Genomic DNA, 102557 nt, shown 5'->3' with positions numbered 1-102557 from the left:
GACCTATTTAACTTGGAATAATATGTTCTGTTACTGTTTTGCTCTCTTATTTTCCTAATTCAGAAACCTCCAACTAATTAATTGATTTATGCGGTTGGTCTTGCTTTATTGTCAGGATGCGGCCTGGGATTGGCCGCTACTCACCTCCGCACTGGCATCCTTGGGCTTTGGAGTTCAGTCGCTGGGAGTGGAGGTGAGTGGTGGCTCAGTATTCTCCCCGGGGGTCTGCTAGGGCTTCCGAGTGTGCGTCCTGGTTCCCATGGTAGTGGGCAAAGGTGCTGCCATGTTGGTCCATATCATCTGACTAGTCTCCCCCAATGGTAGCCCTGCGATCACTCAGCTGATCCTCTGATCCAATGACCAGCTACCTAGGGGTATATAGTCTCACTCCAGGAACAGGAAGATGCTGTTCAACTTCGCTGTTCCAGTGATGTTATGCTCTCCGATGTTTTCCACGAAGTATCTCTAGTGTGTTGTTTCAGCCCTCACGTTGACCTCCAGTGTTACTTGTATTAGCTCCCATGCTAATTCTCAGTGTGTTACTTTAGCTCTCTCACACAGTGCCAGATTAACGTTCACATGGGCCTGAAGCTGAGATGTATGATGGGCCTAATGTTTGCCGCTGCAAGAAGGGGGGGGGGTAGTGACAAGTGCTGTCTGACTAGTGATGTGGGGGGTGAGGTGGCCAGTACTTGTGGGTGTGGTCAACAGAGGAGGTGGGGCCTGTGCCGTGGCTATCTCCGTGGAGGTTATAACTGGTGCCTACCTTTAACCACATTATAGTGGAGCTATAAGAAGATAAAACATTTGCTTTTTTGTGAAAGGGTGAGAACTGTATTGTCTGTCTTTCCTTGAGTGCTAGAATTTTTTAGATTATATAAAAATAAGAGTAAAAATATCCAAAATTGTACACTAATAATTGACCTGTGTGGGGTCCTGAGGACTGAGGGCCTGATTCAGAGCCGAATGCTCTGACCAGAGCGCTCGCTCTGAATCAGGGCCCTCCTCCATGAAAATGGAGCGTCCTCCTGGACGCTCGCATAGCTGTGAGTGACCACCCACAGCTTATGCGAGCGTCCATGATGATGGTCGCGATGGTCAAGACCATCGCGACCATCGGGCTTGTGACGGAGACCCTGCGGTAGGGTCTCGCTGCCGCAAGCCCTGGAGTGATTTTGGCTCTATCAGAGCCAAAATCACTCCCACTGACATCACTAGTGATGTCAGTGGGGCCGGCTTCAGACGGTAGGCGTTCCCATGGGAACGCCTCCGTCTGGCAGGCACACCCACCAAAAGGGGCGTGCTGTCAATCAACATCGACAGCACGCCCCCTTTGGTGCGAGACCCGGAGCGACGGAGAGCCCGTCGCTATCCGGGTCTCGTGCATGCACACGACGGAGCTCCCTCCGTCGTGCGCATGCACAGTGGGGCAACATCGACCCGCTTGCGAGCGTCCTGCGCTTGCGAGCGGGTCTGAATGACCCCCTGAGTTGAGAACCTCTGATATACAAAATATTAGTGTCCGCCGTATATTACACCAGGCATACAAGTGATCGCCACTAAATTACAGGGAACAATGAGTGCCATACAATACAGAGAACTCCAGTGACCACCACAAAGTACATAGGACATCATAACCACACACTATGGCCCCTGGTATTGGATAAATTAGACAGCAAGCTGCTGGGAAATCTATAACCACTATCATATATATCAGGAATAGATGGCTGGCACTCTGGACATCTATTACACAAATGCAAGAGACCAAACGTTTTCAGTGTTTCTGAACGCTTTATCAATGTTTTTTCATCCCTGTGTGGGAGGGAGCTGCAAACACACACAATATATATATATATATATATATATATATATATATATATGGGTTGGTTATGGGATGCTGGCGCTCGGGATCCCGGCGGTCAAAATCCCAATTCCGGCATACCGACCATATTACAATACCAACGGCTAGAGGTAAGTAACCCTAACCTAAACGCTAACTCTACCCCTAAGCCTCCCTCCCTGAAGCCTAAACCTAACCTCCACTCATTGGGATTTTGAGTGCATCATTATATATATATATATATATATATATATAGAAAGATAGATAGATAGATAGATAGATAGATATATAAACACACGTGAGCACAGGTACACAGAAGCAAACGTTTAGTTTTTTTGGTTATTTTTTTGGTTATTTCTGTCTTTCAGGGGCATACAAAGGAGCAATGTTACCTCTGACAAACTGAGCACTCTCTATATGTTATTTATGAGCCATCAAAAAAGTAGTACAAGCTACACATATATTTTCCTAGTTTGCTTATTACAGGAGCACACTCAATTGAGAATCACTTGTTACAGCTCATACATCCCCCATCTTTTACCTGTCCTGATGTTCTCTCCTCTAAAAGTACATTACTGTCAAGTTGTTGTCACCAGGTGCTTCTGAAAGATGGAGCCTAGACCAGAGCACCCAATGAGAGGCAGCACAACACGTCACCCAGTCACCACTGTTTGGTAGGACATTTAAATCTCTGCAACAACAGGGAGCATGAACGAGCAGGGCATAACATTACCAAAGTTTTGGTGTCACCCAGGGATGGACCAGGGGGCGGAGCTTCGGACAGCATCCGGTGGTAAAGGAGGAGGTTAGAGCTTAATTGCGGATGGGCCAGGGGGTGGAGCTTAGCTGGACCAGGGGGCGGGGCTTCGGACAGCACCTGGTGGTAAAGGAGGAGGATAGAGTAACGGGGCTTCAGATCGGCCTGCCGGGAGGGGATTGCAAAGGTCATTGTAGTCCTGTTGGTGTGGACAGGAGAAAAGTTTTTTTTTTCCTGGTTGCACTAAGGGCCTGTTTTCATAGGGGGCCTGGAGCTCTAGCTCCACCCGCCCAATTATTAATCGGGCCCTGCTCTCACAGAACTCCAGTGTTTCAGCTCTCTAGCTGGCTCTCTGTGTTACATGTGTCAGCCTTCAAGCTGATTACCAATTTAGCTGTCTAGCTGCATCCCTGTGTTTACTTATCCTTACATTTCTCAGTGCAACTCTGCAATTGGATTCCTACCCATTCTCAGTGTATTCGTGTGACTACATTTCTCAGTGCAACTTTGCGATTAGGATTCCTACAAGTTCTCAGTGTATTCCTGTGTCTACATTTTATTTATTTATTTATTTATTAAAAGTTTCTTACATAGCGCAGCATATTCCTTTGCACTTTATAATTTTTTATTTTTAGAGTTTTGTTTTATGTTGTCATTTTATATCATATTTTATGTGATTAAATATTGGTTATATGCTCACTGTGGTCAGCGCTGTTCATCTGTTCCTTATTGCTATTGTGTTTCTTTGTGAGGTCTCACCCTTCACATTCTGACCAGCAGCAGACCAGGGAGCTTTGCATATTAATATCTTAACACATGAGGATCATTCGTCACACTAGTGCTTAAATTCCATCTTTTTCCTCTTTTTGATATAGGTAGGAAGGCCTTGCTCGCAAGCTTACAATCTATAGGGAAATAGGCATTGATATACAAGGATAAGTGCTATATATTGCATTTTGGTCCAGCCAGAATGCAGAGTTTCTTGGTGGGCTACATGATCCAGTCACACAGGAATGTCGACCAAATATCAGGAGGATGTGAAAGAAAGACAATGAGTGAGGTTATGTGTCCACTGTAAAAGAGGATGCAATTAGCTATGGAATCTATGAAGGTTATGTGGATGGTTCTGGAATCTGATAAGTTTGCCTGAAGAGGTGAGTTTTCAGGGAATGCTTGAAGGATTGGAGAATAGAGGAAAGTCTTATTGTGCATGGTAGGGCATTCCATAGAGTTGGTGCAGCCCAAAGAAAGTCCTGTAACCGTGAATGGGAGCAAGTAATGCATGGGGATGAGAGACGCAGATCTTGTGCTGAGCGGAGAGGTTGGGTTGGGAGATATTTTGAGATGAGTGAAGAGATGTATGTTGGTGTGGTTTGGTTAATAGCCTTATGTGTAAGTAAAAGTATTTTATATTGAATATGGTAGAAAACCGGCAACCAATGGGGAACTGACAGAGCGGGGCAGCAGACGATGAATGTTTGGCAAGGAAGATAAGCCTCGCAGCTGCATTCATAATGGATTGTAATGGTGATAGCCTGTTTTTTGGAAGACCAGTAAGGTGACTATTGCAATAGTTAATGCAGGAAATAATGAGTGCATGGATTAGAGTTTTTGCTGTGTCTTGTGTGAGATATGGTCGAATTTTGGATATGTTTTTTAGATGTATGTAACATGATTTTGAGACAGATTGAATGTGGGAAACAAAGGACAGTTCAGAGTCAAGTATGACACCTAGGCAGCGAGCTTGTGGGGCAGGGTGGATTGTCGAGTTATCAACAGTGATCGAGAAATCAGGTTGGTAACTGCTATTGGCCGGTGGAAATATAATTAATTCTGTTTTAGAAACATTAAGTTTCAGGTGACGAGATGACATCCAAGATGAAATGGCAGAAATACATTCAGTGACACGGACCAATACAGATGGTGCTAAATCTGGGGAGGATAGGTAGATTTGAGTATCACTCGCATACAGATGGTACTGAAATCCAAAAGAGCGGATTAGTTTGCCAAGAGAGGTAGTATAGATTGAGAATAGCAGAGGAACCTAAGACTGAGTCTTGCAGTACTCCAACTGATAGAGGTCGCGAAGAGGAGGCAGAATCAGAAAAACAAACAGTAAAAGACTGATCAGATAGTTAGGAAGAGAACCAAGAGAGAGCTTTGTTATAAAAGACCTAGGGATTGTAGTGTTTGTATGAGAAGAGAGTGGTAAACTGTGTCAAAAGCAGCATAGAAATGTAGAAGAATTATGAGTGAGTAATGGCCTTTAGCCTTGGCAGTGACCAGATCATGTACTAGCTTAGTCAGTGCTGTCTCTGTGGAGTGTCGGGAATGAAAGCCGGACTGAAGTGGGTCCAATAAGTTGGTGTGTTAAGAAAGTGTGTGAGGGGGTGTAGACAAGTCTCTCAAGTAGCTTGGTGAGGCTTGGGAGATAGGATGGGTCAGAATTTTGTTTTTTCAGAATGGGAGTAATCATTGCATGTTTGAACAGTGACGGAAAGATGGCAGTAGAGAGAGAGAGATTACAGATTTTAGTTAGGGTTGGGATGAGCACTGGAGAAAGAGCTTTACTGATTTGTGAGGGTATAGGATCTAGAGGAGAGGTAATAGGGTAGGAGGATGAGAAGAGTGTAGATACTTCATCTTCATTTATGGGGGTCAAATGAAGAGAATGTGCCAGAGAGTTCAGGTAGGGAATTGAGCAGGTCATTAGCTGAGGAAGAGCATACCATTTAATTTTGGATCTTATCAATCTTGTCCTTGAAATAGGAAGCAAGATCTTGTACACAGATAGTAGCAGGTGGCTTGGGTGAGTGAAGGGTAAGAAGCAGTTTAAATGTATTAAAACGTTGCTTGGGGTTAGAAGCTTGAGCAGAGATTATAGATTGGACATATGTTTGTTTGGCAGTGTCCAGAGCAGTACGATAAGAGTCGCAGATATTCTTATATGGGAGGAAGTCACTTGGAGTACGAGACTTTTGCCGCTGATGTTCTACTTTACGTGAGAGTTTTTGTAGATGCCTTGTTAAGTTAGAATGCCATGGTTGACGTCTAAGTCTATGTGGAGTGTGATGGGTAGTGTGATGGGTAGCTGGAGCTACTTCATCGAGGGTTTTTTCTAGAATCTGGTTTAGGTGTGATGCAGCAGTCTCAGGAGAAGTGAAGATAGAAATTGGTGAGAGTCGTTGTTATAGAGAGGTAGATAGTTGTTGAAAGTTAATAGCATTAATATTTCTGCAGGTTTTAGGAGGTTTGGTTGATTGCAATGACATTGAGGTTGATGTAATGGAGGAGAGTGTACAGGTGATAAGGTTGTGATCTGAGAGAGGGAAAAGAGCATTAGTGAAATCAGAAACTGAGCAGAGTCTGGTGAATACAAGATCAAGGCAGTAGCCATCCTGATGAATGGAGGAGTCAGTCCATTCGTAGGGCCAAAAGAGGAGGTTAAAGAGAGTAGTTTGGAGGCATGAGGAGATTGTGGACTGTCAATGAGGATATTGAAATCACCCACGACGGTGGAGATGTCTAAGGATAGGAAGTGAGGGAGCCAGGCAGAAAAATCTTCCACTAATTGTTGAGGTGGCCCTGGCGGGCGATAGCTAGCAGCAACTCACAGAGAGAAAGGGGTGAAAGTCCTGATAAAATGTACTTCAAATGATGTAAATGCGAGTGAAGGTACCTGTGGGAGAACTGTGTATGTGATAGATTGGGACCGTAATATTCCCACCCCAGCTCCTTTACAATTACTAGGCCTGGAGGTGTGAGAAGTGTAGGTCACCATGTGAAAGTGCAGCAGGGGAGACAGTGGGCCTGATTCAGAGACGGATGCTTATTTTTGTGCGGCCTCCTGGACGCTCGCAATAGCCCCGTCGCGACCATCGGACTTGCGACGGAGACCCTGAGGTAGGGTCTCCCTGCCACAAGCCCTGGAGTGATTTTGGCTCTATCAGAGCCAAAATCACTCCCACTGACATCACTAGTGATGTCAGTGAGGCCGGCTTCAGATGGTAGGCGTTCCCATGGGAACGCCTCCGTCTGGCAGGCACGCCCACCAAAGGGGGCGTGCTGTCAATCAACATCGACAGCACGCCCCCTTTGGTGCGAGACCCGGAGCGATGGGAAGCCCGTCGCTCCCTGGGTCTCGCGCATGCGCACGACGGAGCTCCCTCCATCGTGCGCATGCACAGTGGGGAACATCGACCCACTTGCGAGCGTACTGCCGCTCGCGAGTGGGTCTGAATGACCCCCTATGTACATAAAGAGCATTGGTGACACCATCCACAACCATAGCAGGGAGAGTGCGCCCTGAAGGCGTGCTTCTAAAAACAAAAAAACGGTGTGGTTTTGCTGGGTCGTGACCGCACAATTGTATCCCTAATTCAAATTATGCCACACAGTAGTGCCCCATTAGTCACATTGCACCGCACAGTAGTGTCCCTTAGTCACATTTCACTGCACAATAATGCACCTTATTAACAGTACACCACACAGTAGTGCCCCTTAGACACATTACGTTACACAGTGGTGCCCCTTTTTCATGTTACTCCACACAGTAGAGCTCATTCAATTAATGCCACACAGATCCCATTCACGTTATGCCACACAGTACAATAGTACTCCTTATAACACATACCACACAGAGTAGTGCCCCTTATAAAATATTATGCCATACAACAATGCCCCTTATAATACAGTAATGTCCATAACACATTATGCCACACAGCTCTCTCACACATCTCTCCCCCTGACACACCATCTCCTCTGGGCCCCAACACACCATCTCCCCCTGACAGTCACACCATCTCCCCCTGACAGTCACACCATCTCCCTCATAAAGTGCTCCCCCTGACACACCAGCTCCCCCCTGACACACCATCTTTCCCTGTCACACCATTCCCCCTGACACAGCTCTCAATCTGAGACACTATCTCCCCCTGGCACTTAACCTCCCCTGGCATAGTTCTCCCTCAACTCACCATCTAACCCTGGCACACCATCTCCCCCTGGCACAGCTCTTACCCTGACACAGCTCTCATCCTGAGACACTATCTCCCCCTGGCACTTCATCACCCCTGGCACAGTTCTCCCCCGACACACCATCTAACCCCAACACACCATATCCCCTGGCACAGCTCTCCCCCTGGCACACCATCTGCCCCCAGCACACCATCTCCCCCTGGCACACCATCTCCCCCTGGCACAGCTCTTACCCTTGCACACCATTCCCCCTGACACAGCTCTCATCCTGAGACACTATCTCCCCCTGGCACTTCATCTCCACTGGCACAGTTCTCCCCCGACACACCATCTAACCCCCAACACTCCATATCCCCCTGGCACACCATATCCCCCTGGCACACCATCTCCCCCAGCACACCATCTCCCCCTGGCACAGCTCTCATTCTGAGACACTATCGCCCCCTGGCACGTCGTCTCCCCTGGCACAGTTCTCCCCCGACACACCATTTAACCCCGACACACCATGTCCCCCTGGCACACCATCTCCCCCTGACACAGCTTTCACCCTGACACAGCTCTGACTCTGACACACCATCTCCCCCCTCTACAGCCCTCCCGCAGGCACATCATCTCCCCCTGGCACAGCTCTCCCCAGAGCCCTCCTCACACAGTTTATCCCCCACTCATGCAGCTCAACTTACCTCTGTTGCACTCCTCATGCCATCTTCTAAACTGTTCCTTCACCACTCAGTACTGCCTGTCACTGATACCGACGTCCGCGAGGGTTTGACCTCTAATTCCTCTCTGTTGTCCCTTTCGCGCGGCAGCCGGCAGGAGAGACAGACGCGCGATGATGTCACCGCGCCGTCTCATTCTTCAGTCCCGGCAAAATGAGAGGGGTCTTGAGAGAGGCTGGCTCAGTCACTGCCTAGCGCCGCCCGCCAGCCAGCCGCATCTATTCTATTTGATATTGAACTGTAGGCATGGCAGCGGGTGGCAGGCACAGAGGGGCAGAAAGTCTCTATCTGTCAGGCAGCCACAGCACTCCATGTACAGAGTGCTGTGGCCAGGAATACTGCTGCAGCCTGAGCATTCTATTGGCGGCATTAGCCGGACCGGCCCATCTAACCATCGGCCCTTTTGGCATTTGCCAGAATTGCCAGATGATCAGTCCAGCCCTGGGTGCTGATTACCAGTGCAACTGACATATCAGACTTTGGAGCATCATCCTTGCTCATCAGTGCTTATATAGTCCTCCCATATACAGTATATCTCTGTGTTTTCTCCAGGTACCTGCCTCAGGGGCCGCAACCTGTTCACTTGATGCAGCGAAACCCACATCCCGCTTGGAGGGGTCAATGAGTGGACTAGACTCCGCGCCCTGGGGTAGGTCTCACAAACACCTGTGAGAGATGTATGAAGAGGTCGTATATATTGCCTTCCCGTTTCCACTCACCCGCTACCCTTAGCCCACTGGCCCAAGTTCCAGCAGTTGTAGCCTATATACATCTGGGCGTGACATTTATATTACATAATTCAGCCCAAGTTAGCTCAACTGGTCAAATAGGGAGCCACGTATTTTGCCTCTGTAGGAATGAACCATGTGAAAGTTCTGCATCATTTTGTAGTGGAAACTCCTAGAAATAACCTGCACTTTGTTTCATCTCAATCTGTCATGTTAAAGCTGAGCAATAGCAAAAACAAAATTTATTGACATCATCAATACAAGAGATAGGTGTGGCACCATAGGCCTGCGCAGGTGCCGGCACAGGGGGTGCCCCTTCGGCACTTCCCCCTCTGCCGGGTCATGAGCCATGAGCTACCCCGTCCTCCCTCCCTCCGGGACATACACTTCTCACCTGGACTCACCTGGCCGTCCAGGTGAGTAGTCTATGTCCCGTTGGGAGGTGTGGATGTCCATGACCCGGCAGAGGTGGAAGAGCCGAAGCAGCACCTCCCGTGTCGGCTCCCGTTGCACACGCCTATGTGTGGCACCATGCGCACGTCTGGTAAGGGGTGGGAGGAGAGAGGCTTTGGGCCTGTGGTCACTTTAATAGGATAGGCTACATAGCAGTCTGTGCACAGGGCACACAGCGACATTGGTGTGAGTGGTGGGTGAAGGCGCTGCTGCCACCAGTCTGTATAGCGCTACTGGTCACGTGGGCCACTCACGTGACAGAGCCACTGTGGAAAGCAATACAACTAGAACACCTCAGATCAAAATAAATGTTGGCAGAACCAATTTCATTGTGGGCGAAGCCGTGGGCAACAGTTAGCAACATATAAATCAGAACATGGAGTCATAAATGAGCTTCTCCCTTGCTTGGCCACCACAATGTGGCATTTTCAGAAATCTAGGTGTGTGACCAGGGCTCCATGTATGAAATACACCACAGATAGGCTCTGAAGAGGCAAGATTTTGGGCCCATCTTTCATGCCCTGAAGATCCTGTGCCGTGTAAAGCTGTCCATACACTATCAACTTTTTCATTAGACCACCCAAATGAATGATTGTCTGACCTTCTAAACGATCATGAGGTTGTCTACACACAGTACACTACCAACTTTTAATCAGGTTTGTCCGATATTCTGTCTTTGGAGGTCATTTGTCACACATGTTTTCTTCCTCTACATTTATTAGATTATCATTTCACGCCTAACAAAATTTAATAGATGTCTGTACAGCAAAGTAGTAAGCTCCACCTCCTGTATGTAAATAAATAAGGGAAAAACTTTAATATACAATGACACCCTAAAACGAAGCCATGTTTAATTACCTTCATGAAGTCTTCTTTTAACCAAATAGGGGTTAAAAAAAAAGGTCTCTAATAAAAAAATTGCAACTGTACTTCACCAAACTAATTAAATAGTACAGCAATACGACATCCCTATACTTAGGGGCCCATTTATCAACGAGTTTTATCATAGGCAACAAGTTTTAAAACTTGCTGCGTATGATAAAACTCATTGATAAATAAGCCCCTCAATATGAAGCATTCCCTGGAGCAGAGGGGGTTGGTAGGTACACACGGGCACCAAGAGGGGAGGGGAGCGTGTAATAAATAAAGGGGCTTGTTAGAGGGTCCCCCCCGAGTGTACTTACCTTGCTCTGGTAAGTGAATCCCTGCTTTTCTGCTGCACCATCTTCCCAGTGACATTTTTGGGAACATGAAATCACACTAAGTGAAAGCAAAAACGTTGTGCTGTATTTCACATGCACCGGAGTATTTGCTCACAGTGCACATGCACCATTTTCTAGAATATCACTGGGAAGATAGCGCTGCTGAAGAGGAGTGACCTGCTTACCAAAGCAAGGTAAGATGCTGGGGGCATCGATGGCACTGATCGCTCTTCCCTGGATCTGCCCTGATGCTGCACATACTATTTTATTCATATATTTTTTGTAGGGGTTAGTTTAGGCCATGCCCCCTACAGTATCTGGTCCCAGCAATGATCTCTATGGCCATGCGTGTACTAATTACCCAGTTCGAGCTTGATTTTGTGGTCTGGACCAGCTGTGAAGGAGGAAAAATGCCCCACTCTGTGGCTATAGCTCCAGGCCCCCCCATGAAAATAGGCCCACAGGATTCACTGGAGACCGATGGCCGTACCACCTAACTTACTGCCCACTCAGTGCCTGCCCCTCTACCAGACCATTGTCACTGACTGCCCATGACAGTGAATCCGGACCGCACCATCTAACAAATGAAAATACTAGGCGGTGGGTGTTCACTTCAAGTCATCTCTCAATCACCAATGCACTGTAGGGGTTTTCAGGAGTTTTTGCACATGCACAGTAGCAAATAGTCACTAAACTGTGCAAACATTGGCCCTGTGTCCACCTCTGAATCAGGCCAATAGGGAGGGGACTTAGTACAACACATGCAGATATAGGGGTGATACAATACAATGCAGACAGACAAAGGGGCTCATACATACATTTGGAAGGACCTAAGACAAGAAACAAAATGTGTAAATTTGAAAAATTAATCTAAACAAAATATGTATGATAACAATAGTAATGTTACTATAAATATATATAAACTGAGGGGCTTGGCCTGGCAGCCATCGGGAACAGACGTGTTTGTCTGGTCTCCCAGCTGATGCTCCACAATGGAGCTGTTCCCGACCCAATTGGACCCCATCTGAGACCACTGTCTGCCTGCCACAGAATCGGAAGACACCTCCTGTGTCTCCGCGGATTGCTGCCTGTTCACCCACTGAGATCCCCGGGCTCAAGTAACGCCACAACCCGGTGATGGTGTGCGGAGCGCTTTCTGCCCCGGCAATCCAGCCTTACCCGAGGTGTCCCCCTCTCACCACCTGGACCCTCCCGCTGCTGGAGACTGCTGACCTGGCCACCCTCCTGCAAGGCAAATCCCACCGCAGCTAAGGGGCACGGCGTGGGTATCCACTGGCCTGGTCTCTGTGAGGCGCCTCCATCAATGGCCGCGGACGCAGCGCGCACGGGCACCCATCCTTTCTCTGCCTCTCCAATTGGGTGGGCTGGTGATCCCGCTGGAGGGCTGACTGACTGGCCTGTACCTGTCACTCCTGCTGCCTCCATTTTGGGCTCAGTAGAAGCTGTGCTACAGCTTAGATGTCAGCACTGAGGTCCCAGGGGGGTGGTGAGTAACCTAACCTCCCCTGACTCTGCTATCCTGTGCTCCCATATATGTATTAAGGGGTTCGGCCCATTGAGCTCCCTATAGCTTCACTATTTGGAATTAACAGCCTCTATATGCCTTTATAGGTGCCTGAGCTATTTATCTCCCAGCTCATTTTATTGGCATAATGTCTCCATCTAGTGGCTGAAGCATGTAATTTCCATGCAACATTGGAAATAATTTTGCTATATATACAGTGTCTCTGTTTGCATTACCACAGTGCCTACGATTATTTCCTATTACTGATCCCACATGAATTATCAGCCATACTTAAAGGCTGCAAGATAACTGACACCCTTCTTTACTAGATGGGTCGGTTCCTTCTCTGATGGTTGCCTAAATATTGGCTTTTGGGGGTCTATGCTCGTATTGCTGAGACACATCTTCACACAGGAACCTGTCTCCTATGGGGACCTGCACAGTACAAATCTTCATTTACAGCTCATCTCGAAAGGCACCGACTCTTCTCAGCTGAGCTCCAGAACTCTGCTACTCCGTCCCACCTGCCCTGTGGGAACTGCACCGCTTATCCCATTGCTGAGTGGAGCGCTGCTCTGTCAAATTATCCAGCAACATCCAGTGCTCTTTTCAGTATTCACCTGTACGAGTGAGCTCCGCCGCACTACAAGCACCAGCTTGACACCGACATATACCAAGTCATCTGCTGGATATTTCAAAAACCCAAATGTGGTAACAAGCGGTGAGCATTTGAACTCTAATACCTACAATTTTACCCAAGTCAAGACTCTTTTCTTTTATGGGGATATAATTTATTGAATTGATACATTTTAATAGCTATACGAGTTGTTGCAACAACTGTATCATTGTGATGAATACATTCTTATCTAAGAGTTACAATATATGATCTTATACTGTTATTGTGTGTGCAATAAATGTAATTTTTTTATGATTCAGAGAGGCTAAGGTTATTTTGATTAATCAAGCACTTCTGATTCCCCAGTTACAGCAGCGCAACTTATTTATTTTCATACAGCCCATTTATTGCTTCCATAAATCTTACACTCTTTCAAAATGGGCAAGAATAGGAAATCCACCAACAAAAAAGACGACTCTCGTCCTAGAAATGAAACATCCCAACCAGACTTGCGGTCTTTCCTTCTGCCAACACCTTCCAAGCTGGGCTCCACCCACGATACCTCTGACTCTTCATCTGCCCCATCTAACCCTCCAAGTCCCTCCTCAATTGAAGACCCTTCTATTCTATCCTCATCTACAGTCGACAATGAGATCAAAGAAATACTGGCTTATATTAAAACTCTACCAACTAAGCAAGATCTCCAAACTACCATATGGCAAGAAATGGCATCGGTTAAACACGACCTATCTCTACTTTCAGACCGTCTTACTTCCTTAGAAGAATGTCAAGAATCAACAGATACTACTCTATCCAAATTTGAAGACGTTATATCTTCTCAATCAGCTGAACTCCAAGCTTTAAAGTCCAGAATAGATGACTTGGACAACAGAGGTAGACGGAAAAACATCCGCATTAGGGGCTTATCTGAAAATATCCAACCCTCCAACCTGATCGATGCCTTGACAAAGATTTTTAATGAGATCCTCGGCAATGACCTGAATGATAAAATAGTCTTTGACAGGGCTCATCGAGCTTTACGCCCTCGAGGCTCTTCCTCGGACAGACCAACAGATGTTATCTGTCGACTTTATTACTTTACCCAGAAAGAAGACATCATGCGTAAGGTCAGGCAATTGGACGGTGTTGACTTCAATGGTGACACTATACACATTTAGCAAGATTTATCCTGGCACACCTTACAACTACGGAGAGCACTACGACCTTTGACGGATGAACTCTGCAAACGCCAGCTCAAATACCACTGGGGCTTCCCATTTCACCTTCAGGTGACATTCTCTGGTAAAGCCCACTCCCTTCGTGCCTCGTCTGACCTCCCCTCATTCTGGGCTACCCTGGGCCTCCCTATAATCGAGATACCTGAGTGGAAAGACCCTCTGACCCAATTGGACCTGCCTTCCCACCCAGAAAAACACACCTCGTGGCAGACAGTTCAACATTCACGACACAGACCGAAGACCACCTCTGATCTTCATGAAATGGAAGACACTTGAAAACTGGGTGACTGCCTGGTGTTATTGTTCCTGTTCACTTTTCTTTTTTCTAGGATCTCACCCAGACTGAGTAAAGTGAACGTTGAATTTGAAATAATTTCAATCCTCCATTGCCTGAGGTTATTCCTTGCTCATTGTTTTTCAGGTATCTTTATTCTCCATTTGTTCTAGTTTTTATTTCTTGTTTGGTAGAATTCCTTCCCATTTGGGATTACAACCTATTGATGCTGTTGCTATATGTTCTGATACGGTTAACACTATTAAATTTATTGTTGGTATATGTTGGTATCATTACATTTGCTCCAACAGTGATCCCATTATCCTACTCTTTTCCTATACAGATGAGATGTCAATGTTTTGTCATTTTCATTCCTTTAGTTAGTAGGGCCACATTTAGACATAGACCCCCTGTGCCCCCTTACCCTGCACTCCATGTTTTCACCTAATGGGATCTTGGACAATGTGCTATGTTCCATGATCTCAGTCACGGGATTCTCATTGTTACCATTTGTATTGTATTGTTTACTACTATTGTGTGCTTTTCTTCCTTATTTTCCCCATTAATTTTCTCTTTTTCCTTTTCATTGGGATCCTTATTACTCTCCATACCTAGTTTCTTCCAATGATTACAGACACTAAACTACATATCTCCTCTATTAATATCTGGGGCCTAAACATCCCGGAAAAAAGGTCCAAGCTTCTACGCTCTTTATGGACCAGTAGGATAGATGTGGCAATGATCCCGGAAACCCATTTTAAATCCGCCCCCAAAACTCCCGCCCTCCGAGATCGCCGTTTCCCTACTTCTTTTTTTAGCAATAGCCCTGAGGGAAAGTCAAAGGGAGTTGCCATCCTTTTTTCTCAGAAGCTTCCCCTTACCGACATAACTGTCCATAGACTAGTCCCAGGTAGGGTTCTCTTGATTAATTGACAACTTTTTAATCAAGCTTTCTTGTTCATTAACACATACGCTCCCAACCATGCCCAACATACTATCCTCAAATCCACTGTAGATCAGATTGACAACCTGATGAAGGGTAAAGTAGTTATAGGAGGGGACTTCAATTGGACTCTGGATCCTACTCTAGATACTTCTAATAGCTCCCATAGTTTTTCAAATGCTAAATACCACCAAGAAGACATTTCATGAATACCAGTCGGCTGACTCATGGAGATTTTACATCCCTCAACTCGTGACTATTCTTTTTACTCCCACCCTCACAAAACATACTCCCGTCTTGATTATCTGTTCCTGAGTCATAGACATCTTCACTTGCTTGCTGATGCCTCTATTGGCCCAATCACATAGTCGGATCACGCTCCAGTCTCACTGAAATTAGCTTTACCCCATTCCTCGCCCAGACAGTGGACTTGGCGACTCAATGAGTCTCTATTACAAGACGCTCATTGCAAGGCTGAGATCGCTATGACTCTAGTTGATTATCTTGCACATAACGACACTCCTGATTGTCTTGATTGGTGTCTGCGAGTTACCTGTCTCAGGTGGTGATCGGGTTTCAACGGAGGCCGGCATGACTGGAATCACAGATAATGTAAATAGCTCTATTTACAAGACTTGGGTAGCAGTGAAAACTGCCTTTGATGATAAATGACAGGAACTGGAGGGACCGGATTGGTACCGGCAGGAAGACTTGTTGAATTGAACTGATGAGCTTGGAACTTGACTCTGGAATGGAATGTGACAATGGCTGAAGGGAAGTCAGGTAATGCTGAGATGAGGGCTAAACAGGGTAATCTGGAAATGCTGTGACAAGGTTGGAACTCAGGTGCAGGCTGGATAGGATAATTGGGAATAACAGGTTTCAGGAAGGAATGGGTAGGTTTGGGAATTTTAGGTTCAGGGAGGGAGTAGGTAGGTAAAAGGGGCAGGAGTTGATCCACAGCAGGAAGCAAGGCAGGGTGACATGATGCAGGTATACAGAGTGCCAGGGACCAACCAGGAGTAGGACTAGCAGCAGAGCACAGGCCAGGTATTGCTGTAACAGGACGTCTGGATGCCAAGTATTACTGTAGCAGGTTTTCGGGATGCACCAGGGGTTGCTGTCAGCAGGCTTACTGGATTGCAAGGTTTGGCTGTAACAGGTTTTCTGGAAGCACCGGGGGTTGCTGCCAGCAGATTTACTGGATTGCCAGGTACAGCTGAAACAGGTTTTCTGGATAGCGCCAGGGATTGCTGTAGCAGGTTTCAGGGATATACTAGAACACAGAAACAGCATGAACCATACACCACGGGAAGACGAGATATTCAGGCCCAGAATGCTATCAGGAGAGGATATATATACCATGGGTCTGGCAGCAATTGGTGGATACGGACAGGTGGTCTGGTAGTAGCATTCTGAGTGGTGGAAGGCACAACATGCAGAGGAAGTATTCATCTCTGCAGCTCTGAGAATCAGAACCACACCTGTGATTCCAATCAGGGCTAGCAGTGCTCACAGACAGAGGAGAGGCCAGGTGCAATAATCAGAGCAAATCCTCCAGGCAAATTACACACACAGCTCCATGGGGAAGCTGACAGGGGTAAGTCCCAAGGCAAAAAGGTGACAACTAGACAGGGTCGTTACAGTACCCCCCTCTTTATGGGTGGACTCCGGACACCAAAACAAAACTTTCTTCAGACATCTTCCCAATTCTCAATTTCTTGGGATACTTGGAGTGGAAAGTCTACAAAGGAGATAGTTCAAGACCTTCGCCGATTCTTCTTCTTGCTGCGAGACCGTTTTGTGCCAACCAACGGACCAGGAATCTTTGGTAACTCCTGTGGAAATATGTGGCTGGGAAGGACAGGATCAGAATTTTGGGAGGAACAGTAGCAGAAAGGGGACAAGGTGGTGTGTACACAAGTCATGTTCTGGGTTACAGATTCAAAAGTACTGCTCTCTTGGGATGCCTGGAATTCGGCACGCTGGCCCTTGAAAACTTGACCTTGTTCAGATTTCAGAGGAGTGGAGGACAAATTCTTGGTAGCACAAACAGAGTGCTTGGACAATATTTTGGAACTGAGAACTTCGCTAGAATTTTGGTTTACAGGGTAAGGACCAAATTCTTTGACAACAGCTTCACTGAAAGTCTTTATATTTTGAAGCATTGGATCTTTGGAGTTGTAAATAGGGGCAACCCAGTCCCAAGCTATACCTTGAAAAGATGAGATAACAAACTCTACAATATTAGTAGACTTGACTCCACATGGCAGGGAAGAATTCATCATACCAAAGAATTGTTTCAATAAAGCATAGTATTGAGTTAAGTCCCCATCAAAATAAATGCATGGTGAAGTATCTGACGAATCCTGTGTGTTCAAGGATTGTGGAGCACTTTCAGGTGCCTGGCAGGAGGAAATTTGAGGATGCTCCGATTGATGAGAAGTCGAAATTAACTGAAGCTGACCGATGTTCGGAATTCGGACCAATTGATGGAACTAGAAGGAGTCCTGGGGAGCTAGAGACAGTAGCATCAACAATCAAAGCTGAGAACAGACTACAGAGATTGTCATCTTCTGGAACAATATATGCAGGAGACGGTGAACAGGAACCATAATCAGATTTTGTAGCACAAGACACTTCTCCCTTATAACAGGAACTTGAAACCCCCTCCTGAGGCATGAGACTTGAGACCCCCTCCTGGGGCGCGAGACTTGAGACCCCCTCCTGGGGCGCGAGACTTGAGACCCCCTCCTGAGGCACGAGACTTGAGACCCCCTCCTGGGGCATGAGACTTGAGACCCCCTCCTGGGGCACGAGACTTGAGACCCCTTGCTGGGGTGCCAGACTTGAGACCCCCTCCTGGAGCACGAGACTTGAGACCCTTTGCTGGGGTGCCAGACTTGAGATCCCCTTCTGGGGAACGGGACTTGAGACCCCCTGCTGGGGTACGAGACTTGAAACCCCCTCCTGGGGTACAGGACTTGAAACCCCCTCCTGGGGTACAGGACTTGAGACCCCTTCCTGGGGTACGAGACTTGAGACCCCCTCCTGGGGTACGAGTCTTGAGACCCCTCCTGGGGCTGCTGACTGGAGTCCCCTGCAGGGACGGGCAGAATCCGGGCTGGGACCGGAACGGGCAGAATCCGGGCTGGGACCGGAACGGGCAGAATCCAGGCTGGGACCGGAACGGGCAGAATCCGGGCTGGGACCGGAACGGGCAGAATCCGGGCTGGGACCGGAACGGGCACTGAGACGTTGACAGTTGGAACCACTGCTGGAGTTGCAAAGGAAACAGTCTTTAATGAAGTGGTCAGAACTCCCACAATAGAGGCAGAGCTGTAAATCTTTGTGCCGCTGGCGTTCGGCCACAGAGAGCTTGGGGCGTGGGTAACTACGATGTCTGACATTACTTGGTTCAGAAGAATCCTTGTTTCTTAGGGATTCCAAGGCAGAGGTTTTAGTCGAGACAGAGGCAGCTCTAAGAAATTCAGGAATGATCTGAAAAATTTTGCTGAGTAGAGCCTGAAGCTGTTCCAGCAGTCGATGGAAGGTAGTTAGGGGTTCAGGTAAGGTTTGGGTAACATCTAGCCGGTTATTCAGGATTTGCAAAAGCTGTAGCACTTGATGCTGTACGGCCTCCTGTGAATCCAAGCGGGTGACCAGGTTACGGAAAGCATCTAGTCCCTTAATAGGTGCTTGATCCGCCACCATCGTTGGGCCTGAACATTCTGTCATGATTGGTGTCTGCGAGTTACCTGTCTCAGGTGGTGATCGGGTTTCAACGGAGGCCGGCATGACTGGAATCACAGATAATGTAAATAGCTCTATTTACAAGACTTTGGTAGCAGTGAAAACTGCCTTTGACGATAAATGAGAGGAACTGGAGGGACCAGATTGGTACCGGCAGGAAGACTTGTTGAATTGAACTGATGAACTGAGAACTTGACTCTGGACTGGAACAACGTGGACTGAACTGATGAGCTTGGAACTTGACTCTGGACTGGAGCAACGTGGACTGAACTGATGAGCTTGGAACTTGACTCTGGACTGGAGCAACGTGGACTGAACTGATGAGCTTGGAACTTGACTCTGGACTGGAATGTGACAATAGCTGAAGGGAAGTCAGGTAATGCTGAGATGAGGGCTAAACAGGGTAATCTGGAAATGCTGTGACAAGGTTGGAACTCAGGTGCAGGCTGGATAGGATAATTGGGAATAACAGGTTTCAGGAAGGAATGGGTAGGTTTGGGAATTTTAGGTTCAGGGAGGGAGTAGGTAGGTAAAAGGGGCAGGAGTTGATCCACAGCAGGAAGCAAGGCAGGGTGACATGATGCAGGTTTACAGAGTGCCAGGGACCAACCAGGAGTAGGACTAGCAGCAGAGCACAGGCCAGGTATTGCTGTAACAGGATGTCTGGATGCCAAGTATTACTGTAGCAGGTTTTCGGGATGCACCAGGGGTTGCTGTCAGCAGGCTTACTGGATTGCAAGGTTTGGCTGTAACAGGTTTTCTGGAAGCACCGGGGGTTGCTGCCAGCAGATTTACTGGATTGCCAGGTACAGCTGAAAGGTTTTCTGGATAGCGCCAGGGATTGCTGTAGCAGGTTTCAGGGATATACTAGAACACAGAAACAGCATGAACCATACACCATGGGAAGACGAGATGTTCAGGCCCAGAATGCTATCAGGAGAGGATATACATACCATGGGTCTGGCAGCAATTGGTGGATACGGACAGGTGCTCTGGTAGTAGCATTCTGAGTGGTGGAAGGCACAACATGCAGAGGAAGTATTCATCTCTGCAGCTCTGAGAATCAGAACCACACCTGTGATTCCAATCAGGGCTAGCAGTGCTCACAGACAGAGGAGAGGCCAGGTGCAATAATCAGAGCAAATCCTCCAGGCAAATTACACACACAGCTCCATGGGGAAGCTGACAGGGGTAAGTCCCAAGGCAAAAAGGTGACAACTAGACAGGGTCGTGACACTGATGTCTCTCAGATTACTATCTGGGAGGCATATAAATGTGTACTCAGAGGCAAGTTCATTCAATTGGGTTCCTATATTAAAAAACGGAAGTCTATGCAGATCTCAGCCTTGCTTCAGTGTATTAGTCAACTTGAGACCTCCCACAAGTCTTCCCTCTTGGGTGATACCTACCTCGAATTGTCTAACGCATGCTCGGCACTTAATAAATACTTTCTGATAACATTAAATTATCATTACGGAAATGCAAAAGTAGGTTCTACCAATGGGGGAACAAACCAGGGAAGCTTATAGCCGGGCCTTGAGAACTCAGCGAGCATCTGGGTTTATACATACCATCAAAGATAGTTCTGGCTCATCTCACTCACAGACCTCTAAAATAGCTTCTTGCTGTCAACAATACTACTCTAGTCTTTACAATCTGACAGACTCCTCTACACGGTCATCACCCTTCCCTTCTTCTAAAACTGTTTTAGATTATCTTTCTTCTGTGTCTTTTCCTACCCTTTCTCCCTCTGATAGAGAATCTTTGGAGCTCCCCTTTATGTTAAATGAGGTTGAATTAGCTATTTCCTCCTCCCCCTCGGGCAAAAGCCCTGGCCCCGATGATCTGACCATAGCCTATTACAAAACATTTAAAGATACACTGGCTCCCATGTTGCTTCATGGTTTCAATTCTATCTCTGCAGATTCCCTGTTTTCTAATCAATCCTTGGAAGCTCATATTTCAGTCATCCCTAAACCAGGTAAGGACCCCTCCCTGTGCCCAAGTTACAGACCCATCTCGCTCCTTAATGTTGACATTAAATTGTATGCCAAACTCATAGCCAATAGGATCCATCCATACTTCCTCAACTGGTCCATAGTGATCAGTTCGGTTTCGTTAGAGGCCGAGAAGCACGCGATAATACTACAAAGGTCCTCAATCTTATGCATCTAGCATCCCAGAAGAATACTCCTGTCATCCTTTTGTCAACTGATGCTGAAAAAGCGTTTGATAGGATCAGTTGGACGTTTATGAGGTCTGTGCTTGGTCTCATGGGACTGGGTCCTCTGGCTTTACATAGGATTTTAGCCTTATATGAGACTCCTTCTGCACGAGTTAGAGTTAACGGCACCCTGTCAGAGGTCTTTCCCATTACGAATGGCACTCGACAGGGTTGTCCACTATTTCCGTTAATCTTTATACTTTGTATAGAAGCTTTAGCGAGATCTATATGGGCCAATCCTAATATTTCAGGCATATATACAGGTGGGGTGGAACATAAACTTGCTTTATTTGCGGATGATCTGCTAGCCACCATATCCTATCCAACTATATCATTCCCTCACCTAATGGTTGAATTTGCAAAATTTGGAGATTTATCCAATTTTCAAATTAATTTCTCAAAGTCCAGAGCCCTTAACATCTCCTCCCCCTCCTCAACAGTAGCTGGTTTACAATCTGCCTTCCCATTCTTATGGCACCCCACCCACATTACATACCTAGGGATTAAGCTCACTAAAGATATGTCACAACTATTCCATGCTAATTTCTACCCTCTCTTATCGTCAATTCGTTTAGACTATAACCACTGGCATCTAAATCAGCTCTCTTGGCTGGGAAAAATCAATGTGGTCAAGATGAACACTTTCCCCAAATTGCTTTATGTCCTACAGACCATTCCGATAACGGTGCCTGAGTCTTTGTTCCGTTCTCTCAACTCTCTAATTCAACAATTTATTTGGTCTCGAAAATGCCCCAGAATTAGACGGGATTTATTATCACGTTCAAAACATTCAGGTAACCTCCAACTTCCAGATATTAAGTCTTATTAACATGCCATTCACCTGAATAGAGTTCTTGAGTGGACTAAGAAAAGACATTAAGCAATGGGTTGCTCTAGAAGGCTGCTTTATGGAACAACATTCTGAAATTGTGCCGTGGTTACCCTCCCTTCCCAAATTTTCTCCTCCTCGCCCAACAATTTCTTCAACGCTTTTTATTTGGAAGTCTTTGAGAAAACTTCCTTCCATTTCTTCAGACTTTGGTCCTCTCACCTCATTTCTAGCTAATCCCAAATTTCCGCCAGATCTTAATCCTTCACATTTTCCTGCCTGGACCTCTACAGGCCTCTTTAGAGTGGGCCAACTGGTATCCATTTCAGGCATTAAACAATTTTCGGAGATTCATGAAAATTGGGATATCCCTCACTCTGATTATTGGAAGTTCCTCCAAGTTCACCACTTCTTAAATTCTGACAATAATATAGTTCTAGCAAAAAGGGAACTTACTCCATTTGAGAGACTTTGTGTCTCCCCCCTCCACCTCTCCCATATGACATCTGTTCTCTACCAAATATTATTGTCAGAACAAGCACCCTCCCTTCCTCCCTGGACTAAGACTTGAAAAGGAATTAGGCCTCACTCTTTCCGAACAAGATTGGCAAAATATTTTATTAAAACCCATTCTACCTCTTTTTGTGTTACTCTACGAGAAACACAATACAAGACTCTTATGAGATAGTATGGACACCAGTCCCTACTCCATGCCATGTTCCCTTCCCTCCCCAACACCTGCTGGAGATACTCCTCAGCCCTTGGTTCTTTGAAACATATCTAGTGGGATTGTTCTCATCTATCGGTTTTCTGGTTGAGGTGATTTCTATTTCTCATCTCATCATAGGCCACCTTGTGCCTACAGACCCTGCTTTCTGGCTATTAAATCACTCCCCTAATTCAGTATCCGAATACAAAAAATCCTTACCTTCGACACTTAAGTAACGTGGCGCGGTCCGTCATTCCTATTATGTGGAATTCTGACAAATCTCCTTTTCGTAAGGATTGGTTTCATAGGATCGATTATTTTATATCTATGGAAGACATTTTAAGCCTCCATGTCAGACAAAACCTCAGATTTTACTAATATCTGGCTACCCTGGTTAGAATATAAGTCTTCTACTGATTTTAGGACTTATATGAAATCCTCACAACAAAATACCTAATCTACGACCTTTAGACAAGGTTTACCATTCCCTTTTACTTTTGAAAAATCCATCTTCTTTCTCTTTCTCCTCCTCCCTCCCCCTCTATTTTTCCTTTTTCTTCTTTTCCTTTTTTTTTATTACTCTGTTTAGTTTGTTATATATTTATATTCCATTTGATGTGCATATGTCGATTTATATCAACAGACTCAATGTTATTTTGTTCCACGAGTAATGTCTGTATTTCTTTATTACTGCTAAATCTCAATAAAAATATATATATACATAAACTGTACATAACATTTTAAGGTTTATTAACTTTATATATTTAGTAGAGATGAGCGGGTTCGGTTCCCTGAGAACCGAACTTAGTAGATCCGAGCATGGCCGGTGCAAGGCTTCCCAGAGCCCTAGGCAGAACTTCAACCTATTGCTGCCCCCCCCCCTCCAACGTGTGTTGTGTTTCAGTAAGTGTAATGACGCTGCAGACAGTATATTATATACTGTCTACAATGCCATTACACTTATTGTCACACATACACACAACATACATTGCTTGTTAATATATTATATATAGTACAGAATAGTGTAGGTATATGTGGTACCCCCATATTTAGGCAAATGGGGTACCCCACTTTAATTTTATATATATATATATATATATATATATATATATATTGTGTATATATATATATATATATATATATATATATATATATATTAGTACTGGCCCCCACAGCTATGGGTGTAATGTAACATACAGCCCCATTTACTAGTGTTGGAGTGCTGGAGAACTTTGTTTGACCACACTGCCTCTGGTCATTTCTGAGCCTGCGCAGCCATAGAGAGAATTTATGTTTGGGCCAGCAACATGCAGAGCTCGGGAAAGTTCCTCCTCCCTCATGGGTGGCCTGGGGTGCCACGCAGAAGATTCCCAAGGCAGTTCCTCACTAGGGGCCCCTGACCAATGAAGATGGGAACCAGGAGGCGAAGTCAGGGTGAAGGATATAAGAGAAGGACCCATTGAAGAGGAGGGGGTCGGCTGCTGTGACTGGGACTGGATCCGTGGGAGTGGAGCTGTTCCTATGGAGAAGCTACACTGCCATGACCTGTTGGAGCCCCTGTACACTAGAAACTGTGACTCTGCGCCACAGGAGACTGCTGTGCTGCCGGGGATGATGAAGAGGACACTTACCGCATGGAAGCCCTGCCGTCGGCACAGTGAACTCCGCCCACCTATATTTCCCTCACCCTGAGAAAATCAGTCATCAGCCTGACAGAACCCGGCAGACGCTGTGGCTGCGGGGGCCGGGGAGTGAGAAGACAGTGTGCAGCACTGCCACCTCACACTGTCTCAGTCACTGATAGGGCGGTGGCCGTGGCTGGCTTTACAGACGCTGCGTCCACCGTGCTCGTGCAGACTTTACACTGGGGCCATTATTAGTAAAACACCCTCCTGTGGCCGGCGCCCCTAGGCAGCTGCCTAAACCTGCCTAACGGTGGCACCGGCCCTGGATCCGAGTCGGGTTTTAGATTGTATAAAGGTCCCGCAATCGCCGCCATTTTTCATTCAGGCTGTGGAGAGTGAAGAGGGAGGGAGCTGGGAGCTGTGCTGCGCTGCTGTTGCATAATTGTGACTTGTGAGGTTATGCTGGGAGCTGTGCTGCACTGCTGTTGTGCATAATTGTGGGGCTGGCTGTTGTCCAATCCATACCATATAGGGGCTGGCTGTTGTCCTCTCCATAGGGGCTGGCTGGCTGTAGTCCATAGGGGCTGGCTGGCTGTTGTCCTGTCCATAGGGGCTGGCTGGCTGTAGTCCATATTAATCCATATAGGGGCTGGCTGGCTGTTGTTCTGACCATAGGGGCTGGCTGGCTGTAGTCCATAGGGGCTGGCTGGCTGTTGTCCATAGGGGCTGACTGGCTGTTCTGCTGTGTTGTCCAGGGGGTACTCTGTCCATCAGAGGTGCTCTTCAACCCCAGTGTAAAAAAAAACAAAAAAACTATTTTTTGTGTGTGCGTGTTAGCCACACCACCAGTGTAAAGATAAAAACAATTTTTTGTGTGTGCATGTTAGCCACACCACCAGTGTAAAAATAAAAAAAAAAATTTTGTGTGTGCGCTTTAGCCACATTTATCAGCAGCAGGGGTGCTGTGCTGCCTGTGTCGTTTATCAAGAGGCTGCTGCTTTGTTCGGGTGCTCTCCCTCCCAAGTGCCCCCCCAAAATTAATTCAATCAATCTTTTTTTTGTGTGTGAGTCAGTGGTGCTGCCTGTATCGTTTATCAAGAGGCTGCTGCCTTGTTCGGGTGCTATCCCTCCCAAGTGCCCCCCAAAAATTAATTCAATCAATCAATCTGTTTTTTTTTATGTGTGTGTGTGTGTACGCGTTAGCCATGGCATCACAAAACACCTCTGCTAAGACTTGCATAAACATTTCAAAGGTGAAATTAAAGGATATGGTTTAAGAAAATGGAATAAAGCAGCTAATGTCCCTGTACAGGTTGGGAAATGCTTTTTCGGAAGGTTTGCAAAGGATTATTTATTTAACAGTCAATTGTTTTTGGAAAGCACTCTTCCTGGTCCCCTTCTGGGATGAAAATCCACTCCTATCCACAGAGGCAGGTGCAGGATTCTCAAGAAAAACACAATGTAAGGCCTTAAATCAGGGGTAGCCAAACTTGGTCCTCGACAGCTACTAACAGGTCACGTTTTCCAGACCACCTAGCAGGTGCACAGGTATATTCATTACTCAGTACCACAATTGAAAAGATCCACAGGTGGAGTTAATTATTACAGTTTTGATTCTGTGAGGAGACATGGAAAACATGCACTGTTGGTAGCTCTCGAGGACCAGGGTTGGCTACCCCTGCCTTAAATCATAGATCTTACGCTTGTCCACATATCTGTGCGGGTTAAGTGGCACTTTGAGGCCACTAACTAACTATGGCCCTCATTCAGAGCCGTACGCTCTGAGCAGAGCGCACGCTCTGAATGAGGGCCGGGCTCCATTTTCATGGAGCGTCCTCCTGGACGCTCGTATAGCTGTGGGTCACCACCCACAGGCTATACGAGCGTGCTTTTTGATGGCCGCGATGGTCGAGACCATCGCGACCATCGAAATTGCGAGCCGGAGCCTGCGGTTGAGGTTATCACTAGTGATGTCAGTGGGCCGGCTTCTGACGGGAGGCGTTCCCGTGGGAACGCCCCCGTCAGGGAGGCACGCCCCCGGCACGCCCACCAAAGGGGGCGTGCTGTCAATCAACATTGACAGCACGCCCCCTTTGATCGGACACAACGAGCGAAGGACTTTCCTTCGCTCGTCGCGTCTGGCGCATGCGCACGACGGAGCTCCCTCCGTCGTGCGCATGCTCAGTGCATAACATCGACCCACTTGCGAGCAGACAGCCGCTCGCGAGTGGGTCTGAATCAGGCCCTATGTTTTTTTTTATGTCCCTGTACAGGTTGGGAAATGTTCAATGTGGAAGCTTTGCAAAGGATTATTTTACAGTCAATTGTTTTGGAAAGCAGTCTTCCTGGTCCCCTTCTGGGATAAAAATCCACTCCTAGCAGCAGAAGTTGGCGCAGGACTCGCAAGAAAGATACAACATAAGACCTTAAGGGGTAAATGTAATTTTCTAAAGTGAGAGTTTTTAGAAGTGAGTTTTAGAAGTGATGTTGCTCGCCCATAGAAAATAATCAGATTCTAGCTATTATCTTCTAGAAAGTGATGTTAAGTAGAATCTGATTGGTTGCTATGGGCAACATCACTTCTAAAACGCACTTCTAAAAACTCTCACTGTAGTAAATTAAATTTACCCCTTAATATCTTTGTGCTGGTTAAGTGGCAGTTTGGAGGCCACTAACTATGTTTTTTTAATGTCCCTGTACAGGTTGAGAAATGCTTTTTCATGTGGAAAGTACTACTAGAAGTCTTCCTGGTCCCCTTCTGGGATGAGAAAATCCACTCCCAGCAGCAGGCATGGTGCTCAAGGATTCTTCTGTGGCAAGGACTGCTGTGAATGAGTAAAATATTTTTTTGTAAATGCCTCTTCCCCTCCCCTTCTCACTCATACATTTACTTTGGATTAAAAAAATTAATTTAAATTTACTACCAAACCCTTCCTGTCCCTGCCTGCAACTACATACATACTCCAACTCCCTCAGGCCTCTCTTTAATAATAAAAATATTTGTTTCCTGATGTGCCATGTTGGAAGTTGAACTGCCACATTTTTGTGCCACATAGCTTATTCAGCCAGCTAGCTTTGTGCAAATTTTGGGCCTAAACTGGATGAAAACAATATAGTGAGCTGTGAGGTGGTCAAAATTGACTGGAAATGAGTGGAAATAAATGTTATTGAGGTTAATAATACTGTAGTAACAAAAACAGGTCCATATTATTTGATTTTACCTCTTTTTATGATTTAAGAAAAATTCCAGATCCAAAACCAAAACCCAAAAACAAAACACGTAGGTGAGGTTTTGGCAAAACCAATCCAGGTCCAAAACCAGGGGAGATGCAGATCCAAAACCAAAACAGGGAGGTGGGCGCACATGTCTAATATTTAGTTAGTCTTTATACTAATATTACTATTGCAATCATAATATATAATTTATAACCCCAGTGTTGGGTTACAGTCAGGCAGTCAGGCTGAGAAAAAGTCTTGCAATAATACAGCTGCAGGGAAGAGGCATTAACACTGACAAGTGGCTATGGCTTGATTCAGCTTTGGGAATAGAGGGTCTGATTCAGCAATTATCAGGAATCTGTGCATGCGCAGGACCCGTTCTGTGAATTAGACAGGCAGAGGCATTTAAGGGGCGGTGCAGGGGCGGGGGCGGCCAGCGTTCCTGGAAACGCCCCATTTTCCGGGAGTGGCAAGGCCAGGGGCTGCTTTGACGGATGCAGTTTCCTGGCCTCACAAACCAGCTAGCCTGAGTAAGCTGAGGCTTACTCAGGTGGCCGATCTCAAGGCACCTTCCCGGTGTGCTGGATGATCGATATCGATCATCCAGCACACCACCAACGATGGCCAGCGACCCGAGATCAACTATCGCTGGTCCCTATAGTAACCTTGTCGATATTGACCAGGTTGGCCTGCATGCACGGTCAATGGACAATATCGTTATCGTCCATATTTACCCACGCATCACAGGTCGTTGGTGGGTTGGAGGCACCTGAAAAATGCACGATATGAACGATAACGATATGATCGATATCATTTTCGTTCATATCGTGCATTTTTATAGTATCGTGTGTACGCACCATAACATTTGGGAGGGGTGTGTTTAAACTGACAGCTAAATTGCAAAGTATAATACGCTGAAGTGATGTTGCGCTAATAATTAAATTAAATCAAAAAAGGTAACTATACCTTGACATGACAGAAAATAGACACCAAGACGCCAATAATATGTTCAAAGTACAATTTATAAAAAACACAGTATCAATACCACTATAAAATATATAATCATGCATAAGATCAATATCTCATCTGAAGACCACTCCAGAAATCCCTATACAACTGTATAAAACTAATGCGATGCACTGAAGCAGACCAACCAAAGCAATACAGGGGACCCACGCCCCAAAAATCAACCCAAAGTTGCACTACTAACTTGTAGGACTTATCTAAAATTGTGCCTATTACTAGTGTGCATATACAATACCAGACTCCATGCTTTTAAACCAATAGGGGAGGGATGCTAGTCCAGGCTGAAGGTGTCTCCTTTCCTTCAGGTGTGCAATAAAGCACATTAAATGGAGTATATAGGAAAGATTCCTGGACTGAACACCCTGAATATATATAATGGGAGGTGCTACCTGTTGAGACGTTTTGCAGGCACAGAAACAGACAAATCACAGGTGCACAACTCCAAAACCCTAGTATGTTAGGGACCTACCCTACAGAGGTTACCTGAATATGGTGGGTAGGCCCATAACCTTGGCCATGATTATGCTAAAAACCTCTATTGATTGCAAAATTTTATTGCATTATGTATTTATATATAATCAGTAATTTGGAGTTGTGCACCTGTGATTTGTCTGTTTGTGTGCCTGCAATAAGTCTCAACAGGTAGCACCTCCCATTATATATATTCTGGGTGTGCAGTCCAGGAATCTTTCCTATATACTCATTGATATAACTTGAGTATGTCTATTTATTGATATGATAGCCCATCTGTTTATATCCTGTTATTTGTATTGGTGAAGGTTTTGTTGTAATGTACATAATGTAAGATTATTGTTGTATTTTGTATTCCTGATGAATGTTTAATTACCAAAATGTTGAATTGCATACTGGGCTGTTGTCCTTCTTTTACAAAACCGTGAGTGCCGCCATTCTATCTGTTACGTATTTGATTATTTCGTGGAGGGCACCTGGTGAGTTGCCGTATATTGAGACTTGGAGTGCCGAACCCCTGCACACAATATACACAGGGTGCTACTACACCTGGTGCTGGCCCTGCTCCTGAGGTACGAGCCGAGATCTGACTTAAGTGCCATCCGCAATGCTGTTTTCCGGCTTAGTGCAGCGTTAACAGCCTCGCAGCCGGCACTTTAGTCGGAGAATGCCCAGTTAGCAAGACTAAACACACAGCTTTAAGCGCGGTAAATGGCATTCTCCAATTTAAGCGATTTTAGTTGGACTTTACAGCGCGGTGAATTGAAAAGATCCGGGAATTCCTTCCTGGCGCTATTCACATCTCGCTGAATTAAATCACCCTCTCAATCACTTTATTCTCCAGGCTGCTTTCTAGACTTCATCTGCCAATCAGGCGGTGACTACTGCACAGCATGACAAGTGCTGCTTGGTTAACTGTATCCCTAGCAGGGAAGTTAACAAAACTACCATCTCCCCCCAGCCCAGCGTTACACAGAGATTGAGTGACGGCGTTTCAAGCATGCACAGATGCAAAACATCGCTCAACTGCTAAAACAGCAGCATTGTGTACAACTCTGAATCAGGCCCATTGTGAGATATTGGGCCATATTCAATTTGAAGTGAAATGTCGGAATCGACGATGACGTCATTTTCGCCTGTTTTAATTATCCCCGTATTCAATTTCACACCGGCGAAAAGTCTTTTGAAAAAAAACGGGGATAAGTTTTCACCATGTTTTACATGGCGAAAAAAAGTGCAGAATTGGGGTTTAGGGGTGCAGGCTTAAAAAAAACAGCCTGCACCCCTGGGAATAGCCCCTAAAAATGAGCTGTCAAAAAAAAGAGTAAAAAAAAAATTACGGACACCCCAAAAAAATGTATTTAATTTTGGGGTTAAAAAAAAATAAAATATGGGGAACACGTTTTTAATTAACAAAATGAATTCAGGGGGAGATCCCAAGTAAGCGGCAGGTGTTTAAAAGAATGCGGGTGGTAGCGGCAGGTGTATTTTTGAAGAATTTTCAAAATGCACTTTAGGGACTTAAAAATATGCTTACCCCCATTTTGATTTACCCCAAATTTGATAGATTTTTTGGGGTGGGAAACATAACTATTCCTAAGTGCTATTCTTCACCGCTTCTTCATAGCCGCAAATATGCACCTGCGCGGCTATTACAAAACCCCGACTTCCTTCAGCAGGCAAGAATGGGGGTACCCATTTTCTCAGATCCAATTTCGCCGGGTCCCATTTTCGCTCATTTTAAATTGAATAGGGGGATAAGTGGGCACGTGCCCGATACTTTATCCCCACTCTACCTCCGATGTGGAGTGAAAAGTCCAGCATGGACTTTTCGCTCCCAAATTGAATATGGCCCATTGTGATCCATCTACTCCAGTGGTTCTCAAACTCGGTCCTCAGGGCCCCACACAGGTCACATTTTCTAGGTCACACAGCAGGTGCACAGGTGTAGTCATTACTCACTAACATATTTTAAAAGATCAACAGGTGGAGATAATTATTTCACCTGTGATTCTGTGAGGCGACCTGGAAGACATGCACTCCTTGTGGTCCTGAGGACCGAGGCTGAAAACCTGTGATCTACTTTATTACGCCAATAAAAAAATAAAATTAATAACATGAAGAATTCCCTGCTGATCCAGTTCCAAAGGATAAAACTACAGCTCTATAATGATGTAGCACTTACAAAGCTCCACAAAAGCAGAAAGATCATTTTGACCACAAAGGGGTATATTTACGAAAGTGCAGGTTTATAGAAGTGGCGATGTCGCCCATAGCAACCAATCAGATTCTACTTAACATTTATCTAGCACCTTCTAGAAGACAATAGCTAGAATCTGATTGGTTGCCATGGACAACATTGACACTTCCAAAAACCCACATGTTAGTGGTTTTGCAGGGTTTTAGGGGTATATTTTCTGCAGAAAACATTGTTGGGGCTTCGTCTTCAATCTAGAAGTCTCCAAAGTTGACAAACTGTTGACAAGTATCACTGAATAAGAAGGACTTTAGCTCTTATTTTACCTCAGCATCTGTCATTTATTATTAGTTATTAACAGTTAAGCTGGGTACGCACCTGCTGACCTAACGATTGGTAAGTGTATACACACTTATCAATCATTCGGCCGATGTGTCTGCGTTGACATCACAAATGAACGGGCATTTAAATCGTTTGTGATGCAGGGCAGATACGATATCGTCTGTAAACACCCGCTGACGTCCTACATATATATCGCTCGTTCAATGGAATGGGCGATGTATCTGTCAGTGTGTGCCCAGCATTACTTATATAGCGCACACGTATTACGCAGCACTTTGCGAAAATTATTTCAGTCACTCACATCACTCTCTGCCCCAGTGGGGCTTACAACCTATAGGATGTATATGTACTAAGCCTTGGAAAGGGATAAAGTGGAGAGATAAAGTACTACCCAATCTGCTCCTGTCACTTTACAGGGTGTGTTTGAAAATTGACAGTAAAGAGCTGATTGGTTTGGTCTTTATCTCTCTCCACTTTATTTCTCTTCAAGGCTTACCTCTATATTCCCTATCACATGGACAGATATACACACTACAGTTAATTTTTTGTTAGAAGACAAAGAAGCTGTTTTTGGAGTGTGGGAGGCAATCGGAGCACCCAGAGAAAACCCAGGCAAACACGGGAAGAGCATACAAACCCCGAGCACATAGGGCCTGATTCAGAGCCACTCGTAAGCGGCCACTCGTTCGTTCCGAGCGATGTTTGCACAACTGCGCATGCATACGGATTGTAATACGCATGCGCGAACCAGTCAGTGCGGCCGAAAATCGTTTGTTCGCTAAATAGTGAATGACGCTATTTTGAGTGACATGAGGAGGCGTATGTGGGTGGTAACAGGGGAAGGTGCTTGAAAACGGGGAGTGGCGATCAGAACGCAGGCGTGCTTAAAGGTCAAAACGGGCGTTTTATGGGTGTGCATAATTAATACAGCAGCGTCATTGACCACGTCACTGGGCTATTTTATAGTCAGAACTGCTCGCAAGATTGTGGTAGGAAAAACCAACCACAAGAATAGCGAGCAGTTCATACGCTGGTCGATGTACTCGATTAATCTAATAAATAGCGTACATGACGTAGGATTCGAGCGGTCAGGGGGCGTAGTTTTCAAAAAAACAACCGCAAGTTTTGTTCGCTCGTTCAGACCTAGAGGCGTGAACAGACTGCAAAGAGCGAACGGTTCATTTGAATAGCCACCCATTTTTTCTGAACGAGCGAGCGCAAACAGCGTCCGGCTCTGAATCAGGCCCATAGTTCCTTGGTGACTGAACTCATGACACCAGGGCTGTGAGGCAATAATGCTAATCACTACCCCAAATGTTCTTATTATTTTTACTTTCCCTTGTCTCTCCTCTTTAGCATTTTACACCTCATCCCTAGTACTTACTAATGGAATAGGCTCTTTTTAATATTCTCCTTCCTACCCCCACCACCCCTCTTCTCCTTGGCCTTTGGGATATTCAGGAGTTAATTAGTTGACTAAGGGGCACACTTGCCGACTTCTAGCTCCCTCCTTCCGGGAGGGAGCTGTCAGGCGTCCTCAGCAGGGGGCGTGCCACATCAAAAGGGGGCGTGGCCCAGAAAATGACTTGACAATTGGGGCGGGGCATGGGCGTGACAGCGCGATCGCGTCATCGCGTCCCCGCCCCCTCTTTACAATGCCGAGATAAATGGCATTGTGAAGCAGGGGGCGGGGCCACAATGACGCGATTCAGCCGGGGACCGGGAGGCTTGCCTACCTTTCCGGGAGGCCGGGAGCGGCACCCGATTTTCGGGAGGCTCCCGACCAAATCGGGAGGGTAGGCAAGTATGCTAAGGGGCCTATTCATCATACCTAAATAATCGATGGAGGTAATTAGGTTTAGAACTCGCATGGATTTCTACCTAATTATCGGAGGAATTCATCATTCCTCCTCCCCATAACTATCTATTCCTAAAACCGTAATTTTCGGATTTTGATGAATACCATAATTTCCATTATTAAATTAACGCAGGGGGACTTAGCAAGAAGATATCAGTGACAACTCCTGTGTTAAGTCTCTTCATGAATACTAAAATAACGGTAATTAAGGAAAATGTCCTTAAAAACGTTATTTTAGTGTTGATGAATAGGCTCCTAAGATTGTTGCTCGTTTCACTGAGCGCTTTTCTTCATTCAACCCTCTATGAGCATAAAAAGAGAAGAATGGCTCTCCAGTCTCTGAAGAGGGAGAAGGCAGATGTGGTTTCTACATACAAACATTTCTCAGTGAAAAACAACTACAGAGTGATTTCAACCATCATTTGCAAAGACATCCCACTCTCCCACATCAGCACGATGTTCAAATCTAGATCTAGCCACCAGCACGTAACTTTAGCGTTGGCCTTGATTTAGGCCCCAATTACCAATTCAAATCAGTTAGTGGTATTACTCAAACTACATGACTCTTGGGCTAAGGAATTCAGCCAATCTTTGGGCCCTCACACTCTTTACTAAAGAAATAAATAAAAAATATATATATATATACGTATATATATTTTTTTAATTGAGGGACAATGTGAGGCATAGATAAAGTATTGGAAAAATATGCAGAAATTACATTAAAAAGGTTTTGTTCAGATTTTTTGTGAGGTAAAGAAGATTAAGAAAGAAGATTAAAACGCATCACCTGGTCAAGGGAACTTCCACAGACCAGGCATGCATCTCTGATTAACATCATACACTGGAGTGACCCTCTCACCTGTTTTCGGGATTGTGAACATGCTCTCCTTCAACGTATTTATGCTAGGCAGCCTGCTCAGTGATCACGACCCCAATGTCATTATATGTATCAAGCATCTGTTTTATCAAGCATCTGTTTTAAGGATACCTGGTTCCGCTGGATGGACTTCAAAGACTCTGCGACCTGCAAAAACATCCTTTCCTCCAAATCCCCAAGATTCTCTATATTGAGGGAGAATGTTACCCCCCCGGTTGTTGATTATTATCTCTATATTACAGCACTGCTTTCATCCTACTCTTTTTTAATATTGGTTCTGGTCATCGTAGCTAAAATATAATTTGATTCGGAGCAACTTATACAACTTTTCTTGTTTTCTTTCTTTTCTCTCTATATTCCTTTTTCTTCCCCTCTCCCTCTTTCGCCCTCTCCTTTCCCTATTGTCTTGATGTTATTGTCTTTATTTTTACATATTTGTGGGTCTTACTGATGATGTTTTCTATAGATGTTTTATATCTATTCCAGTGTATATGCATTTTATGTTTTTTTTTTGACAGACCTGTTTCTGTTTTTGAAAATGTGTTATTCTTATTTTTCTATGCAAAAATCGAATAAAAAATATTTTGCACTTAATAACAGAGTTACACTAAATCTAACTCATAACTCTAAGATATCTGCTGTGACCCTTCATACATTGGTGTAATACTAAATATTTGCAGGTATCCCCCGTAAACAGGTGTTTTCAGGGAATAAGCCACAAATATCTAATGATAAATAAGCCCCATAATGAGCTAAGAGGATAAAAATATCTGATAAGCCTGAAAGATTTTATTACTAACAAGAGAAATACAAAAAGGGGCTCCTTGTTGATCTTGGATTCATCTTTTATTCTTCTACAAAATAAAGGGGTACGTTTGTTATAAGACACTTATTCATTTCCAATCAGTCACCTTGGCGGTTGTACCAAGCAATTAGGCCTACTGCACTATGGGCCTGATTTAGCACGGATTGCAATTGCAACCGCGTACGCAGATCGGCCAATTGTTGCATACTGCGCATGCACCGCACAGCACGTGCACGGCGATCGCACTGCGACTACGCACGCAGACAGGAAACCATCGCAGAGTGAGTGAAAGGTCATTTGTGTTTGGGGGTGGTGACGGGGGAGTGGCTGCAGAAACCCAGGCGTGTGCCTGTCCGTTTAAAGGCCATTGCATGGGCATGCATAAATTAGCCACTGCGATTGCCTATGCAGCTTGAGCACTCACTGCATGCTACGAGACTTGCAATTTCTGCGACGAGTCAGAGCTGCTGTAATTGTGCATGATGGGCCAATGTTCTCCGATGTTACCAATGTATACGCAGGACTGCGAGGTATCACGGATGTGAGAAAGCAGTAGTGGGCGTCTCTATGCTGGCTCAGCAGTGGCAGACATTAGCAGTTTTTCGCAGCAGTATTGCATGCAATTACGCAACTGCAATCGCAGTTGCGATCCGTGCTGAATCAGTTCCTATGTTTGTTTGTATTTAATCAATATAATTTAAAGTTGCTCCATTCCAGAAGAGAACAATCCATTTAGGAAGTAGCGCTCTATTTGAAAGAGTAAGGTGATATTTGTTTGCTATATCATAAGCTGCTCTCTTTCTATATTGCGCTATATTAACATATTATCAATTGTGACATTACTGTAAGGTATATTATGACTGCTATGAGGCAAACTATGATGTGTTGACACTGATGTGTGGCATACTATGAATTGAGGACAATGCTGTGTGGATTTTATGAATTGGTGATACTGCTGTGTGGCATAGTATGAATTGGGGATAATGCTGTGTGGCATAGTATGAATTGGTGATATTGCTGTGTGGCATAGTATGAATTGGGGACAATGCTGTGTGGAATAGTATGAATTGGTGATACTGCTGTGTGGCATAGTATGAATTGGGGACAATGCTGTGTGGCATAGTATGAATTGGTGATACTGCTGTGTGGCATACTATTTATTTATTAACAGTTTCTTATATAGCGCAGCATATTCCGTTGCGCTTTACAATTGTCAACATTGATAGAACAAAACTGGGTAATAACAGACAGATATATAGGTAGGAAGGCCCTGCTCACAAGCTTACAATCTATACTATGAATTAAGGACACTGCTGTGTGGCATATTATGCAACACCTTCAGCAAAATTTTAATCTAAAATCATACAAAATACATTTATTTCAAGATATTTTAATTAGTTTTAGTGTTTATTACAATCAAATTTACTCAGCAAAGAACCAAAGAACCCTTACCTAATTGCTGGAAGGCTAACTGTGAGAACAACGATTGTGGCCCTCTGTCCAAAGTAATTTTCTCAATACGTCACTCCAAGAAAACAAATTTGATTATAAAAAGGAGTACTTGTCTGTGACCTGAGAGTTGTTGGCAGGATCAGGACTTTTCTGGCCAGTATATATCATGATTTAGCTCACTTGTCTATTAATCTATCTGAAAAAGTGTAACAGAATTTTCTGCATATGTTCAAAAATTTTTGATTCAAAGTGGATAATGTATAGAAATAATGCTCTATAAAAGTGGCGGAACTAGCGGTGGTGCAGCCGGTGGTTTGCATCGAAGCCCACTGTGGTGCAGGGGCCCAAAACCGCCGCTGCACCCACCGCTAGCATCCGCGCCACTACTGTAGTGCAGACCGCAGTGAGCACAGTACACACTACACAGTAACAAACACACAGCCAGCGGCGGCTGTGTGTTTGTTATAGCAGCCAATGAGAGTCAGACAGACTCTCATTGGCTGCTGCGTCCACAGAGGGAGCCGGCTGGACCTCACTCATAAGCTCCGCCTTCCAGCTCCCCCAGATGCTGGTGATGGGAGAGATGTCATGACGTCTCTCCCATAGTGCAGGAGAAGAGTGGGCCGGGACACGGAGCGGACAGAGGCGGTCGCATCATAGTGCAGCGGCGGTCACGTGGGGATTAAGGTAGGTTGAGGTTTTTTTTCTGTATGTGTGTGTAAGGGGCACTGGCACTGCATAGGAGGTGGTGCTACAGGGGGCACTGTATAGGGGGACTACTACTGGGGGCAATGCATAGGGAGGACTACTACTGGGGGCAATGCATAGGGGGGGCCACTCCTGTGGGCACTGTATAAGGGGCACTACTGGGGGCACTGTATATGGAGCACTGCATAGGGGGACCACTACTGGAGGCACTGCATAGGGGGGCCCAAAACATATTCTTACACCTGGTCCCACCACTCTCTAGTTCTGCCACTGCTCTATACAGTAATAAGATTCTCGTGATCTGGAGGTTTGTTCTGTATGGAGGTAGGGTCACTGGAAGGACAGTCTCGCTGTGGCAAATTTGAAAACTCATTGTCTGTTGTTGATGCTGTAACATTAGCTGGTTCTGAGAAATGACAAACATGAGTCAATTTACAGATAACTGACTTAAATTGCATGTATAAAATATACATTTTCTAATCATGCTACATTAAAGAAAACTCAAAACATCAACGTATCCAGGAACATTTTTATACCACCCACCACATGCACTGCTTCTGAAGTACACAGAAATCAATACAGTATTAACCACTGACAAAACCGGTCAGAAATTGCCAGGTCCGCAGGAGAGTCTGGAGAGTCAGAGGAGATCCGTTCTGCACATGTGTAGAACAAATTTCCTCTTCAAAAACACAGTGGGGTGGTACGGTCGCAAGCACAGCTGGCTGCGTTCACATCCCATGCGACCACGTCAGTTAAGTGGTTAAAGCCATTTGAATTTATCACTATGGGGAATACACCCACAGTCCACAAAACACTGACATACACCATGGCCACTACTCACTGTTTGAGGATTGCAGGATATGGCAAAACAAGAATCGAGTAATTATATTAATACATATTAGAAATGGATACAACATGTTTACGTTGCTGTCTTTTAAGATCATTAAATGAACAGCAAAATCATACATTTTCTGCAAACGTCACTTTACCCATTTTAAGTGAAATTAATTTTCTTGAACTGTTAACTCAATTATTTCCTCTTAGCGTACAGAGAGCCAATGAATCAAATGCTTCTGGGCGCAATCAAGCCCTGAATTACTTTTTTGTATAGAAGTATTCCAGCGCTCCCAAGGATCAGTGTTATTTTGGGGGAAAAAAAAGAGAATGGAAAAAAATATAGTGTAAATCTGTGATAAAAAACAAAAAAGAATGAAATTATTTTAATGGAGCTGCTATTGGTGCCTTCTTCACATTTATTACATTACGGTTTGGCTCTATTTATCGTTATTTTATAATTTATAATTATATTATATTTTATATTTTATTGATTTTCTTTTTTTGTATGGCCATATATGAAATTATTTTAATGGAAGTTAAATAAAATTATTTTTAAGAGATATATATTTTTTCATTACCGACGGACATCGGGATTTAAAATAAATGTCTAAGGCGCTTATGCAATTGGAATAAGGTGAGCAGGATATTATTTACTATTATTCTGACTTAATGACAACCAATTTGCACTATGGAGGCATGTTTTATTTTCTTCACATAACGACTACTGCCAGGATTTGAGACCCATCCAGATTGATTCATCGTTGCTATTGCAACCACCGTAGGACCACGGTGTTGATTTGTGTCCATTGCACTGATCTCACCTATAAAGGGTGAGTATATGTCTATATACTTTCTTTTTTGTTTTTTATCACAGATTTACACTATATTTTTTTCCATTCTCTTTTTTTCCCCCAAAATAACACTGATCCTTGGGAGCGCCGGAATACTTCTATACAAAAAACTATCTTTATCCGGATCTCTGTTGAAATTTTAGATTATTCCAGGCTGCACCTTCTTTCGGTTCATTTATAAGACCACATAAGGATAGTAACGACAATCATCCGAACCTATTTTTATCAAGTCCTGAATTACACCTCATCTATCACACATTGTACACGTGGGAGGAATTCTGTTGTTCTGATATACTGACCAGAGACATCATTTTACGAGGTACTTGTAGGAGAATCAGAAGGCTGTAGCGCACACATAGACTCGTATTGATGCTCCTCCACTGGGTCTATAATACACATTACAGAGAAATTAGTTGTTAATAACAAAATGACTATAATATAAAATTTTAACAAAAAAAAAAAGCGAGGAGAGTATGTAAGAGCTAATTAAACATCTGTTGTCCAGGTTTTACTGTATTCCGTCAAAGTATCAGCAGAGTTTCTCTTGAATTCAGTGATGCTATAAAGTAACAAAGTTCCAGCAGGAATCACAGACAATTTAATCACAAGCAGAAAGGGCAGCTGCTATGGGCAAAGAGCTGAGGGGGGCCCATCTTGTCAAAGTTACATGTGTTATATACATTTTTCACCATTGCGTGATAAATAGGAGCCCTTACAAACTTTTGCTGAGAGGCCTTTAAATACCTAGTTACACCCCTGGTCATATGCATAGGCGAAACTAGAGATCTGGTAATGGGTGGTCCAAGTTTTACATATTATGTAATATGTATATATAATCTAGAGTTGCAGGGGGTAGGGTATCTCTTAGAGAAAATTTAACTTTTGCATGTGCCGTAGGTGTGTGCTCCCCAAACAAGGGTGTGGTCACTCAAATAGGGGGCGTGGTTTTGAGACACACACTCTTATCATATTCCACAGCGCTTGGCCATTCACATCAGTCCTTGCCCCAGTGGAGCTTACCATCTGTATTCCCTACCACATGTACACGCACATGCATATACACTAGGGTTAATTTTTGCTGAGTGCCAATTAACCTACCAGTATATTTTTGGGGTGTGGGAGGAAACCGGAGCACCTGTAGGAAACTCACGCAAAGCACAGGGAGAATATATATACTACTCATCGTTAGGGCCGTAGAAGGCTAGACCTTAATGGAGGGGCACAGGGCAGGCAGGGAAGGCTCAACCTGGCTGAGGCACAGAGGCAGAAAAAGGCTGGACTATGATGGAGGCGACAAGGCAGGGCTGGCTGGACTGGGGGCGCACAGGGTGTAGGGTAAAAACAAATGTACCTACCGTACGCAACTGCGATTACGCACGCAATCTGCCAATTGTTTTTCACTACGCATGCAGCGAAGTGCGCATGCGCAAACTAGCCACTGCGATGGGGACTGCAGACTCATCACAGAGTGATTGACAAGAAGTACTGTTTGTGGGAGGTGACGGGGGGTAGTCTACAAAACGCGGACGTCCCAGTGTGTTCGGACGCCGTTACGATAGGCGTGAACTTTCAGACGTATAGATTTGTGATTTAGGGGCCTGATTCAGAGACGTATGCTAATGCCATCACGGCTATGCGAAAATATGCAAATGCCGCAGAAACCAAGGATTGTATTGGGACGCCCACCTACGGCCTTGCAAATCCAAGCATCTGTACACAGATGCAGCATCGGTCACAGATCCTTCAATTATCACATTGCTGAGTAACACTATGGCTACTCAAAATGGCCACGTGTACTGAGATGCCGCTGTCACTTTCACTGCGTATGGATCGCAGATGCAGGCTGTGATACCCCCCCAAAATGGTTGCAACACGCCTTTGTCAATACTCCCTGTTACCTCCCACAAACACTCCCTGAGTGTCAATCACACTGCGAGGAAATATTCACTGCAAGCGACTACTGTAAAGTACCTTGGCACATGTGCAGAGCGACTTAGATGCATTCGCAGTTTACCGGTAGTTGCTCAACTGCGTAAATATTGGTATTGCGTCCATCTCTGAATCAGGTACTTAGTCCGGCAGATTGCTGCATTAGCATATGGAAGTAAGGGCCTGATTCAGACCCGCTCGCGAGCGCTGAGCGCTCGCAAGCGGGTCGATGGTGGCCCAGTGCGCATGCGCGAGACCCGGATAGTGACAGGCAAGCCGTCGCTCCGGGTCTCGTACCAAAGGGGGCGTGCTGTCGATGTTGAGTGACAGCACGCCCCCTTTGGTGGGCGGGCCGGGGGTGTGGCTGGCCAGACGGAGGCGCTCCCATGGGAACGCCTACCGTCTGGGGCTGGCCCCACTGACATCACAAGTGATGTCAGTGGGAGTGCTTTCTGCTCTGGTAGAGCCGAAAGCACTCTAGGGCTTGCGGCAACGAGACCCTACCACAAGGGTCTCATCGCAAGCCTGATGGTCGCGATGGTCATGACCATCACGACCATCTTCTTGGCTGCTCGCTATAGCTGTGGGCGGTCACCCACAGCTATGCGAGCGGCCAGGAGGCCGCTCTAAAAAACCAGAGGGCCGGCCCCTATTCAGAGCGAGCGCCGGCTCTGAATCAGGGCCCAAGTACAATGGGAAGAGTGGGCAGAACCATGAAACTCAGAATCAGCTCACAATGGGGCAGATGTGTATGAAGCTCTGGAAAGTGATAAAGTGCAGAGTGATAAACGAGCAGCCACTCAGCTCCTAACTATTATGTTACAGGCTGTGTTTGAAAAATGACAGTTGGGAGCTGAGTGGCTGCTTGTTTATCACTCTGCACTTTATCACTTTCCAGAGCTTCATACATCTGCCCAGAGCCGTAGCTAGGGTAGTGCGGCCGGTGCCATTGCACAGGGCACCACAGGTCAGGGGGCGCTGTTTGGGCCTGTCAAATTTCTGTTTATTATCATTCTTGGGTGTAGCTTCCTCTTATTTCATCCCCAGCATCTCCTAGCCTCTCCTTTCTAATCCCTGGCCCTTCCCCATGAAGCCATGGCCCTTTTTTGGGTGCATTATGTCCCTTTGAAAAATGAGGGGGGCGCCAATGCTCTTTCTCGCACAGGGCACCAAAAAGTCTAGTTATGGCTCTGCATCTGCCCCTGTGTGACATAGGGGTTCATGTACTATCAGGAAAAAGGTGGAAAAACTTTAAAAGCAGAAAAATTCCTAGTACATATTGGGCCTGATTCAGAGTTGGGAATAGAGGGCCTGATTCAGAGCCGGACGCTCTGACCAGAGCGCTCACTCTGAATCAGGGCCCTCCCACCTCAACTTGGAGCGGCCTCTTGGACGCTCGCATAGCTGTGGGTTACCACCCACAGCTTTTGCGAGCGTCCATGATGATGGTCGCGATGGTCAAGACCATCGCGACCATCGGGCTTGCGACGAGACCCTGCGGTAGGGTCTCGCTGCCGCAAGCCTTGGAGTGATTTTGGCTCTGATATCAGTGGGGCCGGACCCAGACGATAGGCGTTCCCATGGGTACGCCTCCGTCTGGAAGCCACGCCCTGGCACGCCCACCAAAGGGGGGCGTGCTGTCAGTCACCATCGACAGCACGCCCCCTTTGGTGCGAGACCCCGAGCGACGGCTACCCCGTCGCTCGTCGGGTCTCACGCATGCGCACGATGGAGCTCCCTCTCTCTCAACTGTGAACCTGAACAAACCATATTGCAATGCAAGGGGTGAAAATACACACAATTTTTTACATGTGGGGTAAATACTGGCTGATTTTGCATGTAGCCCACAAATACTACACAGCTTTATTATTACTCTACAATTTAGATGTCAGTTTGGAAACACTCCTCCCAAATCTAAATCTCTCTGCACATTTTAAATCTGCCCCACCTGCAATGCAGCATGGTTTCACCAAGATGACCAGTTGAGAAAGATATCTCACTCTATTCTCAAGTCTGAATCAGGCCCATTGTTTTATGATATGTGTCAATGGGAATAATATCCCTTTCAGACATACTGAGATTCCCGGGAATTTGGCCAAATTCCTGGGATCTAGTGTATGTCTGAAAGGTACATACCCGGGAATTTACTCCCGGGCTGCACCAATCATCTTTTACATTGAGTGGACAGCGCAGAGCATCCTATAGGATGCTCAGCGCTGCCGCTCACCACACCCTGCGCCGGTGGCCGTGTGTCGCTGTAGATCAAGTCAGCGACCTTGCCTGGGTCCTCAGGCACAGAGAACCCCAGCTGGACGCCAGGGGCACCCGCCGGCGCTGGAGTCCGCCGACGGGTCTCTGCCACAGCGGGCCACCCGCACTCCCGCTGAACCACCAGGGCAAATAGGGAATAACACAAATAATTTAATATATAATAAAATAAAAAAAATGGCTGCACAGCGGCAGCCGGAGAGGGGATAGGCTAGAAGGGGCAGACGGCAGAGGAGTGGCAGGTAATCTAAAAAACCCAGCTTATGTCTGAAAGGGGTCTACCTGGGAATTTGGCTGGTAGACGCTGTAGTGTGAAAGGAGGGTCTTGACCAAATACTCAGGATTTTGCACAGGAGAAATTCCCGAGTCTGAGCAGGAAATCCCAGGTCGTATGTCTGAAAGGGGTATAACTGGCTTTTCTACTTGCAAGCAGATGCCCATACCAGCTTCCTCTCATGTGTAGAGTGTGTGGAAAGCAGGAAATGTTGCAAAATATATTGTATGCATCTAAATAAAGTTTCTACAATTTTTTTTCAGTTCTCATTCGCCTCCTTCTCACGTGCATGCTCCGCCTCCATCACTCGCGCATGATGCGTTATGTCGTCAGAAGTTGCTTTCTTAGTACATTTACTCTCAATTGTATTCTAAAAAAAATGGGAAATATTACCTCTAAAGACTTCATTTTAAGGTGCCTGTGAGGTGAATTTATTGTTACTGGATTTTTCTTTTAAGTCACAAACATATTTATAAAAAAATATTGAAATAGTTTAGCGGCAAAAAAATATTCCTAGGAGTGTCTAGTTGCACATAGGTTCCTATTGTAACATTTCTTCCACCCTGCCCCGTAGGAATATATTACACAGTGGTAATAGATCCCACAGTGGCAGTACCCCCCATCTCTCCCTAGTGGTAATAGATTCACCAGTGGCAATACTCCCCATCTGCCCCAAATGGTAATAGATTCCTCAGTGACATTACCCCAACCACCACTACCATGTCCATAGTTCCCCATCGAAGAATAACCACCCGCCCCAAGGCCCGCACACCTCTTATCAAGACCCTGCTCATGCCTATAGATAATCACATAAGGAGAGAAAGAAGAGGTTTGTCTTCTATGTGGCGCACAAACAAAGGTTGTTATTTCCTATATTTAAATTCAAAGATTTTGATATTTATTAGGTACATACACCTAATAAAAATGTAAATTAATTTATGTATATAAATATATATATATATATATATATATATATATATATAAAATTTATATATAGGAAATAACAACCTTTGTTTGTGCGCCACATAGAAGACAAACCTTTTCTTTCTCTCCTTATGTGATTATTACATTTCTTGTCAATTGGCAGCACCCCCATTTCTGAACATAATAATTTCCATGATAATAAATATGGGGTCACTAAAATAAATACCATGCAATGTGTGCAGATGTGTGGATTCCTTTGTATCTTGCATACCTAGATGAAAGCTGAGGGTTTAGTAGGAGTAAGTCTGAGGTTAGAGAAGTTACTGAGAATAGGAGCAGACTGTTACTAGCTTATCTGTCAGAAAGCAGAGAGAATGGAGACTTGAACAGATGATTAGTTGGATCAATAGAAGGGCTTTGAAGACATATACAGATGTGTCCACATACATCTAGCCTCCTTGCGTATTAAACAGCCATTCTAACTCGGTAGTACCGATCGTCTTTTTGTGCAACTTTTTCCCTTAAAATGTAATTGTAATGTGATGCAAATAAGATGCACGAGCAGCTCCTGCTGAATAAAGTATGTGGCATGCCTATATTCAGTTATATCTGCATGTGAAATGCTATGGTACAGTGTCAGTGACTGTGAAGCTGTAACGTAGCATGTCACATGCAGATACAGATGCAGTCGCACACAGAATATGCTGCATATCACTTTAATCAGCATAAGCTGCTTGTGCGTCGTATTCACATTGCTTTGCAAATAAGACATATTTTAAGGGGAAAAGTTGCACAAAAAGATGCTTAGCTCATGCGTTATGTGTAGCGCAACTCAGGGCCATCTCTTCCATTGGGCTTGTTGGGCAGTTACCCAAGGGCCCGAAGCTTGTAGGAGCCCACCAACCCGCCCCTCTGCAGCCTGGCCAGTTGGTAAATTTGTGCTATTTCTATAAGCCAGCCGCCGATGCACTGTATTCTGATCTAACCTCCCCCCCCTCACCCACTCGGTGACGAGTACTCATCTCAGTCCCAGTTTCACTTCATCCGCCGGCTTCAGACAGAGGATTTCATTCAGACCTGGTCGCAAGCGCCGAGCGCTCGCACCCGGGTCGATGTTTAGGCCCTGGGCACGCGCAAGCCCCGGAGTGAGAGAGAAATTCTCTCGCTCCGGAACTCACTACAAAAGGGGCGGCTGTCGATGTTGATCAACAGCTCAGCCCATTTTGTAGGCGTGGCGGGGGGGTGGTTTCACAAACGGAGGCGTTCCTTAAGGAACGCCTGCTGTTTTGTGGGCGGCCACACTGACATCAGCAGTGATGTCAGTGGGGAGCTTCCTGCTCGATCAGAGCAGGAAGCTCCCTGGGGCTTGCGGTTGCCGAGACCCAACCTTAGGGTCTCGTCGCAAGCCCCGATGGTCACGATAGTCTTGACCATCGTGATCATCAACCTGGTCGGTCGCTAAAGCTGTGGGTGGTAACCTACAGCTTAGCTAGCGACCAGGAGGCCACACTTAAAAATACAAGCGCCCGCCCTCATTCAGAACGAGCGCTCGCTTCTTGTGAGCGCCTCTGAATGAGGGCCAGAGTCTCTCTGCATGTGTGGGAGGTCTGATGGGCATATGCACCATTTACATTTTTTTCCAGTGAATGGATAGGTAGGGGCCCCAGTGCATTGCTTTGCCCAGGGTCCACATTGCTGTTAAGACAACCCTGGCGCAACTTGTAGCACAGACTATAGATGTATGTGCACACAATTGTATGGGAACAACTGGAAAGGGCATGTCAGAGATTGGAGACAGTACAGGAAGATAGGTATTAGGTTGAAGGGGGATATATATTTTATTACCACAGGGAGGAACAGACGTGTCTTTTTGTGGTCTGGGAACATCATATAATTCTGAATCAGAACTTGGGTCACTTTCATTGCCTTTATGGAAATGTAAAAGAAACCATTAATATCACATGAAACAATATGTAAATGTATTTAGAAGTACTTATTTGTCTAGATATAGCACAATTTAAAAACCTTGAGGTGTAGAACTCAATTTAATAAAGTGAAAGAAGAGTCAGCCTCTATGCTGAAGACAGCTATCGGTGCATACTGAGAAAGACATAGGGCCTGATTCAGACCCGGCCGCTAAGCCGCAGACGCACACTATGGCCGATAGTCGCCCGGCTGCACATGCGCCAATATGCACATGCTTGAGACACTCACCGCGCTCGGGAATTATACGCTTGTAGTACACAGACTGGACGCTACTATGAGTGACAGTGCTGTTTGTGGGTGGTAACGGGAAGGCTGTGAACGGGGGAGTGGTGCTGCGAACGCAGGCGAGTCTGGGCATCTAAGCAGCATTTTATGAGTGTGCATAATTAGCATGGAAGCGTCATTGTACACGTCACTTGGTTGTATTTCAGCCTGCAGTGATCGCAGTGCTTGTGGTGGGATAGGGTAGACCTCGAGGGCTGCGAGCAGCTCCGATGGCTCTCGATGTTACTGATTAATCATATACTTCCTGGAGATGATTTGTGCTAAGAAAGAAAAGTGGGCGTCTTTATACCGACGTGCGCTCACTCTGCCATCACTCTCTAAGACATAGAGGGCGACCTTAAGCCTGGCTGTGCGATCGTACAATTTGCATACCCTGCCCTTGATGGCAGCGAAAGTGCGCTGCTTTGCATCCGGGTCTGAATCGCCCCCATAGTGCTTTTTCACTTGATCTGACTGATGTTTTCTAAACGTACATTGAAAATGTATATGATATTTCTTTTGTAAGAAGTATCATATGCATTGCCAAGGTAATAGGCATGTATACAAAATTAAAATCCTAAAACATGACATGGAACTTGCTGGATTCACTGCCATATGCACACAGGGCCTGATTCAGAGATGTCGCTAATGCAATCGCAACTGTATTCTTTCACAGATCGCAATTGCTAAAATATGCTAATGCCTTCCAAAGCACAGCCAAGCATAGGGATGCCCACTGCTGCCTTCTCATATCCGTGCGACGATGTAAAACAGTGGTAACATCGATGCAGATTGGGCAGCCATGCAGCATATGCGGCAAGTATGACCTGCCATAAACACTGCATCTCTCATGACACGCAGAAAGCTCTCATGCTGCGAAGGAGATTGCAATAGCTTATTTATGCATGCCCATGAAACGGTGTTTAAGTGGTCAGACACACCTGCGTTTGCATAGTCACCCCCCGTTACCTCTCCCAAACACTATCTGTCACTTACTTTGCAAATGGATCCTCTATGTGGTCGTAATCGCATAACAATTACTGAGCGTGCACAGTGTGGCTTACACGCGCACATTGGGCCTGATTCAGAGTTGGGAATAGAGTAAGATATAGCAAGTAAGTGTTCACCTGGACAAACCATGTTGCAAGGGGTGCAAATACATACATTTTTTTTGCATGCAGGGTACATACTGGCTGCTTTTGCATGTAGCTCACAGATGCTGGAAAGCTTTATTTTTACACTGCAATGTAGATGTCAGTTTGGACACACCCCTCCCAAATCTAAATCTCTCTGTGCACATGTTACATCTGTCCCACCTGCAGTGCAGCATGGTTTTACCAAGGTGCACAGTTACTGGCTCTTTCTTATTCTATTCCAAAATTTGAATCAGGCCCATTATGCGGTATGTTGTCAGAAGTTGCTTCCTTAGTACATTTACTCTAAAATGTGCCCCAATAGTGGGAAAGATTACCTCTAAAGACTTCATCTTAAGGTGCCTGTGAGGTGAATTTATTGTTACTGGATTTTTTTTAAGTCGCAAACATATTTATAAAACAATATTGATATATTTTAGTGGGAAAAAAATATTCTTAGGGGGTGTCTAGTTGCACATAGGTTCCTATTGTAACATTTCCCCCACCCTGCCCCATAGGAATAGATTACACAGTGGTAATAGATCCCACAGTAGCAGTTTCTACCTCCCTCTAGTGGTAATCGACTCCCAGTGGCAGTACCTACCATCTCCCCCCGGTGGTAATAGATCCCCCAGTGGCAGTACCCCCCATCTGTCCTGAGTGGTAATAAATTCCCCAGTGGCATTACCCCAACCACCACCACCATGTCCAAAGGTCCCCATTGAAGAATACCCCCCCCTCCCCAAGGCCCACACACCTCTTATCAAAACCCTGCGCATGTCTTAGATGAAAGCTGAGGGTTTAGTAGGATGTAGGAGGAAGTCAGAGGTTAGAGAAGTTACTGAGAATAGGAGAAGACTGTTACTAGCTTATCTGTCAGAAAGCAGAGAGAATGGAGACTTGAACAGATGATTAGTTGGATCAGTAGAAGGGCTTTGAAGACATATACAGATGTGTCCACATGCATCTAGCCTCCTTGCGCATTAAACAGCCATTCTAACTCGGTAGCACCAATCGTCTTTTTGTGCAACTTTTTCCCTTAAAATGTGTCTTATTTGTAAAGTGATGCGTATAGGACACACAAGCAGCTTCTGCTGATTAAAATTATATGTGGCATGCTTATATTCTGTGTGCGACTGCGGTTAGATCTGCATGCAAAAAATATGCTACAGTGTCAGAGGCTGTGAAGCTGTAACGTAGCATGTCACATGCAGATACAGATGCAGTCGCACACAGAATATAGGCATGCCACAGATCACTTTAATCAGCATAAGCTGCTTGTGCGTCCTATTCGCATTGCTTTGCAAATAAGACATATTTTCATTGGAAAAGTAGCACAAAAGATGCTTAGCGTCACATGTCGCTCACGCGTTATGTGTAGCGCAACTTGTATCGCACGGAGGATAGATGTATGTGCACACAATTGTATGGGAACAACTGGAAAGGGCATGTCAGAGATTGGAGACAGTACAGGGAGATAGGTATTATTAGGTTGAAGGGGGATATATATTTTATTACCACAGGGAGGAACAGACGTGTCTTTTTGTGGTCTGGGTACATCATATAATTCTGAATCAGAACTTGGGTCACTTTCATTGCCTTTGTGGAGATTTAAAAGAAACCATTAATATCACATGAAACAATATGTAAACGTCTTTAGAAGTACTTATTTGTCTAGATATAGCACAATTTAAAAACTTTGAAGTGTAGAACTCAATTTAATAAAGTGAAAGTAGAGTCAGCCTCTATGCTGAGGACAGCTAGCGGTGCATACTGAGAAAGACGTAGTGCTTTTTCGTTTGATCTGACTGTTTTCTAAGCGTACGTTGCAATGTATATGATATTTCTTTTGTAAGAAGTATCATATGCATTGCCAAGGTAATAGGCAATGCATGTATACAAAATGAAAATCCTAAAACCGTTATAACATGGAACTTGCTGGATTCACTGCCATATACACACAAGGCCTGATTCAGAGATTGACGGTAATGCAATCGCAACTGCATTCTTTCCGGATCGCAGTTGGTAAAATATGCTAATGCCTCCCAAAGCACAGCCGAGCATAGGGATGCCCACTGATATCCGTGCGCCGATGTACAACAGCGTAAACATCGGTAACTTCGATACAGATTGGGCAGCCATGCAGCACCTGCGGAGTGGATCCTCTGTGCGGGCGTAACTGCAGAACAATTGCTGCAAATGCGCAGTGCTGCTAAGTCTCCGGGGGTGGTGCCTAACCCTATGTCCCCACTTTGGTGCCTAACCTTAAGCCCCCCTCCCCACACCCTAAACTTAGTCCCCCCGGGGGTGCCTAAACCTTTTCCCCCCCTCATGGCTAACAGCTCTCATGTATTATGTTTATTTGTTGGTATCAATAACAGTACGTATAATTGGTATAAGGGTATAGATATGGAGAACTGAAAGAAGTGGGGGGAGAGGGGCAGGAAAGGAGAAAAAAAAAAGGGGGGGGCAAAAATTAATAATCAGGTGGGGAGTGGGTAAATGATGGCATCCTGACTACATCCTGAATAGTTAGCACAAGCAGCTTCTGCTGATTAAAATGATATGCAGCATGTCTATATTCTGCGAGCGACTGCGGGTGTATCTGCATTCGAAACGCTACGTTACAGTGTCAGCGGCTGTAACACTGTAACATAGCATATCGTATGCAGATACACCCGCAGTCGTACACAGAACATAGACATGCTGCATATCATTTAAATCAGCAGAAGCTGTTTGTGCTTAACATTCCCATTGCTGTGCGAATAAGATGCATTTAAAGGTAAAAAGTCGCATGAAAGACAATCTCGGTGCTACAGAGTCACATGGAGCTCCCGCATTATGTGTAGCGCAACTTGTAGCGCATGGAGGATGGATGTATGTGAACACATCTGTATGAAGGAGGGACTGCAGCAGATATCTCCGATACTTGCTGCGATCCCTCCATTCCCCCAGGCAGCCGCATCCCCCATAGGTTTCTATGGGGGATGCGATGCTGTCAGATTTACCAACATCTGGAATGTGATTCATTTTGGATATTGGCCCCAGCAGCTAATGCCATCTGAAGATGGCGTTAGCCCATTGTAGCCAATGGGGTACACATTGCAAAACTTACCAGGAGAAGGTTCTATAGGAACCCTCCCCCAGCAATGGCGGCTGCACATGTGCACACCTGGCACATCGCAGGGATGAGTTTTTGGAGTTCCTGTCCCTGCAAGTGCCGAATGATACATTCCAGCGCTATGTTCGCATCTTGTAATGCAATCATGGGTGGTAATGTCATGCCCAGATTGCATTGCAAACGTGATCATTAATAAATATGTCCCTTAGCCACAGCCATCTGGGAGTCCCCCACATGGTGCCAGCTCCTGTGCCCCCTAGGCTATATGGATATACAGTGCCAGCACAAAGTTATTATTTATTTTTAGTTTTATTTTTATATTTGTGGCTATTTTGAATAAAACCAATCTTGGTAGAACCAAACAGGCCTCTTGTGCATTTAATAATAGAGAGCAAACCCTAAATTAATTGGTACATTTGAATAAAGGAATTGAATACCAGCGCAGTAAATATTTCAATAGGAATATAGTAATCATTTTAAATATGTGATTTATTTTCCTAAACACTTTGTCAGTCCATCCGTCTCAGTGGCAGTTTCAGGACTAGGTTCTGAAATGTGGGTGTGTCATGTGGGTTTCATTACATGAGTTGACAGTGGCTGTGTGGGGACATTCTACAGAACAGGCAGAACTGGAGAGGACAAGTTTCAGAACCCCCAGGCCCTCTTACCAGTGTGGATTTGCTGAACTGCTATGAGGGACTTTGGAACATCACATTCAGAACTATAGGTTGTTTCTGAGGAGAAAAAAGGTTGCCGTGTGGTGACCCTGGAGACTTTTTCCAGGAAATTAAATAATCATATTAATTATGAGGTGATGCAGAAAAAATCAGCTTCGTATATCGTACATATTCTGCAGGCATTTCCAGGACAGGTGCAAAACAGCAGAGGCATGTTTGTTAGGGTGGAATTATTTTATATCGATCCATTTGTCTACTTTATATTTCACTATGTAAGTGCAGCAGTGTATAACACTTTCATGATGTATTACATTAGGAATAAACAGTGATGCTCTACCATTGTGCTGTTTTCTGTTCACATCTGTATCTTTGGAGCCTATTTACCCCTGAAAATCATGTGGAAATCTTCTGAATTAATTTAAGAATTAATGCACAACGCAGTCACCACGCAGCCTACAGGGACATTCTAAATGTCCTATTTGCTAAACTGCAAAAGTTCAAATTTTCAGAGCTTGACTCTGACAGTTAATGTATCTTTAGATGGTGTTAGCACGTTCTTTCCTATGGAATCAGCTCCTGGAGTGCAAAGAGGGTTTAATTTACATCCCTCCCCCTTTTCTGTCGCTCAGAGTGTGCTCAGGCATGAACTAAGGTTGGACATGCACAGGAACACTGCTGGGGACACAGTGGCGTCACTGGGCTTGGTGACAACCAGGGGGCTGCACTCAGTCTGTCACCCCTCCCATGGTTCTTTGCATGTGCACTAGTGAAAGTGACGTTACCTCGTGGCAACTAAGCCATTCCATCTGATGCATGAGATTTTAGGGTGTAGCCTGCACCCCCCTAGCGACACCACTGCTGGGGCAGAACCCAGCAGTGTAAACTTTTGATGCTGTAATTAGCGGCAAAAGCACTGCCTTTAGGCTTCACCAGAACAGCTGCTTACCAGAAGCCAATTTGGAAATCGAATCGGAACATTAGGTTTTAGAGCATTTATCATATTCTTGATAAATAGACTCATTAGAGAGTAATTTACTAAGCACACAATGTGTAGACATCATTTAGGGCCTGATTCTGAGTTGCACGCTATGTCAGGGCACAGTTGAGTGATTTTTTTAAATTTATGTGCATGCGTCCCAATTGTCTTCGAATAGTTTAATAGTAGCAATTTCATTGCACGCACGCAGAAGTGTATTGAAAATGTATTGCGTATTCCTGGGCGGTGACTAAGCTGTCCAGCATTTGTGAGCTAAATGTAAATGCAGGCATTATTTACCACTTACTTGCCAACTTTCTGGCTACCACCTCTGAGGGTGGCGGCCAGTCCGGGAGACTTGCCCTTTCTTGTGGGTGACCAAAAGCACCACCCGCTTTTTGGGAGCCTCCTGGCCATTCCGGGAGAATAGGCAAGTATGATTTACACTGGAAATTAATTTCAATTTTTTATTGCAGCATGGTTTGTCCAAGTGCAAAGTTCCAGTACTTGTTCTTTTTCCTTTGCACCAAATTCAGAAACAGTCCTCAAGTATTTATCTGAATCTCTGGCATCCACACATCCAACTTACTCATTAAACCACCGGGAACAGAAAAAGGCTTCTATCTATCTATTAGTATGAACCTGATCAGTGAGTTATTCACTTTGTCAAGTCTAAGGGCCTGATTCAGACCCGCTCGCGAGTGTTCACCGCTCGCAAGCGGGTCGATGGTGGCCCAGTGCGCATGCGAACGACGGAGCCGGCTCCGTCGTGCGAGTGCACGAGACCCGTATAGCGACGGGCAAGCCATTGCTCCGGGTCTAGTACCAAAGGGGCCGTGCTGTCAATGGTGAGTGACAGCACGCCCCCTTTGGTGGGCGTGCCGGGGGCGTGGCTACCCAGACGGAGGTGTTCACAAGTGATGTCAGTGGGAGTGCTTTCGGCTCTGTTTGAGCCGAAAGCACTCCAGGGCTTGCGGTAAAGAGACCCTACCACAAGGGTCTCGTCGCAAGCCCGATGGTCGCGATGGTCTTGACCATCGCGACCATCTTCCTGCCCGTTCGCTATAGCTGTGGGTGGTCACCCACAGCTATGCGAGCGGGCAGGAGGCCGTTCTAAAAAAAAAATAGCCAGGCCCTGATTCAGAGCGAGCGCTCTGTCAGAGCGTCCGGTTCTGAATCAGAGCCTAAGTACACTCCAGCAGACATAATGATCAGTGCTGCATATACAGTACTTGTGAGACCTGTGTGTTATAGTTATCACCTGCAGGTTCCTCTGGTTCTTGAGGCTGCTCAAAGACATTGTCGTTCATGCTGGAATCTGGGCTTAACCCAACTTGGTCACTGTCACCAGACAGTGGTTCCTCTGGTTCTTGAGGCTTCTCAAAGACATTGTCGTTCATGCTGGAATCTGGGCTTAACCCAACCTGGTCACTGTCACCAGACACTGAATTACCCCGTTCTACTAGCTCTGGGACATCGTACCTTAAATGAGAATGGAAGGAGCTCACTTACTGGTCCAGTATGAGAGATACAGCCCTTAACCTTTGGGATTAGAATAATATTGCATACATTGAAGTTGCAACTCAAATTCATAGTTATGGGTAATCAATAAAAGCATTTTGTTGTTCACAGATAATCTTATTCCAACAGTTTCTGGATTGATATAAAAACAGTGGCGCCCCCATAACCCGGCGCCCTAGGCAGCTGCCTAATGGTAGAGCCAGCCCAGGGTGAGCCGTTACTACAATCCAGCCACAGCAGTATTGTGCATTGATAATCCCTGTGCTGTGGATCAATGTGTTAATTGTATGACTTCTGAATAGAATTGGGGACATCAAATCCTTCAAGCTGACCACATACAATATAATCTGATCCTGTCATGTTTAATAAATTATATTACATATATGTGGATGGCAATACATTTGATGTCTCGAGAAAACTTGTATGTAGTTTAGTCATGCAAGAAAAGTCAGATGATGGCCAACAATTCCGATTGTAACATGTGTGCTATAAAAGAGAATATACAGTATCTAATCATATATATCTAATGATATATTATTATCCATCATTTATATGGCGCTACAAGTGTTCTACACTCCTTACACAGTACATGAGACAGCATAATTAAAACAAGAAAAGACTTACAGTACAGAACATTACAGAATAGTTGGAGTACACGTTAAATAGCATTGCTGCATATAAGTCATAGAAGCGCTGTCCCTGAGTCGCATGCATCTGCAGCTGCTTTCTATACGGCAATGGCAGGCTACTTACTTTCTCATGTTAATGTTAGAATCTGCCTGTATATGCCAAATATCTGTATGTCTGCATATGGAAACCAGTTCCGTCCACTGTTTTTCCCTCTGCAGCCGCAACAATCATCATTAGTATATAAGCTTGAACCCACCCCATGCCAGGAGCAGGAAATCCGTCTGAAACAGGCGTCCAGTTTCCATCCACACGCTATTATCAAGTTTGGAAGCTGACCTACACGCCCACAGCACTCCCATGAGTTGGAACAGTTCCATGCAGTGCCGTCAATACCACTCCTGGTGCAGGCCACGCCCCCACTGTATGACATCACGTGGTGGGGCATGGCTTGCACTCAGTGCAGAGTGCCATTACAGGCACCCTGCTAGCCAGATGCAGGAGCTGTGGGTGAGCGGTGGTGCCCCCCACATAGCGCTGCGCACTGTGCCAGCGCACCGGTCGCACACCCTTAGTTATGGTCCTGGTTCCATGTAATCACATGGTCACTGACCAGAGATGCCCATTTCATTAAAAGTGTGGTCTGACGACAGATAGATCAATCCTTATGCACTAGTTATCTCCATCATTGTTTTTCTTTGGAGCATGCCCAGAATACTGAAATCAGCAAAATCCATGCGCATTTCCACTTGTGAGATCGAGGTGGACCATGAGGAGGTGAACTTGTCTTGAACTCAGTTAATCTGGCTGCTCTGCGGCGGTGGTTGGTGCTGAGCCTGGGGCTGCTGAGTCTGCTCAGTGAGTAGAGGCAGCAAGTGTGTATGGTGAATCAGCTCATCTGTGTATAACCTACCATGCAGTTCCTGAAATGTTTGTTTTATTGCTCTGTTTCTAAGTAATAAAAACAGATGTTTAAAAAAAAAAACTCCAATGTCGTTGAGTATGTGATAAGGACTCTTTTTATCAATCTTTTTATCACTAAAATAATGTGAAAATGGGTGTTTAGTTTCACTGAAATGTATTAATGGGCTTTTGGAGCAGTTTTCGTGAAAAACTACTCCAAGCCTTTTAATTTGCATTTCTTTAGCAAGCAGATCGCATTTCCCATACTTGTAATGGGAAATGTGATCTGCTTGAAATATACTAGGGGGGAATTGTGAAAAAATACTAGGTGGGATCTGGAGATGGCGTTAAGCAGGGCTCCCCGACTCCTGCACTGTTCTGACAGGCAGTGCAGAAACGGGAGTCGTTCCCCTGTGATCAGCTTTGTGGTCTAAATAGACCACAAGCTGATTACTGTAAAAAAAAAAAAAAAAAAGTTAAAAGAAAAATATAGATCAAACACTTACCTGCAGCTGGAGGTCCGCTGATCGGTTAGCTCCCTCCTTTGGTCAGCTGGTCGCCGGGACTCTTGCACTGTGACCCCGGTCAGCTGTACTGCAAATCGGCATCTCAGTTTTACAGCACAGTTGACCGAGGTCAGGTACCAGGAGCCCGGAGACCAGCTGCCTATAGGAGAGAGATCACTGATCACCAATCAGCAGGCAGGTAAGTGCAAGCGGCGGTGGGGCGAGGGGGTGATTGAGGTTGGGTTGGGGTGGTAGGGCTAAACGGCGTCGGCGCATGCGTGGAGGCACTTTCACTGTATTTTTTGCGGTGATAATTCGCAGGGACAGAGGCCCTGATTCAGACCCGCTCGCTCTGAATCAGGGCGTTTTTTTTTTTTCTGGAGCCGGCCTCCGGCCGCTTGCTAAGCTGTGGTTGACCACATACAAGCTTTGCGAGCGGCCATGTGATGGTCGCGACCATCGGGCTTGTGACGAGACCCTTGTGGTAGGGTCTCGTTCCCGCAAGCCCCAGTGAGCTTCCTGCTCTAATAGAGCAGGAAGCTCACTACTGACATCACTCGTGATGTCAGTAGTGCCGCCCCCAAATGGCAGGCGTACCTTCGGGAACGCCACCGTTTGGCCAGCCACCCCCCCTTCCCACCTACAAAACGGGGCAAGCTGTCGGTCAACATCGACAGCCACCCCGTCTTGTAGTGAGTCCCGCAGCGAGTGATTTCTCGTTCGCTGCGGGGCTCGCGCACGCCGCGCGTGCGCACTGCCCGGCAATGGACCCGCTTGCGAGCGCATAGCGCTTGTGAGCGGGTCTGAATCAGGCCCAGAGCTTTCTTACAACCTCTGTCCCTGCCTAAGAATATTGATACATTCTCATGATAGTTCCAAAATTCACAATGCAAATTTAGGTGAAATTATGACACTATAATCCGTATTTGAAATGCGGACTGTAGTAAATAAAGGCCTTAATGTGATTGTGTGTAATGTGAAATATACATGTAATATAAAACATTTAGGGGCCTATTCATTAAACCTAAAAATTCTCTGGAGATAATTAGGTTTAGAACTCGCATGGAGTTCTACCTAATTATAGGTGGAATTCATCATTCCACCTCTCCATAAGTATCTATTCCGAAAAGCTGTCATTTTTGCGATAACAGCTTTTCGGGAAATAGATACTTTTCCCTGCCTACACTACCTTATCGCATCTGGAAACAGTGCTGCGCATGCGCTGTTACATCTGTAAAACCAGCGCATGCGCAGCACTGCCTACAGATGTGTTATGTTTGTGTACCCCCCCCCCGACCCCCCCGACCCCCTCCGCTCACCTCCCCCCCCCCCGACTTACCTGTCCGCGCAGCAGCCTCCGGCTCCATCCTGCTGGTCTGTCATGTGGTTTCCCAGCAGACTTTTTTTTTTTTTTCTAAACTTTCTTGTGCTCTGCTGGGGAGCACACATGTCCGACCAGCCTCCGGAGCCTGAGGACGGAGCAGAGCGCCAGAGGGACTCGTCGGGGGACCTGCACACGCGGATACAGGTAAGTCGATTCTGCTATTCGCCACCTCACAGTGGCGAATAGTAACTGCATCAAATTCCGAAAATTCATAATTTTCGGAATTTGATGAATACCACAGTTTCCACATCCCCATACTAATGTATGGGGAGTATGGAAATTAACGCAGGGGAACTTAGCAAGGAGATATCTGTGATATCTCCTGTGCTAAGTGGCTACATGAATACCAAAATAACGTTATTTAAGGAAAATGTCCTTAAAAACGTTATTTTATTGTTGATGAATAGGCCCCTTAGAGAGAAAATACTCATATTAAAATATGCACCACGAAAAACAAGGAATATATGCAATTAAAAAATAATGTATTTTTTTCCTGGCTTTCGGGGCAATGAATCAATGTGTGTTTTATTTTTTTCCTTTCGGGGTAATTATTGAATAAATGTGTATTTCTTAAAGGGGCCTATCCATTAGCAGATCTTTCTCTATGATGAAAGACAAAAGAATTATCCCTTGAAAATTCCTGGGGCTACAGTGACAGATATCTGCCATGTACCTGACAGATTTTTGCAAACGACGAACGATATTGCATGACATCATTCAGGGAGTGGATTTTCTTTATGTTTCTATTCATTTTCATTGAAAAAATATCGTTCGTCGTTTACCGCTTATAAACTGACAGATATTTCTAATATCTGTCAGCGATAAGCGATAATTGACCAACATGTTGAAGAGACGAAAGACACAATTTGGCAGCCGCGAGAGTGCGCATCTGTCATCGTTCAGGGCCTATCCATGACAGATAAATTGAACATCTGAACGATATATCGTTCATCGTTCAAATTTATCTGCTAATGGATAGGCCCCTTTACTCTGTAGGGACCTATGTGTGAGTTTTTTGTCCTACTGTGTGTTTTTTTCATGTGGGGGCGGTTTATTTATTTTTTAATTCTTGACTCCCTGGTATTTCATTGTTTCTCTTCTGTGGAATAATTTGAATAAAAAATAGGAAATATAGTTGTTTCGGTTAATGGAAGTTAATTATGGATATAGAGGTGGTGGGGGGGCACTCCAACATTTCTTGCACGGAGGGGAGATGAGAAAGTGTCTCGCTGAGGGGTGTTCACATGTAGTTGCACAGCTTTCACTGGCATTCAGTGGGTACATTGCATAAGGTATATAATAAGTGTGCCTGTTAGTTTGGAGGATCCGTAAAATCTTGGTTGGGTATGGATTGCTGGCGGTCGGGATACCGCTGGTCAGAATACCGACACCCATAAGGAAACAAGGTAAGTCTAACCCTACCTCCTACCCTAACCCTCCCTCCCTGGTGCCTAAACCTAACCTCCCCCTCCCCACACCCTAAATCTAACACTCCCTCCTTGGTGCCTAAACCTAACCTCCCCCCCTAGTGCCTAAACCTAACCTCCCTCCCCAGTGCCTAACCCTAACCCTCCCCCTAGTGCCTAACCCTAACCCCGCACCCTAACCCTTCCCTAACTGGCAAAACTTACCTTTGGGATGCCGTCAGTCGAGATACTGGTGCCGGGATCCCGATGTTGTCGGGATTTCGGCGCCGGTATTTAGACTGTTGGCATCCCGCACGCCGTAAAATCCCTATGAGTAATACATTAATGACTTTTGAATACATTTATATAGACTGCCTGCATAGACAACATAACCATAATGTGCATTAAATAACAACTAACATACCATGTGCAAGAGGAGTTGTGTCGTCCAGGTCCTGGAAGCTGCATAGATTTCCACAGGAGTTTTATCCACACTTCTCGCTGTTCTTCTGATGCTGCACTCTACAAATAACACAAAAACATGTTACTCAAATATCTTGACAACCATGTCTAGAGGGACAGGCCTATCCCCAACCCCATGCTCATTCACATACAGAGCCTTATTCAGAAGAACAAGAAGACAGGGTAAGACAAAGGTATCTTATTTGGGGGAAATGAAGTGTGGAGAGGAGATAACAAGGCATATACTGCAGGGGTGGAGGGAACAATATACAAGACACACAGGGCAGGGGTGTGAAGGGGACAATACAAGATATTCAGGGCAGGGGGAGGGGACAAAACAAGACAGTTTTGGTTGACAAATTTTGGAAAGGGTATTTCTGTGAGGCAAGTGCCAGGGAGTGATGGTGGGTGAGGGCTAACGTCAACAAGGGGTGTTTCCCTTTGTTCCTTTGTGTAGTCTTACATTACTCTATTGTTATAAGAGAAGAGGGGTGAGAGACTGTGATGTTTGAAGGTAGGCACTAGCGATGCCCTCCATGGTGCTAGCCACACCCCTCACTACCTGTACAGACCACACCCCCACAGCACTGCTCACGTTCCTCCCACAGCACTAGTCACACCCCCCGCGGATGTAAACAATAAACATTTTTCAAGCACACCTTGTGAGATGGCAAATGGAAGCTGATTGGCTGGCACCTTATCACTTTTCACTCTGTCTCCTAACACTGCTTAGTAAATAGACCCCTTTACTTGTAATGACAGGCAGGACTAGATGGAGCTACAGCTCTAGGCCACCAAATAAAAAAGGCCCATAACCATTACAGTGACAGCATGATGAGGCCATCTTTCTAGAACAATACTGAACTTTGGGCCTGATTCAGAGCCGGACGCTCTTTGAGAGCACTTGCTCTGAATCAGGGCGTCCCTGTTTTTGACCACCCACAGCTTTAGCGTGCGGCCAGGTGATGGTCGCGATGGTCGCGACCATCGGGGCTTGCGATGAGACCCTTGTGGTAGGGTCTCTTTCCCGCAAGCCCCAGTGAGCTTTCGGCTATAATAGAGCTGGAAACTCACCCACTGACATCACTCGTGATGTCAGTGGGGCCGCCCCCAAACGGTAGGTGTTCCTTCGGGAATGCCTCCGTTTGGCCAGCCACCCCCCCTGACCACCTCCAAAACGGGGCAAGCTGTCAATCACAATCGACAGCTGCCCCGCTTTGGTCCAAGACCCGTAGTGAAGGAGCACCCATCGCTGGCTGGGTCTCGCGCATGCGCACGCCGGAGCTGGCTCCGGCGCAGTGGGGGACCATCGACCCGCTTGCGAGTGCTGTGCGCTCGCGAGCGGGTCTGAATCAGGTCCTTTGTCTCCTCACTCTTTTTTATTATAAGGTCTAGGTAAATATTTCTATAACAGAATTCAACTCATAGACTATTGAATTAAATATTGGTAATTGCTGGTTACACAGCACTTACTTGTGTATACATTAGGTACTTCCTGTAATTTAAATAGAAATGACAAAACGGTTTGTTCTCTCATTTAAATTCATCACTGGATTCTTTTTAGACTATATTATACAGGGAACTAATGGTCTTAAACTAATATTGAATTCTAGTAAAATAGGTTATGGCATTGTATCCTTAGTAAATATCTGAGAAAATAACACTGTGACCATTGCAGTGTTGGTGTGGTCACAGACACGTGCACCACCCCCACTATCAGCCCCACTGTCTCCTCCAAATACATAAAAATAGAAAAATTGCATCATTTCGTGAGAAAGCTAGAAATACAATCTTAATACTTATGACTTATGTCAGACTGCATGGACAGCTAGGCCATGATGATGGGCCTATTTTTATGTGGAGGCCTGGAGCTGCAGCTCTATCTGCCCTATTGTTAATCTGGCCCTGCACATAAAGCATGACTGACACAGGACCTTCCAATCAGATCACAGTTTAATCATTTTGTGCTTGAATTTATTTAAAAAAAAAAAAATACCACTAAAATGAATTATCTGATGCCCTTACCAATAATTTTCTTTTTCCGTTTTTCATGACAATCTCAAAAGGGAAATCTTTATCTGTGCTTGTCACACTTCTCACTGACTGGACCTGTGAGAACACAAGAACATTGTTGTTAAATACTGTGCACCTGAGTTTTTGGTTATATAGAGGGCAGAATTTACCATCTGTCTGGATATGACTGGATAATATATGGTCTCAAAATGCATGATTTTAAGTTATTAATGTTAGCTTTAGTCATTGTTTTACGTTTTTATTCTAGTCCTATTTTTTTTTTTACTTCCTCGTTACCAACCACATGTGAAGTGCACGCTTAGGGGTAAATTTACTAAAGTGAGAGTTTTTAGAAGTGAGTTTTAGAAGAGATGTTGCCCATAGCAACCAATCAGATTCTACTTAACATTTAACTAGCACCTTCTAGAAGATAACAGCTAAAATCTGATTGGTTGCTATGGGCAACATCTCTTCTAAAACTCACTTCTAAAAACTCTCACTTTAGTAAATTTACCCCTTATGGCGTGATGCAGAGGTCATACACATGTTCCCACATTGTATATTTGGCTTTATGCTGATTTGTATGAATCTTGCAGTGCACCCGCCACCCTTTATGTGAATGATTGGTTTGGTTACAGTCACCATCATCTGTACAGACTTGCACCAGCTAGGTGCCTAGAAACAGGTGTCTTTACATAATGCCACACACCTTGCATCAACACAAACTCACTGAACTTTGCCTACGTGAGAACGCCCTGTTATAAGCCTCTTCACTTTTAAGCGTGGATGCACTCAAATGCAAACGAGTCTGCATCACCTGTACATGCGTACAATCAATTTCATAGCCTGCAAGGTGCGAAAACAGGCACGATATGCTCTGCCAGGGGGCATACTTTCACCTAGAATCAGCCTATTGATCAAATTTCAAAGAACAAATTATACAAGAAAGAATATCACTGCACACTTATAAAATGCGTAAATCAGTATAACAACAACGTTTATAACCAAGAGTTAACCCCAATAATTTTTTCATTGCAAAAGTATTTCTCCCTCTTCAGTAAGGTAACCTGTTCATGACTCTTCTAGATTTCAGTATCACTCACTCTCAGCTGAATTACACCATGCAGCTAATGTTTTACATCGATTTGTGTAACCACACTGAACTTTAAGTTAAATCTCCTGCCCAATCTAAATGAGTGTGCAATACAGAAAATTCATCAATTATAACGCGCTATAGAACTCGGTAGTGTCGCTATAACAAATCATCCACTAATGTCCTATTATAAACAGAACAGGTATATACAGGGCTGATGAAGAATGTGCAGACATAAAACAGGTGGTAAAGAGGGGTTGTGAGAGTTTAAAATCTAAAGGCAGAGGGTAATGCTGATACAATAAGATATAGAGGGACAGGGTGCTAGCTGGAATTGCTCAAACAGAGAAGTATCAGTTGGGGGTAGGCTAGGCTATAGTGAATTGATGGGATTTGGAAAGAGCATTTGCAAGTTTGAAGGCTGAGGAAAATCTATTTAAGTTGGGTAAGGAGATTCATAAGTGGGGAATATGTGGACATATTATGTCAATGTTTTAAAGGATGAATTAACAAGAAAATGCAAGGATCGGTTTTTGTGGTGTGAGATGGAAAACAGGAGAAAAAAAAGTGACACCAAATCAGTAAGCATGGGGGTGGGGGGTGACTTGGGGGAGAGCGTGATGTCAATGGGAGTGGAAATGAAAAAGGGTTATGGTGGGTACACACTGGGCGATATTACTGAGCGACTGCATGATTATGACATCGTAATCGTGCAATCGCTCAGTAATCGTACACAAATCGTGCACTTTTATGTCGGAAACGACCAGCGATGCGCACTCCCGTTGGTCGTTTCCGACATTGTCCATCGCCTGAACATACAGCACAATCTGACGATAACGACAGATTGGCATGTTCAGGAATGATGGACAGTGCCTGCACTGAACGACTGATCGGTGCAGACACTACAGGGGATCAGGAAACGACGGTACGATTATGATGTCGTATTCGTACTGTCTCTCCTGATCGCCTAGTGTGTACGCACCTTTAGTGACAACAGGAGGAGGGAGGATTATGAACTTAGGGCCTGATTCAGAGCCGGATGCTATTTGCGGATGGTCGTTGTAAAAAAGGGGCCGGATATTTAAATTGAGCGCTCGCTCTTTGCGGTATGTTGACGCCTCTATGTCTGAGCAAGCGTCCGAAAAATGCGCTTACTATTTTGTAAAGATGCCCCTTTGCCGTTCGCATCACACGTCGTCCGGTATTTATTTGATTAATCGGGAACATCGAAAGGCATCTGAACTGCTCGCAGTGCTTGTGGTAGGATTTTCTTACCGCTATCACTGCGAGCAGTTCAGGCTAAAGGACAACCAAGTGACGTGGTTGATGACGCTCCTTTACTAATTATGCACTCCCATTAAACGCCCTTTTGACCGTTTGGCATGCCTGCGTTCGGATCTCCACTCCCCCGTTTTCAAGCACCTTCCCCTGTTACCACCCACAAACGGTACATTCTGTCAATCAAATTAGCAGCCCCTCGCTGTTTTACGAGCGCACGATTTCCAACTGCAATGACTGTTTGGCGCATGCGCATTACGACCAATACGCATGCGCAGTTGTGCGAACATCGCTCAGAGCGAACGAGCGCCTGCTTACAAGTGGCTCTGAATCAGGCCCTTAGTTCTGGACATCTGAAGTAGGGTGGCAAGGGTGCCAATAATTTTTTATCGTTTTCGACTGTCTTGATAAGATTGGCAGAACCTTCTACACATCTGGCGCTGATCACTGACTTGATTATTTTACCTGCTACTTCCACACATGGAGAGCCACATATTAATATTAGGGATTAGCAGGTTCGGATTTCTGAAATCCCCCCCGATCCGAGTCGTATCCGAGTCAGGCTCGACTTTTCCCGCCTGACTCAGAACTGAAATCGAGGCAAAACGTCATCATCCCGCCTTCCGGATCTCGCGGGTTTTGGATTCTATAAAACGTCCCCGCGTCGGCGCCATTTCTCACTCTGGCTGTGGACAGTGAAGAGGGAGGGTGGGAGCTAGGGCTGGCTGGGCTGTGTTGTGCTGCTGTTGTCCATAGGGGCTGGCTGGGCTGTGTTGTGCTGCTGTCATAGGGGCTGGCCGGGCTGTGTTGTGCAGTCAGTTGTCCATAGGGGCTGTGTCCACTCCAAGTCTATAGGGGCTGGCTGGACTGTGTTGTGCAGTGTCCCATAAAGACTGTAGTCCTAGAGGGGTGCTGTAGTGTTGTCCAGGGGGTGATCTGTGCATCAGGGGTGCTCCCCCAAAGTCCACTCCAAAAAAAATAATATTTTTTGTGTTTGTGAATTGTGTGCGCAGTAGCCGCACGTGCATCAACAAAGTAGCGTGCGCCTGTGTCATAAGTAAAGGGCCGGCTGGCTTGACCGTTAAAGGGTGCTGTAACCCCCAAAGTGCACTCCAAACAAAATAAAATATATTTTTTGTGTTTGTGAATTGTGTGCACTGTGGCTGTACGTGCATCAACAAAGTAGCGGCAAGCGTGCGCCTGTGTCATAAGTAAAGGGCCAGCTGGCTCGTCTGTTAAAGGCTGGTGTAACCCTCAAAGTGCATTCCAAACAAGATAAAAAATTATTTTCTGTGTTTGTGAATTGTGTGCACTGTGGCTGCACGTGCATCAACAAAGGAGCAGCGCCAAGCGTGCGCCTGTGTCCCATAAGTAAAGGGCCGGCTGGCTTGTCCGTTATAGGGTGCTGTAACCCCCAAAGTGCACTCCATAAAAAATAAAAATATATATTTTCTTTTGTTTGTGAATTGTGTGCACAGTATTCGCACGTGCATCAACAAAGTAGCATCAAGCGTGCGCCTGTGTCATAAGTAAAGGGCCGGCTGGCTTGACCGTTAAAGGGTGCTGTAACCCCCAAAGTGCACTCCAAACAAAATAAAAAATATTTTCTGTGTTTGTGAATTGTGTGCACTGTGGCTGTACGTGCATCAACAATGTAGCGCCAAGCGTGCACCTGTGTCATAACTAAAGGGCCCGCTGGCTCGTCTGTTAAAGGGTGGTGTAACCCCCAAAGTGCACTACAACAAAAAAAAAGCATTTTCTTCTGTGTTTGTGAATTGTGTGTACTGTACGTGCATCCTCAAAGCAGCAGCGCCAAGCGTGCATCTGTCTGTTAAAGGGTGGTGCAACTCCCAAAGTGCGCTCCATCAAAACTAAAATAATCTTTTTTTCTGTGTTTGTGTGTGAAATGTATGCGCAGTAGCCGCACCTGCATCCTCAAAGCAGCAGCGCCAAGCGTGCGTCTGTCTGTTAAAGGGTGGTGTAACCCCCAAAGAGCACTCCAACAAAAAAAAAACATTTTCTTTTGTGTTTGTGAATTGTGTGCACTGTACGTGCATCCTCAAAGCAGCAGCGCCAAGCGTGCATCTGTCTGTTAAAGGGTGGTGTAACTCCCAAAGTGCGCTCCATCAAAAATAAAATAATCTTTTTTTCTGTGTTTGTGTGTGAAATGTATGTGCAGTAGCTGCACCAGCATCCTCAAAGCAGCAGCACCAAGCGTGTGTCTGTCTGTTAAAGGGTGATGTAACCCCCAAAGTGCAGTCCAACAAAAAAAAAAAATTCTTCTGTTTGTGAATTGTGTGCACTGTACATGCATCCTCAAAGCAGCAGCGCCAAGCATGCGTCTGTCTGTTAAAGGGTGGTGTAACCCCCATAGTGCACTCCAACAAAAAAAAAAACATTTTTTTCTGTGTTTGTGAATTGTGTGCACCGTACGTGCATTCTCAAAGCAGCAGCGCCAAGCATGCATCTGTCTGTTAAAGGGTGGTGTAACCCTCAAAGTGGAGGAAACAAAGTGGATGGAAACAAAAAATAAAAATTTCTTTTTTTTCTGTCTTTGTGAATTGTGTGCACTGTAGCTGCACATGCATCAACAAAGGATTGCGCCAAGCGTGCGCCTGTGTCCCATAAGTAAAGAGCCGGCTGGCTCATTTCTTAAAAGGTGGTGTAACCCACAAAGTGCACTAGTTTCCCACAAAAATAAAAAATTATTTTCTGTGTTTGTGTGCGCCTTAGCCGCACGTATATATCAATATAAAATAAATGGAGGACCAAACTTTCTCTGATAAAAATAAAATAGGGAAAGATCAAGAACCACTTCCTCCTAGTGCTGAAGCTGCTGCCACTAGTCATGGCATAGACGATAACATGCCATCAACGTCGTCTGCCAAGGCCGATGCCCAATGTCATAGCAGAGGGCATATACAATCCCAAATGACAAAGTTCAGGAAAATGACCTTAAAAAAAACATTTAAATCATCTGAGGAGAAACGTAAACTTGCCAATATGCCATTTACGACACGGAGTGGCAAGGAACAGCTAAGGCTTTCCCTATGTTCATAACTAGTGGTTCAGCTTCACATGACGATGGAAGCCCTCATCCCGCTAAAAAAATCAAACTAGTTAAGCTGGCAAAAGCACAGCTAAGAACTGTGCGTTCTAAGAAGAGATCACAAATCCCCAAGGAGAGTCCAAGTGTGGTGGCGGTTGCGATGGATGACCTTCCCAGCACTGGACGGGAAGAGGTGGCGCTTTCCAACATTTGCACACCCTCTGCAAGTGCTGAAAGGAGCACCCACAGTCCACTTGCTGATATGCAAATTGAAGATGTCACTGTTGAAGTACAACAGGATGAGGATACTGGTGTAGCTGGCGCTGAGGAGGAAGTTGGCGAGGAGGATTCTGATGGTGATGTGGTTTTATTAAATCAGGGGGCGGGGGAGACAGTTGTTGTCCGTGGGATGAAAAAGCCCATCACGGTCATGTCTGGGCAGAAGACCAAACATTCCACCTCTTTGGTCTGGCAATATTTCTATCCAAATCCGGGCAATAACTGTCTTGCAATATGTACCATATGTAAAGGTGAAATAAGTAGGGGTGGGGACGTTAACCACCTAGGAACATCCTCCCTTATACGTCACCTGCAGCGCGTTCATAAAAAGTTACTGTCAAGTTCAGAAACTTTGGCTAAGACCGTAAGCATTCCAGGGACACCTAAATCCCTTTGTCCTGTTGTATCCAAGCGCCTGCAAACCACACCCTCAACTCCCTCCTCGTCAATTTCCTCCTTAGTCAGAATCGGAAGCAGTCCTGCAGGCCATGTCACTGGCATGACTGACTCTCCTATCCGGGATTCCTCAGGAGGATCCTGCATTGCTACGCCTACTGCTGCCGCTGCTGCTGTTGCTGCTGGGAGTCGTTCATCATCCCAGAGAGGAAGTAGGAACACCACTACTTTTACTAAACAATTGACCTTCCAACAGTCCTTAGAGAGGAGGATGAAGTACGACAGCAGTCATCCTGAAGCAAAACGTATAACTGAGGCCTTGACTGCTATGTTGGTGTTAGACGTGTGTCCGGTATCCGACATTAGTGTAGTGGGATTTAGACAATTGATGGAGGTAGTGTGTCCCCGGTTCCAAATCCCATCTAGATTTAACTTCACTAGGCAGGCGATACCGAGACTGTACAGAAACGTCATAAAAAGTGTCCTCAGTGTCCTGAAAAATGCGGTTGTACCCAATGTCCACTTAACCACAGACATGTGGACAAGTGGAACAGGGCAGACTAAGGACTATATGTATGTGAAGCCCACTGGGTAGATGTATCACCTTACGCAGCAACAACAGCAGCGTCACCAGTAGCAGCATCTCAGAAACGCCAACTCGTTCCAAGGCAGGCTAAGCTGTGTATCACCGGTTTCAGTAAGAGGCACACCGCCGGCAACCTCTTAGAGAAACTGAGGGAGATCATCGCCCAGTGGCTTACCCCACTTAGACTCTCCTGGGGATTTGTGATATCTGACAACGCCACCAATATTGTGCGGGCATTACATCTGGGCAAACACCAGCACGTCCCATGTTTTGCTCACACAATAAATTTGGTGGTGCAGAATTTTCTGAAAAGCGACAGGGGCGTGCAGGAGACGCTTTGGGTGGCCCAAAAAATTTCTGGCCACTTTCGCCATTCAGCGACTGCGTGCCGAAGATTTGAGCGCCAGCAACCACTCTTGAACCTGCCCTGCCATCACCTGAAGCAAGAGGTTGTGACGCGGTGGAACTCAACCCTCTATATGCTTCAGAGGATGGAGGAGCAGCAAAAGGCCATTCAAGCCTATACATCCACCTATAACATAGGCAAAGGAGGGGGTATGCACCTGACTCAAGCACAGTGGAGAATGATTTCCGTGTTGTGCAAGGTTCTCCAGCCCTTCGAACTTGCCACACGTGAAGTCAGTTCAGACACTGTCAGCTTGAGTCAGGTCATTCCCCTCATCGGGCTTTTGCAGAAGCAGCTGGAGAAAGTGAAGGAGGAGCTAAGACGGAGCGATTCCGCTCGGCATGTGGGATTGTGGATGAAGCCCTTCAATCGCTTTGCCAGGATTCCAGGGTGGTCAATCTGTTGAAATCAGACCACTACATTTTGGCCACCGTGCTCGATCCTAGGTTTAAAGCCTATATGGTGTCTCTCTTTCCGGCCGACACAAGCCTGCAGAGGTGCAAAGACCTGCTGGTGAAAACACTGTCAGCTGAAGCGGAACGTGACACGTCATCAGCTCCTTCATCATTTTCTCCCACAACTGGGGCTGCCAGGAAAAAACTTAGGTATCCTAAGCAACCCGCTGGCGGTGATACAGGGCAGGCAGGAGCAAGTTTGGACATCTGGTCCGGACTGAAGGACCTGGCAACAATTTCTGACATGTCTACTGTCACTGCATATGATACTGTCACCATTGACAGAATGGTGGAGGATTACATCGGTGACAGCATCCAAGTAGGCATGTCAGATAGTCCGTACCAGTACTGGCAGCAAAAAGAGGCAATTTGGAGGCCCCTGTACAAACTGGCTCTATTTTTCCTGAGTTGCCCCCCCTCCAGTGTGCACTCCGAAAGGGTGTTTAGTGCCGCCGGGAACCTTGTCAGCGAAAGGCGTAGAAGGTTGCTTCCACAAAATGTGGAGAAGATGATGTTCATAAAAATGAATTATCAACTCTTCCAGGGAGACCAGCCTCCAGAACGTACAGAGGGACCTGTGGTGGTGGATTCCAGCAGGGACAAATTAATACTCTGTGAGGATGAGGATGTACACAACACTGAAGAGGGTGAGGAATTGGTGGATGAGGAGGATGAGGACGATATCTTGCCTCCGTAGAGCCAGTTTGTGCAGGGACAGTTTAATTGCCAGCTTGTTTTGTGGGGGCCCAAACGAACCAATCATTTCAGCCACAGTCGTGTGGCAGACCCTGGCGCTGAAATGATTGGTTTGTTAAAGTGTGCATGTCCTGTTTATACAACATATGGGTGGGTGGGAGGGCCCAAGGACAATTCCATCTTGCACCTCTTTTTTTTCTTTGCATTATGTACTGTTTGGGGCCTAGTTTTTCAAATTGCCATCCTGTCTGCCACTGCAGTGTCACTCCTAGATGGGCCACGTGTTTGTGCCGCCCACTCGTATCGCTTAGCATAGTCATCCAGCTACCTCGGTGCAACCTTTTGGACATAAAAACACTATTGTGAGGTGTGAGGTGTTCAGAATAGACTGGAAATGAGTGGAAATTAAGGTTATTGAGGTTAATAATAGCATAGGAGCAGAAAAACCCACAAATTCTGTGATTTTAGCTGTTTTTATGCTTTTTAAAAAAAAAATACAGATCCAAAACACAAAACCCAGAACCCAAAACACGGAAGGGTGGTTTTGGCAAAACCAATCCAGATCCAAAACACGAAGAAAGACCCAGATCCAAAACCAAAACACGAAAAGTGGCCGGTGCACACCCCTAATTAATATGACAAAGAGGTCAGACTCATTTGCTGCATTTACTAGAATCAGTGTGAGAATCTACTCTCACTGTATGAATTCTATTTAAGACTTGTTCACTTGTTATGTGCAATTGCTTTTTATTTTTCTGATCAGTGTTCACAACACAAGAAGAGTTTACTACCAATGTGTGTGCCTATAATAAATGTTATTGTTGGTTATAATACAAGGGACTTATTTTCTACTTGATTTCTGATCTGTCTTTTTTACTGCCACTCCCCTCTGGGATATCTCTTGACCTCTCCTCATCTTCACTCTTATCTCCTACTCTATCCTCCATCCCTGATCAAGTTAGGAGAAGAAACGCAACTCTGTAATCTACAAAATAACCATTGTGGACATGGCAGGCTTTAAATGTTGTTGTGACATCCAAATAGACATGGGGGCCCATTTATCAAAGTGCATTTGAGGTAAATTCCCCGAAAACACCTGTTTTCGGGGGTTTACCTCAAATACTTAGTATCCCCCGAATGTATGAAGGAGGATACCTGCTGCGATCCCTCCATTGCCGCCGGCAGCCGCCTCCCCCATAGGTTTCTATGGGGGATGCGATGCTGCCAAATGTATCAATATCAGGAATGCGAAGCATTCCCGATATTGGCCCCAGCAGCTAATGCTATCTAAAGATAGCGTTAGCCGCTGTTTCCTATGGGCACTTATCGCATATCAGCCGGCGGAGGGATCTGCCAGATCCCTCTGCCGGCAATGGGCGCCGCTCATGTGCAGTCCACGGGACTGCGCATGCGCAGAAGCCCCGACTGCCCTCCGGAGACATCGCAGGGACGGGCTCTTTTCGGAGCCCGTCTCCCTGCATGTCCCGGATAATACATCCGGCAGATAGAATCGCATTTTGCAATGCGATCAGGGGCGGTACTGCATGCCCTGATCGCATTGCAAAATGCGATCATTAATAAATGGGCCCCATGGTGTAGAAGCAGTTGGACACACATGATAAACAAGAAGGAGAGAGGTCAGAGGAGGAGAGGTATATTTTGGTCTTCACCACACCAAAATCTAGTGGGAGTGAAAGACGAAGGAGAGTATTAGTTCACCAACAAAAGATGACCAAGAACACAGCCTTGAAATACACTAAAAAGATGGGGGAGGTGGGGAGTGACAGAATTAGAGACATTTAAACCATGAGTGCACAGTACTGCAATGGGAGTGAGGGAAGTCAAAAGGTGAGTTGATTATATTGAAAGTGGCAGAGAGGTCAAGGCTGTTTAATAAAACACTGCAAGTTAGCTGTGAGCAAATCATTGGTCACATTAGTGAGAGCAGTTTTGGTGGAGAGCAAAGGGCAGCAGCCCAATTGGACAATGTGGCGAATGTATAGGAGCAAAAGTGGGTTAACAGGTTGTTTATACGCAAGCCGGTTGGGGCTTTACTGTGCATGCACTGTACAGGTATATACTCAGAAGAGCAGAGCAGGGCAGTGCCTCTTCTGAGCATAAGGGAGGACTGGCAACGCCTGGCCCACTTCCCTTCAGGGTCCTGTATTTGCAGTAACTCCAACCACTGGATGGATGTGAGCTTGTAACAAACAGCTGAAACATGAATATGCAGGACAAGGGTGTGATGGGATTGGGGAACAAAGATGTAAATGAGATACAGTATGTGGGTCAGTAAGTTTCAGGCATAAGGAGGAGTCTGAGTGAATAGTGGGGATTCTGTATTGCTTAGTGTTGGTAGAGATATCACCAGCAGTAGGAGGTGGGTGAAAAAGAGGACAGTGGAAGATGACAGGTGTATATAAGGTAGTTACAGTTTCATTAGACTGCTGGTGAGCAGTAAAATATAAATAACTGAATATTGTGCCATACTTACAGAGTACATGTAATATTGACTTCGAAGGGACATCTACAAAATATAGGGAAAGTATTCAGACCATGAACGTATGATAGGACAGATAACAATCTGTAAATATACCTATAGGAGCTCTTTCAGACCTGATCGCAAGATGCGGAAGCTCGCTAGCAAAAAGGGGCCGGATATTTAAATGAAGTGCTCACACTGCGTCGTGTAAGGACGCCCTCTAGGTCTTAGCGAGCTACGGCCAAGTGCGCTTGCAAGTGTATATAGACGCCCCCTTGCCACTCGCAACACACGTCATCTCCGGGACTTGTAGGTTTAATCGGTAACATCGAGAGCCATCGGAGCTGCTCGCAGCCCTTGAGGTTGCTTTTCCCCGCCACAAGCACTGCGATCAGTGCGGGCTGAAATACATGCAAGTGACGTGTACAATGATGCTACTATGCTAATTATGCACGCCCTTTAAACTGCGTTTTAGCGGCCTGACACGCCTGTGTCCGCAACACCACTCCCCCGTTTACAAGCACCTTCCCCTGTTACCACCCACAAACGGCACAATCTGTCACTCAAAGTAGCGACTTGATAGTGGCTTACGAGCAACCAAAATCAGATTGCAAAGACTGGCTTGCGCACACGCATTGTGAATTATACGCATGCACAGACGGCGAAAATCGCTCACAGCGAGCGAGCGCACCTTAGCGACCGGGTCTGAATCAGGTCCATAGTGTATTCCTAGTAGGTATATATGTTACTTTAATGAAGGCACTTATGTTTGTCTTCAGCACACCACTGATCCATCACCTACATTATTCCTGCTGAAGTATAGAAATTCTTAATTAGCAGAGCAATATAATGAGAGATTAAGATACAGAGACATGTGAACCATATGGAGGAGTAAAGGCAGAAGACAAATATATGTGTTATAAACAACAGGACAATTTCTATACATGTCAATTTTAATTAGAATGACCGACCTACATAGTACAAGGCAGAGTAAGTAAAGTCACTGTAGATTGTATAATCGTCACAAAGAGCAACATACAGTACGTATTGTGCTTTTCCGTTCTGGGGGATACTTACAGGCTGGGACTCTTTCTTGATGTAGAAATACAGTGTTGTATTTTGAAGCTTGAACCAATATTTTGACCATGTAAATTTCTGTGAAAAGGAAACTTGTTATAAACATACAAGTTTATGCGAATGAGTATAAGATGAGAAAGGATATAATAGGTGTGATAAAGGATTGGTAACAGGACAAATGAAATAACAAAGGTCTATATAAAGCACATTGCAGCAATACACATACACATTACTCGGTGATAGCCTGACATTCCATTGCTATGGTTTAAAAATGATAATATCTTCCCTCTTCTATCTCAATGAGCAAAAGACATCCCGCAGCTCTACCAGAGCCATCATAGTGTGTATACCAGACAAAAAGTTCAATGCTTACAATAATATCATTGTCTTCTCCTCGGTCTTCAATCAACTGGACAATTCTAATAACTTGGAGACTGCATTCTTATTACAATAAAACCTACATGTATTCCCTTGCCATCTGGTGTATCTAGAATGGCAGCAGGATGTGGAGACCACACTACACACCTTGCACCCATTCAATGTACTTACTTTAGGGCAGAGTCAGATTAAGTGGGGGCACAGTGTCCCCGAGCCCTCCTCTGTCAGGGCCCCCTTGCCAGAGCACACTAATGCACTGTGCAGACCCAATGCATTTTCTAAGAGACGTATGACGAGTATGGGTGGGTAGGATGACAAGTGAGGCGGGACAGAGGAGTGAGGGTGCCCAAGGCCCCCCAAAGGCTTAACCTGGCCCTGTTTAGGGTAACTTCTCTGCAAAAATGTCTGTTCAAGCGCAGTAGAGAAAACATGGCGCCACCATTTTCCTAGAGACAGATGCATGCAGTAGGCATATTGTGTAAAGTTTTCAATGGTGGAAAGGGTCAATAGACAGACATGCAAATGGTTGACACAGAAAAGGTTGACACATTTGTTTTTTGTTATTTTAACCCTAACCCACCCCTAGTCCCTAACCCTAGTGCCTAATATTCCCCCTAGTGCATACACCTAACTGTTCAATTCTGCAGTCTAACCATAACCATCTGCCAAGTGCCTAACCCTAAAAATCATTATAAATGTGATGACATTTTTCTGTGTTGACCATGTACTCTTTGACCCTGTCACCTTTTACCTGTCTATCTATTGACTGTCTATCTAGTTACTGTCTATCTACCATCTGGATACCATTTCAACCAGAACCATAACACTGTGTCAGCGCTGCAAAGGAGAATGAGACTCCTCTACTGTGCATCAGCGTATTTATCATACAGAAAGCACAATCAACACTGTATAAGAACATGTATTATTAATGGAACCATTTTTTATTATTTATATCTTTCCTTATCATGGGGAAAATAAATATATACATAAAAAAAACCACTTTGTCTGGTCATGGCCTCACAATAAAATTGGCAGGTTTGAATGGTCCATGAAAGGGGCTACTTTGTGCCACAATTTTGCTTTTTTCTAAAATGTTGGAAGGGATGTAAATATGTTTTAAAGCAGGGTCTCACACAGAATATTTATTGTGGTAAGCAAGATTGGTGCTAAAAAGTATCGTGGTACAAATATTAAGATATATGTGAGAGGTAATAATTTCTACATAAAATAACAATTGTGAGGAGAAAAGAACTGCCTGCCTTCCGGTATTCCAGAGGATGACACCAATTTTCTTTATTGAAGCAATAAAATAATAAAATTCATTGTGTAATACAGAAGCGAGTTGCACAAATAAAATAAATACATTTTGAACTGTCCATTTCTGCTTTACATGCATAAAAGTATAATGCAATGCTATTACCACAAACATTCATGTGTATATATTCTAAGTATATATGTATTCTATAGCCATTAGACTTTTCCTGATCAAACGAGAAATCTGACATTTAACCACAGACATCCTCAACATCCTTTCACATGGTATTCTGTGACGCGATTCCAGCAGTATTGTCGGTGGTCAGAGACTACCACATTGCTGCACGGAGGTCCGGGGCATTACAGGAGATCCATTCTGCACTTGTGGAGAACGGATCTCCTCCTCTAAAGCAGGGGCACACAGCAGGGCAACGCAGTCACATGTGATGCGACCTTGCCAACTTGCGGTCGCATCACATGAAATGTCACCAGTTAAGTGGTAAAACTTCTCCCATGAAGATAGAGGAGCAAAGTATCCACCTTACTTGAATTGAATGAATAAGGAGAATATCAACATGTCTATCTTTTAACAAAATCTTCAAACGAAGAGGAATTTCAAACATGTAAATTTCAAGTCTAGGGAAACACTTCCAGCAAACATGGAAAAGGCCATTAGAATTTATCCACTCACATAATAATAGTTATGGTGCATACACATGGTCAGATCTGTCAGATGAACGATTTTACCAACGATTTGAACGATTTTAGCAACGATTTGAACGATTTTATCAACGATTTGAACGACTTAACGATTTCAGACTGAATTTAAATGAATGAAATCATCAAAATCTGACGGCAAACACAGACGACGCTAGATATCGTTATCTGACAAGCGGGAACGCGCATCATTCATCGTTGCAGGCCCACATGTCAGATTTTCTTTCGGATATGAATGATTTTTAAAATCGTTATCGTTCATATCTGACAACAAATGTGACCGTGTGTATGCACCATTATAAACACCAAAGAGAGTAATGCATTTCTATACTTCCATGTATCATTGCTTTCCTGGCAGCTTCTGTACTGATATAATTTATACTCTATGCTTTTTATATGTTATAAAGAGGAAGATGTAATGGATGAAAAAAAGTGTGCGTTAGTATCTTTCTTAAATCAACACAGTATTTTTATTGTTATTGTACAGTAAGAAACTTTTTTTTTTAAAGTTTTTAATGTCAATATTTTCTTTATTTGCAGGAAATCTTGCAGCAATTGAGAATACACATTACAGGAATTACAGCATGCATATATGCCCATGAACATTTGCGTCACATAATCAAAACATAGAACTCTTCATAATAAATATAACAAAATACAGAAATATAGAAGCAAACATAATGAAAATGGCGTACATCATAGATGATCGGTAAAAAGGCAAATTCAAAAAATTCTATATAACAAGACAAGAATCAAAGGTGAGTATGGGTGCCATCCAATCGAGGAGGGCAGGGGGCAAGGTGCATGGCCCAATGACCAACATGGCACACAAAAAGGGAATTAGAAGCCGTTATAAGGTACCACGTGAAGTAGTGATATAAACTTAACTACGACAAGTCCACAGGAGGGTCCTCCAAAAGGGTTCTAGTTTCATATCATAATGTATGGAGGAAACAACAAGTATAGACCCGACAGCTCAAATCATGAGGCAGAGATTTCATAAAACTCTCCACATTTAAAAACAAAATATACTTTAAATTCTTTATGTAAAGAGGATTTCACTCAGTCCATTCTAAAGGAAAAAAATAGTTAAAAGTCTTCAAGATCACTAAACTAGGGAGTTGGTTTTGTATCCACATTTGGAGGATACTTTTGCAAGTGTCTACAGAGATAATCAAAAGTAGCTTTTTAGCACCTGCGAACATAGGGGGTCATTCAGACCCACTCGCGAGCGGCAGTACGCTCGCAAGTGGGTCGATATTCCCCACTGCGCATGCGCACGACGGAGGGAGCTCCGTCGTGCGCATGCACGAGACCCGGCGAGCGAAGGACTTTCCTACGCTCGGAGTCTCGCATCAAAGTCGATGTTGATTGACAGCACGCCCCCTTTGGTGGGCGTGCCTGCCAAATGGCGGCGTTCCTATGGCCGGCCCCACTGACATCACTAGTGCACTAGTGATGTCAGTGGGAGTGATTTTAGCTCTGATAGAGCCAAAATCACTCCAGGGCTTGCGGTTGAGAAACCCGACCACAGGGTTTCACTCGCAAGTCCGATGGTCGCGATGGTCAAGACCATCGCGACCATCTTGTTGCACGCTCGTATATGCTGTGGGTGGTGACCCACAGCTATATGAGCGTCCAGGAGGACGCTCCATTTTAATGGAGGTGGGCCCTGATTCAGAGCGACCGCTCTGGTCAGAGCGTCCGGCTCTGAATCAGGGCCATAATGCCAAGTTAGAAAGCAGGGAAGATAGAAGGCAGCTTTGGTGGGTACCTGTGGCCATAGTAACCACCGGACTCAGAAAAATATTAACTGAAAGCACAGTAACAGGGGCCGTACACATGTATTGGACAAATTGCAAAAGTACCTGCTCAAAAGCTCTGACCTCGAAATTAGATTGTAAATGGGACTAGGAAACTTTGTCAAAAGCTTTCTCAGCAACTAAGCTGAGAAGCACAACAGATACGCCTTTTTGGTGATATGAGGAGGCCAGCATAGCTGCGAGCCCAGCACGAACCCCTTTGATGGAATGGGGTGTAAGGAGGTCAGGCAGTATACTTTGCAAACTATTTGCCATCATTTTTGGCAAAAATTTTTAAACATAGTTCAATAAGATAATGGGGTGGTAGCAGGAAACCAGGGCAGGGTTTTTACTGGGTTTGAGAAGCAGGATAGTGTGCACCTCATTAAACCTCAAAAAGGGAAGCAAATCCTTATGTTATATACCATAGAGTGGAAAGGGAACAAGGTGAGGTTTCAAGATCTTAAAATACTCTTCCCCAAAACCATCAGGACATGGGGCTTTATAACTGAGCAGGGATGCTATGACTGGGGCGATCTCTGTCTCTATAATATCCAAATTAAAATATCCCTCTGAGCAATAGTAAGCTGTAGAAGCCTTCTGGAGTAAAGAATGGTGAAGTACTGGGCATTCTGGACTGGCTGCATACAGGGTTTGATAGTAAGAATTAATTTGGGAAATGATTACAGAAGGCGTCAGATGTCGCACTCCTGTACATAGTTATTGCATGGATTGGATATGTGACCTAGGACGGGAGGCTTTAGCATTCTTAGCTAAGACTCTGCCAGCATTGTTTCCCCAGCAATAATAGAAGTTTCTAGAGTTTAGCTTTTCAGAGTATGGTACTTAGGGGTCAGATTGTAGGGGATGTAGTTATGATCCTGGCGGTCAGGATGCCAGCGCTCAGAATGCCGACGCCAGCATCCCGACACCAGTCAGAGTCCCGGCGCCTAATCCCGACCGGTGACATCCTGGCAGTAAGTCAGGGGCGTATCTATAATGGGTGCAAGGTGTGCGGGGAACAAGGGCCCCTGAGTCCAGGGGGGCCCTGCACCGCACACCTTGCACCCATAGAATGACTTACCTCTCCGGAGTCCCACGTCGGTGCGAGGGTCTGCTGCTGTAAAAACGACTGGAAAATGGCCGCCGCGGCCATTTTCCCGTCGTTTGCAGATGCGCAGTACAGGGAAAATGGCCACCACGGCGCGCTCTAGTGCCCAGAGTCTATGATTCCGGTGCTAGCTGCGCACAGCTCGCGGCCGGCCACCGGACAGAGAGGAGGGAGCCCGTGTTGGAGACTGCACACGGGCCCCCTCCTCTCTAGAAACGCCCCTGCAGTAAAGTATTGGGATTAGGGGGAGGGTTAGGGTTTAGAGTTAGGCACTAGGGGGAGGGTAAAGGTTAGGCTGCAGGGGGGGTTAGGTTTAGGCTGCGGTGGTAGGGTTAGGGGTAGGGTTAGCCTACTTACCAGTAGGTGTTGCTATTGTAACCCAGTCAGGATGCCGGCTTAAGATTCTGAGTGCCGGTATCCTGAGCATAATAATGGGGACATTTCTGTGAAATATCCTGCACTGGGCTATTAGTACATAGCAACAAATCATACAATTATGTAGAAACTGCAGTTTTTACATCATTTTATGAAAAAAGCTTGATAAATAGGCTTCCTTTGAATTAATAATCATAAAAATACCACTTGTGTTACTTGTACTAACAGATTGGTTAGGTCAGGACAATGTTTTTATACAATTTTCCCAATAATATTAGCTGCACTGGATTACATATGTTTATTTTGTAGGACATGGTTAATGATTGATGGCTTCAAAATATTGAACCAAGAGTAAACTGATTTGTTTGTACTGGTAAATCCTTCATAATGGTCATGCTTGACCCAGCATATGCTTTATAGGCTGCTGCTCACACACTGAAGGTTACTTACGAACACTGCATTGCAATGCAAAACCACAGAAACCAATGAGTAAATTGCCTGTTAGTGAATAAAAACAAGTGTCTGATTCATGCAGATATGTACCCTCCAGCAAAGTTTATAACACTCAGTAGCTCCAGGGAGCTCCGTATACAATCTGGCACCGTAAGCAGAAATTCCAGGTGCACATAGGCCCTCATTCAGAGCCGTTCGCTATTTGCGGTCGTTCGTTCAAAAACAAGGGGTGGCTATTCAAATGATCCGTTCGCACATTGCAGTCTGTTCACACCTCTAAGTCTGAACGAGCGAGCAAAACATATGCTCGTTTATTTGATAAAAACGCCCCCTGGCCGCTCGCACCATACGTCATGTCCGCTATTTATTAGATTAATCCAGTACATCGTACAGCGTATGAACTGCTCGCTATTCTTGTGGTTGGTTTTTTCAACCGCTATTTTGCGAGCAGTTCTGAGTTAAAAAAAACCAAGTGACGTGGTCAATGACGCTGCTGTATTAATTATGCACTCCCTTAAAACGCCCGTTTTGACCTTTAAGCACGCCTGCGTTCTGATCTCCACTCCCCGTTTTGAAGCACCTTCCCCTGTTACCACCCACATACGCCTCATTCTGTCACTCAAAATAGCAGGCACTCGCTATATAGCGTACAAACGATTTTCGGCCGCACTGACTGGTTCGCGCATGCGTACTAAAAACCGTACGCATGCGCAGATGTGCGAACATCGCTCGGAACGAGCGTACTGCCGCTAGCGAGCGGCTCTGAATGAGGGCCATAGTAAGCATTTTTCAGACTGAAGCTTCTGTCAAGCCATATAAGAGTGAAAGATAGCAGTAACTAACCCCAGTGGTGATACCAACAGCTGGCATTCGTAGCAAGCAGTTCGGTCAGTTAATATTTCTAAGGATGACTATTATTGTTTATTATCATTATTGTTTTATTATAATTTTAGAATAAACTTTACATCTACTGTTTATAAGGATATTAAAGCAAGTTCTGCTTAATTAACACAGTCCCTGAGAATTTATGCCACCTGAAGTGTGGGAATCATATTCAGGTAATCATACATTGCATGCAATAAAGATAAAAAATAATAAAAAATCAAATATTGCAAATTGGTGAAATAGGTTACACTCAATGACTAATGTATGCAATTTCATGGTTTGCAACATTTTACTTTTGCCACCGGTCTCTTTATTTGTTAAGGTACACCTTTCTAGTACAAAGCAGCGTAAGAACATCTACAATGGGTGTAGGGTGTGAGGTGCAAATGGGCCCCTAGGTCCAGAGGGGCTACACCACACACTGTGCACCCATTCACAATACCTCTCAGTCAGTGCTGCAGAAATAACCGGGAAAATGGCACTGCACCATTTTCTCAGAGATGGACACATGCACAGTAGTCTCTGGAACAGTGTCAGAGCCTACTGGGGGGACTTTGCCGGTGAGATATAAGGGGGCTGTCGGGAAGACTGAACACAGGCCCCCTCCTCTGTTACTCTATTAAACCACCCCTGCTAGACAAGCATCACCTTTGCCTCGGAATAGCCTAAATTCTTCATGCATGAATTCAACAGAGTGCTGGAAACATTCCTCAGAAATTCTTGTCCATGTATACACAACAGCATTAAACAGTTGCTGTAGATTTCTCAGCTGCACATTTATGCTCAAATCTCCTGTTCTACAACAATTTTGATGTGGTCTGTGTGAGAAAAATTAGCATTAACAATCCCCTAGTGTACTGGGCCAATGTTTGCACTCCCCCTCCAATCTCTCCAATCTCTGTTACACCTTTTTAAGTGTAAGTATGTTACGCTCCAATTATGGCAGAAAAGTGCTCACTGTAGCCTTTCTTGTTCCTAGCTGACAGGAGTGGAACTCGGAATGGTATTCTGCTAATGTCCATCAACTTCAAGGTTCTTCCTGCTCTGCATTCTAAAATGTTTTCTACATACCACTGTTGTAACCCGAGTTATTGTCACCTTACTGTCAATCTGAACCAGTTTGACCTTTCTCCTCTGATCTCTCTCATTAACAATTCACCCACAGGACTTTTGCTGATAGGATTTTGTTTTGTTTTGCACACCATTCTATGGCCCTCATTCAGAGCCGTACGCTCTGAGCAGAGCGCACGCTCTGAATGAGGGCCGGGCTCCATTTTCATGGAGCGTCCTCCTGGACGCTCGTATAGCTGTGGGTCACCACCCACAGGCTATACGAGCGTGCATTGTGATGGTCGCGATGGTCGAGACCATCGCGACCATCGAATTTGCGAGCCGGAGCCTGCGGTTGAGGTTTTCAACCGCAAGCTCCGGAGTGATTTTGGCTCTATCAGAGCCAAAATCACTCCCACTGACATCACTAGTGATGTCAGTGGGCCGGCTTCTGACGGGAGGCGTTCCCGTGGTAACGCCTCCGTCAGGGAGGCATGCCCCCGGCACGCCCACCAAAGGGGGCGTGCTGTCAATCAACATTGACAGCACGCCCCCTTTGATCGGACACAACGAGCGAAGGACTTTCCTTCGCTCGTCGCGTCTGGCGCATGCGCACGACGGAGCTCCCTCCGTCGTGCGCATGCTCAGTCCATAACATCGACCCACTTGCGAGCGGACAGCCGCTCGCGAGTGGGTCTGAATCAGGCCCAATGTAGACTCTAGAGACAGTTTGACAGTTTTGCTTGAATATCCCGGGAGATCAGCAGTTTCTGATACAGAAAAAACCACCCCATCTGGCATCAAGCATTCCATTGTCATTATGAAGTTTGGTCTGAATAACTGAAACTCAGACCATAGGCCAAATGTAATGGGATGCGATTTAGTCAAATTTGCGAGTTTAGTGCTAAACTCGCACATTTTGTCTAAATCGCAGATGTAATAGGGTGCGAGAACATGTAAACTTGCACCCCTGCAACTCACAATGGCAAAACATGCATCCAGATGTTTTGTCATTGTGAGCATACAAGTCGGACAATGTAATAGAGCGAGTGTTTAATTCGCACCCTATTATTGCCTTAAAACTCAGAAAAAATAAGAACAGCTTCAGGCTATCCTGAGCAGGTGCGAATAACACAGAATCATGCATATCCATGAGATCCGTGTGTGTTTCTGTGTGTTACTAAAACAAAACAGCTTGAATAAAAAAATATGATGTGCACCCCCCCATCACATCCCAAAAGCATAATCATCCCTGGGCTCTGTAGAGCCTGTCCTGGTACTTAAAATACGGGGGAAAATATGCGTAGGGTTCCCCTGTATTTTACGAACCAGCACTGGACTCTGCTGAGCCAGTCCTGCTTGTGGAAATACAGGGGACAAAATGAGTAAGGGTCCCCTGTATTTTCCATAACCAGCACCAGACTATTTCTAGCAGGGGTGTAATGTCATAGCCAGGGGAACCCTTTCATCGGGTCCCACAGCCAATGCATTACACCTGACCGCTAGTTATCCCAGGCCGGTGATCCCTGGCAAGGTGGGGACCCCCCCAATAAACAATTTCCACTGAATACAGGTTATTTGCTATTTTGTAACACTTCTATTCTTCTATAAAGTATCTCATAATTGTGTACGTTAAACTGCATCAATGTGATTTTTATTATATGTATTGCCGGGAGCTCTGTACACTGCAGATGAATTTGGATTACATGGTTTTCTGACTGCTTTTTATATATGTTTTTTTTATATGTTATATTTATATATTTCCATTAAAATCATTATTTTCTGATAGATTTATTTCTTGTATTTTTGAGCGCCACTAAGCACCACACACTTTTTTCTGCTTAAAATTTTGTGTGTGGAGATTGGCATTTCCACATGTTGTGCTGGTGGCTGCTAGATTAACTGGAATTAGCCATTACAGGTCTCTTTACTAGCGCAAGACTTTTTGTTGTGTATTCACTGTGACGCTCCTTGCATTATGAGGCGTTCACTCAGACTCTCCATGCATTAGCAGGCATTCACTGTGACGCTACTTGCATTATCAGGCGTTCACTGCGATGCTCTCTGCATTATTTGTCAGTCACTGTTACTCTCTATGCATTATCTAACGGTCATTGCTACGCTCTTTGCATTATCTGACAGTCACTCCGATGTTCCCTGCATTATCTGGCATTCACTGCAACACTCTCTACATTATCTGGTGGTCACTGCGATGCTCTCTGCATTATTTTTTGGTCACTGTTATGCTCTATGTATTATCCGACAGTCATTGCTACGATCTGGCATTCACTGCAATGCTCTCTACATTAACTGGTGGTCACTACGATGCTCTCTGCATTATTTGGTGGTCACTGGTATGCTCTATGAATTATCTGACAGTCATTGTATTATCTGACAGTCTTTGCATTATCTGGCAGTCACTGTGATGTTCCCTCATTATCTGGCATTCTCTGCGACACTCTGCATTAACTGGTGGTCACTGCGATACTCTCTGCATTAACTGGTGGTCACTGCGATACTCTCTGCATTAACTGGTGGTCACTGTGATGCTCTCTGCATTATTTGTCGGTCACTGTTACTCTCTATGCATTATCTGATGGTCACTGCAATGTTCCCTGCATTATCTGGCAGTCACTGCGATGTTCCCTGCATTATCTGGCGTTCACTGCAACACTCTCTGCATTAACTGGTGGTCACTGCAATGCTCTCTGCATTAACTGGTGGTCACTGCGACGCTCTATGCATTAACTGGTGGTCACTGCAATGCTCTCTGCATTATTTGGTCACTGCTACACTCTGCATTATCTGACAGTCATTGCTACTTTCTGCATTATATAGCGGCTACTGCGATGTTCCCTGCATTATATGGTGGTCACTGGGATGTTCCCTACATTATCTAATGGTCACTGCAACATACTCTGCATTATCTGATAATCACTGCAACACTCTCCGCATTATCTGACGGCTACTGCAAAGCTTTCTACATTATCTGGGGTCACTTCAGCACTCTCTGCATTATCTAGCAGTCACCTTTACTTTAAAATTAACTCCATCCATGCTAAACAATGATGCATTCTGCTTTCATACTAGCGGCCTGATTCAGACGCACTCGCAAGTGGGTCAATGGTCGTGCAGTGCGCATGCGCGAGCCCCGGAGCGAGTGAGAACTTCACCCGCTCAGGGTTCGCAGCAAAACGGGGCGGCTGTCGATTTTGATCGACAGCTCGCCCCGTTTTGTAGGCAGGTCGGGGGGGGGTGACTGCACAAACGGAGGCGTTCCCGAAGGGATGCCTGCTGTTTGTGGGCGGCCCTACTGACATCACACATGATGTCAGTAGTGAATTTCCTGCTTTATTAGAGCAGGAAGTTCACTGGGGCTTGCGGTGGATGAGACCCTACCACAAGGGTCTCGTCGCAAGCACGATGGTCGCGATAATCATGACCATCGCCAGGCCGCCCGCACGAGCTGTGGGTCGTCACCCACAGCTAAGCGAGGGGCCTGGAGGCAGATTTTTTTTTTAAAAAAATAGCGAATAGCAAGTGCCTCTGAATCAGGACCTAAGATAGGCCTGTCTCAAACTACTAGTAATGTTGTACATGAGTTTACATGAATGGAAGTAAGGGGTATTGACTCATGCACTGTTGACTGAATGAATTAACTGTTCGGTTTATAGTGCCATATTTTTAGGTAGCTCAGTAGTATACAGTTTTTCCTAATAATACCCTATAGGTTTACTTGATGCTTAAAATGCTTGAACTTTCTTGTTTTTCTGGATGGTGATAGAGCCAAAATCACTCCTGGGCTTGCGGCTGGGAAACCCGACTGCAGGGTTTCCCTTGCAAGTCCGATGGTCGCGATGGTCATCTTTTTGCACGCTCGTATATGCTGTGGGTGGTGACCCACAGCTATACGAGCGTCCAGGTGGACGCTCCATTTTAATGGAGGAGGGCCCTGATTCAGAGCGAGCGCTCTGGTCAGAGCGTCCGGCTCTGAATCAGGGCCTATATGCGGTGTAATGTGAATAAGATTGTATTACTGAGTGAGTAATTTGAATTGGAGGCACTATTGTGTAACCACGCCCCTTCCTTGTGAAACCAAGTGCCTTTTTTGTGGTGCGCACTGAAGGTGCGTGATGTTCTTTTTTAAAAGCTGGAAGAGAGGGCGCAAAATTTATAGTTGACAGGGGGGCTCCGAAAACCCTAGCATTGGCCCTGATGTCACCCATTGGATATGCATGCATCGGAGCGTACATCGTTAGCGGGTACACACTGGCCGGTGTGCCCGATATGTTGCTCCGATCCACACTCACAAGTTTGTTACCCAGGGGCCCCCACAGACCTTAATCCAACCCTGGGGATACCTGCTGCAGTCCCTCCTTAAAACATCCAGGCAGTGGCATCTTAACCACTTGCCTGGCACAGTCGTATCAGATACGACCATGCCAGACTGGGCTTTACCTGACATGGTCGTATCTGATACGACCAGTCAGAAATGGCCACTGGGCGGCTGCGGGAAGCTAATCTTCCCGTAGCCGCCTATATCAGAGGGACCTCCTGGTCCCTCTGCATCACAGGATTCTCCTCTTGTGTGTCCCGATCACTGTGACCAGCAGTGATCGGGCAGCGGGCGTGACCCCCCTCCCTGCGCGGCTGCCCTGCTGTGTCCCAGGACTGGGCAGCCGGCGGGATCCCCTCCCCCTTGTCCCCACCAGTGTGGCATTGACTTCTAGAAGCAGCAGCAGCAGCTTCTTAGCCGTGGCTGCTGCTCTGTTTCCGGGGAGTGGGCAGCTAGCCCACCCCTTCCTTCACCGATGCTGGCTGGCAGTGTCTGCCGGTGACATCCAACTACAGGAGCAGCAGCTGCGGCTCCTGTCAGCCACGGCTGCCGCTCTGTCCTCGGGGAGTGGGTGGCTAGCCCTCCCCTTCCTTCACCGGCACTGGCTGCCGGTAACATCCAACTACAGGAGCAGCATCTGCGGCTCTTGTCAGTCGCAGCTGCTGCTCTATGCCTAGGGAGCCAGCGGCTAGCCCAACCCTAACTTCAGCGGTGCTGGCTGCCCCTATTAAAGCCACCGAAGCAGCAGCCACAGCATCGTCGGCGGCTGCTGCTCTGTTCCCGTCCCGCACAGCCGGCAGCACCTCATGCTCTTCTCTCCTCCCCCGGCCAGGCGATTACATAGTGCCCAGTCCCCAGCACCTCCTACTGCCTACAACTCTGCCCCTGTCCCGATCACTGCTGGACACAGTGATCGGGCATTGTACATGCCCCCCCCCCTGTACATATACACACAGTCAGGTGCATAAATATTGGGACATTGACAGAATTTTCATATTTTGGCCTCGATTCACCACCACAATGGCTTTGAAATGAAACAAACAAGATGTGCTTTAACTGCAGACTTTCAGATTTAATTTGAGGGTAATTACATCCAAATCAGGTGAACGGTGTAGGAATTACAATGGTTTCTATATGTGTCTCCCACTTTTTAAGGGGCCAAAAGTAATGGGACAAACTAAACAATCCTAAATCTAACTTTCACTTTTTAATACTTTGTTGCAAATCCTTTGCAGGCAATTACAGCCTGAAGTCTGGAACGCATAGACATCACCAGACGCTGGGTTTCATCCCTGGTGATGCTCTGCCAGGCCTCTACTGCAAATGTCTTCAGTTCCTGCTTGTTCTTCGGGCATTTTCCCTTCAGTTTTGTCTTCCTCAAGTGAAATGCATGCTCAATCGGATTCAGGTCAGGGGATTGACTTGGCCATTGTATAACATTCCACTTTTTAGCCTTAAAAAACGCTTTGGTTGCTTTTGCAGTATGCTTTGGGTCATTGTCCATCTGCACTTTGAAGCACCATCCAATGAGTTCTGAAGCATTTGACTGAATATGAGCATATAATATTGCCCGAAACACTTCAGAATTCATTCTGCTGCTTATGTCAGCAGTCACATCATCAATAAATACAAGGGAACCAATTCCATAAATGGCAGCCATAAATACCCACGCCATGACACTACCACCACCATGCTTCACTGATGGGGTGGTATGTTTTGGATCATGAGCAGTTCCTTTCCTTCTCCATACTCTTCTCTTCCCATCACTCTGGTACAAGTTGATCTTTGTTCCAGAACTGTAATGGCTTTTTTAGATGTTGTTTGGCAAACTCTAATCTGGTCTTCCTGTTTTTGAGGCTCACCAATGGTTTACATCTTGTGGTGAACCCTCTATATTCACTCTTGTGAAGTCTTCTCTTGATTGTTGACTTTGACACATATACACCTACCTCCTGGAGAGTGTTCTTGATTTGGCCAACTGTTGTGAAGGGGTTTTTCTTCACCAGGGAAATAATTATTTTGTCATCCACCACAGTTGTTTTCCATCATCTTCCGGGTCTTTTGGTGTTGCTGAGCTCTCCGATGCGTTCTTTCTTTTTAAGAATGTTCCAAACAGTTAATTTGGCCACACCTAATGTTTTTGCTATCTCTCTGATGGGTTTGTTTTGATTTTTCAGCCTAATGATGGCTTGGTTCACTGATAGTGACAGCTCTTTGGATCTCATATTGAGAGTCGACAGCAACTGATTCCAAATGCAAATGTCATACCTAGAATCAACTCCAGACCTTTTACCTGCTTAATTGATAATGAAATAATGAGGGAATAGCCCACACCTGTCCATGAAATAGCTTTTGAGTTGATAGTCCCATTACTTTTGGCCCCTTAAAAAGCACATATAGAAACCATTGTAATTCCTACACCGTTCACCTAATTTGGATGTAATTACCCTCAAATGAATTCTGAAAGTCTGCAGTTAAAGCACATCCTATTTTTTTTATTTCAAAGCCATTGTGGTGGATAATAGTTGTCAAAATATGAAAATTCTGCCAATGTCCAAATATTTATGCACCTGACTGTGTGTATATATATATATATATATATATATATATATATATATAACCACCAGAGAGCAATAAATAACCAATAAAAATAAGATCAATTTAAGAGGTAAAAGAAGAGTTTTAGCTTATCTGAAAATCAATTTGAGAGGGTCTGGGTGTAAATCCCAAGGGCAAGTAATGAGTCTCAACGCGTTTCGTCCGTTGACTTCTTCCTGGGGACGAAACGCGTTGAGACTCATTACTTGCCCTTGGGATTTACACCTAGACCCTCTCAAATTGATTTTGTGGTGGTTACTCCTGATTAGGAACCACAGTGTTTTATCGTATTTATCTTGTTTTTGTCAAACCCTATTAAATATTTTTTATGGTACTAGCTTTCTTTTATCACTTTGTTTTTGTATGCTGCTAAAAGTATTTATATTGCACTAAGCACTTCATTGGTCTATGCTACTAGGACTATTTGGCACCAAGCACTTTATGATTTATGTATACTTGCTCAGGCTGATTCAAGCACGTTAGCACTTAGCACTTTATTTATATTTATTTATATATTTGTGTGAATATTTATCATTAGCAGGTTGGTCGCCCACAGTCAATAACTCCCTTCTCGATTTACTAGGTAGTGTATTCACCAACACTACAAACTATTGACTAAGGAGCAGACACCCTAGGTATACGCCTTGGGTTATACTTGCAATTGCTCAAAGCACCAGTAGTTTATTCATTGGTTTAGGTTCTGGCGCCGGATTCATAATTATTTCTATATATATATATATATATATATATATATATATATATATATACACACACATACATATACTGTGTGTGTATATATATATATATATATATTGTATATAGATTGTGTGTGTGCAGCCCCCCAACCGCGGTCTCAAACAATCAATTGTTTTTATAGATGGTTGGACCCATCGGTCATCGATGGTACAGCTGTCAATAGCCATCACTACAGTATTTCATAAAAAAAAATATTTTTATGGTATATGGTGTTTTGTTTTTTTTAAAATGCGTTGGAATAGTCTTAAAAAGATGTTCTTGACCTAATTCAATCATTAAAAAAAACGACAATTTCGAAGCGGTTTTTGGAAAAAGAATTCGTCAGTTAAGTGGTTAAGAGAGGGGGGGGCGTGTGCACACCCCTTGCGGGGCCCCCTCCTCTTTCCCGGTGGCAGGCAGCCGACTGACGCGGCTGGCCAGCCACCAGAGCATTAGTAGACTTCGGGCACTAGAGTGTGCCCGGAGTCTACTGCGCATGCGCAGAACACCGGAAAAATGGCCACGGCGGCCATTTTCCGGTGTTCTGAGCATTGCTGACACCCTATGCGGGACCACTGACAGGTAAGTTTAAACTAATATGGGTGCAGGGTGTGCGGCGCGGGGCCCCCTGGACCCGGGGGCCCGTGTGCACCACACACACTGCACCCATTATAGATACGCCACTGCATCCGGTGCAAACTTAATATTTGAGGTTAACCGGCCAAATGTAATAGAGTGAGGGTTTAGAAAATGTGAGAGTTTAGCAGTAAAACTCTACATTGGCCGAGTTTAAAAATGTGAGAGTTTTCTCACACATTTTCTAAACTCTCACCCTATTACATTGGGCCCTATACCTCAAACATACGATAAATGGGCCCCTTGGTCTGAAGGTGCCCACACACATAGCGATCTGCACACGATCAGCCGATGCGTACGATTTCCCTTAAAACTCTCCCCGGCAGCTCTGCACACGATCTGCAAACAATTTTGTGTCCAATCTTCATACGATCTCTCCTGCATCCAGAGTTTCACAGTGCATCGTGTCCTAGATTGTCAGATGCGATGTGCGACCAGCGGGGACACATATCGTGATCGTGGACTCACGATTTACTCAGGATTTGGCCATAGTTTACACTATGTCGTTCCAATGTGTCGGAATCGGACAGATCGGGTAAAATATCGCTATGTGTGTGGCCAGCTTGAGCGTACGACCTGACAGTGTACGGACAGCATAATTTCTAGTACTCCAGTCATTACCTTCATCACTCATCATCGGATTTTGGTAGAGTATTACTTAACGGATTATACAGTCCTGAGATATTACCGTCTGCGCCCTGTAACGGTGACTGAGGGGCCAATTTATTAATGATCGCATTTTGCAAAGCGATTAGGACATGCAGTACTGCCCATGATCACATTGCAAAATGCGATCATAGCGGCCGAATGTATGATCCGGCACATGCAGGTTGATGGCGTTAGCTGCTGAGGCCAATATCGGGAATGCTTCGCATTCCTGGTAATGATATATTTGGCAGCATCGCATCTCCCATAGAAACCTATGGGGGAGGCGGCTGCCGGCGGCAATGGAGGGATCACAGCAGGTGTCGAAGATACTTGCTGCGGTACCTCCTTCATACATCCGGAGGATACTTAGTATTTGAGGTAAACCCCCGAAAACAGGTGTTTTTCGGGGAATTTACCTCAAATTCCCTTTGATAAATGGGCCCCTGAGCCCTATCTGTTGCTGGTAACGGCGCTATAGAGCTGACTCGTGAAGACAGGACTCAGCTGAGCTGTGAGGGACAGAGCCGAGCAGAGGATGGGCGCAGCGGGGCAGAGGATGGGCGCAGCGGGACAGAGCCGGGCATGGGACAGAACCGCATCACTCACCATCGTATCCTTCCTCTTCTCCAAAAATCCCTCAAAGAACAGATTCTGCCTCACAGGCTCCATGACCAGAGCTTCGTCCTCTGCATGGGAATCACTTAGAGCCATGACTGTAATAACTCTCTGCACTTCCTCATAAATCCTGACTTCCCTGTCACCTTTCATGGCCGGGGGAGGCACCTATCTACTTGCTTAATATTATTAACCCTTTCTTCCTATGAGCATGTACAAAATACTATCCCTGTATCACTACCCCTCAGCGCTCCTGTATCCGCGGCTCCTTATTAACCCTTTCTTAGCCTCACTGTAGACACCTGCCCCCGCCACACACGGTGCTCCTAGTATCGCTCAGCGGCGCCCGAGCTCGGAAAGTATCCCCTGTCCCAGCATCTGGTGTTATGCACTTTCCCCTACTGCTGTGTGTATGAGCCCTGCACTGCCCATTGCCACTCTCCGGCCTGTTATTCTCCTTTTATTGCTAATTCTTACCAGAAACACATAAACTGCCCCGTCATCTGTATACTTACTATTACCTCTCAGCAGGGTTCTACCCCTTCACTTTCTTATTATTAATCCTATATTCATGTGTGACCTCTATATGCCTATATACTGACGTATTAATCACAGGACCCCCTGATTCTGCTCCCGCTTATTACTATCTAGAGAGGGGATATTATCCATTAATATTCTGTTCACTCATCTAGGTGTTATCAGCCATTTATTTACTACGTTGAGAAAAATATTGGTTACAGCCCACTGACCTGGGTGTTATTCATTGTTTATTGTTTTCATGGGTTACCTGATATCTTATTTCCTGCATTATCACCTGCATCTCCTCAGTGGTTATTGTGCTCAGGAGACACCCGCATTCTGCACAAGGAAGCACTTCTTATTTCTTCTGCTTAGAGACTATGGGGTACATTTACTAAAGTGAGAGTATTTAGAAGTGGAGATGTTGCCCATAGCAACCAATCACATACTAGCTATTATCTTCTAGAAGGTGCTAGTTAAATGTTAAGTAAAATCTAATTGGTTGCCATTGGCAACATCTCCACTTCTAAAAAATCTCACTTTAGTATATTTATCCCTAAGGGTGGGATGCAGCAATGTGAGAAATGCAGTCAAACTCCGAAAATGTGGGTTTTACAGCATTTCTCATATGCACCAAGCCGCTTGGATGCGGTGGGTAACGCCATTTTCTGATGGTGTTACCCTGTAGAAGCCTATGGGCTTCTATTCGGAGAGTGCTGTGAGAGGGATCCATTCGGAATTCTCCCAGCATCCCCTGCGGCACGTGTGTCATTCTGTGCATGCTTAGAATGACTCCAGAGGGACTTCTGAGTCATAGAGCCAGAAGTCCCTCATTCGCAAAGGACAGCTTATACTGAGAGAGCTGTCCTTTGTAATTTTCTTCATGCATACCGGCATAATTAACGCCAACATGCATGCAAAGGGTGATGGCATGCATCACATTCCGATGCATCATGCATCCCACCCAAAGAGGCCCATTTATCAATAAATATTTCTGGTTTGTCCCCGAAAGCACTCATTTTCAGGGGGTAATGGAAAATAATTTGTATCCCCCAAACATATGACACAGGGACCAAAGCAAATATCTCTGATACTGCTGCAATCCCTCTATTCCTGCGGCAGCCGCAACCCCTATGGGTTTCTATGGTGCTGCGTTGCTGCCATATTTCCAAACCTCCGGAATGCGATTCATTCCGGAGATTCGTTCCCTCCAGTACCACATCTGAAAGTGGAGTAAGCCAGCTGCAGCCTATGGGCTACACATCACATAATTAGCACGAGGAGAGTAGACACTGGGGGAGAGGCTGCGGGCAGGGAGCAGAGACTCTGGGGGGGAGGCTTTTATTTCATTTTATTATATCTATCTATATATATATTTTTTGAACAAATATACTAATATCTTGTGGTTGATCGGGTGGTGCACATGCGCAGCTTACTCAAAGGTTTGTCGGAAAACTTTGGCAGATGGTGCTGCAGGGGGAATTTATCTCACTTCAGAAAAGCTGTCTCTGCAAATGGGTAATGGTGCACTCTGTATTAACTTCACAGACCACTAAACCAGGCCTTGTCTTCTGATGAAACCAGAGGTTGCCATACCCGGAGAAACGCGTCAAGAATACAGGAACACTTAGGATTTTGCAGTGCACTTTTTGCCTGTCAGCATACCTACTTGCCACAATGAAAAATTGTGCCTCCACCACGGTCCGCTCAGCCGCTCACCCCAGGACAGCCGTTATCGGCGAAACCCTCTCTAGAACCACAACAGGGTCAGATAACATCAAAGGGAACAATGAAGGATAGAGCTGACATCTGCAATAGGAGTGCCAGATAGCTATGTAAGTGCTGTCTATAGGATACGAGTTAATATATTCTGTATATCGAAAAAACATATGGATCTACAGTTTACACTTTAATGTGACTGCCTTATTATGGAGTGTTAATCACAATTATAGCAGCATTGGAACATTCACTGGCTGCTTCTATTTTACTTTCCATAGGAACACTGCTACTAAAAGCTAAAAGGATATTCAGTCTTATCCCCTCACTGAAGGGTATTTATTTACAAACAGTACTCAAGCTAATACATCGTATCAGTGTTATTGCAGAAACAAGTATATGCTACAAGTGAAAGAACACCTTGTTTCAATTCACCAGATTTAGTGCAATGCTTATTTGATCAGCCTAATTTAATATCCGAGGCTGTTTCTCTACAGGTTTTTTCCTGTTGCACTACGCAGAGTGTTATTTACAGATGTTTTATATAGAATTTGTGATTTTATGCAATTGATTTATGATTGTATTGATAACTATTGAGACCCATAAATAAATCTTTTAATTGACTTATCTACTAAATTCAGGGTAAGCGCTTCACATTATTTTCTTACTCTGCAAAAGGGGCAGTTTTTCAGAAGTTATCATTTTAGAAGAGACTAAGGATGAATTACATTAATTTTCTAGTAAAATAAAGCTGCAAATTTGACACATTTTAAAAGATCCACAAGTCCTAATTATTTCACTTGTGATTCTGAAAAACATGCACTGTTATACCCCTTTTACACCGGAGCTAAAACCCGGGTTTTTGAAGGGTTAACCCGGGCAGCTCCCTGGTGTAAAAGGGCTGAGAGTTGGATCGCCGGGTCGAGTGACCCGGCAATCCAACCCAGGTAACTAGCAGGGTTTAACACGGGCGTAGCCCGTGAAACCCTGCTGTGAAAACAGCGCACTCCGGGTCACTATGACCTGGAGTGCGCTGCTAGCCGGCCAATTGGTCCGGCTTCAGTGGCGCTTGGAGATGACGCCATCTCCAAGCGACCACTTTCACTCCGCAAAAGCCGGGTCTATGCAGACCCGACTGCTGTGTGAGCGGCGCTGACTCGGGAATATCCCGAGTCGGCGCCGGCAAAATTCCGGGTCTGATCCGGATAGGAACTTTGTTCCAACTCCGGGTCAGACCCGGAATTTAGGTGGAAAAGGGGTATTATACCGCTTCACATCTGTTTGCCGGGTCGCACCAGGGTTTTTGTTCACGCGCCCATCCCGGCTGAGACCCCTTTCAGACTGGTGCCCTGACCCGCCACTAATGCTGGGTCGATCATGTTACCGCCATCACGTGGTGAGCCGGCGCTTCAAGCACCGGCTCTTCCTATGCAGTGAACGGGACCTGGTTCGCATCGATCTGGGTTACTCATTCACGCTGCCCTGCGAGCCGGGTTGTACACGCATTCAACCCTTCTTGTGACCAGGGTTGAACTGCCTGGTCTCTCGACACGGCTTATTTCAATTTGTTCCTTTCACACTGCACAGTAACCCAGGTTGTTCCGCATTCACGTGCAATAACCCGGGATATTGCTTGTAGCGTGAAAGGGGTAGTAGTGTCCCGAGGACTGGATTTGAGAAGCACTGCTCCAGAGCAGGGGTTCTCAGCTCCAGTTCTCAAGTACCATCAACAGGTCATGTTTTGTGGATTTCTATAATCATGCACAGGTGAGTTAATCTATTTAGCTGGGTCAGTAATTATCTGACCTGTTTCTACAGACAGAAATCATCAAAACATGACCTGTTGAGAAAACTTAAAGGCGCGTATCCACTAGATGAGAAAATTGAACGATTGAATGATTACGACATCTTTATTGTTCAATCGCTCATTAATCGTGCAGTAATCTTGCAGAAAAATGTCATCAATGACCAGTGATGCTGGTCATTGTCAGCATTTGTCAAAGCCTGAACATGCAGGCCAACCTGTCAATATGGACAGGTTGTGCATGTACAGGGATGGGGGAGGGTTCCTGCACTGAACAACATATCATACAGTGTGGGCACATTGTCCACTGCACAGGGATGATCGATTGCACTATTACAATGTTGTAATCGTACAGTCGTTCCACTCTCGTGTAGTGGATACGCACCGTTAGGTTGAGAACCATTGCTTTAGAGCAGTGGTTCTCAAACTCGGTCCTCAGGACCCCACACAGGTCACGTTTTGCAGGTCAGCTAGCTGGTGCACAGGTGTATTCATTACTCAATGGAACACTTTAAAAGATCCACAGGTGGAGCTAATATCTCACTTGTGATTCTGTCAGGAGACCTGGAAAACATGTGCTGTTTGGGGTCCTGAGGCCTGAGTTTGAGAACCTGGGCTCTAGAGCAGTGTGTCTCAAACATGGACCTTATGGAACCCTAACAGTACATGTTTTCCATATCATCTAACTGAAACACAGGTGTGTTAATTGACTGTTAGGGTTCCATGAGGACCGAGTTTGAGAAACACCGCTCTAGAGCAGTGGTTCTCAAACTCAGGACCTAAACAGTTCATGGTCATAGTCACTTTGCAGATGCACAGGTGTACTCATTATTCACCGGCACATTTGAAAAAATCCACAGGTGGAACTAAATATTTCATTTGTAATTCTGTAAGGAAACCTGGGGTCCTGAAGACTGAGTTTAAGATCTATGTTCTAGCAGAGGTGGGCAATAAGTGGCTCTCCAGCTGTCGTTAAACTACAAATCTCATCATGCATTGCAACAGTTTTAGCATGGCCAAATAGCAAAACTGTGGCAAGGCATGCTGGCATGTATAGTTCTACAACAGCTGGGGTGCTGCTTATAGCCTACCCCTACTCTAGAGGATACTAAAGCTGGGTACACACCTAGCGATGAGTACCCAGCACAGAAGTCACGTGCGGTGGAATCCGGCTGGGTTCCGGCATCAGCAAAGGGCAGCTTGTGAAACTACTGGGGGCCGTATGTCATCTCAGAATGGCATACAGTAACACTCCCAAGTTACAAAAAAATGCTTTTTTGGCACTAGATGAATTACATAATTTCCCTGTCCCCCACTGTGGAAATCATCTGAGGAGAATTGTAACCAGGAAATATCAGTGATATCTACTGTGTTACATGATTAACGAATTGCACTGAACCTTAATTTTTACAGAAGTAGAGGAAAATGTTAATTTTCACCCTCTTTTGTAAAAATTAAAGGATGATGAATAGACCCCTAATTGTGAGAAATTTGCTAGGGGTTACGTTGCAGTTATCTGCATTTGATTGCTCTCATGGAACAATGAGGCAGTTAAAAACAAAACCCTGAAACTGCTTGACATGATATGGGCAGTGTGAATCCTCAACCCATCTCAAACTGTTTTGTTCAAATTAAATCAATCACTTCAGATAAAGTAGATAAAAAAGTACTGGGATTGTTTGGAGCTAGAAAATTCTATAGATAGTACCAGAGCTGCATACAGTATGTACACACAACCTGTCCAACCACTCATCCTGGATGTGACTGGAGCATGGTAGGTCCAGAGCTGGTGGAAAAACTACTGCACAAGGGAAATTTAATTAAACCAATTCAGTCCAGTCCAAATAATGTATACACCTATTAAAAAAAGCAGACAAAAAACAAAACAGAAGTCTTGTCAGTTTACATAGCCCGGAGATCATACGGGAAAACACCGGCAAACAAGAAAAACCAGTGAATGTGAGAACTAATTTAACAATTGCTGGGTGGTTCAGGAACGAAGAACTATCTATGTATACCAGGTGATGTCATGAAGTTGTTCTTTAATCTTGTTTTTTTATAGAGATATTTTAGATGTGCACAAAAAATTAAACAAAATGTGACATGAGCATGAGGTCACATCTTACATAGCAGGACAGGGCAATGTCATGGGCAATCATAACCAGAATATATTAAAAGGAAGTGGCCTGAAGGCAGTTAGGTACAGAGGGCCCCAAAGAATTCCATTGGGGAAAACAGATTATCTACAGCACAGGTTCTCAAACTCGGTCCTCAGGACCCCAAACAGTGCATGTTTTGCAGGTATCCTCACATCATCTCAAGTTAAATAATTATCTCCACCTGTGGATCTTTTAAAATGTGTCAGTGAGTAATGAATACACCTGTGCCCAGCTAAGTGACCTGGAAAACGTGAACTGTGTGGGGTCCTGAGGCCAAGTTTGAGAACCACTGATCTACAGACATATAGGGGTATATTTACTAATGTTCAATTTTGTTTTTAGTGTGATTTGACATTCGATTTTGCCTTTGGAGATTTACTAAATGCAAAACCAAATGTCAAATCGAACATAAAACTGAATTCCTCTTAAATCCCACTTCAAATCGAACATTGGAAAAACATTGGTACTTTTAAATAGATCAACATACAAATTCCACATTTACTAAGATTCGGTTTGAAAAGGAATAAAGGAGCTGATTCAGAGCTGCTCGCTAGATGCGATCACTCGCATGATGTGTATGCAAATTGCGTAGGCAGTGCAATCGCAAAGCAATGCATTAGCACGCCCAGTATTTCTTAGAGAGCGATCACATAGTGTATGCAGTCACCCACCAGCCTGTCTTTAGATGCCCACTTGTGCACGTCATATCCAGGAAGTATATGCAACCATCAGTACATCGGGTAACATCGGATGCGATCGCAGCGCTTGAGGTTGACCATACCCTGCCACAAGCACTGTGAGCACTTCAGTGTAAAAACAAGGCAGGTGACGTATACTATGATGCTGTCTTTTAATTATCCACACCTCTAAAATGCCGTTGAGATGCTCAGGCATGCCTGCGTTTACACTCCCACTCCCCCGTTTTTTATGGCCACCTAAAAAACGGGGGAGTGTTACCACCTACAAATGGCTTCTCCTGTCACTCACTCTGCTGGGCTGTCTATGTGCAGCGCACAAATGCATTGTGAACTTTCGCTAAAGTATGCGCACGCGCACAGCGATGTATACGCATGCGTACAATGCATACTATGCATGCCATCGGCAGCAGCGAGCATTTGCATCTTAGCGAGCGGGTCTGAATGAGCTCCAATGAGCAGTTCTCACCATTGACTTCAATGGTGAAAACCATTCATTGGCTGAGAGAGCGACTTTAGACTGCTCATTTGACGTACAGTATGCACAATACAGAGCATTTTTGAGACTGTCATACAACACTGAGATTTTTGTGAAGCCAGAAAAAAAGGAGAGCAAATTTGTGACTGCCATACAATACTGAGAGTATTTTAATGATCACCATACAATACTAAGCATTTTAGTGACTGCCATACAATGCTAAGAATAATTTTGTTACCGCCATACAATACTAAGAGCATTTTAGTCACTGGTATTCAATACTGAGAGCATTTTTGTAACCGCCAGACAATACAGAGAACATTTTAGTAACTGCCATGCAATACTGAGAGCAATTTTGTGACCGCCATACAATACTGAGAGCATTTTTGTGACTGCATTACAGTACTAAGAGCATTTATGTGATGACAGGTAATACAGAGAGCATTTTAGTGATTGCCATACAATACTCACAACATTTTTGTGACCACCATACAATACTGGGAGCATTTTTGTGACCGCCATGCAATATTGAAAGTTTTTTAGTGAATGTTGTACAATACTAAGAGCATTTTTGTGACCGCCAGGCAATACTGAAAGCATATTTGTGATCATTATACAATACTGAGTGCATTTTAGAGTCCACTATAAAATAATAAGATCATTCGCTTGTCTGCCTTCTCTTTCCAGCCTTCCTGTCCCCTCCTCCTCTGGGCCTAGGTCACCTTACCTATGTCCCGGGCTGATCACAATTCTGCCCCTGCTCTGATCCATCTGCCGTTTACCTTGTCCTCACTGAGGTCCTGCAACAGCTCCTTTCAAGAGGAGCTCTGTATTTCTAACCTGGAGTTCTGCTCTACTTTGTAGTCTGGGTGTTTGCCACTGGGCACCCAGTGGAGATTTTCCTAGTACCCCTTTGCTCCATACTTAAGCCCTGTACACACTGGATGATATTTGTGAATGATATGAACGATAATTACATCTTTGATCGATATATCGTTCAAATTGTGAAGTGTGTAATATCCCCAGTCTGGGATTATCTTCAATGAAGCCATGCTGCCGAATACAGAAAGGCACCGCTCCCCCCACCCCCTCCCTGTCGTCGTTCATCTTTGCCGGCATTGGCAAGTGTGTATGCACTTACCGATGCCAGCACCCACACCGGGCCCACCGCTGCTGATATTGCTCAATACACACATCATCCAGTGTGCACGGGGCTTTAAAGAGTCCAAATCTATGGTCTTACTCCAGATGTCAGCTCTGTTCTCGCCTCTGTTCCTCCCCCTCCCCCTGCTGCTGTGTCCCTTAGCTTTCCCAGATGTCGGCTCTATTCTCGTCCCTGTTTCTCCCCCTCCCCCATCTGCTGTGTCCCTTAGCTTTCCCCCGCTCCCCCTTCTCCCCCTCCCTGCTTCCACTTACCTGTCTTCACTTGTCTTCTTTGTTGCCAAAGCAGTGCAGAGGACAGGAGGAGGATCACAAGCAACCGGGTGAGTCGCACACAGGCCTGGGATCTGATTATCTGGGGCTGAACGCCATGTCAGGATGGCGTTCAGTAACATCATCAAGGTCCGAAATAAATGCTTTTTCGGATTAGATGAATGGCCCTGACACTTAATTTATACAAAAGTATGTGAAAGTGATAATTTTCACATTCTTTTGTATACATTAAGTGATGATGAATAGACCCCACAGTCACATACACAGTAGCCACTCCAGTGCTGTTGCATACACAAGACACATACACAGCTGCCTGCACAGCACAGCAAATTTGAAGAGTGATTATTATTATCACCCTTTTTTCATGGGTCCACGGTGCCATGCCCCCTCCCCCGGCTGTGAATGTGCAGCCTGTCCCTGGGCACCCCCTCTGGTGGGGGTAGTGGCAGCTGTGGATTCAGGAAATTGTCTCCAGCAGTTCCGCCCCTAGTACCAGTACTGCTTGGATCCGAGTTCCCTATGAAAGAAGCTCCACTGTGGGAGGTATTATTACATGGAGAAAGAGAGCAGTGCTGGTTTATTGATGATGCCACCATAGTAATATCTATTCTAACAAATAAGTAGGGATTGCCACAGTTTCAAACTGTCATACATAAAACAGCAGAGGGAGGATTTGGGTGTGTTGTAAGAGATAGACAGTAAAAAGGTCAACAGTGTATACAGAGACAGCAGGGGGTAAATTGTGAGTTGTAGAAGAGATGTTGCCCATAGCAACCAATCAGATTCTAGTTTTTATCTTCTAGAAGGTGCTACTTAAATGCTACTTAAATGTTTACCCCCTGATGTTAGACCGTCAATAGGTAGACAGGGACAAAAGGTCAACATGTAAGGTCAACAGGGTCAAAATGTTGATTGGGTCAAAAAACATGATTTTTGTTTTCTAGTCCAAATCTTCACCCTAACCCTCCCTCCTGGTGCCTAACTCTAACCGTTGGGGTAGATGCCTGACCTAACCATCCCCTCTAGTGTCTAACCCTCCCTCCTGGTGCCTAACCCTAAATCTAACCCTATAAAAAAAGTGTCGACCAATTTTCTTTGTGTCTACCATGTTTTTGACCTTGACAACCATTTGTACCTGTCACTTTTCTTACATGTTGACCTTTAGTGTGCCGACCTTTTGTCCCTGTCAACCTATGTCTAACATTTGGTGTCTACCTAGACATTGTCGGCCTTTTTACTGTCTATCTACAGTCCGGAACCCAGAGGATTCAGAGGAAAGTGATTGATCATTGCCCATCATTACTACAGCCATGAGAAATGGCATTCAGCAGGAGAGAGGGAGCAGTCACCAGCTACCCATAACCGACAATCGCTGCTGTGGTGTCAGAGTGACGCTGCAAAATGCTTGGCTGTATAATGAGGTACAAACACTAACATTATTGTTCCAGAGAGACCATCTTATTATCCTGCATACATCACAGCAACCTCAGGAATGAGCAAACTGCTGTTCGGTAGTTCTAAAAGTGCCTTAACCCTTTCACTGCTAAGGGTTTCCTTACCCTTGTGCTAAAGTAATTTTCTGACATTAGTGCTTGTCACATTCCACCATCAATATAATTTATTTTTTATTTTTGATGCAGTACCCACACAAATTATACCTTGTTTTTGTTTCTTTTTTTTAGAAAACTTTGTATCTTTTTACTCATTCTAACACATTAAAAAAAAAGGGTTTTTCGAGAAAGAACCAAAAGCAAACATGATTTTTTTTATCTGGTTTATAAGCACCACAAAGAAATAGCAAAGCAACAATACAGTGTTACATATTAAGCAGAGTAGACACACATTCGCCCTACCCTATTAATTTGGACGGATGGGACAGTCATCTAATTTAAGAGACAGTGTGCACACGATCTGCCCTACCATTTATTAATAATGTACCTTAATATCCAGGAGATACAAGCAAGTGTCTGACCATATCAACTCTGATAAACAGAGTAGTCATACATTATTAAAATAAGTGCAAGATATATACAATATATATATATATATATAATATATATATATACATACATTACACCAGCAGCATTCCAGGAGACTACCTCATGAAGCTGGTTAAGAGAATGCCAAGAGTGTGCAAAGCTGTCATCCAAGCAAAAGGGGGCTACTTTGAGGAATCTAAAATATGATACATAGTTTGATTTAACACTTTTTTGTTTACAACATAATTCCATGTGTTCTTTCATAGTTTTGATGTCTTCAGTATTAATCTACTATGTTGAAAATAATTTAAATAAACAAAAACCATTGAATGAGAAGGTGTGTCCAAACTTTTGACTGATTATATATATATATATAGTATTAGATGTATGCTTTAATTCTAAATATCTGTTGCTTTTACTGTCTATATGGTTATTTATAATGTATTTAGCTGTTATGTATATCTGCCATGACTACTGTACTATACATTTTTATTTTTGTTTGGGTAGAAACTCAAAATTCAATAAAAAATACTTACTCCTCTCCACTCCACAATAGAAAAACTGAAAATAACTTCCGTCTCAGTAAATCCATTCCAGTATTGAAACCTTCTGTGTGTACAAATACCTAGGGGTAAGTTTACTACGAATTGTGTCTGGCCAAGTTTAAACAAGCTAGGCACCACAGGGACTCGCATGAGTTTTTTACACAAAAGATCATGGATTTACTAAGAATCGTGTCTGCCTGTCTATTTTATTTAGATGGATAATGATTGTGTTTTTTTTTTTTTCAAACATTTTTTATTGAGACAATGTGCATTGAGAATACAAAACATTTTTTGTTCCAGATCACATTCAATTTAGAATCATATGTTACAGATTATGATAGAAAAACAAATTCCATCTGTATAAATTACAGCTACACAATTGAAAACATATCTTTCAAATTGAAAA

At 45.0% G+C, this 102557-nt stretch overlaps 1 protein-coding gene across 3 annotated transcripts; it reads right to left on the bottom strand.

The window, feature by feature from the left end:
* Window positions 1–36581: 36581 nt before the first annotated feature.
* On the bottom strand, window positions 36582–91046 carry LOC148542416 (uncharacterized). 3 transcript variants are annotated; one of them, XM_088468571.1, is made up of 10 exons: window positions 90814–91045; window positions 73230–73307; window positions 72165–72197; window positions 61445–61528; window positions 59382–59479; window positions 53872–54092; window positions 49355–49435; window positions 46299–46379; window positions 39358–39444; window positions 36582–37773 (listed from the first exon to the last, which is right to left on the bottom strand). In XM_088468571.1, exons 1-9 carry the CDS (start codon window positions 90973–90975, stop codon window positions 39371–39373), a joined length of 912 nt encoding a protein of 303 aa, XP_088324697.1. In that variant the 5' UTR covers window positions 90976–91045; the 3' UTR covers window positions 36582–37773; window positions 39358–39370. The 3 variants fall into 3 exon arrangements, with proteins under 3 accessions (XP_088324697.1, XP_088324698.1, XP_088324699.1); XM_088468572.1 differs by lacking the exon at window positions 49355–49435; XM_088468573.1 differs by lacking the exons at window positions 46299–46379; window positions 49355–49435 and having other exon boundaries at window positions 90814–91046.
* Window positions 91047–102557: the final 11511 nt, after the last annotated feature.

This window comes from Taudactylus pleione, unplaced genomic scaffold (genome assembly GCF_031769625.1).
Source record: "Taudactylus pleione unplaced genomic scaffold, aTauple2 ptg000012l, whole genome shotgun sequence".
Classification (NCBI taxonomy): domain Eukaryota; kingdom Metazoa; phylum Chordata; class Amphibia; order Anura; family Myobatrachidae; genus Taudactylus; species Taudactylus pleione.
The sequence above is the reverse complement of the archived record's forward strand: the minus strand, read 5'-3'. Positions and strand labels throughout refer to the sequence as shown.

Excerpts from the sequence above, each read along its gene's own strand:
- LOC148542416 (XM_088468571.1), bottom strand. The coding sequence starts at position 90,975 with ATGAAAGGTGACAGGGAAGTCAGGATTTATGAGGAAGTGCAGAGAGTT. Across the intron at positions 59,480-61,444 it reads ACGGAAAAAGAAAATTATTG|AGTGCAGCATCAGAAGAACA; the intron begins GTAAGGGCATCA and ends TGTTATTTGTAG. Across the intron at positions 46,380-49,354 it reads CACGTCTGTTCCTCCCTGTG|GCAATGAAAGTGACCCAAGT; the intron begins GTAATAAAATAT and ends ATTTCCATAAAG.